We start from the raw sequence: 125,148 nt of genomic DNA, 5'->3' as shown, positions 1-125,148 counted from the left end.
ATCAATAGTTTTCACTTGTTTTGTAGCGCGATTTTACGATACTAATGTTTAATATTGTAAATTACATTATTACACGATTTTAATTCTGCAAACAAAGTCATACATTCCCCTATTAAGTCATTTAACTCACATTTTAGTACTCCTGCTTTTTTCATTATTCCACTTACTTTTCTTTATAGTATATTTTTAATACCCTTGATAACTCAACCTACACTCCAAACTGCGGAGACGCTGACAGAGGAAGTATATGTATTGGTATTTTGAAAAAATGTACTCCCTCTCCGTCACAAAGTAATTGCAAGGAATAAGATTTAAGAAATTAATTTGTTCAAAGTTAAAGTAGATAGAGTAAAATAAGAGAGTGAATAAAGTAAAAAAGATGAAGAGAGGGTAAAGTAATAGAGAGTATAAAATTGTTACTTTAAAAAAAAAGAAAATGATTCAACTATTTTGGAACAAACAAAAAAAGAATACGACTCAACTAGGGGTGGGTAGGTACGGTATACCTTACCGAAACCACCATACCGTATACCTTACCTTAAATACGGCATGCGAAAAAGTCATACCTTTACCTTACCAAAGTTTTCGGTATACCGGACTTTGGTATACCTTATTTTCAATATGAAGAATTTCCATACCGATACCGTACCTCATTTTCGGTATACCGTACCGAACTTCGGTATACCTTACTTTTGCGATATACCTAACTTTCAACGTCAACTAAAATAGAAAATTAGAGTTTTTAGAATATTATTTATATTTTATAATTTTAAAAATAAATTAAATATAATTTGTTCATAATTATATTTATATTTCACAGTAGATTTTATAATTTTAAAATATATAAAATATATTTTATATATAATTGTGTTTATATTTTTGTGGTATATACCTTAATTTATGGTATATACCGAATTTCGGTATGGGGCGGTATACCGCGGTATTTGAAAATTCATACCGTTACCTTACTGGAATCTTTCGGTAAGGTATCATACCGTACCGAAAGTCACGGTATACCAAAAATTCGGTATTTTCGGTATTTTTTCGGTACGATAAGGCCGGTATTTCGGCATTTCGGTATTTTTCCCCAGCCCTAGACTCAACTATCTTGGGACAGAGAGAGTATAAATTTTTCTATATTGTTGGACCATCTAGCTAGTAATAGTACTACTAGTATTTAGGGTTTGGAAGATAGACCAGGTGCTGTGGGTTTGGATGGTTTGAAAATACATGAAAATGGTCATTTGCCGTCCCTTTCTTCTTGTTTGGTTGGTTTTTAGATTTATAGATTAGACCCGGTAAACATACATGGTCATTAATTTCTTGTGAAAACAAAACATAAAAGGGTTTATAAGCGGATAAGCTTGGTACTATCTCCGTCCTCCAAAATTTGTCTCATTTTGATCCGGCACGGGTTTTAAAAAATGTAATGGATCGAAGTGAGTTGAAAAAGTTAGTGGATTGTGGGTCCTATTTTTATATATTAATTTTATAATAAAATGTGAGTAGTAATGAGTTAGTGGAATATGGGGTCCACTACCAAAAATGATAAAAATGAAATGAGACAAATTTTGGAGAACGAACGGATAGAGAAATGGGACAAATTTTTAGGGACATAGTACAGAACATGCCTCTTATCTTACTCCTCTCTCAAAGAGCTTTTGAATTTCCTAAATTGCCCTCCATCTTCGCCGGCGCTGAAGCCAAATTCCTCCCTAAAGCATGAGCGTCGTGTTCTGGTTCAACAATTTCTGTTTCTTAATCGATTCTTGTATTTCCTAATTGCGATTGTTGTATTTCTAAATTGTGATTGTTGTGAATATAGTACATTTAAACATAGATAATTGGAGTGCTTGTTTGACTAATGCTAGATAATTATAACGCATTTGATGATTTATTCTTTTAAATGACGTGGGTGTCGCACGAATTAATATTAATTGTATAGGTTTTATGTGACATACCTCGAATTTAGGGGCAAAATTTTCAACACACAATCTTTTTCAACAAAATAATTTTATAACCAAACAAGGACGTACTATGTTTGAAAGATTGTCAAAACAAATCAAACACCCAAAACATGAGAAAAAACATTTTCCTAATTGCGATTGTTGTATTTCTAAATTGTGATTGTTGTGAATATAGTACATTTAAACATAGATAATTGGAGTGCTTGTTTGACTAATGCTAGATAATTATAACGCATTTGATGATTTATTCTTTTAAATGACGTGGGTGTCGCACGAATTAATATTAATTGTATAGGTTTTATGTGACATACCTCGAATTTAGGGGCAAAATTTTCAACACACAATCTTTTTCAACAAAATAATTTTATAACCAAACAAGGACGTACTATGTTTGAAAGATTGTCAAAACAAATCAAACACCCAAAACATGAGAAAAAACAGTATTCGAATAAATAGAGTGGCAACAATAAACGTGTTTGGTTTCTTATATATAAATCCATTAAAGTATTAATAGAAAAAAACATGACCTTGAATAAGGCTGTAACGTTCGTTTAAATCAGTCATTAAGTTTTACAACCCCCACCCCCAAAATATTACTCCCTCCGTCCCCGATTAAGAGTCACACTTTTTCATTTTGGTCCGTCCCCAATTAAGAGTCACACTTCATTTTTACCATAAATGGTAAGTAGGTCTCACATCCCACTAATTCACTTCACTCACATTTTATTATAAAACCAATATAAAAAAGTGGGTCTCACATTCCACTAACTTTTTCAATCAACTTTTCTTTACATTTCTTAAAACCCGTGGCCGGTCAAAGTGTGACTCTTAATCGGGGACGGAGGGAGTAATTAGTTACGTACTTACTTACGTTAACGCAAAAAAAATAAGAGGTGGATGAAAAGACGCAAAATGTATAGCAAAATTTAACATCAAAATTTCCCTTTTTCCATAAACAAAGTAGTAGGTAACCAGGGACGAAGGCACACTGGGACCTGGGGGGCCCATGGGCCCCTCAGCAATACGTATTATTATAGTACTAGTAGTATTATTTAGACATTAAATATTTGATAGAGTCTTAGCTTCCTTGGTTTAAGAGTTGGTCTGGCAGCTTTGTGGCCTGAGTTCAAAACTCACAACCTCTAATTTTTATTTCAATGTTTTTTGCTTTTCTCTTTTTTGTTTTTCAGTTTTATAGTATGTTCTATTTCTTCATTTTACATATTCTATTTTAATGCAAAATATGCCCATTATTACGTAGAACATATTTTTTTTTAGCTTCACATGTTCTATTTCTTAAAAAATATTCTTTCTTAGTGTTATTAGGTACAAAATTCTATCTTTTAAATTTATATTATGCGAGGAATAATATATTCTACTTACTATCTACAAAAATTTGTCTCTGTTTTTTAAGTTTTACATTTCTATGTTTTGCAAAATATTTCTTTTTAGTAGTAGTATTATCATGTGCTACAAAATTCAATGTAATAGATTTGTATTATGTGACGAAATAAAATTGCTAAGTATATATTAAAAATGTTTATTATTTAGAAAATTTAATATCCATATTATTAATCAAATAATTCCGGACTTCCATAAAATTAAATGGGTAAATATATCAAAGGAGTATAATATAGTTATATTTTATTTAAATCTAATCTTTTTATTCTTATAAAATATTATTTGACAAATTTATTTATCATTTATTACACACCCTCTGCTCTTTCTTTCTCCTTATTTTTCTATATTTTTTGCAACTCCATATCGCTATGCTGTAGCATTTTTCGGCAAAACTAAAATCGAAAAATATCGAAAATTTGAAAATTTGGGCCCCCAAACGTAAAATTCCTGACTTCGTCACTGTAGGTAACAGATAGTTATCATGAAATCATCAAAATTGGGATATGTGGTTACAATTGTCATAGTCGTTATATTTGTTGGTAATTATGCAGTAGGGTCTGCCGACTTCAATTTCGACTTGAGATGCCATAGATGTATAATTACATGTGCGGACCTTAATGACAAATGCCCAGAATTATGTCCACAGTGTTTTGGGAACTCGCCGCCATCTCACAAATTACATCGGTCATAGGCTCAAAACAATTGATTTATGTGCATGATCTATTGTGATACTTTTGAATGTCACATTAGGTGTTTTACCAACGTTTTATGTGGCCCAATAACGTACTTTAAAATTTCCAACATCCAAGTTATAATTACTTAACATTAGTTTGCCATATGTAGTAATTGATACGTAATAAAAAAGTTTATAGCAAGTGCCATTAACTTATCTTTATACTACGTAGTCACAAATCGATTAGCAAAGAACAAGTGAGAATACTATTAGCTAGAACAATTCAAAAGCTACATTGGAAATGTTGCTAATTAATACTTTTTCACTTGTTTTTGTAGCACGATTTTACGATACTAATGAGCTATATTAGAACTATTGCTAATTGTCAACGTACAATGTTTTTCAAGCAAAACGATTTAATGACCAAACAAGGAGATAATATGTTTCAAAGATTTTCAAAACAAATCAAACACCAAAATATAAGAAAAGCATGAAAAATACACTTTCCTGAGATTTATTGAGAATCATGTTTTGCACTTCCCCACATAACCAAACGTGTAGGATTTTTTAAATTGATATACGTTTGAAAAAATAGTCTTGATAGCATACGATATAAGTTTTAATGTAAAATTGATAAAATAAGAGAGAAACGAAAAATAAAATTACTATAAATAGATATATGCTAATTTTAGTGAATGCTAAGGTAAAAATATGATTATTTTTCATGAACCGGGATAGTATAAATTAAACAAGTTTGAAAAAAAAAGTATAGACACATGCCTATAATTGAGGAGATTGGCCTATAACAATGTATACATTTTTTTATATCAAATTTCAAGTTTATAAAAAATACTCAAAATGTGGTCAAAGTAAATTATATTAGTGATAATGTTTCCTTATTTCTCTAATTAATTCTTCGTCTCCATTGGGCATGTGTTAAGTGTATGTCTATTGGACCCATGTCAAGATAATATATATTGGGCTAACGTTAAGCCCATATAGGTTGGGCCTTTAATATATATTGATTCAAAAGTTATTTAATCTTCATTCCAAACGTAGATAATATTCAAATGAGTTTAAAATAATAAAATATTTAAATATTGTTACAATAAATAGTATAGGGAAACGTTAATTTTACCTATTTTATGTTTTATGAGAGATTTGGAAATAAAGTTGATTTTAGTTTTGCTTTTCAATTGTGTTTTAAGTAAATTTGGGTAACTACACCTTATATGCTAAATGTTCACTAATTGGGTCACCTATTATGATGTGCAATTACATGTAGTGACCTTGGTTTACCTGATTACAAATGCCCAGAAATATGTCCTCCTGAGTGTTTCGGGTACTCGCCGCCGTCTCACAAATCACATCGATCAATTGCTCACAACCAATGATTTATACGCATAATCTATTGTATTAGAGCTATCATATTTTATTTAAATACTAAAGTATTCTATGAAAACCAAATTTGATTAACATAGTTTCAATTTTAATTACTTTTTCGTAATTTATTTTAGGGATATTGGTCCCTAAAATCATGATTTTGGCCAAATTTTGGCATTTTTCACGAACTTTAAAATTGGTATAGAATATCACAAATTTTGCACTTTGTTTGATATTTTTCAAACTGACCCAAATAAGATATTTTCATCAAGATCTTATTTTACATAAGCAACCGTGATAAGTTTTATTATATTTTGAACCACTTTTATAAGTTCATAACAAGCAGAATAAAAAATCACGTAAAAAATCATAACATTGACTTAATTGTGTCAAGTATAATAAAAAGCATCGTTAGTTAGTCAAATATGGTGATAGACATGTCGTTGGGAATACCAAACAAAATGCAAAATTTATGATATTCTAGACCAATTTTATACTTTGTGGGAAATACCAAATTTTTTTCAAAGTTCATAGTTTTATAGACCAATATCCAATATGCACGGGTCATGTGTTTTTCAAATAATAAATAGTACTCCTACAAATTTTAAATAATTTATTAAAAATAAGAATTAATATCATTATGCAACTTACACAAAAAGAAATGTTCTCTTTGTTGCATAGCTATGGGAGTGAAAAAGATGAGAGTTTTTCTAAATTGATGTCCTCATAGTTTATTTTCTTGGTTGTTTGAACTATTTCTAAATTTAGTGAATTATTTCAATTAGAAATCTGGGAATAATGGCATCAATTTTTATGTTTCATAATAGATTTGAAATAAAGTTGATTTTAGTTTTGCTTTTCAATTATGTTTCTGCATTTTAGGAAAACTACACTATATATATAAAATGTTTTACCTATATTTCAAATTAGTACAAAAAAATTATGTTTAATAAACTCTAATTTCTTTGTTAATTTAATTCTCAATCAACAACTAGAATTTATTAATCTGTAGTCAGAGTTTATTAACCAAATAACCATAGTCAAAACTTTATTATAAATGTTGCATTGGAACATGCCTCAATTTTTATGTCTATTCCAAACCCAAAATAAATTTATATTGTACTTATTAATTTATTCACATTTTCATTATGCATAACATCCATTGGCGGAGCTAGACTTTTTACATTAGAAAGCCAATAATTAATAATCTTGGCTCTAGCCATGTTGATAGTTACGGGTATTTCTGAATTTAAAATTGTTATAGATAGGGTTAAAAGTGTGTGGGCCAGATCCAAGTGGCCTGCTACATCCGGGCTTATGATAGGCAATGGTTTTTATCTGCCTTCGATTGGGCCCATTTAATTTTCACAATAATTATGACTCTTACTTATTTGGATAGTAATTTAATTCTAAAAATAATCAAGGTTCAATAATATGAATTTTTACTCTCAAGTAGAAATATAACTATTATGACTAATTTAGGTGTGTAGAAGAGCAAGACAGAGTCAATTCTGATTTATCTAGATGCAAATGAGTTCACACGCATTGAAACTGTATAATAGTTCCACTCATCCATTGTCAATCTTCAATTTAACGTACCCATAAATTAAGGGCAAAAGTCAATGTTCATTTAATTTTGTGCTTTAACGCTTCTCCATATAAAATGATTTTAGTGTTGAAACATCATCTTATCTGGAGGAGAAATCGATCAAAGCCACATTATTAAGTTTTAAGTTTACTTTGTTAACTTCCACTATCCATCATCCGATTTTAGTGGTCCTTATATGCCACTTACTTTTTTTAAAAAAAGTTAGTAGCTGAAAAATACATCAACTATAAACCAATTCAAGTTTTTATTTATTAATTTTGAATGTGATGGAACGAAAAAAGTAACTTTTAATGTGCAATCAATTTAACCCTATGGTGTTTTCAATAAAAATTTTAAACGACATGGCTATATGACAAAATTAGTATTAACAACACATCAAAACGATATCATTTTTATGATTAATGGTGTATTTTTATATTTAATTTATAGTATATTTTTATTATTATGTGACGCAACAATGTAGTTTGATAATGTTAAATACTCCATCCGTCCCACTATAACAGTCTTGTTTTGTCATTTCGGTCCTTCCCACAATAAGAATCATATTTCACTTTTATCATAAATGAGCTTCACATTCCACCAACTTATTTCACTCACATTTTATTATTTCGCATCTTATTCAATCCACTTTTCTTTACATTTCTTAAAACTCGTGTCATAATAAGTATGACTCATATGGCGGGACGGATGGAGTATTCTGATATGCCACACCATACCAAGACATTATTCTTTTAGACATTTCAACATGCCACATTGGTTTCAATTCGGGCAAAATACTCCCTCCATTTTTTTTCAATACGAGATTTAAGAAAAATTGTTTTAAATGAGTTAAGTAAAAGGAGAATAAAGTAGAAAGGAAAAGGTAGAAAGATGAAGAGAGGGTAAAATACTTTTTGCCAAAAAAAAAATGATTCAGTTATGATGAGACAACCAAAAAAGGAATACGACTCAGCTAAATAGGCGCGGGGGAGTATAATTTTTACTTTAGGGGGAGTATAATTTTTACTTTATGTTAAAAGAGTTAATCTTCCAGCAATTAGCCCTAAAACCTGCCATTACTGTTTCGATCTATGGTTTCTTTTCTTCCTTTCCTTTTTTTTAACAAAAAGTTTGACATGTTCAATGGGCGTTGACCAAAAATAAAAGCGGTTGACTTTTGTGGCTAAAAATTTAAAAGAGGTGAATTTTTTTGCGGTCGGATCAGATGTACGATGAGGACTAATCTGTAACTCATTTATGTAAGTTCAATATTCTATTCTCGATGTTTTGTAATTTACTCAGAATTAAAAAATAATACTATGTGGTTCCTCTGAATTCGAAGAATGGGAACACAAACCTATTTAAATATTTTTTTCCCTTTTCAGTTTTTGTTTTATAAGATATCAATATTATTTCGTATTTATCATATAATGATTTAAAACTCTGATTTATTGGATAGTGCATAAACATTTTAGTAACTAAGTTGCACTTCATCATTTAGAAACTAATTCTATAAAGATTTTCAATTTTTCATCATAGAATTTTTCACTTGAGGTTTTAATAATATCCGTCTTACTCTTTGAGTCTTCAGCGTGTGAAGTCCGTTTAGTTTAGGTTTAATCCTTTTGTATTACTGTTGTAACTTCTAAGTATAAAATTAACCTATTTTGATGTGGCAACCAACCTAAGATTGGAAATAATTTGACCGAGAAAATTGTCAATTATTACCATGTACAGTACAAGACTTTGAAACTTGACCCTGGTTCAATTAGTACAGCTGCATTGAGTGTGGATTTGATTTGACTCGGTCAAATTCAGAAACTGAATCAGTAAACACAAGGGCCATTTCAACTCAATTAAAAAAATATAGAGATAAGGGGCTGTAACTGTTTCATTTCGAAAATCAAGAAAAAGAAAATTGAATGAGAACCCAATTTTTATTATTGTCATTTTAAATCCATTTTTTCTCCACTCATGGTTTAAGATTCTTTAATTTGGAGTTCAAATAATACTGTATAAAATAGACACTAGAGACAAGTTCAAATTACTTGTAATCTATTGCAAATTCGCATTAAAAACTCACCAATAATTCAAAGTTGAGAACATTTTTTTAGTAAGTAGAAGTATTTTTTTCCTGTTAGTGTTTAGTAATTCGATTCCCCATGTCCTTATATCCCCACCATTCCACACCAATACCTACTGGAGTATTTATTTATTTAAAATTATTAGTAGTATTATTAAACAAACAAACAAAAACTGAATGCGAGTGAATCCAACCTTTTCATGTACAAGTAAAATTATTTTGCTGTACTAAAAAAAAAAGTAAAATTATTTTCACTAACATTAATTAATTGAATTCTAATCGCACTATTTTAATTAGGCAATCCACATTTTTGTAGTTTACTTTCAATTACTAGCTCTGTATATTATACTCCCAAAATATGCTTGTGTAGGAGTATTTAGTACTTGTGTTTACGAGAGTTTTTAACTATCTAAGAGTCTATGTAACAATTTTGTAGTACTCTATTATCTAATTAATTAGTTTTGTGCTTCAGATATTCAACTTGCTAATGAGCCAATCTCTTCCGAAAGACCAGGATGCGACTTCTTTTTGATGTGTTTTGGCCTCATACAGAGCATCTATGTTAAGAATAATGCCCAGTCATTTTCTAGGAAAATATTACTACTAGTATATTATTTATGAGAAGTCTTCTAGTACTTTCATATTGTGAGCCAGAGTAAATGGATTTAATAGTGAGTTATATATAGCCATATAGAAGATTAGAAGTTAGGCAAAGAAGTAGTGGAGTACTAATTTTTAATAAGGGTTTATTAATTCTCAAGCAATTAGAATCCCACTAATATCTAGTTAGAGTTTATTAATCACAGTCAAAACTTAATTAGAATCGAAGCATTGGAACGTACCTCAAAGTGAATGTATACATAGTATTAATCTATTTATCTTAAACCTTGTAATTATAGTGATACATTAACTTTATTTGTAACGCATCAGAGTAATTCTTCCCGGAGCAATTATTGATTTATTGTACTGCCCTGAATATAATACTTCAAATCGTTTCTTAAATTTTGTCATATTTTGACCGGGCATAAATTTTAAAAAATATAATAAAAAATAGGTTGAAAAAACTAGTGGAATATGGATCTTACTTTTAAAGTAAGTAGTTTATGATAAAATGTGAGTGATAATAAATTGGTGGAATGTGAGGTCCACTACTAAAAATTGTATAGAGTGAAATGTGACAAATTTTGTGGGACGACGAAAATAAATTTATGTGACAAATTTTCAGAGCCTGATAAATTATATAATAGACAAAATGAAAAAAGCTATATAAATACTAGTGAAAGTTATTCACATTTTACATGTAAATTTATACAAGATTGAATAAAAGCCCTCTCACTAAAAAGAAATACACGCTCAGTATAATATAAAAAAAATCTCAACTTAGCCACTTGATTTTTCTATTTACCAATCATGTTAAACTGTCTTGGTAACTTAAAATTGTTGGAGTATTAACCTCTTTTTCTTTGAATATTTATTGAATTTGTAGTGCATGATCACATGTGCTACTATTTGATAAGTCCAACTTGTACTTAGGGCCATTTGAACAAGTCCAATATAGTGGACAATGTATGGAACCAATCAAATCCACTTCAAATGTAAATTAGGTGAAACGATAAATTCGAATCTAGAGTCGTTTATTGTATCTTATTTCTTTTTTCCCCATCCAAGAGCATCTCCCCACATTTGAATTATTAGTTTTTCTTAATGTCTCTAGTTAACTTATATTCTATTCTCTAAAATATCAAGCATCGCAAAATAAATGATTTAAATCTCATTTGACTTATTTAGTGATGGAAAAGTGAGTTTGATCTTAAATTCTTAGGTAAATTAATTTATTAGGATACTCATTTGTACTCCATCTCCTTTACTCCTATTTTATGTTTTCATTTCAAAAGTCCTTATACTTTAATGGTAACATTTTCTAAAAGATGATGCATTTGATCAAATCGTATGATATATGGAAAATTAAAATAAAATTTCACCATTTAGAGGCTAGAGAGAAGCTCTTATGAGGTCGATAACTTAATAGTAGGAGTAGTATATAAACTAAAGAAGTTGTGATAAACTCTCATACATTGAAAAAATACTACTATATGAAATACTCCTACTAAATAACAATTCTAACCCGCAAAAAGTTAGCATGATATTTATGAAGGATATGTGGGTGGGCCTTTCTGGCGGCTAGGACGTTACTACTTACTATAGAATGAAATGAAGTAAATTAATAATAAATTTTGTCACAGCACACTTTGACAAAATACTAGTAGTAGTATAAATTTATTTTGCCACATTTCTTATTTTCCATTAATTATATGTACTGTTTCTGCATGCCTATGTGGCTATTAAACCTTAAATACATTTTCGTAGAGTATGCTATTCAAGACCTCCAATTTTTTGGCCTATTTTCTTTATTATATGCCCAATTTTATCATTTTAATTTTACTGATGAATGTATTCCGGCTGCGTTTTAGTATTAAAAATGATAAGTACTAGTATTAATATTGCAGCCTTCCATGTCAACTTATCTGGTAAATCTGATAAAAATAATATAATAATGCACTTTAATAAATAGGACACTCAATCAATATCTAGCCTAGCTAGATATGGAATTCAATAACACTACTCCACACGATCAAATTAACAATAACACCAACCAAATCAGGTTGGAGGGCAACCCAAAAATGATAATGAATAGTATTACTACATTATAATACTAATGCAAATGCAATATACTAGTACTAGTTACTTATTAAGTGCTGTTCGGGCAAAATTATAGCAGTAGAACTATTCTCGACTTATTTTAGGATGTAAATATCTAAAAGTATCTTTTGATTTTTTAATGAAGTTAACAAACATTTTTTTGTTCTTCTTCTTGTATCCTTTTTTTTCACGTCTAACACATATTTTCTTCATTTTTCTTCATTTTTTTCTTTTACTTTCAGCCGACAATATTTCCTTTTATACTATTATTTTGTACAACAAAATAAAACGACGTCGAATTTCCAACATAAGACGGAGTTGAAGAGAACACTCTCTATTCTGAAAAACGGACAATACAATATGCAATTTTTATAATATGATACATATTGTTAACAACTCAATTTCTTTTTCTTTTTTTTTTACCCAAAAGCCATATCCAATTTTTATATATGCAAAACTATGCATCCAGTATCTTCTGAAAAATGGAATTTGTCACATAAAGTGTCTACGTATTCTATTGATTGTAACAATATTGATAGGGAGTAGTATTATATTGGAACGCAGCCCATCCCACGCCCTAAACTGCTAAACAGACATATTTAAAATATTTAACATGACAAAAATTGTAGATAAATCCACATGTCACAATATTAAACAATTATTAAATCCATACATGTTGACAGGTAGAGTAGGAGTAGTAGGGAAGTAGCGCGTCATTTTCATATTGCGCCCACCAATTAACCAAGTGCATGCATCTGCGCGTACACGTCAACACACATACACACCTCCCACTACGTGTATAAACCCACACATATACAATTTCTATACATTCACATGTACGTACGGAACAACCCAAACGTCGTCGTTTTTTTAATACCAAAAATCTTATGCCACAACCGCTGGTACCCATCATTAACTCTTTAAATTGTTTTTGTTATCAGTATTGTTGAATATAGCATAAATTAGGAGTACTAATTAAAATAGAAATATTTAGGAAAAAAATGATAAATAAATACAGATATTCTAGAAAAAGTAGGCCACGTCAAGTAGCTGGTTTGCCGTCCGCAATCTGCTTAGCTGTTTATCATTTTGTTTCGGTCTTCTCTCTCTAAAACACCTCCACACACACTCTCTCTCTAAAACAACGAGGTGAAGACAACGACGAATTCTTCAAATTCCTCATATACATATACGTGTGTACGCGGAATAGGGTCTTTTCGTCTTCAACTCTCATCGAATTTATTCGCAATATAAATTCAACAAATTTCCAATTTCTCTCTCTCTCCTTGATTGATACATGTGCCAGTAGGTGATACATGTGAACAGATTTTAATAGTCAATCCAGGTCTGGTTTGGTTTAATTCACTTCAATCGGAGGAGAAAAAATGCCGGCTTGGTGGGGGAAGAAGGGGCGGAGCAAGGATTCGGTGAAGAGTTCATCGGTGAAGAATGAGAAGAAGAGAGGGAAGGAGATTGACAGCCATAGAGTCAACAGCTTGGACGAAGGTCTACTGCAGCCGACGCCGAGAATCAGCAGAGATTTTTCCGCCGGCGTTAGAGAATTGAGCGGCCGAGATTCATCTGGCTTCTCCGGCTTCGATTCGGCGTCTTCGTTGGATAAAGGCCAGCCGCAGCCGTTGCCTAGGCCGTTGGGGGCATCGAATGATCATAGTCATGGCGTCGGGTCTGGATCTGGATCGGGTTCGGTTTCGAGCGTCAGTTCTTCTGGGTCGTCCGATGATCACGCTCAAGTTGCGGCTGATCAGCCTGCTTTTAGGTTGGTTTTTTTACTTTTTGGGGCCTTTTTTTGGTTAGATAATTTGGGACTTTTTGGTCAAGGGTTCATCTGTCTAATTTGGGGATATTGTTCTTGGACTTATATGATGCTTGATCTGTTATACTGTTGGTTGATGAATTAGTTACTGGATTTGGTCCCAAAACTCTAAATTTGATTAGTTTCCTTTATCTTATATCTTTGTTTTTGAGGTTTTTAATGAGATGATCCATGTAGTTTCTTCTAAAAATGCTAATTCCTCATCTTGTGCCTTTTTTTTTTTTTGTCTCTTGCGCAGATTGTATCTCAAACTTATCTCCTTTCAAACTTGTGCATATATATCCCTATCCACAGTTTAGAAGGTGGAGTAGAAGTGTAGAGAACTATAAATTAGAATCTTTTAAGATATGATTTTGATGATTTTTCTACCACTCCGTTGACTTTTCGGGCAAAGTGGATGTATACTTCCCCTACGAATAGTGTTAGTATTTAGTTTTCTGGCATTAGATGTGAAGGCAATAACAACTTGCTAATAATTGGCTTTCACTGTGCCTCTCTATGTTGTGGATGACATACTTTAATCCCTTTGTCAGAGGACATGGCGAGAACAGATTGAGTCCTTTGATGAGAAGCCCAGCCCGAGCTTCCAGGTGCAGTACAACACCCGTATCACCCCTTCATGCGCGTCTTGGTGGAATGAGTTTGGACTCTCCGGGTGGGAAGCTGGAAGAAGGGAAGAGCGAGCTTCATAAACTTCCCCTTCCACCTGGTTCTCCAGCTAGCCCTTCTGCGTTACCAACCCCAAGAAGTCCTGGTACAAATGAAAGCTCGAGTTATAATGCTTCTAAATGGAGAAAAGGAAAGCTTCTAGGAAGAGGCACTTTTGGTCATGTTTACCTTGGCTTTAACAGGTAATTGGAATTTATGGGATGTCTTTTAAGGAAAGTGATTCATGTCGTAGCCTTTTTAATAAATATATCAAACATTGTTTTGACTGGAATTTACCATAATATGCTCTATAATAACTTCATTTTCATATGGATTGATACATACATGTTTTTGGAAAAAGTATTGGCGTAATAAGACAATCTAGTGTTTTTATGGCAGTGAGAATGGGCAAATGTGTGCCATAAAAGAAGTTAGACTTGTTTCAGATGATCAGTCATCAAAAGAAAGTCTCAAGCAACTGAATCAGGTATTTCTGAAATTTTTCCATCTTGATTTACATTGTCAACCACTCGAAGAATGGCATTCCACCTTATGGCATTTTCCTTTTACTTACCGCCAGGGTCTTGTTCTTATATTAATCTTCCTCACACATATTCATCTTTTCAGGAAATAAGCTTGCTAAGTCAGCTTTCACATCCAAATATTGTTCAATACTATGGAAGTGATCTGGTAAGATTTAGTTCAGTTTAGTATTATAGGGACTATATCTTATTGATCGATTGTTTGAAAGTCAACATGGGAAAATATGTTCAGGATGCAGAGAATCTTGCAAAACACATTATAATAACCAAGACATGTAATTTGACAACTGATCAAGTGGGTAATGTGGTAAATATGAAAAAGTACCAAGATCAAATGATTCAAATCCCTGTCTAACCAAAAGTCATCGTTTCAGCAAGCTCATAATCCAGAACACTGTTTCTTATTTCGAAAATCAACAAAATATTCAGTCTTTACTGAATAAATGCTTCCACTATCTCCTGCCAGACCTATCACACTGTAGAACCAGAGATTAGTTTTTGCTGCAAATTCATGAGGAAAACCCCTTAGTAGTATCAGTATCAATCAAGTCTGCCACCCATCTCACTTAAGTATAAAGTGTCTGTTTCTATGATTATCCATATTCGACCGTGGCTAGTGTTCCTTGTAACTGTGCTTGAATTCTTCCAGAGTGAAGAAAGGCTATCAGTTTATTTGGAGTATGTTTCTGGAGGTTCCATCCACAAATTACTGCAAGAATATGGTGCGTTTGCCGAACCTGTTATCCAAAATTACACCCGTCAGATCCTCTCTGGTCTGGCCTACTTGCACGGGCGCAATACTGTACACAGGTTCACCTCTCTCTTTCCTGGTAATCAAAACAGTATTTCACTTTTTGCATGGCGATGTTCTAAATTTCACCTCTTCTCTGCAGAGATATCAAGGGAGCAAATATTTTGGTAGACCCAAATGGTGAAATTAAACTTGCTGATTTTGGAATGGCAAAACATGTATGTATTCAGTATTGCTTAATTTATTTTCTATTGTGTGATTGGTTGGTTGAATTCTGTATTTCTTAAACATGGTTGACCAGTATCAGTGCTAGTCATGAAGTTCAACTTGGCTACGAGTATAAGAGCCAGTCACTCTCTTTGGAGAATGAACTGGCAGTCAAGCTTATTTGCAAGTGTAGAAGTGGCATTAAAGGGCACTCAATAATAAAATATATGAATGTGCAATATATCAAAAAAAAATATCTTTCGCTCCATATCTTCGCATTGGATATAATCAGTCTCATGCACCTCAGTAGTAGATTTCCATTTTTGAACAGATTAAAATATCTAGACTAGCATGATCAAAGGAAGGCAAATTTACATGGATAAGCTGAATGCTATGTTGATTTATTATTCCAAAGTACTAACTCGCTTATGTAATGATTTTTTAAATAGATAGCTAACTGTTCATCAATGCTCTCCTTCAAAGGAAGTCCTTATTGGATGGCACCTGAGGTATGTCTCTTTCTATTTGAAAACGATAGATATTGACAATGTATTTTAGACAGATTTTTCCCTCAGTGATTTCTGATTATATGTGCTGTATGCCTATATTCCATCAGGTGGTTATGAATACAAATGGATACAGCCTTCCAGTAGATATCTGGAGCTTAGGATGCACAGTTCTTGAAATGGCTACTTCTAAACCGCCCTGGAGCCAGTATGAAGGGGTTGGACATCTTAACTTGCTAAGTTGAACTTTGTTGTTTTAAAATTGTTTTGGCATTCAAGTACTCGGTTTATCTGATTTATCAGGTTGCTGCTATATTTAAAATTGGAAACAGCAAAGATGCTCCAGAAATTCCAGAGTACCTATCTGCTGATGCAAAAGGTTTCATAAGGCTATGCTTGCAGCGGGAGCCATCTGCCAGGCCAACTGCATCCCAGTTACTCACTCACCCTTTTGTTAGAAATCAAACAACAGCACGGGCTAATGTCAATATAACAAGAGAGGCTTTTCCTCGGTCTTTTGATGGAAGCCGCACACCGGTAATTTTTCTTGTAAACTACATGCTTCAGTATCTTGGCTGATTCTTATATTGACATTTTTCCTGTTCAACTCTTTGATACTTTCCGGTTATAGCCCTTCCAATTTTTCTTCATTCCTTTGTTTTGCTTTTGTTTTGGACATTCTCACTGTGTTAAAAGTATAGAGCCACTATTTGGTGATTGGGAACTTCTAGTTAAATTGGATTCGGCTCAATTAGTCCTAGAGTTGGTCCCTGATCCTGAAAGACATCTGAACCCGATTATTTTCCCTTTTCACTATAGGGGCCCTTGGTGATGAAGTACTATGTATTTTTTTTTTCTGAATTTGCTGATTATTGCAGTTACTCATGACCATAAAATTACTTCTATTAGTGTTTGCAGAGTGCTTTTATTTCAAACTACCTGAACAACGCTTAGCCAAAGCTTTGTGCAATCTGTGTTAACCTTTTATGTTGATACTCATTGCAGACTGCTCAGGAAATGCAGTCCAGCAGACCGAAGAACAGCTCTTTCGATAGAGATGATGGTCCGAGGTTAAATATACCAAGGACCTTATTAAGCCCTAGGTACTGGTATTTTATCTACTCGATTAGATGTGTTTCATCTGCATATTACATGTGCGTGGCAATTTAACTTTCCTTCCACTGTATCTGCAGGGATGACACGAGAATGATTACATCACTGCCTGTATCTCCCTCCTCAAGCCCATTACGACGTGATGTAGGGGCGTACAACAGCTTTTTCCTTTCTCCACAGCACCCCTCTTATCCTTATGTTGGGCAGAGCAGTCAAAATTATAGTGATCACTCGGTATTTCCGTTAAGGCCCATCTCAAGAACATCGCTCGAAATCCCACAATTTAGAGCTCAAGCGCCATTTAGATCTCCAACGAGGAACATACTATAGTAGTCCAGAGATGTGATGAAAAATCCCAACCCACACAATGCTCGTAGAGCTGTACTCGTGTGATAATGAGCTAAAATACGAGGTGTGGAGCAGGCGAGTTGAGTTGCCTGCTTCCTCGAAACAGTACAATGGCCAAAGGTAGCTCTAGCTGAGCGAGCTTTAAGTAATCATGGTATGAAACTCAATTTGACAGTTCCGTTGAACGTAATCTATATGATGGCCATGTAAATAGATAGAGAAAGAGAGAGACCATAGAGCTTCTGTATGCTATCAGAACACTGATAACTGATAAAGACTGTTGGTTGGGAATTTCAAATGAATCTTTCTAGTCGCAGCCTTGATTTAAATTCGGACCGGTCAGTTCGACCAGTTAAGGTATTTTAGTTTTTTATTCTAACGATCTGCAAAAAGTTACACTCGAAGTTTTGCTTCAAAAATAATTTGACTGATTAAAACCTCACCAATTTGTGCAAATATTTACCCACTTGACAAAAACCACAGTTTGCAGAAAAATAAAGTCACCATTTGAGAGTTGAAGTTAAGTAAATCAAAATTTGCTAACGCTTTTATACATTTATTACTCATTGGATTTGGTTACGCTACACACTACCTCATTACGTTTATTTTTGGACAAATCATTGAAAATATATTATGTACCCTAATTTGCACTACATAAACTTATAAGTACAGGTTTACATCCATCATCTATGACTCGCATGAATTTCTTGAATGTTTGAGACATCAACACATCCTTCAACTTCATCTTATGACTATATGTGACTTTGAGTTTCGCTTATCCCGACAACTTCTTATAAGTCTCAGTTACTCATGTAGATCTTCTTCGCTTCAACTTGTTTACAAGTATTTTGACTTTTATCCGAGCAAATAATATGCTTTGTTTCACTTGTGTTGATGAACCAAGCTCTTGGCTTACCCATGACTCAAAGGCCCTCTTGGTAAGGTGCGCTCAATTTTTCTCCCTTCTTTTCTTGGGTCGACTTCTCGCAATTGCAGTAATTGCCATCTAATTTCCGTGCAGCCGCTACCTTCCTTTTTCCTTAGAAAAGAGAGTGCTTCGAGGATCACCTTGCTCTATTAAATTGTCTCAGGTTCTAATAGTTAACCATATTGTCATTTTTAACATGAAGACGAACACTCAATTCTTTTAATTTCAACTTTTTTTTTATTTTCTTCATGTAATTCTCTAAGTGACTAAATCTAACCAACATATAAGAAAATCATTAATCCTACTAAAGTAGGACCCAAATCTTCCGGTTTCGTACTTAGTACTCCTTATTTATTAATTATTGATTATAGTAAATAAATTAGAGTATAAAGGAATTATTTTCAGATTCAAACCGCAGACTTTGTATTCTACAGAAATTTGAGAAATTAAAACTGTAGAGCATTTCAGATTAACAGACGACACAGAGAGAGAATTGAAGATGCCGATAGAGATGCCGAGGGGGTTGCCATTCTCGGTTGATACATGGACGCCTTCCTCCAACATGAAGAGGACTCATTTCCTCACCCACGCTCACAAAGACCACGCGCAAGGGATCATCTCTCACGCTTCCTATCCTATCTACTCCACGCTCCTTACCAAAACTCTTCTCCGCCAATTCTACCCTCAGGCGAGAGCCTATTCCTTTAATTTGAATTTTACTACTATTAATTTTCGCTGACCACTCGCATTTTCTGATCGGATTGTTGTTCGAATTGTTTTTGCAGCTTGATGAATCGATGTTCGTAGGTATTGAGGTCGGTCAATCTCTGGTGATTGACGATCCGGATGGTGATTTCGTTGTCACTGCGTTTGACGCCAATCACTGTCCAGGTCTGTATTGCTTTATTCTTATGTTTGCACTTCGTATTTTCTGAATTTTGCATTTCTATTCAACTTGGATACAACCATGAAATACTATTTTTGTGTTCCTTATTGGTGATTTTTGCATGTTTTCTATGAAGTATGAACAGACTTATAAAGAAAAGAAGCAGAGTAAAATAATATGCATCTAATGATCATTGTAAAGTGCTAATGTAAGTACTACTTTGTTGAGTATTGAGTTGAAGATTTGTTCGGTCAATTTTCTTGGGAGTGCTCAGGCGAGGCTATAGTCTTTTACTAGTATATCATTTGGATGAAGTGAGAAATTCTCACTTCATCCAAATGGTGGACTTTAGAAAATTGTCACCGACCTGGAAAGGGTATAGTGGAAAAGTAACGTGTTGTGTGAATAGAATTAGAAAGGTAATGATAGTATTAGTATGTCATTCTTATCAGATCAGTGCATAGCCTTCTTTATATATGTAGTATTATGTACTAATAACCAACCTCTTTATATACGGAGTAGTATTTATGCATTAGCTAACTTGGTAATGCACTCTGACAATTTTTCACATTTCCTCACTTCCTTAGAGGTGAATAACCGTGCCTCTTTTATCATGCCTCCTGATGTTCCCTCTTCTCTAGTCACCTTTACCTCTACGGCTAATTGGTCTCAATAAAAATTCTGATGAAAAAGGAATCTCACAAGAATTTTGTATTTTTATTCAGGAGCAGTGATGTTTCTGTTTGAAGGAAGTTTTGGCAATGTATTTCACACAGGAGATTGCAGATTAACCCCCGAGTGTTTGCTAAGTTTACCAGACAAGTACATTGGCAAGAAAGGGAAAGAACCAAAATGTCCATTTGATTACATCTTTTTAGATTGCACATTTGGTCAATGTCCTGTGAAGATGCCCAGCAAACACTCAGCGAAGCAGCAGGTATACTTCATTAATCCTCCTTGAATATGTCTTTTTTGGCTTGTGGACATACCCTAAACCCTAAGTACAATCCAAAAGCTTCCATGACCATGCTCTGTTCCAAGCTGTCAGTTAAAAATAGTGAAATGGCATGTGCATTAGTGTGCCTTATGAGATAATGAGGGAAACTACGGCTTTTTTATTTTAATATTTTCGGCAGTGAACAACAGAATGTCACATTTTTTACTCATGTACATTGAAGGTGTTGAAAGTTTTAAAATTATATTTAGATGTTACTTGGCAAGTGATCAAGGCATCTTAACAACTAAGCTTCTTATATTCTAGCTAAGTGGAAATGCAAGTTTTATAGCCAAATGTCTATCCAGAAAGTACGTATAATTGGATAGATGTGTCACAGGTTTAAGATTACAATTGCTGTTTATGCCCCTACCCCTTTGAGATGCTTAGTTCAGTAGATATACTGACTGTAATTTGAATTTGATGTGTGAATATGAACATTTGCAAACCAGGTTATCAACTGTATATGGAAACACCCTGATGCCCGTGTGGTGTATTTGGCATGTGATCTTCTAGGTCAAGAAGAGATACTTGTAGAGGTGTCACAAACATTTGGTGAGAAGATATATGTAGATAAAGCAAAAAACTTTGCGTGCTTTAACTCGCTTAAACTTATAGCCCCTGAGATCATATCAGAAGATCCATCTTCACGTTTCCAACTATTTGATTGCTTCCCAAAACTATATGAAAGAGCTGGAGCAATGCTAGCTGATGCACGTGCTAATTTTCAGCACGAACCCCTTATTATACGTCCTTCTTCACAATGGTATGCTTGTAATGAGGGTGTTTCTGAGATGGAAAAGCAAAGAAAGGAAAGAGTTGATCAAGCTGTCAAAGATATGCATGGTATTTGGCACGTATGTTACTCAATACACTCATCCAGAGAGGAAATGGATTGGGCCTTGCAACTTCTTGGGCCTAAATGGGTAGTGTCAACAACGCCTACCTGCAGGGCTATGGAGCTGGATTATGTTAAAAAGCACTGTTTTAAAAATCTACAAACTTTTGACAACTCTCTATGCAAACTTCTTGACATTAATATGGTAGAGTCTTTAGTTCCAGATGGATCGAATGAGAATTTGAGCTGCTCGCATGTGGTGGACATCTCCAGTGGCCATGTAGAAAAGCAATCTGGACCTTTTGTCATATCCACCTACCAGCAGAAACGGTTGAGTTTATCTCCCCCAAGCAAAAGACCAATGGTCACATTATTTGGGCAAGCGAGCCTTGGACTCCCCTATTCATCCTTCCTACTTGAATGTAAAGATGCATCAGTCATTTGTAACTCTGAGGAGAAACAACTGATTGTGGCAAAGAATGTTTCCTTTCAGAAAGAAAATGTTATAACTGAGAACTCTGAAGAGCAATTTGTAACAATGAGACAAATTGAGTTTTCTGGAACAAATTGCAGTGGGCCTAACAATACTTATGATAAGGAGATTCCCACCAGTAGTTCAATGGCGAAAACAGCAGCAGAAACAAAGAATGTGTCATTTGTGAAAGAAGATATTACTCAAGTGAATGCTAAAGAGCAATTACAAACCAAGAGAAAAGTCGAATTTACTGAGACAAATTCCACAGAACCTGCTGCTACCTCAACTGCGAGGTCTTCGAACTGCTATGATGAAAACTTAAGAAGATTATACAGGTCTATGAATGTACCAGTGCCTCAGCGCCTTCCCTCTCTTGTGATGCTAATGAAAACCAAAAAATCTGCAAGGAAGAGGACTTAAGAAAATTCTTTCTCTACAAGATTTTAAATCCTTATTTTTAGTGTTCATTGTTGGCTATCATCTGCTCATGCTTGATTGTTTCAAAGAACCTCTTTCAACCATGTAACTTAGAGTTTTGGTGTTTGAATGGCTTTTTTGCCTGAAAAAGAAGATAAAATATCAGGTATACATGAAGCTTGATACGGCTTTTCTTATTTTCAACAATTTCAGTTTCCTGCTTAAAGTGTTCACACCAATAATTTGATACTTTATATATATTTCCGATAATATGCTTTGTCAGTTCTTCATGCATATGTGTTTATACCACCAATATATAAACCCTAGCATGCCTTTTCCATTGTGACCAAACTTAACTGTGCTGTTCTTGTCTATCATAATAAATACAGTTGCTTATGCGTACAATTATTATGCTGACAGATTATATATTTCTTGGTACAATAATGATTTCTGATTTCTCTTTCTGCCCTGTCTACTGAAAAAAATTCCAGCTTAACATTTGGACCTTTTTGGTAATTTGGATAATTTTAGCATTCAAACCAAGGGACTGGTGATGGCTGAGCTTTTTTGGTGCATGTTGTTGACCATTCTCTTATTGTAGTAATTTTCCTGCTCAGTAAGTTACTTCCCTTAGGTTGCTTGCAAAACAAAACCTAGGGGCTGCTGATTTCTATTGTTACACTTCTCAAGTATATTTATTAGATTTTCCATTCCTTATTTTCTCATTCCCGATAATGGATTAAATCCTTTACACCTCATAGTGTTCCAGAATCTTTGTGATCTTGAGTACTTTCTCCCTTTGGAAGGTATTTATGGATTTACCTGTTGATGTCAAAGTAATACTTGCTGCATTTTCCTTGAGAAATTCTATATAGTTACTGCTTTCTTTGAAATATTATTATGTGTGTAGGTCCCTTCGGCAATAACTGTATGGTTCACAAGGTACAAGGTGTTGGATTCTCCTGGAATGTGTTTTCAAGGTTGGTCACCAATATGGTTTTAAGCGACATACCATTATGGTTTTAGAATGGGAACTAATGTGAATTTATAATATAGCAGTTATATATGTTGCTTTGCTCGATCGTTTTGCCACCACGATTTCTGTATCGTTAAAGATTTCCTCCGATATATGTATACAGTATACACACGCATACCCAATTTGATTTTATGACAGATTCGTTTTCTAAAGAAGGTTTGAAAATAGTTTAGAGTGAAGCCAGTTTGAACTAAAAAAAGTGTTCTATAAGGGGGAATTTACTTCTAGGGATTAGATTGATTGATAAAACATATGATTGAGTGTTTGAAGGATAAGATGGTCAAACAAGTTCAACATTAATCAATCCATCAAAGTAAATGGTAGATTAGCTTGGATTATTTTTATTCATCCATCCTATCACTCAAAATAAACGCCCCCAAGTGTATATGAATTACCCTCTCTTTTGATGCTCAATATTAATCAATTACAATTAGGAGGCTGATTATTCCACCTGCACACTCGCAATTTGCATGCTTTACTCGCTAAATTCTGACATAAAAAGGAAGCACTCTATGCTGATTAAACTGAGTACTTTTCTGATGATATGCCAAGATTGATAATGATAGGTACAAGAATATCCTGGAATGAAACAATCAGACTCTAACCCTCTTTCTTTCATTCTTTCCTTATCTACAGCAATATAAGGGAGTGACATGTGCCTCACAACTGAGAAACTTGCTTCAAGTTTTAGTCCTGACCATTTGCTTATTTGCAGAAGTTCTTTTTGTTTATTAATGAGTTTCTATATGGAAAATGATGTCACAGGCCAGTATCTTAAGGAACAGAAAGGGTACTTTGGGAGCAATTGAAACAGATTAATCAAATAAGTTCATCCTACGAACATGTTTGCAACCTCCAAGCGGTTGAAAGGATGCATGGGGCTGCAAATATTCGGTGCTGACAAGGAACTCCTTTAAGGTAAGCTTTATACTCCATTAAATGACCGTAGCTTGTATCAAATTTCTCCATGTACAATAGTTATTTATTTATGGAGCTTGTTGCTAGTGTATTCTCTGAAAACTCAGCGGTAGGATGTTAAGCACAACAATTTAATGAATTTAAAAGGTAAAGGCAATGAATGATGTGATACATCACATTGTTCCAGGATTTCTCTTTGGAAGATGGCAGTATTTTTCATTTTTTAAAAAATTTCTTGCAATAATACTTAAACCTAAATTTTCGCCATGCTCCTGTCCATCATTCTCTGTGAATGCTGTGGCAGATGCTGCCTCTCTTTTGAAAAATAGAATTTGCATCTATTTCCCAGAATGCACACACAATACCAACACTTTTGGGTTGTTTGTTAAGTACTATATTTTTGCAAAATGGACACTCAACTCAGACCTGCAATTAAAAGACCAACTTAGTTCATTTCTAAAATTTTATTTTTCTCTTTGTTGATGCAACCTATGCATTTCTTCGCATTATATTACGGAAATGATTCCTTTGGCTTTTCTAAGGATACGCATAGCGAACGCTAAGTACAGAAACTCATTAATGGCATTGACGCACGGAGTAGAGTCATTTACGATGCTAGAATGCTTTAGCGTCCGTTAGATGTGTTGACAATGAAACCTGAGTCAGTGAATAGTAGGTGTGATATTTATGTAATTCGCCCAAATCGACAAAATCAGTTGAGATTATTTATCTCTCCAGCTATGCATCGATGCATTTTATTAAAACTCCATCCCCTATAAATTCCGTTTTGAACTTCTCACTTCAGAAGCCAGACATAATTAGCCATCTTTAAGACGCTCTAAATTTCTTTAATGGCAACCTTGAGAACGAGTGCCGGAGCAAGTCGGGGAAGAAACACTTGCCCAAGATGGCATTGGACACATGAGGAAGATGACCTCCTAAGAACCCTTGTCCAGGAGTATGGTGCAGCAAGGTGGGACCACATTGCAACTCATATCCAAGGGAGATCAGGTATTTTTCCCTTGTGTCTGAGGCTTTATTATAGACATTTCTTATTATGCATGTCAGTCCCTTTTCAGTTTCTTGTGCTACCGGATGAGGTCTGTTTTCTGGTTTCTTCTTAGGGAAGAGCTGTAGGATAAGGTGGCTCAACCAATTGCAGCCAGGACTTAATAAGACACCATTTAGTCTAGAAGAAAAGCAAATGCTCCTTGAGCTTCACAAAGGCTTAGGGAACAGGTGGTCTGTCATAGTCAGGTTCTTCCCCGGTCGAACAGATAACCAAGTGAAGAATCACTACCATATACTTGCAGGGACTAGGAAATCCACACCCTCGTTTTCCAGCAATGATCCCCATGTCCCTCTGGATAATGGATATTCACAGTTTTCTGATGTTACCAGTGGAGGAACGCGACCTCCATTCATCAGTGGTTCCTCTTCTGTCTATGGAATGGCTGTAAGTTTTACCCAGGTTGGAGCGCCCTCTTCCATCCCAAACAGCCCTGGTTCTCACCCACATCAGACAATTAGCGATGGGAGTTCCATGATCTCGGATGCGAGTTCTGCCTGCATCCAAGATCCTGAATTCATTGACTTTTTGGGGGTTGGGAGTTCATATTAAAGAGTTGTCGCGTTTGTTGTTTCCTTGTTATGCTTTTCTCGCCGTTCTCCCTTTTTTCGTCTATTTTGGAGTCGTATGAGGAGCCATTTTGTTCAAATTCTCGCCTTATGGTGAAAATTTCTGGCAAGGACTCCTGTGGTTTATCTGAATAATGTTTCCTTATTTTGAATAAATGAACTCCGCTGTTTCTTTCTGAATCAGATGATTTGATGAAGTGTGATGTTTAATCAGTAGACTTTTGGTAGTACTTGAATGTGTTGGAATTGTTGCTTTATTGGTGCATTTTGGGAAAATTAACTTTCATTTGCCATTTGCCATTTGCCATTTTCAATAAAAGGAAAGAGAGAAGATAGAGTAATAATTAAAAGGTTATTACAGATCACAAAAGGTGTACAACTATTAGGAGTTTGTATGCTTTTACTGAAGTTGGACTTTTTTCTGATTGGCGATGCATATTCCATATACCACTTTAATTTCGTAATGTTTATGAAGTGTAAAGTCGCAATATTCGCTATACGTCATTACCATTGAATTAGAGAGGGGATGGATGTGTTTGGAGACTGATGATATGATGATTTAGATAGATTTAACAGTTATTAGTGTGGATCTTGATATCCTAGTTAAGAACCTTTTAACATTTGGAGCGTTAATAGTTATACGATTCAGGATTGTTATAAAAAGGCTCTTTTGCATGTGGTGGGGTTCAAAAACAGTAACTTTAAAATATTGTAACCCATTCGAACCAAATATTGGGCTGGGCTCTGCACTTGTATCTGCATGTTTATATGTATGGACCAAGGTTTAGTCTTTTGGGCCTTAATAATGAACTATTCGAACCTAATATTGGGCTCGGCTCTAATTTTATTAGAAGCACTACTTTTATATGCTTTCCATATAAAATAGTGTTGACGCTAAATATCTCATTTCATTTTCATTATTTTACATTTTATTATAAAATTAATATATAAAATGAAAATTCATATTTTAATAACTTATTTCACCATTTTTTTATAAAGTCAAATAATTTTCTAAAATTTCAAACCGATAAAAAATGAGATATCAATTGGCTTCACAATTCAAATCAAATTCCTAAATCCTAATAACCCCACTATTTTTAATGGATATTCAAATGAATGTTGGAATAAGCAAAAAAGAGTTCATGGCATAAAGAAATCTTCATATAGCTACGTAATTAGTGAATTTCTTCTCGTACAAAAAAATAGTACTACGATGAAGCACACACAGTCGTCAAATGTGAAAATCCAAGAAAAATAGAAAGGAGAGATAAGAAAAGATCGAAAGAGAATGAGATTGCAAATTTGTTGATTAAATTATGTATCACCGCATTAACTAAATTAAGGAAATACAGTAGGTTGTTAAGATCATTGCAAAATATAGAATTCTGTCACGAACAATATGACTGCAAATTTCTTCGGCCTAGTTTAATTGGGCTCTATGGATAATTAAATTTATATTAATACTTGACAATTATAGTAGTACTATTATAAAAGAGGCGATAATAAGAAAATTAGCTATATTTAGTCACTCATTTATACCATCACCATCCACCATTACGAGTCTTATTTATGGGCGGCACGAGTTTTAATACTCCCTCCGTCCTCCATTAGGAGTCACACTTTGATCGGCACGGGTTTTAAGAAATGTAAAGAAAAGTTGGTTGAAAAAGTTAGTGGACTGTTGGACCCATTTTTTTTATATTGGTTTTATAATAAAATGTGAGTGAATTGAGTTAGTGGAATGTGTGACTTACTTACCATCTATGGTAAAAATGAAGTGTGACTCTTAATTGGGAACGAACCGAAATGGAAAAATGTGACTCTTAATAGGAGACGGAGGGAGTAATTGTTAAGAAAAGTGGATGAAAAAATTAGTAGGGGTTCCACTTGTATATATTAATATTAAATGAAATGGGAGTGAAATGAATTAATGGAAGGTGAGACCTTATTACCTTTTATGGTAAAAGTGAACCGAGACTCCTATTTGCGGACGGACTAAAGTGGAAAAACGGGACTCCTATTTGCGGAGGGAGTAAAGTATATTTTAATACTATAGTTTGATTTAGCATTGGTTATTTTTTTCCTGGTTTAGGAAAAAAATAAAGAAATAAAATCGTTGGAAACCTAAAATAACAGTGAAAAAAAAAGGGAAAGAAATGTGAGAGTATTCTTGTTGCGCCTTCAACCCTTCAAACACTCTTCAAAATTTTCAGCCCCTCAACAGAAACCCTCTCTCTTCCACACACACACTGAATGGTACGAGAGTTATTTGCCATGGAGCAGCTGTAAGTTTTTTTACCCCAAACACAAATCCTGATTATAATTTGTTGAGTATCTCTACACCTCTGCAGAAATTTGCATTTCTGATTTTCTTTGTAGCGTGATTGCTCTTTGTTAATATCCAATTCATCCTGTTTCTAGTTAAACATATTTAATGTTGTTTTATTTAATTTATTTGTCATTTGTTGTCCCGCTAAAGCGTAAAAAAATGAATCTTTATGATTCCCTACCTCCTATTACTGGTGATTTTGGTGTTTTATACTCTTGAAATGTTGTTGCGTAGTTAATTTGCTTAAATATCTCGATATATATTCATTTGAGTCAAGGAACCATTGAATTTAATTTCATTTACCTCTCTTCTCATCTTAGAAACTAGACAAGGAATCCTTTCATAAATGAGATAAGAAATTTAAACAAGTGTTATAGTGTGAGGCATCGGAGATGCTGTAGATGTTCAAAAGGCCTAATCTTTTTTGTTTAACTGTGTGTATTCTTTTTAATTTAATTTGTTATTTGCTTCAGCTATGCACAGTGAATGGTGCTGTTAGGTAATCGCATAATTTTAGAAGTTGAAGGGTCAAACTGAAGCAGATGGATGTGATTGAATCCATTGATGATCTCCAAGTGCAAGATCCACCCGGAGAAGATTTCTGCTCAGCCGATTTGGATTGGGTCAAGCTTAGGAGTGCAGAGCGATGTGATGAAGTTGCTCTTATACCTTATGATCGGGTTGATGCATTCATCATTGGAGAATGTTCTACTTTAGAGTGCCCAACTAGGTTCCACATCGAGAGGGGCCGGAAACGATCCCCAGGAAGCTTAAAGGAATACAAGAATGATGAGTATTTGGAGTATAGGCTGTAAGTATTCAATTTACTGTTTTTATGTTGTCGTTTTTATTAATTGTATATTGGTCTGATCTAAACACTTATTCATCTCTATCATTTGGAATTGTGGGTTGATATTTTCATCTATAATGGCCCTACATTGTTAATCTTTTGGATGTTATCATTTAAAATGGCTTTTTAAGGATGGCATAAAATGGATAGATTCATTTGGAATTAAAGTATCTTGCTTTTTTAGTTTTTGTAGAGTGTGCACTCAATTTTTCTTTAGCTTCCAAACACAGATTCACTCCCTTTCCAGGGGAGGACTAGAAGAATAAACCGAATTTGGAAGATGAATGTGTCTGAGAATCTCACTTTCCTTTTTCCTCCGAACCATTTGGTGTTCACTCATGTCTCGTTTTTTGAGTCCTTCATTGGATCCACTAGCTACAATCAGCTGAAAGCTCTACTCCTACATCACATGATTGTACAAATTAGTCCATACTTAACACAGAAGGGAAACTGTCAGTTGTTTGGTTTTGCTTGCCTCCACTTGCTTCATATATGACTGACCAAACATCAAAGATTGCACAACTTTTGTGTATTTCAGTTCTTACTTATGTAGTTTTTTGAATAAAAATTTACTATTATCTCACTCAACTTCTACCGATTTGAACATAGAATAGATGTCTTACTGAGACAGAATGTATATGAGAAGATTTATTTATCGATCCATGGCATTGTTAGTTTTTTCTCAGTAAAAACTAAAAATAAAAACCACTGTCCCAATCCAATCTTGCATAGTATGGTAAACAATGAAGAGCAGTGTAAGATAGAAGTGGTGTTAGTAGATTTATATACCTATCTATGATGTGATTGCACATTTAAATCTAAAGGACATGCTTATTTCACTCTTACATTGTTAGACAGATAAAAAAGATTTCCTGGTGAAGGTAGATAAGAAAATTCATTTATCCATCCATGTTTTTAGCTGTTTAGCACTTGAATGAGGTCCACTTTGTCCCCTATACTATATATGCTAAAAGATACCTGTAACAACATGGAGTAAATGTTACACGCAACTACATAGACATGAAATATATACTCTTGTGTAGAATTGCATGGAAACACCCACTTTAGGTTTTGATCCATTTTAGTCTGAAAATGAATCTTTATTATTTCACTTCAATGGTTTAAACCTTTCACCAAACCCGTGTGCCTTCTGAAAAAAGTAATCAATCATTGTCTTGAACTCCCTTTTTGCAAGCTAATAAATTTACCATTGTTTATATTCAGTTTCCGATTCATCTTTCTAAAATTGTTGTTAGTTGTTTTTGTTTTGAAGGTATTGGTGTTCTTTTGGACCTGAAAATTATGGAGAAGGTGGAGGTACATTGCCAAGTAGAAGGTATCGGCTAAACACTCGAAATCGTGCAGCCAGGCCTCAATCTATGCGGGGATGTACATGCAATTTTGTTGTGAAGCGTCTGTATGCCCGTCCATCCCTTGTGCTTCTTATATATAATGAGAGACGTCATGTGAATAAAGCAGGTTTTGTCTGCCATGGTCCCCTAGATAAGGATGCAATAGGCCCTGGCGCCAAGAAGATTCCGTATGTTTGTAGTGAGATTCAACAGCAAACTATGTCTATGATATATCTTGGTATACCCGAGGAAAATGTGTTGGAGAAACATATTGAGGGGGTTCAACGCTATTGTGGTCCTGATCCAAAAGTGAAAACCCATGCTTCACAATATGTGCAGAAACTTGGGATGATTATTAAGCGTTCCACTCAAGAGTTGGATCTCGATGATGAAGCAAGCATCCGTTTGTGGGCTGAGCGGAACAAGAAGTCCATTTTCTTTTATCGAGATACGTCAGAAAACGAGCCTTTTATTTTAGGAATACAGACTGAATGGCAGCTGCAACAAATGATCCGGTTTGGCCATCGCAGTATCATAGCAGCTGATTCAACATTTGGAATTAAGAGACTAAAGGTAACTTTTTTTAAATATTAGTGTTTGTTCGGTGCTGCATAGTTAACTGTATTTCATGGCCTTCAAATTATGAGTTACTCTAATTGCAGTATCCATTGTGCACACTTCTTGTTTTTGACTCAAGAGGACATGCGCTCCCTGTTGCTTGGATCATTACCCGCAGTATTGCTAAGCCAGATGTCAGTATATGGATGAAATCACTACTTGATCGAGTTCACTCAGTTGACCATGGATGGAAAGCCAGCGGATTTATAGTTGACGATGCTGCTGCAGAGATTGAGCCCATAAGGCAAAATGCTTTGCTTGTGTTTCTTTTCCTCAATCTTTCTCTATTTTGTTATTACAGCTTATTGATTTGGTTTTCTCATCTTTTCAGGGAGACATTTTCTTGCCCTGTACTTTTTTCCCTCTGGCGGGTTCGTAGGTCATGGCTGAGACATATAGTTAAGAAATGTACTAACATTGAAGTCCAGAGGGAGATCTTTAAACGTTTGGGTCAAATAGTGTACGGCATTTGGGGAGGAATGAATCTTAACGTTGCTTTAGAAGAGCTTATGCTGGATTGTGTCGATCAAACTTCCTTTATGCAATATTTCAAAGATTCTTGGCTCCCTAAGATCGGTCAGATGACTATGATCTGTACTACATATGTGTTTCTTTGTTTAAACTGTTGTCATTTGCATACTCTTGCTTGATTTCTCATGAATCTTATATGCTGCAGAAATGTGGCTCGAGTTAATGAAGACTGTGCCACTTGCAAGCCAGGAAGCATCCGGTGCAATTGAAGCATATCACGTGAAGCTGAAAACTAGACTGTACGATGATTCACATCTTGGTTCCCTCCAGAGGGTTGATTGGCTAGTTCATAAGTTGACAACTGAGTTGCACTCTAGCTACTGGCTTGACCGCTATGCAGATGAAAGTGATTTATTTCCAAACGTGAAGGAGGAATACATGGCTTCGACTTCATGGTATCGAGCTCTCCAAATTCCCAACGCTTCTGTTTCCTTTGATGAAAAAGACCAACTTTTTGCTAAAGTGCTCAGTCAAAATGACAGCAGCCAAAGTAAACTAGTCTGGAATCCTGGTTCTGAATTTGCTCATTGTGACTGTGAATGGGCGTTGCAAGGGAACCTATGCAAGCATGTGATTAAGGTCAATATGATTTGTGGTAATATGCCTCACTACCAATCTTCCTTATCGTTTCAGTCACTTAAAACTATGTTAATGGATCTCTGGAAGAAGCCAATGGATGATTCTGTATCAATGGACCTGTCAACTGCCTGGACATTACAAGTTCTCGACCAAGTCCAGAAGCTCGTGGAGTTGGATGATTCCAATAATATAGGTCTTGTTGTAGACAATATGCCGCTAAAATGGGCTGCTAAACGAGTCAGAACATCATCACCTGGCAGACAGTCACAACCCTCTGTGTTGCCAGGACCCTCCAAGAGTTCTGCTACTAATAAGAGTGGGAAGAGGAAGAAATTGTAGCACCTAAGATGATCCTTTGGCATTGATCCGGGGATTGAAATCGTGTGTCTGATGTCATTGATGAGGCACTCATGGCACAAGATGATAAGAAAGATGGGAAAACACCAATGAAGCACATGGCTGTGACTGCCAGTGGCAGTGAACTCAGGTTGGCCATGAAATTGCTCTGAGCATAGGAGATTGGATTACCACTGCATTCTTGGTATTTGGTTTTGCCATCGGACGATGTTCTACCAGCCTTCACCCTCAACAGTTTGTTATAGTAGAAGCAAACATCGCGATGAAACGTTAAAAAATCCGACTTGTGCATGGTTTTGCAGGTAACAACAGAATGCAATCTTGCTTAACTATGCTTTCACTTTTCGGACAAGTTGTAGTAAGACTGTTAAATCACCACCCAAGCCCCGAACATGGTCTGTTGAGTGTATATCCGTGAACCATTTTATTATGTTACCTCTCTCTCTCTCTCTCTCACCGTGTAAACAGCGATGGACCAGTTGTGTTTTCTTTAGCTCATTGGTTTGCAGGTTATTCAGAGTCATATTTTATCCCATATGTGTTAACTTGAGTATGAGTAGCTTATCTTTCCATATTCTTCTTTTGTGTTACAATTCTTGTAAGTAGGATTCAAACATTTCAGTTATAAATATTTCAAACGAACAAATGGTCTACTGCATTCACAGCCTGATATCGGGTTCTACTCCTTTTTAGTAATATACTGAATTGGATAAAAGCTAAGATCACAAAAAATGGGCCCTCAAAAATGGAAATCCAACCACAGAAAAGTGCCAAGTAGGAGTTAATGAAATGCAGAATTTGCCAATGAGGGAGTGAGGCAATCTCACCTTATCCACACTCCCACCACAACCTCAATCCACATCACTTCATAAACCTTAATCTCACCACCTCATTTCCCCATAATCCCAAAATCCATCTCTAATGGCAGCCATGAACTCTGGTGTTTTGGCTTGCAACTACGCCATCTCCGGCGCTGAGCTCAACTCCAAAGTCAGCTCTCTGCCCTCTGTTGCCACTCCAACAGCACCGGCTCCGAGGCTGCCTGTCATCAGGGCCCAGCAGTCCAGTGAGTCAGGCAGGAGAGCTGCCATTTTCGGCCTTGGCGCCGCCCTCTTCACCGCCGTTGCTGCTTCCAGCGCCAACGCTGGCGTCATCGATGATTACTTGGAGAAGAGCAAGGCTAACAAGGTTAGCTTTTACTAAAGATTTTGCATGATCATGTGCCATAGATGCTTGATCAAGATTTTTCTGTTTGGTGCAGGAATTGAATGACAAGAAGAGGCTGGCCACCAGCGGTGCCAACTTCGCACGCGCCTTCACCGTTCAGTTTGGCACGTGCAAGTTCCCCGAGAACTTCACCGGATGCCAGGATCTTGCCAAACAGAAGGTCTGCTTTCTCCCTCTCCATCTCTATTGATATATATACATATGGTTTGTGCTAAGATAGTAGAATGGCTTTGTTTGTTGCAGAAAGTTCCATTCCTTAGTGAAGATCTAGCCTTGGAGTGTGAAGGGAAAGACAAGTACAAGTGTGGCTCTAATGTGTTTTGGAAATGGTGAAATGTATATGAGCTTACTACAATGTGTATCTAGTTTGTGCTTCAAGAAATTCATTTTCTGAATATTTCATTCTCTTATATTGTCACATATTTCCCATAGTTTGTGAAATGAACAAAACACAACCAAGTGCAAGGAAAATCTTGTAATCCAGTAAGCAATACAAGAATTTGTTGGTTACAAAATGCTGTCAAATGAGTAAAATTACAAGAATTTTGTCTACTTCCTAAACAACTGTGTAGTATAAAAAATGGAAAAAAGAATGAATACTACTATGTCACATTATATAAATAATGGATGAATGGAGTGAGGCACTACTCAAAACCTGAACACTAACACCAAGACGAGGAGCCGTTTCTCTGCAACTCTAAGCACGGCATGGGAGTCACGCCATCACTGAAGCCAGAGACAAACTCGCAGCTCCACCTCTGAGATGGCGATATCCCGAGCAGGCTAACATTTCTCATGCATATATCCTGAAATGGAGCCCCTTCAATGCCTACTAGCAAGGGGGGTTTTCTCGAATCCTTACTCACTACATTACTTATCCGTATCCCTCTCACCAAAGGCAACGCGTTAGGGTCCCATTTCTCATCTGGATGGTCATCCGCGCCTCTGCTAAACCTCAACGGCACCTTAACTCTCTCCATCACAACATTTTGTATAGTAATGTTGGTGATGTATCCACCTCGACCCTTGTCGGTTTTGATCCTTACTCCGGCTGCAGAGTCCCTAATGTACAAATCCTCGACTAGAACGTTGCTGATGCCACCAGACATCTCACTGCCAATCCCAATACCGGAACATGTTGGAGTAGTTCCTGATACTCTTCTTACAGTAATGTTTACACTTGGTTTGGCCGTGGCTATGCCGTACTGGTCCCAACCACTCTTCACTGCTACTAGATCATCACCACTCTCGATATAGCAATCTTCGATGCACACATTGGTGCTTGAATCTGCACAAATAACACTTTTCGGCTTAATTTAATTTATTAGCTTATTTAAAGGAAATGTGAACATGTGAGGTGTAGAGTGCTATTATTAGTACCTGGATCAATTCCATCAGTATTTGGGGCATTTAGAGGTGCCAATATTGTCATGTCTTTGATAACAACATTGCTGTGAAGAAATAGAAAATGCTTATCAAAATAAAATAACACAAACACTTTTTACTTTCTTTTACAAAGAATAATGAATAAAATATAAGATACCAACATCTATGATTATATGAACCAGAATATGCTCAACTGACCAAGAGAAGCATCATTCAAAGTTCAAATCTTCATTCTTTAGAGCACTCCCAATGGAGGTGGCGAATTCTCGGCGATAAATCGCCGATTATCGCCGAATTATCGCCGGCCATTGTGGCGAAGTCGGCGATAATTCGGCGATAATGTTACCGTTGCTTCGCCGAGTGGCGATTTATCGCCGGATTATCGCCGAGCGATCGCCGGCCACTGTGGGCGACGCTCGGCGATAATCGGCGATTTTTAAAATTTTTTTTTTTTTTTTTGGCCGAACGGCTATTTTATCCCACCCCTATAAATATTTCATCCTCTTCCTCCATTCATCACCCACAAACTTCATTCACACAAATTTTCAATCTTTTTTCTCTCCATCTTTATTAAATGAGTTCTGATTCATCGTCTCGTGCTCAGTCCGACGAGGAAATATCACATTCTTCTTCCGAAGAAGAGGTACCTCCCGCTCCCACCGGATGGGATGTAGCGGGTTTCGCCAACAACCCAATCAACAACTATATCTCCCGCTGCATACAAAGCGAGATCGCTCGAATGCAGCAGCCACCCCCCCAACGGCCAATCCGCCGGCGGCGCCGATACATCCCTCGCAACCACACTGGTGCGCACGATCGGCTGTTCGCCGATTATTTCGCGGAGGAACCACGTTATCCGGCAGATGTATTTCGTCGCCGGTTCAGAATGCGCCGCTCCCTCTTCCTGCGCATTGTTAATGCGTTGTCCGCGCGTTACCCCGAGTTCCGGCTCCAGCGAGACGCAGCAGGGAAGCCCGGACTATCGCCCCTACAGAAATGCACTGTTGCCATCCGGCAGTTGGCATATGGAGGGTCCGCCGACATGTTCGATGAGTATCTGCAATGCGGCGAGACGACTGGCAACGAGTGCCTGAAGAATTTCTGTCAGGGCGTGCGAGAGATATTTGGGGAGCACTACCTTCGCTCGCCGGACGCAGCTGACTGCCAGTTCCTACTGGATTGGCACTGGAGGACCCACGGCTTTCCGGGGATGCTCGGCAGCATCGACTGTATGCACTGGCAGTGGAAGAACTGCCCAACCGCGTGGCGAGGCCAGTTTACTACCGGCTACAAAGGTACGCATCCCACCATCATTCTTGAAGCCGTTGCCGACCAACGGCTTTGGATTTGGCATGCTTATTTTGGTATAGCCGGGTCGAACAACGACCTAAATGTTCTCAATTCCTCGCCCCTTTTCAACGAGCGGATCAACGGATTAGGCCCCTCCATCGAATTCACGGCCAATGGCAATGTGCATAACATGGGGTACTACCTGGCTGACGGCATCTATCCGCAATGGCCCGTGTTTCTGAAGACGATCAGATGCCCACTCGGAGATAGAAGAAGGTATTTTGCCCGAGCGCAAGAGTCTGCGCGCAAGGATGTGGAGAGGGCATTTGGGGTGCTCCAATCGCGATTTGCACTGGTAAAGGGTCCGACGCGCTTTTTCTACCAGGGGGATATTGCCGATATCATGTATGCGTGCATCATCATGCATAACATGATCATCGAAGATGAACACGAAGGCGTCCTCGACGTCACCAACGACCCAAGTGTTGCATCATCGAGTCACGGTGTCTCAACCGAGTCCGCCCGCCAGGGTGTACCGCACAACGAACATGAACGGTTCCAGGCGTTCATGGACATACACCAGAAGGAGGCCCATCAAGCACTACAACACGATATCATCGAAGAATTGTGGGCAAATAGAAACCGCGCCCACCGCCCTTGAATTTTTTTTTCTTTGAATTTTTTTTTTGATTTTTTATTTCCATTCGTGTACTTTTTTTTTTTTTAATTTTCTTCGTTGTAATGTGTACCCGTGTTTAATACAACGAACTTTATTACTATTTATTTGATTTATCTTTATAAATTAAATAAGCTAGCTTTATTATATATAAAAATAAAACAATTAAATTAGTGATGATGTAAAAATGAAATGTTGAGTTAGGGAGAAATAAGGGAGAAATAAGGGAGAAACCATTGTAGGGGTTGGCTAAAAACTGGGGATAAAATGTGATGCTGATGTGGCGCTGATGTGGCAGGAGTTAGGGAGAAATAAGGGAGAAATAAGGGAACTCCATTGGGAGTGCTCTTAAAGCACAGACAAAATCTTCAAATGCTTAAAAGCATACTTTTTTCTTCATTCTTTAAAGAATACTTTTTATTTTTGTTTTTCGTAAATCGATATTTAATGGACAGAATCGATTTCACCAAGATTGGTATTTCGGTACCTGATTCCTTTCTATCTCTTCCACTGCTTTGTTCCAACAGTAATGACATATTGCTGCTTATTTTTTATGTTGGTGCTATCAAAAGTTTTGTATCTTTTCAATTAAAATAAGCAGATGTGATCTTGTAATGATCTTTAGTGACAAATTAGCAGGCCTAAATATACTTTTCAATACCTGAATACAATACTACCAAGTTCACATCACACATTTTTTGAACTTGCTTACCCCATTCCCTAAATTAAAGAAGTTCATACAGAGACAGCAGATTTCAGCCGAAAGTTCCTTTTTTTTTCCTTCTTTTTGTGCAGAAACAACAATAGCAAATACTAATGGAGATGAAGTGATACCTGCAGTAAACAGGATGAATGGTCCAAAACGGAGAGTTTCGGAAAGTGAGGTTCGAGATCAGGATATTGTGTGAGTTTACAAGTTCAACAAGATGGCCTCTTGTGTTCTTTAATGTCCTGTTCCACCATAGATCCCACCACATCTTCCCTTGACCATCGATCGTACCATTGTTGCCTGCAAATATACTCGACTTAATAAGATCGATTAATTAACATCAAGGCACATAAATCAAATGTTAATATCTATTAGGCACAGTTAAAGATTCTGCTTTAGAGAACTCATTACAAGGAGATTACAATTGAGGGAAAGGTGCATTAAGCACCACCACTAATCATCTAGTCAACTAAGTAAGGCTTAAACAAAGTTAGGGAAGCATTGAAAATAGACAACATAGTTGAAATCCATCATTATTCAAAACTTGTGCAAAGCATGAGGTGGTTCAATTATGACAAACACTATAATAAACAATGATGATCATTATCTAAAGCATTAAAGAATCTTTTTTTGTACCTGTAATGACAACATTTGTAAGGGAATTTCCGTGAATGAGGCTAATGTGTCTGCCTCCCTCTCTCTCCCTACCTCTTCCGTATGAAGGCAACGCCTCAATGATCGGCCATTCCTCCGGATCCTACTATTCAAATTACTCATCTTTATTAGCTTCGAACACCCAAATTAGACCAACAAGACTTATCCATTAAAACACAATCAAAAAGGCCTGTGTAATTAGCATAAAGATAGCATTTTTATGCTGCTTTTTTCCTCTTGCACCCTTTTCCCTAACCAAATTGACCAGGGACGCTTAAAAACTCAATCTTTAATCGTCATAAAAAAATCCCAAGTGGATTAATTTATAAGGCTATGTATAATTAGCATAAAGATAGCATTTTTATGTTGCTTTTTTCCTCTTGCACCCCTTTTCCGCTAACAAAATTGAAAATTGAAGCTTAAAAACTCAATCTTTAATCGTAATAAACAAGTCCAAAGTGGATTAATTTATAAGGCTGTGTATAATTAGCATAAAGAAAACATTTTTATGTCTCTTTTTTCCTATTGCACCCTTTTCCCTAAACCAAATTGACAATTTGAAGCTTAAAAACTGTCATAAACAAAATCCCACATTTAATTACGTGCCCATGTGCAGGCATCAAAATTAAGACATGGGAAACTGTAAGCAAAAAACAGAAAAAAGAAAGGAAACAAAAAATCATGTTTTGTCTGAAAGCGAATTCGAAAGAATGAATAAAAACAATAAAATATACATGGAGATTTGCAGCCTCACCTGAGATCCCAAGATGACAGCTCCATCTTCGAGAAACAGCGTGAAATCGCTCGTCAAGTTGAAGCTTCCCGTGACCCACCTCCCCCTAGGAACATTCAGCTGGGCCCCACCCCCACCGCCGCCGGATTTCTCCAAAAACTCGACGGCGCGGCGGAAGGCGGCGGTGTTGGAGGTGGCTCCGTCGCCGACCCCGCCGAAATCGGCGATCGATTTGACGAGCCTCCGCGGCGGCGGGGCGCGGAAGAGGGCGGAGCAGGTCTCCGGCGCGGCGGCGGCGCCGATATCGGGCAGGGGGGAGATGGCGCGGGTGGTGACGTGGAGGGTGAGGGTGGCCGCCGCCGCGAAGAGGAGCAGTGTGAAAGCCCAAGATGGGCGGCTGAAGCTCGATTTTGCGGCGTTGAATAAAGGGTTATGATCGCTTTGCATCGTCGTCATTATTCTTCTCCTTCTCCTTCATTTATTCATATAAATATACATGCAAAGATCACATGAATTGTGTGATTGAGCGATGTATTTATTAATTAGGATGATATGATTTGCGTTTTGGAATTAGGGGAGAAAGGAAATTTGAAGTGGTTTTGGTTTGTGAAGATGCAGAGAAAGGAGAGGAGTGCATGAGATTGTCCGTATCTGTAACTGAATGGAATTGGAATATGTATATGTATACACAAACACAAACACAAACCCCTTTAAATCTCTAATGTTGTCCGTATATATACTTCTTTTTTTATTTTATTTTTCCAACTGATTTTTTTGGAAATTTTTGGTTACTGATTGACTATTGATAATTCCATAATTAAGAAATATTTTTCTTATTTTCAATTTCGATAATAGTATGATGATAATTCGATTAATTTCTTATTTAAAATAGTGTCAACTGTCAAACATGGTGAATTTGTGGGAATATTTTACAATAGTATTTGGAAAGTTGAATCAGACCATGATCCTGTTTGTGCTCTTGTGACCGATTTCACATGGTCCAACCCTATAATAGTCCGCTTCTTACGTTTTCCAGCCTCAGTTTTGGTTTTTTTATTTTCATTTCAGACTCAATTTTGGTTGACCACGCATTTATTCCTTATAGTCAATTATCAGGTTACAGCTAATTCTTATGCAATTCAATTCTAATATTAGAAAAACTTTCAATTCTAAACCATAATTGTCAATTGAATAGAAAAAAGATATTAGCAACTTGTGATTAATGAATAATGCTGGAGAGTACACGTGTTACAGCAATACGCCTGCTTTTGGCATATTACACAGAAAAAAATCCAAGAAATTATGGGTAGGAGTTAATGTAATGATGATGGTCCAGGACTCAGAGTATCATCATCTTGTAAAGCTGACATTGATTTAATAAAGAGAGGGGTTTCTAGAGAAATACTGTTGAAATTAATCATTTAATTATATTTGAGAAAAATCAAAATAGTGATTTAAGATACCATTTTTTAATTTCCCGACATCAGTAGACGGTAGGTGACCCTCCTTGGTAGAGGTGGTGGATTAGAACTTTCATGTGTTTAATAAAGGAATTTGCATATTGTGAATCAAAATCTTGAGCTAAATGGACTTTGGCAATGTGCAATAAAACTTTGAAAAAAGAATGATTGGACATAACACGGGCTTGTTAAACTGCCCTTTCTGTTATTAGTCTTTTTTTGAAATATTTTAGATGGTCAAAATGTAGTTAACCCAAAGTCATTATTATTTCCATGAAAATCACAAATTTCAATCCATTTAGGCTTGTAGAATCTTTTTGACAATATTCAACAATTAGAAATGCGTCAATTAGTAGTTTTTCCATTCATGCATGTACGCGCATATCATAATTTATTCTAGCACATCATTAATGAAAAAAGGCAAAACACATTCTTAGGTCCTTATACTTTAGTCAAAATGAATAAATAGTAGTGTACCATGAAAAATAAAGGAAAAAACAGTTCCAAGTGCAAATGAATAATAATTTTCCAACTCTTTGAAATGTACACTTCTTTAATTTTGTTCTGTTAATATGTTAGGCGCTGGGCCTGGGCCTTTGATTGGCAAATCTAGCCTAGAAATAAATCAGTTCGCAAACAACAAGAAGAATTCTAGTAAAAAATAGGACTATGGACGACGTAAGTTTTACTATGTAATATAAAAATAATAATAATAATAATAATAATAATAATAAAATATTATTAATGAAAAATAAATTATACCTCATATAGAGATAATAACTATTTAAGAGATAATAACTATTAGTAAATTTAAGAGTTGATTGCTTCTAAGATTCCAAGTCCCGATATTTTCACGATTACAATTAGAACTCAATCTTTATTCTCCATTTCGTAGCAAATTCGATCTCTAATTTAAAGTCAGTGAGGTTGGGTATCATAGAAATGACACTATTGGGCCCTTGGAATTGGATTTGGGCCTTCAATTTCAAATTCAATATTTAGTACCACAAAATATTACTCTCTTCGTCGCCGATTAATTGTTACTCTTTTCTATTTCGATCCGTCCCTCAATAATTGTCACACTTCATTTTTATCTTAAATGGTAAGTAGGTCTCACATTCATTCCACTAACCCACTTCACTCATATTTTATATTAAAATCAATATAAAAAAAAAAGCGAGTCTCACATTCCACTAATTTTTTCAACCAACTTTACTTCACATTTTTTAAAACTCGTGTCCAGTCAAAGAGTGACAATTAATCGGGGACGGATGGAGTATAATTCAAAATTGAATTACAATTCCAATTTCTTTCAATTCAACCATTTAAATTCTACTCCCTCCGTCCATAAAAAGTAGAACAATTTGTGTATGACACCGAGTTTTAATGTAGAATTGGTAAAGTAAGAGAGAAGGGAAAGAGTAAGAGAGAAGGAGAAAAAGTAAGTGAGAAGTAGTGTTAGTGGAGTGATGCGTAAGGTTATTTGTTGAAAACTTTCCATAAATGAATGTGATCTATTTTTTGTGGACGGTCAAAAATGGTAATTGTACTTTAATTTTTGTGGACGGAGGGATTATATTATAGATAAATAATTAAAATTACACACTGAAAACTTTCTTCGTATCAACTATTTATATTATTTTGACCGAACAAATGGTTTGAAATTGAATTATAATTTAAACTCAATTGTGTGTACCGAAGGGATCCGACCAAAAATGATAAAATATGTATATATACGTGGAAGAAGTAATACAGCGAAGAGAAGCATGCAAATCCACCTGCTAATGAACATCTCATGCAACCAGCCACGTACAAATTCAATTCCATTCATCTCCTTTATATACATAAATAACAAGCTCCATCAAACAAACAAACACAATCTCACTTAAGTGTTAAAAATGGCCAAGTTCGCTCTCTCTCTTCTCCCTCTCCTTCTCCTCCTGGCCTCCACTACCGCCGTGGAGATTCTGAACCCCAGCAGCCGCTGCCGCCGCGAGATCGACCGGCAGAGGCTGAGCTCTTGCCGCCAGTATCTGAAAGAGGGCAGCCGGTTCGACTGGACGCGCCAGGACGCCCGCGGCTGGCGCGAGGCGTTCCCGCGTTGCTGCGATGAGCTTGAGCGGATCAATCAGCAGTGCCGCTGCGAAGCTGTCAAGCAGGTCTACTAAATGTTTTTTAATAAATTAGTAATGGGATTAAATCATTAATATTGATCAATTTATTGCGCAGGTGGTGAGGGAACATCAATCAGCAGGATTACAAGGGCAACAGATGAGGGAGATGGTGCAGACGGCACAAAGTTTGCCTAGTCTGTGTCGCATATCACCTCAGTATTGTGACAACATACCAGAAACTACTACTCCGTTTTAGATAGTTATGTGTAATCAACCGTTTAATTTTAATAAAACCCTGCGCTGTACTAATCGGTTTTCGGGATTAATTATGTGTTTTCATCAGCTTCAATCATACTAGAAGTGATTAATTTTAATAAATAAATAAATAGTACTCCCTGTACTATGGGGATATTGGCATCTAATATCATGAAACTTTTAAAAAGTTGGGTTTTTCTCATAAATTTTAAAATTGACAAATAATATTACGAACTTTATCCCGGGTTTGCTTCTTTTCACAAATGAAAAAATTCATGTTATTTTAATAAATTGAACGAACAATTTTGGAGGATGTGCTTAAAAAAAAAAACTATCTTCAAAGATTGAAAAACTTGAAGCTCTCAAAATTGTTGTCGAGAAAATATGAAAAAATTCCGTATCATAATATTATTTGTGGGAATTTTTTTCATTAGATGCCAATATCCCTATACTATATGGTGTAATATTTTTGGTTATAGTTCTAACAAATAAAAAAAAGAAACACACGCCCAGTGGGACTCGAACCCACAATCGCTTGATTAGAAGTCAAGCGCCTTATCCATTAGGCCATGGGCGCTTCTTGAATGTTAAAGCCAAATAAAACTCTAATTACTAGTACTACGATAGGGAGTATAATTATGAACATAGATGAAACTTCGATTGTCAATGAAATGGTATATGTAGTGTAGTAGTAAGTAAATAATAGTGAGCCACTCTAGCAAATTTCATTGAAAAATATAACCATACGAATTAGGTTTTCAATTAATTTGTAGGTCGGTGAGTAAAGCGCAGCACAAAAGTTTAGCGATTTAGTAGGTAAGGTAATCAAGGGCTATGACAAAGCGGCGCTATGATCTACGACTACCGTATCCCACATTTTGTGAAAGACTAATAAATCTTCGCCACGCAGAATAAACTCGATTTCTGCACCTCCTATAATTCAATGCATATTAAGCCAACATAATTAGTTAATTTATTTCATTTAATTATACGTATATGTATTTTTACAAGTGGAGTTATGAAATGATTACTTTAATTACTTTGATTTACGATCAAAAGTAGATTTGTCACTGAATTATCATATTATTTAAAAGGCAACTAATAACCAATAGTCCAATACGCATCTTTGGTTGCAAATTATCAATCCACGACCAACTTTATTTTTCTTGTGATTTCACTATCTTGATTGTGAAATACGGAGTACTCTATTTAAAAGGCAATTTTCTACCAAACCATTTTTTTTTAATCTTGAATTCTCGTAAAAGGATAAAACTAACCTTAATATATCCACCAACTTACAGACTTGTGAATCAAGTCTTGAATTCGGTAATTAAAAAAAAAAAACAAAAAATACTTTTAGCCTAACAAGTTGTTGTTTTATCTTTGCAATATGAATAATGGAGTATTACTAGCTATTTTTATGTACGTATTTTTTTTCTAATAATATGAGACTCATTCTTAACTAACAATACTTTAATTATTTTTTCTCTGTCTCCAACTTACTTTACCAATTTTATTTTAAAACTCATGCTGAACTCAAAGTGCATATATACATTCTTTGGGGACGGAGGAGTAGTACTTAAGTTAGTAGTAATGGAGGCGTTTCTTTTCGACACGGAGATTAAGAAAAATTGTATTAGGTGAGTTAAGTAAAGAGATAATAAAGTGGAAAATGAAAAAGATAGAAAGATGAAGAGAGGAAAAAGGTAAGAAAGAGTAAAGTAGGTGTGCAAAAATGTGTTGACTTTTACTAAAAAGGAAAATGACTCTATTAGTATGCAACGTAACAAAATGACAAAATGACTCTACTATTATGTAACGGAGGAATAGTATTTTATAATGAACCCACTGATGTGACATGTACGCCTGAAGACCCGGAGGCCGGAACCATATGCGAAGTCATGCATAGTTACTATTCCCTAACACGGTTTGACGCGTTCAACCCGATTATTTATGAGATGGGGATACCCTATTTAGTTATGTCTAATTATTCGTGTACTTCAGCATACTTATTAGTAGTTTTAAATTACGGTTAACTAACATCCTAAAGTAACTAGAATTTAAGATCTAAAACTGAAGAGATCGAAATCTAAATAATTTTAAGAAAATTCTACTACAAAGCATGTAAAAGTGTAAGTACATGCACCCACCTTTCACATAAGAATATGGAGTATTAATACTCGAATATGATTTAATGACTAATTATCATATATATTATTATCCATCTAGAATTGATTTATGAAATTATTTTAATTCAAGGGAATTACTATGGCTAATTATCACATAATTATCTTTTTAAAATTAAATTAAAAATTCAATTTCATGAACCAAACACAATATATATTAATCTTAAAATATAATCTTGCAATCTGAACACTCTCAAAAAATATATCCATCTCTCACTTGATAAAATCATAAGGTCGAATTTTCTGATGGACAATTTTTCTGACTCCAATTTCACAAACTGCTACTACTACCACTACCGGGGTACTATGTTTCTGCACACTTCTAAAAGAAATATGCTAGTATATGTTGAATTCTTGAGTTTTTGTAGGGTTACGAGCTAAAATTAATTGTGTGTATTCTTCTAGAGGATGACATGAGTAAATACAAAAATTCACAAGCAATTAAATTTGGCCCACGCGGCCACGCCGAAGATATTCCATAACTCGGCCTGAAAATCGTCACCACACATAATCCTATCACACATTCACATGCCAGAATTGACTCAATTCTTGAATTCTATCTTTCCCTGGACACAAATCTATGTTCAAATAATTTGCAAAGGGAATAATACTACTCCATAAACAAGATAGAATAATTGTACAAGAATAACACAACACTAACTAATCATTCAACTAGACAACAAATAAACAAGAGAAGTAAATAAAAATATACAAACAATTTACTCTGTTGAGCTGCAAATGCAACGGCGACGAAGAACCAATCAAGGCTGAAAATGGTGAAGCTGCACATCCGCAGCCTTGAGCGGCACATACTCCCCGAGATACGCCCCGAGATGATCCGCCAGCAGCGATTTATCAATATTCTGATGATGATACGATTTACAAACAAAGTAGATAATCGTCTGCGCGATCAGCCCAAACAGCATCAACACCGACAGCAACACCAAGCACACGATCCCATACCCGACCCGATCCGCGACCCCGCCCTCCCCCTGCACCACCAGCATCTCGAACATCAGCTGTATCGCGAAGAAGCAGACCCCGATCACCATGAACACGGCAAACGCCACCCCCATCTTCCCCTTGATCAGATCCTGGCTCTTCGTCATCGCGTTGATCCCGTAGCTCTCCTCCAGCACCGACACCACCGTCGCCACGTGCCAGATGATCGTGATGTACAGGAATCCGATCAGGTAGGCCGCGGCGAAGGCGATCAGGAACAGAGGACCGACGATGTCGATCTGGCCTAATAGAATAGCGCCGACGATGAGGACGACGAGGGAGACGACGTTGTAGGCGAAGACGATGACGAAATTCCAGATGAAGGTGACGATGAGGCGCTTCCAGACGCGGGGGACGACGCTGACGACGGTGGGGAGGGAGAGGTCGCGGGAGGTGTAGATGGAGGCGACGGTGTAGACGACGGCGGAGGTGGAGAGGAGGGCGAGGACGATGAAGAAGAGGAAGTAGCCGAGTTTGAAGAGGAAGAAGGTGGTGAGCTCGGAGGAGAGGAGGGCGTTGAGGCGGTCGTAGGAGCTGGTGCCCTCGGGGGTCTGGTCGAGGATGAATTCGTTGTGCATGATTTTGGTGAAGAGGAGCTCCGAGATCTCGATGTGGGCGAGGTAGATGAAGGAGAGGGGGATGATTAGGGCTACCGTGATTTGGGCGAAGATCTTCTTCCATGAGGACACGATGTTGCACGATTCCTGAAGGATGCCGAAGAACCCTAGGAATTGGATTTCTTCCTGCTCTCTATCCATGGCGGATGATTTGGGAGATTTGGGAAATTGTGAGGGGAAGAAATTGAAACCTTGGAATTGGAAATGCAATGGAGAGGGATTGACTTGACTTATTGGAGAGTGCTGTTTGGGTCGGTGCCATTGGTCAAATTTTGAACACAGTTTTTTTTATTTCTTCTTTGTTAATTTCTATTTTGATAATGGATTTATGGCTAATCTATTTCATGATAATTGTGAAGAGTTATACTTCTAGAGGCATAATATTAACAGGAAAATTGGGCCCTCCCAATAAATTTTTGTGGACAATTGGTTCCTACCCTTTTATTGGATTGTTTTCAAAATTTAAAATTTTTTAGTTTGAGTTTTGATGGGTCATCTTATTTAAATGGAGTACTATGTAGTAGCAACATTTTGTTTGTATAGCAGTTTTATTTTTCGACCTAGTAGAAGTATACAAAGATATAATTGCTCCGAGCAGATACAGTCGAAATTATGAACTATCCTACATAACAAATCACAAATGTCACTATTTGGATATCTCACTCATAGCTATATTTAAGAATATTATAATGTGAGGAGAGTATTACATTTGCATATAAAAAATCTCTAGGTCATTTTCAGAGTTTGGACTTTTATCACTGAAAATTGAAATTTTATTTTTTTAGACTCCCGGAAAATGAATTGCACTTATTTTTTAGAGAGTGAAAAATATTACTACCATAGATAATTTTTTTTCAATTTTGTCTCGGAAATACATTTGAAAACGTTACGAATTTTAATGTAAAAATTGATTATATAAAAGAGAAATAGAGAGAAAAGTGTATTAGTGAAAAATAAATCTCATCCCACTTGAGAAAAAGGAATTTTCCTAAAAAGAAATTTTTTAATTTTTTAGGAAACGAATTAAAAGTAAAATAATTTCTATTTATAGTCCTATATAAGAGGAGGTATGACGTGATGTGTGACATTTAAATATGAGTACGCATTTGACTTAGATATGAATTTTATAAATTAGTAAAGTGAAGAAAATGAATTGAAAAGGTTTATGAAATAGGAGAATTATTTTTATATATTAGTTTTATATTGAAATATGAGTAGTATAACTTAAAAGAATGTGAAACCTGACCATTTATTATAAAAGTGAAAATTACTAACTTTTATTGTGGAAAAAATTAAAATGACAACATAAACTATTATTGTGAGACTGATATATAAGATGTCGAATATAACATTCCAAGCTAGAAAAGTATAATTACAATAGAGCAAACGTATTGAAGCAATTCTTTGACACCGAAATTAAGAAGTAAATAGTCAAGTGAGTTAAGTACAGTAATAATAATATATGAAGAGATAATAAAGTAGATAAATAATGAAACTACGGAAGAAAATACACTAGGAGTAAGTAAGAGAGATTAAGTGGATGTTTAGTTTGTTTAAAAAATAATCATGAGATGTAGTTTTTAACTGAGCTGTGAAATTATTTTAGTTGGAGGGTGTGTCTATGATAAATTATCACATAATTATCCATCTAAAATTGAGTTATAAAATTTAATCTCATAAATCAAATACAATAATAGTTAATTTCAAGATATAATAATCTTGGAAACTAAATAATCTCTAAATGTATTAATATTTGTTAAAAATGGACATAAAGAATTTTTAGCAAGACAGTCTAAACAAAAAGGAATCAATAATCAATAATATAATAAACGGAGAAAGTACAAAAGTTATTACTCCCTCCGTCCGCGAATAGTAGTCCCGGTTGGCCATTTTCATCCGTCCGCCATTAGGAGTCTCGGTTAGACATTTTATCTTGGGAGTATAAAAAATGACCCCACTTTTCCCTTAATTTAAAAGTTGCAATTAATTTTAATCCACTTTGATTGCAAATAATAATATAAATGGGTCCCACATTCCACTATCACACACTTAAATTATTACATTCAAACTTTTCTTAAAACCCGCACCCAACTCAACTGGGACTCCTATTCGTGGACGGAGGGAGTATCAAAGATTAGAGATGTTTAGTGCTCCTTTAAAATGGGACCATAAATGCAATTGGCAAACTACTAGTTTAGTTTTCAAGATAACGAAAGAAAAATAGAAATAGTATTTAGCAGTAGTTTTTATATTAAGGTGACATTTTTGTGCATCACCACCAAATAATTTCAATTTGGTCATCATTTGTTTTTTCTATGTGGTAATTTTCGACTTTCAGTCCGTACATCATCAATTTAATCGAAATTAAGATTTGTCGAACATTGATAAAACTGAAATTATATAATTTTAAACTCTTTTCTAAAACTAATAAAAAGTCGACGCAATTTTGTATGGATGGATAAGTAGGAGTAGTCTAAAATCTAAATCACCCCATACTTCTCTTTTTCACTGTTTGGGAAAAATAAATTAAAATCAATAACAGGACCAAAGTATACAAATTTTAATCTAATTTTAACTCTATCATGGATTAGTAGTGAGTGATTGCAGTAGTGAAACAAAGCGTAGCCTGCGCACCTCTTCTGCCTCGATCGCGATCATCCACTACTCCATCTCCGTTTGCCCGCCGCGCTCCAAATCACTAAGTAAGCCTTGCCTAATTGCTCGAAAATGTATGATTTTCAGCTTTGTTTTTCTCTGATTCCGTCGAGATATTATTCGATGAAGCTGTAGTTACAAACACAAGTTCTTCGTGAAAAATTGAACTTCTAATGACAAAAATAACATATTGAATTATATTCGGATTTCTAGAAACAATTTGATAACCGCTGAAGAGGACAATTGAATTTATAGACGCGAATACCAGTTTCCAGAGGTAAAACGTTGTCTCTGTATCCCTATGATCTTGTTTGGTAGCGTATGAGTTTGTTATGTTTAGATTGGCACGCCAGCTGCTCGACTAAATGCCCCTAAGAGTGAAAAAAAGTCACTTCTTCATACATTGGTATTTGGGGTCTGAGCTCTTCTTATAATTGCTATATATGGAATTTTTGCTCAGTTACATGGAGTATTGAAAGTTTGCTATACATATCTGCAGCCATGGAAGAAGACATGTCCAGTTCGCTTAGGCGGATGTCGATGAGAACTCGTAAGGTTGCTCCGAAAATGGCTGCAGCCCTTGCCAGCAGTGACAATCGGACCCAGGTCTATGTCGTTATAGTTTCCTGTTTGTTACTTCTTCAGTGTTTGTATATCATAGTAGAATCAATTTTGTTTGTATCCTTTTGGAGCGTGGCTTTGTTATTAAAAATCCAGTTCTGAAGAATAATGCTGCAGGCAATGCTTGCACGTCTTGAAGCTCTGGAAAATGATAATGCTGGATTCGAGACTGTGCAAGTTGATGATGATGACGAAGCCTCACTTGATGATGATGATCAAGGTCAAATGTTTAATAGTTTTTTCAGCATACAATTCTTACCCAAGCATTCATAAAACAAACACCTAAAGAAAGCCATTTTCTCTCGACTTACTATATCAAGAATCATGCTTATTGTCATTTCTGATAACTGCAAACTTTTAAGTGTCGATATATTGTTTGCTTTGGGTCAGTTTGCAGTCACTGTTTGTGCTCTCCCCCTTTGCATGGGTTCATTTTAGTTTGTAATGAAAAAAGATGAAGTAGGTATATCGGTTATGCATAAAAACATGTGGCAATGAAAACTGCCTAGTGAGTATTTTAAGAAAGTTCACAGTAAGCGCTGAGTTGTATAGTGGCCATGGAACATCCATTGGTGCTTCACTTTCTGATGAGTCATTTGTGCTCATATATGTATACATAATAACTCCTACTTGGATTGAGAAGCCAATTTTGCATGCTGGATAAGAATCTGTAACCTAAAGATCAACTTATCTTGCTGCACAGAGTGCCTAATGGACTGTGAATATAGATGTGTCATATTATACCTGAGAGTTAGCTAAGAATATACTTCTTTGTCTGATAAGGAGTAAATTGTTTATGTAACCAGAGTTGTTTACATGAAAAAAATTTCTGATTAACAATGGGTCTTGTCCTGATTCTAGTTACTTTACAATAGGCCATTTGACCACAATGCTATTTTTCTATCAAATTTTCTTTCAATGATGGACCCCTACCTTGCAAGAAGAGTCATAATTGTCTGATAGTAGTTTCAGCCCAGGACCCTGCTAGAGTAAGCTATGGTTGTATTATTCTGTAATAAACAACCATGGCCTTCAGTTGTTTCATCTGAAAAATTCAGCCAATTACTCATAACGTGAAACGTGGCATTATGCAGCATATCAGAAGAAGCAATCCAGAAGCACAAAACGGAAAACACGCCAAGCTAAAGCACTCGAAAATGCTAAGAAGGCACCAAGAACATTCATTGAGCTCTTGCAAGAGGTAAGGGCTAATGGCACTTAAATATTGTTTGCCTTCTGCTTCTACTCAGATTATCAGTTGCTGCAACTCCATATCAATCATCATAACCTAATTTAAATGGGTGTTGGGAATTAGGCCAACTTGGAATCGTTGCCTCCCCATGTACCCTCGTATCTGAGAGCAGCCGTGGGACCTCCAAGCTCCACCGCCCGTCGCCATTTCTGCACAGTATGTGGGTTTTCTGCTAACTATACGTGCCTCCAGTGTGGGATGCGGTTCTGCACGATTAAGTGCCAGAATATCCACAACGATACTCGTTGTTTGAAGTTTGTTGCTTGATTGGTGAAGGGCTTCACAAGGTTATTAGAGATGCTATTTCAACTATTAGTAAGAAACATTTCTCGTTTGCACTGTGTAAGAAAGTGTGGGGCAAATAGCACTCAATTCTAATGTTAGAATTGTGAAAGTTACGCATTATTGCGATTCCTTTGAGATATATTCGATTGTTTACATGTCAAATTCATGCTGCGCTTCCAACTCAACTTGGGCTACTGGAACGAATCGGTAACACAATTACATTTACAACTAAGGGATCATTTTCTTTACAAGTTGATAATTACACCAATTGCTATCATTAACGCTTCTTTCATTCGGATGTGATCAAATGTAAACCAACAAACTCTAAACTTTAATCCTAGCTATTAAATATAACAAATCTATGGTTATAAAGTTGCTTAATTTTAATGTTAACAAGAGCATGTACTGTATGTAACTCAAGTCTTTTGCAGTTTATACGTTCCTTAATTTTCTCCCACATTCCTAACTGAAATTATTCATATCATGGAAATAATCTTGACACCACTAAAATTGATTTGAAAGGAAAAAGTCATTAGTTGCCTAAAAGGAAAAATGAAATGTACATACTAGGAGTATAATAAAAGTCATTAGTTGCCTAAAAGGAAAAATAATTCAATCACAGATTCACAAACTAGTAGTACTACAGTAATTATTCATTTCAATTATTTTGAGGGGACTAAATTTATAATTTTGAAAGTGACTCAGCACGTGAAGTTAAAATATAGAAGGAAAATTGGTTGAGAGAGAGACAGAGAGATGAATACATCATTTGGGCAAAGTAGTGCGGTATTGTCAATTAAGAGAGGAGCAGTCGTACATATAAACTCGAGAACAGGAACACACCTCCACACCAAATCAAAATTCCCCTTTCTCTTGTCACTCTCCTTCTCTACTACTACTCCGCGCGCAGCAAGAGCCACTGCTTCAATGTCTCACCACAAACAGCTAGCCGCCGCCAAGAAAGCGGCATCTGTAGCTGCTCGTTTGTGCCAGGTCAATCTCCACATACCTTTCTTTCATTGCTGAATTATTGATATACTACCTACCTTGATTGATTATCGATGAATTTTAGTGTTTGTTTGTGATTACTGGTGATTATTGTGGGTAATAGGATGAGATGGGGTAAATTAGGATTGAACCTTACATTTGATAAACTGGTTGTTTGCATTGATTATATGTTTCCTGATATTTACACATTGATTAGTAACTGGTATTGATGCACAGCTATAATGAAGCTTGCACCTATGAGAGTTCTGATGTTAACATTACAACTGATATGTAACTAAGATGTGCTATTGTGTTTCCTTCAATAGAAGGTGCAAACGGCTTTGCTGCAATCCGATGTCCAATCGAAATCTGACAAAAGTCCTGTCACCGTGGCTGATTATGGTATGTTTTTGCAATTTCAATTGCTCTATCTTGGCTACTGCTCTTGCATTCTTCTAGGGTAATAATTTAGCTGTGTGATCACGCTATTGGTGCCCCTCCCTTTCACCTCCTTTATCATCTATATTTGCATTATACACATTGCATCTGAGTTTCTGCCTGTTTTTGGAGCTTAAGGAGCTTTCAAGTAATGTCTTATGTTCGTTCGTCAATTGCAGATGCAAGTCAATATCATTTTGCTGTTGCTGTCATGCATTAGTTAATGTTGGAATTTTACCTACCTTGACCTTATATTTCTGCAGGTTCACAGGCTATTGTTAGCTTAATTTTGGAGAAAGAGTTGACAGCTATTCCATTATCATTAGTAGCTGAAGAGGTAATCTCTGTTCTTCTGAGCCTGTCTAAGTTCCCCTCCCCTGCCATCGGGACCTTCCTCTTAATATGGCTTTGAGTATTCTAGGACTCTGGAGACCTTAGGAAAGAAGAATCTAGAGAAACACTGCATCGCATAACAGAGCTTGTCAATGATACATTTGCTAGTGATGGAACTATCAACATATCAACTGTCTCTGAGGAAGACGTGCTCAAAGCCATTGACACTGGAAAATCTGAAGGGGGGCCTCATGGTCAGCATTGGGTTCTGGATCCAATTGATGGCACTAAAGGGTAAGTATAAATGAAAAATCTAATAGCTGAGTTAATCCGTAGTTCTGTTATTCCTGGAGTAGGCTAATTTAGATGACACACCTATGTTGACATTCAAAAGCATGTCGGCGGTCTTAGAACATAGACTCCCTTAAGATTCTTTGGATCGGTGAGTAGAATTAAATTTTTAGGCGAAACACAGTAATGATTGGGACAAAAACTAGTGAAAGGTGTTGCATAGAGTGCTTAGAGATCATGCATATTTGCCCTTCCATCTCCTAACTAGCTGGATTAGTATTTACTGCTTTTTCCTGGTAATGCAGATTCGTAAGGGGCCAACAATATGCTATCGCATTAGCCTTATTAGATGAAGGAAAAGTTGTGCTGGGAGTTCTAGCATGTCCCAATCTACCATTATCATCTATTGCAAAAAGTGATTTCAGCAGTTCTGAAGATAAAGTTGGTTGTCTCTTTTTTGCCGAAGTTGGTGGTGGAACTTACATGCAAAGTTTAGATGGCTCCCCACCAACAAAGGTGAGCTTCTCTTTAACCCTGTCGATCAAAAACTTTATTCTGATGGATAAGTTCCCTATTGCTGTCAGGTGCATGTCAGTACTAATGAAAACCCAGAAGAAGCATCCTTCTTTGAATCTTATGAAGCTGCACATTCTTCCCACGACTTATCTAGCTTGATAGCATCGGTATTACTCTGTGGATTTCTCTATTGTACCTGCAATGTATTTCAAATCACCTAATTTGGTTTTTCGTTCACAGAAACTTGGTGTTAAAGCACCACCTGTTAGGATAGATAGCCAAGCAAAATATGGTGCTTTGTCTAGAGGAGATGGATCAATATATCTGCGGTTCCCTCGCAGAGGTTATGTTGAGAAGATATGGGATCATGCAGCTGGATACATAGTTGTTGCAGGTTGGTACATGTTTTTGAAACTGTGTTTAGAACCTGATCAGCTTATAGTTGCTAAGACTTGCTAAATCACATCTTTGCATCTTTTGTACTCCATAAAAGATTATTCTCTTGTATGCTCAAATTAATAAAACTATCTGCCTCCATCTCTGGCGAACCTCATAAAGTTTTGGCATGCACGAAACCTACTAACAAGCAGTCTGAATCATGTTGACTGGGAGAATATATTGTTGTGTAGTGGAACTAGGCATATGATTATTTTTTACATGATGATTTAGTGTTACTTCTTTTTGTGGAAATTTGTTAGTTGATACTTTAACTTGAAGAAAGTGCTTGTTAAATATTGTTTGGTCGTAAGATTGCTATAGCTATGCTTACTTGTCTTTGTTTGCCCAGTAAGAAGTGGGGAGAACACATTGAGTCCAACCCAAATGAGATCCATTGAAAGATGTGTGACGAAATGGTTTGAACTGTTATCTTGAACTTGTTTTGACACAGTGATGAATGTTTGATTTTGCAGAAGCTGGAGGTGTAGTCAATGATGCTGGTGGGAAACCTCTGGACTTCTCAAAGGGAAGATATCTTGATCTGGACACAGGAATAGTTGTTACGAACCAAAAATTGATGCCGGCTCTCTTGAAGGCTGTCCAGGAGTCCATCAGTGAGAAAGCCTCGTCCCTGTGATTCACAGACTCGACATCTATAGAGTTGAGCTCAATAAATGTAGCAGCAGGAAGATATGTTTTCTTCCTTAATCCAGTGAGAGAAAATCTAGAACAGGCCACTAACATGGTGTTATACATTCTTTAATTTGTGCATGCACTAAAATCTAAAAATTTCATTTTTATTTATTTTCATGAGTCTGTCATCTCATTTTCATATAATTTGCAATTATCAATATTTATATATTCTAAGAAGTTTATATTTTTTAATTTATTTTATTTTAAGAGGGATACTTCGTTGTTTTCATGGAGCATTAGTCTAGTTGAATATACATGTAACTGTGGAATGTTTATGTTTTTGTAAATAGGTGTGCAAAATAAATGTAGAGTAAAGGAAATGCGTTCAAAAGAAGGGTTGAAAATTTGAAATAAGTTCTCCCTTAAATAATTACAATTTTAATTCATTTCAATACTTTTCGAGGAAATATTGCTTGAATTCAAATCGTGGGAATGTAGAGTTGTAATAGAGTTCCATTAGCAATAAGGGAATAAGTAGATCCACAAACGCAGGAGGCGCTAATGCTTGAAGATTACTACCTATAACTTAAAATGAGGATAGTCCCTTTGATGCCTTTGAACAGTTTGTCGAAGCGACTTCTCTTGATCGCTGAGGTTGGAAGGCAGAAAATCATATACGTCTGTGAAAATTTCTCCTAGACCCGGTTTCTCCATCTTCTCTGCAATTTGAATTGCATTCAGCACCTGAAACATTTAACCACAAAACTAAGCTGAATATGTGAATCACTATAGAGCATCAAACTAAGCTTTGTCTTCCATAACGACAGAGGCTGCTCTACTCGTTGGAATCTTGCTCGACCAAATCTTACCTCCTGACGAGCCCTGTCCCTGAGTTCTGTGTCCGACTCACAACTCCACCAGCCTTGTATCTCAAGCCATTTCCTAAATCTAGCAACGGGATCTTGAACTGCTCTCCACCATTCTATCTCTTCAATCGGGCGATATTTGGAGGAATCGTCCGATGTAGAGTGGTGTCCTGCTCGGTACGTGAGGGCCTGCAGATAAACAGCCAACTCAACCCCAAACAACCAAAACAGGAAAAGAAAACAAAAAAAAAGTTACAGTTTATAATCAAGTATATTGAAACCTCAATCAGCACAGGTCTAGATTCAGAAATTGCCATTTTACGGGCCATATGAACCGCGCTGAACACAGCTAGGGCATCATTACCGTCTACACGAATGCTACGGATTCCATAAGCTTGACCTCTAACAACAACGCCATCACCTGCCAAAGAATTGAAGATTTCATTTTTCCGAGATTAAAAGTGAAGAGTGACAAAAATTCTTGATTAATTTGTATATCCGTCAGCTATTTATCGATGCATACTTCGAAACTGATCACTAACAGGGGTGCTGATTGCCCATCCATTGTTTCGGCAAAAAAGAATAACAGGTGCCTCCAAAACAGCTGCAAAATTCATTGCAGCATGAAAATCCCCCTAAAGATTATCAACAAAACAACCAATAACACAATTCAGAAAACCATTTCGTTATTTCATTTCAAAGCCTTATTTAGTTTCGGCTAATCTCTATGGCATGAAGAGACGTGAGTGTATATTTACCGTGCTAGTGCCTCCATCTCCGAAATAAGTGATTGTACATGCGTCTCTACCTTCCATCTTTAACGAATAAGCAGCACCAACGGCATGGGGAATTTGAGTACTACAACATATTTACCACGCTGATCCATAAGCTGAACAAAGATAACAATGTCATAAACATCGACATTAGACAGGATATTATGTCTTACGCAACTGTTGAAGCCACTGTGAAATAATTGTGCTTCTTGGATCCATAATGTGCCGGCATCTGCCTCCCTTTACAATTGTCGCCTACATTTCCAAAACATTGGTTTGCAAGGTCTTGAAGCCCGAATCCCCTCCACAGTAAAACTCCGGCCTCCCTGTACTGCACAGGCAGTAACATCCTCATATTGCACGTATAAACAGCAGCAAAAATACAAATATTCGAGAATTAAAAGCTCTCTCTCTCCACACACACTCACACATACATGATTTGGGGAAAACGATGACATAAAATTGTATCACTTGGGACTACTTTTAACCTGAGGGAAGACGAAATCATCCATGCTGAGTGCAGCTGCGGACGCAATGTTTATGGCTTCTTCTCCCGCTGCTGTAACATAGAACGATATCCTCCCTTGTCTTTGCGCTTCATAGAAGATGGTATCGACAGTTTGAAGCATAACCATCTCTTTATACATCTTCACAGCAATGTCCTTGTCTATCTGATCACATTAACAATCATAAAAAATACTTCACGTTCACGGATGCATCTTTTAGCAATGAGGTTACAAATCTAGAGCCGAATTTGACATAATCAGACAGTAGACCTCTACAAAATCGCTGGTTAGCAGGTGTCCACTTTCGTCAAGAACTCGGTAGCAATGAATCCTTTCTTCGGGAAGATCTGATATGAATTTCAGCTCAGGGGTGAACTTAACCATTCCTCCAGGGAAATTCAGTGCCTAGTATTTTTTTTCAGAGAATGAAACTTTATCAATACATATAAGCAGTGAATCACTCCATATACAAGTGACACAAGCATTTAACAACCCCAAATTAAAGAAAAGTAAAATTGACCTCAACAGTCAATATCTCCAGAAATAAATAATTATGAAGTTTTAAATGTAATGACCTACTACATCATAACTAAGCATCATATTCATATTCATATTCGATTCTTCTTCAGTCAAATCATATGCTACTACTACTAATTACATGAATATTCAAACTTTTCAAGAAAATCCCTAATCACATGTCTTCATTCAAAACATTTAAGAAAAGTGAAACAATTGGCATATCATCCATGAAGAATTAATTGAATATACAAATAGTATTATAAGTAAAAACCTGAGAATCGGCAGTGTTGGTGATAGAAGCCAAGTTCTCAGCTTTAACAGACCCAAAACGACGAGAGGCGAAAAGGGAGGGAGCTGCATATGGGGGTTGAGGTGAAAGTGGAGGATTTTGGGAGAAACAAGAAGCGATTGAGGTGAGGCTAATCATCCCCAAAGAACATATTTTTTGTTTGAAATGGGGCAATAGTTTGCCAGATTTTGATAGGTAGAGGGCCATTGAAGCGAGACTTGAAGGTGATTTCAAGGGAGGAGAGAGCAAGATAAATACGCTTAAATTGTTGATGAACTTTGATTTTTTGTAGTTGAACTCCAAAGACTAAAAGACTATTTGTAAATTTAAATTTGTATTGACTATTGAGTGAAGTAGATTTGCTTGCCACGTGAGATTCATGTTAATTAGATTTAATTACTCATTCAAATTGCTGTTACTATTGCATATGTTGATCTAGTGACATGTAATTATTCTTCAAAAGAAACAATTATTGAACAGATTGTATTTTATTTTAATTTCAACATATGATCCAATTTGAACTATTTGAACTGTTGAAATCGTTTGAAATCAGTACATTAATAGTAGTAGTATGAAATTTACAACTCTTAATTAATGACTAGTGACACATCATAAGACAAAAACGTTTGGAATATAAGTTGATTTGAAACTCGTCGTAATCGTATTTCATGACATATTGATATTGATTGCCTGTCAAAAACTAAAGACGTGGCACTCTTTCACTGGGTGCCATTTAATTATACTATATAGAGTATATATAATTTATAAATATTAATATTACTACTAAACTAATATACGTGTTAATATCCCTCGTTTTCTCATGAGTTTCTATATACGTGTTAATTTTTCACACTTGGTTATGAAGTGTATAAATTAACAAAAAAAATATTTAGAGATTTTTCAAAATAAAATATTTACTACTCCTACTAAACTAATTTAGGTCTGTTGATGTCACTAACGGAGTTAAAATTGGATAAAGATTGTATCGTGCACCGTTGCACGTGGAATAGAGATAATAAAGGGTACTTATTTTATTTGAGGATTAGATCGATCTTATCTACCAAAAAAGGGTAAAAAATCAGGCATATGACCATTGCGTTGTCTACTCGTGTGCTCTTTTAAATAAATCAGTTTTTCTATCTTGTGCTATATTTGTGAACTTGTACTACATATTTTAAGGTGTGGACCTTTTACAATTTATGGATAACATGGGCTGATCTAGCATATTGCCTCCATCCAATTGCCCCACATATTGATATATATATATATATAAATAATTAATAGAAAAGGGGCAAGTCTATACTTTTTCAGCCTCTCAACAAAAATAACAATCAAGTACTATAAAACATTAGTAGCCAACCCATAATAAGGCTACGATATAGTAATTTCTAACACATGTGGGTAGTGTTCAAAGAATAATCAAATTTTAGTATTAATTAAAAAATCAAACATGGAGATCATATTAAAATACCAATTAGGTAATTTTAGATCTATTTAGAAGTTAGTAACACATGATGTAGCATCGAGTCCCAGCAACGCCTAGGCCCGAGTAAGCAAAAGTTTGAGGTCCAAATATCAACTTTTTCGTTATTTATATTGATCACTATTTTTTTTTATGGAGTAGATTATTTATTCTAGCACTGATATTTTCCCTTAAGCATTCGTGTGGCCCAGCAATGCTTAGGCCCGAGTGAGCATAAGTTTGTGTTTGAGGTCCAAATATCAAATACCAAATTGTCATTTTGTACGGCTAAGCCCAAATAAAATTTGGAGCTAATTAAGTATGGTGGTTTTATTCTATATTTAAGTTAAGCCTGAGCTAAACAAGTATAAATCTCAATCCATTTTATAATGGTGCACTAATCACTAGTGTCGGTGAGCACTGTGAGTCTGTGACACGCCAATCAGTTTTAGCCCCGAGAAGAAATGTACTAATAAAAAACGATTTTTTTTGTAGTGTAAGTTATTAATCATATAGTAAGTACTATATATAATAACATTATCAATAAATAAAACATACTTCCGATGTATTGATATCTTATTTTTGGAAATGGAGGTATTTTTTTTATGACAACAAGTAATTTGTTAGCACCGAGCATGAAGGTAGACCCAAAATTGGTCTCTACCGAACCCTTGATCCACAACCCCGAAACCACCATTGGTGCTCCCGTCATTGAGAAAGAGGAAGACAGACACGCGTGTGCACGTAGAAGAGAGAGATACATAGAGAGAGCAGGAGAGTTTTCCCATATATGCATCAAAACTCCTTATATAGTCCACCTAAGAACCAAATTCTATACTGCAGGGTTTAAATCAAACCTTTTTCAGAACTAATTAGGAGTTTCTAATGTAAAAATTGTGAGTTGGAGAAAACTAATGGAAAAACTAAAAATTAGGGACACGAATCTAACAAGAAGCTACAAATATGCACAATCTCAAACTCACAAATAGTGTTTCTTTTACATATGTGTAGTATTTTACATGTATTGGAGCACCTTAATTTCTCTATTTACATGATCATATAAAGTAGCAAGCTTTGATTATAAGTGTAAGAAGATTAGTCATAACATAACATAACATAACACAACACACACGTATGTATATTTATCTGTATATGGTCAATTAATATAGCTAATTAAGTAGGAAAAGTGATGTCATCATCTTGATCATCCCCATCCATGGAGAAGAACACTTCGTCAAGATAGGAGAGCTCCACTCCCTCATCATCATCATTGCTAATCTTCTCCTCACAATCAAACACCTTTCCTTCACGAACTCTACATACCACCCACTCTTTAAAACCCTATACATATAACAATTTAAGTAGGTTCAAGTTAATATACTACAAAATAAATAATTATTTAATCAATTAATTAATTCTTACTCGTAGTTGATTTTGGGAAGTAGTAGAGTAGTTGTTGAGGAGGTGGTATTCCTCCATGATCCAATCACTATGAACTCCATCTACACAAAAAACAAGATAATTCTTGATGCCAACTTCATCTCCTTTGCTAGTGAAGATAGGTTCACTCAATCCAATATCCTTCCAAAACCCTTTTTCCGTAGCTCGATTTTGCTTCAACCCACTAAAGAAATACCACTCATTTTTACTCCAAAAAGCCTTCCCTAAATCAAGTCCAAATTCCAAACAAATAAGGACAAAAAAAGAGAGAAAATATATAAACAAGGAAGAAAAAGAGTATGATTTTACCATGAAGCCCCCAAGGGTGAGCTGAGTAGATATCAAGATCAGGGATGATATTAGGGTAGCATGGTAAATTCGCAGCTCTTCGATATAGGAAGCTAACGATCAACTCTTCATCGGTTGGATCGAACTCAAACCCTGGTGGTAGAACCATTTTCTCTTCTCCCATAACACTCCAAACCAATTAATCACAAAAAAAAAAAAAAAAAATCTTTTTTTTTTCCACAAAAAAAGTTCAAGAAGAAGAAATAGAAGTGTTTGTTTTATGCGTGAAAGAAAGAGGGAAAGAGAGGGAGTGGGATACTTATAATTAAGGAGAAAAAAAGAGATGAATAAAGGAGGGATAAGCATGATTGAAATAGGGCAACATAGGTTATAATCTGAGAATTCAAAAAATACTGCTATAAAGAAAGATTGCCTTCAACTATTGTGCTTTTTTGGTTATATTTGGGATTAGTGGACATGTTTTATCTCTAAAGCAACATCTCTGACATAAACCTATTGCAAGAAAAAGTAAAAACAAATATGATAATTAAACAACTTATCTGAATTAGAACAGTAAAATTGATAATGCATAGAGTTTAAATTAGATGGATAGCAGCTGAATTATAGGTGAAGGGATTTGATGGTGAAGTCAATTAAGTAACAGGTGGAAAGCGAAATTGCTTAAAGGGTTATATTTTTTTGATTGAGACTTAAATTTTATCACAGTTTTGATATATTGCAATTGGAATTGGAGGAATGGAAAAGTGCAACTGCTAAGGTTATCCCCTCAGAACTTTTTTTGATAGATAGACTGACAGTTGTTGGAGAATAAAGAAAAGTCAGTTCATGCACTAACTGAAGTTTCTTGAAGCCATTTGGTCCTAATGGTACAAAAAAAGAATTGGGATAAAATTTTCTAGTTTGGAAACATTGTTTATTAGAAAATCAAATCCATCGTTAGATACGGGGGTCGTAGAACTCTATTACATTCAACCTCGCCGATCTCATGATAGATCTGCCCCTCCCCAAGTGCAACACCTACATAACCCACTTCTGTCTCTAATCCCATGACAAATTCGCGAGTTAAGATCTCTTAAATGCTCAAATACGATAGCTTTGATGTTATTGGTGTTTGCATTGGATTTGATTTATATAAGGAATTGTTAGTATACTTAGTTGGAATATTTGTGTTTTAATAGTGGGGTTGCATCTGTCACGTCCATGATCCTCTTTTCATCAGGACACAGGTCAATACCATCTTCGACATCATCCCTTCATTTTTTGGTGGTCCCTAGGTGTGATCTCAAGCCTCTTGGGCGTCGACGGAAATTTTGGATTAGGCCTGATGCAAATGCGAAAAAAAGTTTCTTCAATCAACGATCACAAGATATTGTTTCCGAGATAATCAAATGCATTCTTACCTCTCACAATTTTATTTATGTAAACTGGAGTTGAATGAGACTTATATTCATTGTTATATTTAATATTATTGTTAATAAGGAAATTGATTCTATATTGATCCAGAAAAATATTTAGCAACCAGAAAAATATTTTGCAAGATTGGATGTAACTGAAAATTGTGACATATGTGATTTGAAATCAACTAAATTGATTTAATCGACATCCTTAGTTGTTTGGCACGAGTAATATACTATTGAATTATTGACAATGAGACATTTTCTTGTACGATATTTGCTTTATTCTAAAGACATTACACAATTCTCTATCTCATGCTAATCTTTTCTTATAAGATGTGAATTTAATTAGCTAATAATGTGACTAGCTAGAAACTTCTTATATTAGTACTACGTTTTCTTTTCATGTAGTAAGTTATTTTAAAGAAGCAACATTTTTACTTTAGATTCTTTTTTGTGGCACAGTGAAAATCACACACGTGTACATAGATTAGTAGTTAGTACTGCTGGGAAAAGAGAAGAAAAGCAAAAAAAAAAAAAAAGATGCCGAGGTTTTTAATCAAGTGCTATTAGGATTATTTGACAGAGTTCAATTAAAACTAAAATAAAAATTATTGACCAGATTGCAAAAGTTTATGAATAAATATTGTTTGGTGACGAAGAAGTATATATTGTAATATTATTTGTTTATTTTTTGGGAATAATTTACTATAAAAGGAGAGTGAATATCCTGATATAGGAGTGAAATGATCAAAATGAAGAGAAGTTTGAAAAGCAAAGGAATTTCATGATTGAGAAAAGTGAATTGTGGCATGGAAAGGAGGAAAAGTTGGCATCATGTTTGTTGTAATTGCTTTAATTTAGCGGAGATTTGTACTATATAAATAAGAATAGTGGACATGCAGCCTTGCTACTTGTCGTTGCATGCCACGTTGAAGAAAATGTCACACTTGGAGCCTCAAGTTTTAAATGTCTAAATATTTGGAATTTATATAAAAGTAGCTGCAGATCATGAGATAACACATGCACCAAGGGAAACGTTCCATAAATATAAGCATGAATGAATGCTACCTAGCCAAATTTTCATTTTATTTGGTAGAATAGAATGTCTGCGAAGCTCTATGTCATAATGACATTGTCGTCCATTCAGGGATGCATGAGTAATCTGAAACATTCGCTTCGACCTAAAACTGGGTCAGCGGTTCTGATTTTGATCCGGAATAGTTATTAACAAAAAAAACGTAGAAAATCGAGAAAATTTGAACATAAAAAAAAATTGACGGTTTTGAACCAGCGTTTCTTCACCGGGCCGGCCTGGTTCAGAAAAGAAAAAGAAAAAGAAAAAGAAAAGGACATTGTGATTTGTGATATTGTAGGGAATAAATTGATGATCTAAAGTGCTTACACATGGCATTATCTTACTTTCTTGAACTGGAAAAGGAGGGAAAAAGGAAGGGTAAAATTTATAATAAATGGAATATATATTTGATGTGCTAGCTTTTATCCAACACGAATAGTATGAGAGCAGATGTTTGACCTAACAAATTAGTTAAATAGAATAAAACAAATATAAATAGAGTTTGAGGTGAAATGGCTCCGCATGCTATCGAAAATGAAAGCAACAAGAGACATGAAACATAGCATCAATATATAGAGATGCTGGTATTGCTATGCAAAACCCAAAAAATATTTGGATTTTTCATCCACTAACTTATCGAAACGTTACACGATAGAACAACATAACTTAGCAACTCAATTAATTAATAGACAATGACAACTGCTTTTTTTTCTTTTCTCTCTTCTATTAGTTTAGGGTTTTACTGTTAAACTACTATAGAACAAACCAACTCATTAATTAATTATATTTATGTTATGATGATAATATTGGGCCCTTGACCTAATTAAGTGTGGGCGGCGTCTCAAGTGAATCGAGACAATTCATCATATATGAGATTTAAAAAATTGATATTTAAAAGAATATATTAGAGAGGGTATTACTCAACTAAATTGATACGGCCCGAAAACAAATACTCAACTCAACTACCTTGAGGCGAATGGAGTATTATTCATGCACATTCGCTAATTTTCATTTTGTTTAAGCTTAACTGATTTGTAATCTTGATCGCACAATAAATTACTTTTTCCTATTGACAAACATATAGAGTAAGTCACTAAAACAAATAGGTCCGTCACTATTTAAGAATACTGTATGTCTGATTTTTTTCACATGATTATGATTTTGATTATTTAGATTTAATAAAAGTGTTATAAATATGCAGGTCGAATCCTTGATCAATAACTTCATTGCCTATGTATAGAAGTGAGCAACTTACTCTGATATACTGTATATGGAGTTGAATATTTACTGATGTGACTAGATGTTAAAGTGACAATAACATGTGACTTGTGTGATTTGTCTATTGATAATCATAAACAAGGATAATTAATGTCAATATCATGGTATATAAGGAGAACTATTTGAACTACATTAATAAGGGAAGGGCATCTTTGTGTCATGCTGATTTCATATTACGTAGCACAGTAAGAAAAATATTTTTAACTTTCTTAAAACAAAAGAATCCTTTTAATCTATGCAATCTAAGGTAATTGGCTAATTATAAAAAAAAATCCAACTCTATCGATGTGTAAATTTTCCTCAAATGATCACAAAAGATATTTAAGATTAAATGTATCCTGAAATTCTTGTGATCCAAACACAACATTAGTATTTTTACTTATTGCTTCTCATATTCAACTATACAAGTAGAACTAATTATGATTTATGATAACAAAAATTAAAAATATCAACAGACCAAATTCAGCAGCGTTTTCAGAGAGAGTGGATGTGCTTAACTCTCTGAATAGCTTCCTTCACCTTTCTAGACGGTTCTTCGTATAAGAATGCAGGGTTATCGAACTCTGCAGCCAGGCTAGGCTCCCCGAGAAATGCACGAAATGAGTCTGCAACAGAATTCGAAAGAGAAGAGAGGTTGTAACCTCCTTCCAGGAAGAAGACACATCGGCCACCACACAAATCTCTCGCGAGTTGCTGAATGCTTGAAGCTAGCATGTAATATGTGGCGGTCGTGAACTGCAGGTTCGCTAGTGGGTCCAACACATGCGCATCGTATCTGGATACGTTCATTGGCAGATATGAGAACAAAATTACCGTTTAACAATGAGGCGTCATGTTCCATGTTGGAAGGGAAAGAAACTTCTTAGTTGCATGAGAACTTACCCTGCTGAAACGAGGATTATATCGGGCTTGAACCTCTGAGCACATGGTGCGATGACTTCATCAAAGACATCTCTTATGGCTCTGTCGCCTGATCCTCCTGGCAAAGGCAGATTGAGGGTCGCTCCTTCACCATCCCCTCTACCGATCTGATTTATCCTGCCAGTTCCAGGGTAGCTCCCATCCTACGTTGAGGTCAAAACACAAGGCATTGAAGCACGAAGAATGTCATCGTATCAATATAAAATGGGCTTACCTGGTGAGTGGAGAGGAAATATATATCAGGATCATCATAGAAGGCATCATTGGTTCCATTCCCATGGTGCACATCAAAATCAATTATGAACACCCGCTTCAATCCATGGGCGCGTTGAGCATAGCGAGCGGCAATAGCCACATTACCAAAGACACAAAATCCCATGGGTCCTGTTGGAACGGCATGATGGCCGGGTGGTCGTACTAAAGCAAAACCAACTGGAGGATCTTTCCTAATCTTAGATGCTGCTACCTATATTATCAGTTCTAGGATTGGTCAAGTTCGAATGGGTGAACGTATACATACCATCAACTGAGAAAGCAAAACATTAGAAAATTTTAACAAGAAGGTTAATCATTAAGTGACTAACGTCTTAGAATGAGACATCACCACTGCATCCACCAATGAAATTCCTGCTCCAGCTGCCAACAGCGACTCCTGGAAGGTCTATAAACATAAAATCCCAAAAACCAAAAGAAACTAGTTAATACAGTATATTGATAAAATGTACATATACAGTACCAAATAATCAAGACCCAACACAGCTCCACAGTGCCAAGAACCAAAAGGAAAACAAATAAACGGAAAACACAAGCGAAGCAGATGAGTGGCATGGCTATTCTACCTTATTATATTAGAATGTCTTTCTAAAGGGAAATGGAATGTCATCTAAAATACTCCATTAGTTAACAAAAGCTGGAACGTAATAAAAGTCAAGTGTTTCCAATAGTGTTCCTCACCGTGGAAGTAGCATAAGTAGGCCCAGAGCCTTCTATCAGAATTAAGCCTTGCTCCGAAGCCTGGTCCATTGCCTATAGAGCATAAGCAAGTTGCAGATGAGCACAAAATGAAAAACACGTGATCTTGTGGAACATGTCTAATAAAATGGTACTCCTACTCCATCTGTTCTTCAAACACTGTCCGTTTCTTTTTGACACGGGTTTTAATAAATGTTAGACAATTGCATAGGTGTTATGTAAGGGCTTGGTTTTTATGTAAATAAGTTTATATGGTAAGGAGAAAATAAACCGAAACTGGAATGGGCAATGTTTTACGGCACAAACTAAAATTGCAAAATGGGCAGGGGTTTGAGGGACTGAGGGAGTTTTATTTTCGAAAAAGAAAAGAGCTGAAGTCCAGCCTAAGTGAATCCACTCGAGCAATTTTGATAAGCCTCATGCTAGATTTATCAGCAATTAAGGATGCAACTGCAAACAGGAAAAAACTGAACTGAGTTAATACTTTTATCACTCAGTTTTTAACTTTTACATTTTATTTTATTTTTAAGCCAAACTAGTCCCAGATCAATGATTAATTTAAGGCAATTAAAGAAATAAAATGTATGAGCAAATGTCGAAATACTGAATTGGAACTGGAAGAAGCATCGACTACAGGGTTAAAAAGAAAAGGTTATTAGAAGAGTTAGCAAAACAATGTGATTTATGTGATACAGATATTCACATTAATGTAAAAAGCCAACTTAGGGCTATTGATGATTACAAATGTGTATTGTGTCAGTGTAATATACCTTTTCAAGTCCTGATACATAAGCTCCTTCATGGACCCTAGCTATATCTTCAACTTTAGCAGGTTTGAATTTTTCGAGTTTGATGATCTCCATGCCCCGGAACTGGACCATACGATAAGATATGGACAAGAGAGTATGATGTTATTTTGTGAAGAGTAGCACTACAAATTTAAAGAAACTCTTTGCAATAAGACAAGTATATTTTGTCAGTCAAGCCTTCCCAGTTTATTATGTTGATTGTGACATAGATCAACCCCCACTATAGAACAAGTCAAACACCAACAAGATGCTTGCATACAGTTTGTCATGACCTCTCAAGGAAGCACCTTAATGTTTGCTGCAGCACCACCATTCTATGTTTGGGTACATGGAGCACTAGAGCAAATCCAATAGCAAAATATTGGTTCGACAGTGATTATATTACAGCAGATTCATGGGTCTGATCAATAAAGTAATTACAACACATTTATTATCAAATACTCAGTTGCAGCCTTTACGTGTAAAGTATATTAATTAAGATGATTTTGGATACTCTCAACAAGATCATATAGAACTTGGATACTCTCAACAAGATCATGTAGACCTTGATTTATTATAAAACAGATTTTGAGAATCAAATCAAGCTATCTCACAAATCACAATGGCCACAATTAACTGATTGCATTATCAGTCATGCCTCCTTACCTCTGTAGTCAGCTTCATCTTTTCAAGAGCATCGGTGATTGCAGGAACTCTAGAATTACATTCAGGGTGTGCCTCCTGACAGAATTGATAAGAAGACAGGATCAACTGAAAAGGTCTCGCATTTGAGTAAGATACTAGAAATCTAAAAACAATTTCAATATAGAAGTATAAAAAGGTAATACAAAAACTGCTAATTTTGGTCAAGGAATCTGGATAAATTTGTCAGTAGGAAAGAAGCCGTATGCTCAACAAAGCACCAGTTGAACTGGTCAGAGAGCTAACAGAAAGTACCAGAAGGAAGATTTTAGTATACGACTAGGACACTAAGTCATGTCAATATATACTTCTTCTAGCATGTTTTTACTTCTAAGGTTTGACATTTAAAAGTTAGCCAAACCAGGACTTAGAGTTTGCTAAAAATTATTTCAAAGTATTTTAGAATTGCAAATGCAAGTGAGAAGACTTCAACTCACGTACATAAGATTTGTCAGTGATTGGCAAATGATAAACCAATGGCAACATCTAAACAGCCTAACAGAAATGCAAACTTCTCTATTTCATTCTCCACATATAATAAATAGCATAAACCATATAAACAAGTGCAGTGACAACATCCACCACCCGTATGCCCAACACCCTAAAATAAAATATAAGATCCAGACCTAAAAAGGTGACAGATCATAAGATAACTTAAACGGTATCCAAACGGCTAATAAAAAAGTTTTGTAAAAAGGCTCGTGTCTCAAATAGAACTCCTCCATGCAAAAAAAAAAAACACGGTCTACATACCTTGTTATGGCCCATGGCAGCAGCGACAGAGTATATGACTTTGCCATTGAGCAGCTCTGTTTCAGAAGGTAAAAAATGATTGATTTGTGGATTACTAGAACAACAAACATAACTCCTTTTCGTTCGTTGGGAATATGCTCGTATAGGCTTCACATTTTTCTCCACATATCCATTCCCATAGATGTAATGCTTCCTCAACCAACACACACGAGACATAATCGGACAGAAAACATTTCCTGCCAGGATGAATATGACACAAAGCATCATGAAAAATACATAAACAGGTTTCAAATATAAGGAACCTGAAAAGACTTGCTCAAATATCATGTTTCACATAAGGATAAAGGATCAAATAACCATAAAAGTCTATAATGATCATGAAATTTGAAGAAATTGGCCACTCACCCCTTAAAAGACCAGGTTATCCAAACTTATGCAGCGGAGACATAATCATTTCCAAGTCGATGTAGGACAGGAACCACACACCAACACTTACTACTATTAAAAGTTAAAACAAAACTCAGTGCTTGCACCATTACTGCTTCGTCAATCTAAAATCCAAAATTTCTTATCCTTCTTCCTTTTTCCATCAAATTTTCTAGAACTTTCTTCGAAACTAAACTTCTTATAACATAATAACACAGTGATTCTTAGTCTGGTCTTGCGAATTTCCACGCACCTCACAATCGTGAGGACTAACATCATTATCTTTGTAATCTATGTAAATGTTAGTAATCCAAAAAAATTAAACTCGGTTGAAACTGAAAATAATCCACACAGCTCAACTCAAACTCAGAGAATCAGAATTGAAATTATGAAAATTGGATGGAAAGCGAGATTACCGATAGAGAATGGAGGGTTCAAGGCGCGGAGCTCCATTTGCTGCCACAGACACCAACGATATTTTAAATCAGAAGAGGAAAACCTATATCTCTGTTTTTTAAATGGGTTAATAAATAAAAAAAAATACTACTAATTTTGGTGATGCAATTTTTCTTTGACATCAACAATACATTCGTTACGCATAGGAAGATAGATTCACAGATTTACTTACTACTCCTATTTTTCTCCGAAACACAAGTAAAATGTTATTTTTACTTACATTTATTTAGAATAATTACCTATTAAGTATTAAATTGCTAAAATGGAAAAATTGGTAAATATTATTTATAAATTAAAATTTTAAAAATATAATTCATATAACTTGATCAAATTAATAAAATCATTTAAAATTGAAAAATATTCAATATTAATTGTTTCTACTTTTTATTCTATAATTTTTACTTATATTGTACGTAGCTCAAAAATTATTATTATTATTACAAGACATAAAATTAGATTTAGATTTTCATCTAACTATATGGCTCACTACAATTTGTCCCTTGCTTAAAAGAAGATAAAGATAAAATTACGGTACGTATTGTCTATTCAAATTTAAAAAAAATTGTCATAACCTCCTAAAACAAACTAATAATTTACTAGTAGGTTTTTGACTTATCTTTTGCAAACAGATAGTACTATATATTTCGAAATTAAATTTAAGAAGAAAACAGGAATAGGTTGAATTGAAAGGCAAATTTGGCTAGAAGTAGATATTTTTATTCATATGATCAGAGTGTTACGCATATGGCCAATTTCAACACCTTTTATTTGCACACTTTTTTACTAGTAGTAGTATAATTTTTTCATTTGGTGTGTCTTGGCCTCTTTGGTGCTCTGTTTTATGTATTCTTGATTAATCTTGATGGGTAAGCGGTAAGAGCCAAGAGGCCCAAAATTCAAAACATAATGAGGGAAGACAATATTTTTATCACGAAAAGAAAATGAGGTAAAATAGAATTGAACATATGAGTCAAACAATTATTTCTTCAACTAATCTCTTCTTATTTTACCATAATAACCTTCTGTATTTTATTTTTATATCATAAATCGAACCCAAATACTTACCTTTCGAAAAATCATCTGCCTTATAATAATAAAAAATGAAAATGTAATAAAGAAATGTTCACGGGTTTGATTCTGCATATAGAAGGATAGACAGATATGTGTAGAGCTTTTCATATTGAAGAATGCTACTACAATCGGGGACCCCTAGTTTTTGAGTCAAATTGTTTACAAAAGGAAATACATTCACGGGTATCACAAAAGGACATAACAATCTACAATTAAATTAAAATTCCCTTGTCCCCTTCCTTCATTTTTCTTGTGGTCACTGATTTATGAAGCTTAGTTTATAAATCTAAACGGCATCATTGCAATTTATTTTATCCACGCCACTATCCGTACGTACAAGAAACATCTTTCCAATAGTACAAGAAAACATTTTTCTCTTTTATTCTCGTCCACAAAAGTACATTTCACTTTCGAATTGTACATGAGAGCCACACATTTGATTTTGGTATAGATTTTTACTTGTTGCAACTTTTTTTTTGTATGAGGTCCAACGCGGAGTAATCAATATTTCATTTTTTTTACAATTGTAGTCTAATGACCTTAGCACTTTGATTTCTTGAATTCAGGTCATTTTTGCTAATTACCACACAGAATAATAAACAAATTGGCTTAATTTGATGATCAAATCCATGTACGTTTTTAGGGTTTGAGCTTTATCTATCTATTAGGTGCAATAGTAGAGAAAATATGAGAAACGATCCAGACTTCCAGAATGAGATAAAAATGTGAACATTGTCCTTGAGTATAGTATACTTTTATTCTTTACTATCACATAAAAAAAAACAGAAGGAGGCATATCAAATTAGAAGAATGCAAGTAAATACTAGTAGTACATTGACCCTCAAAAAGCAAGTAAATTAATGTAGTAACAAATAACAACATAGACCCTTGATTTAACAATGCAACAGATAATTACAAAAGCTCCTCTGCGCATAAGCTCTTCCATAACTTTAATTACTAGTTCAGAACTGTCATTTTATATACCAAGAGAGTGTAGAGTATAGTATCAATCACAAGACACCCTTTGCTAATACTCTACTCTCAATTCAAACACTCCCTTTGCAAAATGACAAACAACTAAGGTGGCATCACAAGTGTAAAAAATGCACGTGAACCATGAAAACAAACACACCACACCACACCCCATCAAATAATTGAAAATCCAACTCCAAGTTGTAGTGTTTGTGATCACAAACATAAACACACATTTCCATTCTCAATGAGAGGCTGCGAGATTCAAGCACTCGGCATCAACTACACTGTCCTAACCCACACCATCCTCAAAGATGTCAACCTCACCGCCAACCCCTCCGAAATCCTCGCCATCGTCGGCCCCAGCGGCGCCGGAAAGTCCTCCTTGCTCGAGATCCTCGCCGGCAAACTCACCCCTCAAACCGCCTCCATATTCATCAACAACAAACCTATCAACAAGCCGCATTTCAAAAAAATGTCCGGCTACGTCACGCAGCGCGACACCCTATTCCCCCTCCTCACCGTGGAGGAGACGCTCCGCTTCGGGGCGAGCCTCCGCCTCCGCCTCGCGGAGGCGGACCTCGCTGCTAAAGTGAAGTCTCTCCTCCACGAGCTCGGGCTCACGCACGTCGCTGGCGCCAGAGTCGGCGACGACAGAGTCCGAGGCATCTCCGGAGGAGAGCGGAGGCGCGTGTCGATCGGGCTGGAGGTGATCCACGATCCGAAGGTGGTGATCCTCGACGAGCCGACGTCGGGACTCGACAGCACCTCCGCGCACCAGATCATCGACATGCTCCACGTCATGGCGGAGGCCAGCGCCCGCACCATCATCCTCAGCATCCACCAGCCCAGCTTCCGCATCGTCAAGCTCCTCCACAACATCCTCCTCCTCGCCGCCGGCGCCGTCCTCCACCACGGCTCCGTCGATCTCCTCTCCGTCAACCTCATGCTCATGGACCTCCCCCTCCCCGTCCACGTCAACGCCGTCGAATTCGCCATCGAGTCCATCGACGCCATCTCCGCCGCGGTGGAGGCGGCGCCGCCGCCTCCACCGCCCAAAATCGCCGGCGGCACGTCCAAAACCGGAAAATTCACCCTCCAGCAGCTTTTCCAGCAATCGAAAGTGATCGACGAGGAATCAATCGACGTGGAAGTCGATCTCCCCTTCGGATTCGCAAATCCCCAAATTAAGGAAACCCTAATTTTAAGCCATAGATTCTACAAAAACATAATCAGAAGCAAAGAGCTCTTCATGTGCCGGAGCCTCTCAATGCTCGCATCCGGCCTCGTCCTCGGCTCCATTTTCTACCAATTAAACGACGATTTACTCGGCGCGGAGGAGAGAGTCGGCCTTGTCGCATTCATCCTCACCTTCCTCCTGTCCAGCACGGTGGAGGCGCTGCCGGTTTTCCTCCAGGAAAAGGAGATAGTGATGAAGGAGACATCAAGCGGGAGCTACCGTGTGTCCTCATACGCCGTCGCAAACGGCGTCGTTTACTTGCCATACTGCCTCATCCTCGCCCTCTTCTTCTCCGTGCCGGTTTACTGGCTGGTCGGATTGAACCGGAGTGTAACCGCCTTCATGCATTTTGTATTACTAATATGGCTCATTCTATACACTGCGAATTCGGTGGTGGTGTGTTTCAGCGCGCTGGTGCCGAATTTCATCGTGGGAAACTCGGTGATCTCGGCCGTGATGGGGTCGTTCTTCTTGTTCTCGGGCTACTTCATATCGAAGAATCAGCTGCCGAGGTTTTGGGTGTTCATGCATTACATCTCGTTGTTTAAGTATCCGTTCGAAGGGCTGTTGATCAATGAGTTTTCGAGGTCGGGGAGGTGTTTGGAGACGATGTTGGATACGTGTGTGGTGAGGGGGGAGGATGTGTTGAGGGAGGAAGGGTATGGAGATGAAGGGAGTAGGTGGAAGAATTATGTGATCATGCTTTGCTTCATCTTGGTTTATAGGTTTGTTGCTTATCTTATTTTGAGGTATAAGTGCTCCTCTCATGCTGGGGTGAGAGGTTTCGTGGTTTGAAATGTTTATGTGACCCCAATTTTATTTATTATTTGTGGTGTCTTGGATGAATCATTGTTTAGTTTTGATTGTGTTGTGACTTGTGTGTATTGATCTTGGTGATGGGGTTTCGGATAACGTAAAGATTGTAAGAAATTTGGAATTTGATGAACATGAATTTTGTTTGATGGTTTCTTGGAAATGAATGAGGCTCAAGTTCGAGAGATTTAATTTGTTTTTAGGGTTAGTGGCGTGTATACCAGCTTTGGATAAATTCTTATTTTAATTATAAACTTTGAAAAGTAATTAAATAAATGCATGGATTTTTTTATTCAAAATAATTAAAATGGCATCGTTTTGCTTGTCACGTCTGTTCCAATTTGGAAAAAATTTATTCCGTGATAAGCTACAACAAATTAAACTAGCTAGGGGTTGGGAAAACGATTGGTGTGGGAGAAAAGAAGAATATTAGGCCAATAATAGTAGTATTATTCTACATGCGTTTCATCAATTATTACGTATTACTAATATAATTACCTGGTTGTTGAGCTTGCACAGTGCAACTGTAAACAGTGTTACTAATTCTTAAAGCTACAAATAAATCGACATAGCATGAAATTGATTTAATGAATAAAATATAAGTGTGAAACAGGGCAAATCACGTGTCTGCCAATATATTATATATGCACTTCCCAATCCGTAAGGCACGCTAGCTAGATTGTTGTATAAAACTCTTATATATCCACCTCACTCTGACAACTCTCTCTCTCTCTCTCCCAACAACGCTTGATTTTTATTATTTATGTTTTATTGAATTAGAACACCTTTCTAACCCAAAAAATTTGGTCGAGTGACATGGAACTTATCCATCATCCTTACTCAAATAGTCAAGAGATTGATCCCTTCCTTTAGCTATGGAGCATGGGGCTCTGGTACACCTAGTCTAATGGAAATAAGTTTTGGATGAGAATACATTTATTTGAATTAGATCAAACTAGACAGCAATAGAATAAATGGGTATTAAACGGATGAGTGTACTACTACATTTATCATAATGCAATCTCAAAAGAAAATAAGAAAATCTAGTTCAACCAACCTTAAATTGGTTTACCACTAACTAAATTGGATTTAAATTCTGTTAATGTAAAAATAAAAAGGCTAGTTCAAGCAATGATATTAGTAGAGACTCCCAAGTCTATCAAAGCCACAAACTAGCAGTAGTAAGAAGAGCTACAATTTCGAAACCCACAGCATCAACCTATTAATACAGAGTATATCTTCAAACTATATGTACATCATAGGAGATCTGATTCAGTTGCAGAAGAGGTGGGTGGTGAGCTTCTTTGAATTAGTATTTGATTTTCTTCTTTATGTCCGAAATAAAGCATCATCTGTTTCTGAATATGGTACAAGGTCTATATGCGTATTATGGAAGCACTTGATGAATCTGGATCCCCTCTGTAGTTGATTTCAACAAAAAACCCGCCTCCCTCGCCTCTGGCAAGTCGCCCAGGATTCACACAGATACACTTGACTTGCTCTTCCCCATCTGCATCTTCAACACCGACCACCTGCTCAAGAAGAAATGAGAATTCAACCTGTGGCATTCTGCATTTTCCAGTAGTACTATATATCTAACAAATGACATGGAAAGAAGCTAGGTTCCTGACCTTCACAAAGTGAGCTAAGTCTGAAGGTAATATTAGTATATCTGGAATCGATGAGAAGAGTAGCGCTTTGCTTGCTAGAGAGAAATCCAAGGGAACATCTTCTGAAGGAGGATACAGTGGATAGAAGCTGCTCCATAGAACAAAGCTATGAATAAGAATAATAACATACTAACATAGAAGCAAAGAAGAGAACTTTTTCTCTGACTAATCAAGTACAATCTCTGAGTTTTTCCTTTCAACGTACCTTTGTTGGGATAATACATGCTTAGCTAGATTCGTCAACCTCTGCTTCGACCCCCCTTGAGGATTTCGACAGATTTCCTCAGCACTGAGATGTTTAAGTATATCAACAGTGCAGCAAGCGACTTTCACCTGTAAAAAAGATCGATCAAGAAAAACCACTGTAAGGACAGTGCGTTAAAGAGATTGTCATTTTGCACCCCCACCCTCCAGGCCCCAACACCCAAAACATAGTACTAGTATTTTTGAAAGAAATATAGCAAACGAAATAGCACACTAACTGTATTCTCATGAAAGAGTATTACTGGTATTCTTACCCGATTAGCAGAAAACATCCCTGGATTAGAGATACTCTTTATCTGTGAGAGAAAGTATCATTTGTGTCCAAAAAGAAAATAGAATAATTGTAGCACATAAAGCATTTTATGTACCTGATAACTAAAATCTGCAGGATGAATTTCAAAAGCAGGCTGTTCAACAACCAACACAACAGGTTTACTATCTTAATAAGAAAATTCAGCAGCATAGTAAAATAGAGGAAATAGTGAATAGCTCACCTGAGGAAAAACATAGTCGTGATTCGCATCTCTGATAGATGGCATAAGAATCACACGCACTGTAGAGCCCATATAATCGACATAATCTTGAAGCTACATAAACAATCAATGGTATCATTATAAGTATAAGGTGTTGAAAATGTTAATGTCATAGGCTTTATGTGTTTTCACTTGCAAGACCTTTCCAAGAATCTCAATGCGAAACAATTCATCAAAGGTCTGATTAATGATTCCTTTCTTGAGCTCTGGATGATCAGAATCAATAAACGGTCCTAGCTGTCAAGTAATAAAATGAAGTAAGGCACTAGTTTATTTTCATCCTCATCATTTCTAGATAAAAAAAATCAACGAGTGGTTGGAATCCCTACCAACACAAGCAACTGAGGTTGCTTTCGCTGTGCATAAGCCAGAAGATCGTTTAGAGGCTGGAATAATAAATTATCACTCGTAGTGAAAGGACCCGCTGCAACAATCTGTTTAAAAACAAACCAATCAAGATAATGTTACTTTCACCCTAAAGAAGGTTTACTGCTGGAAAAACAACACTTTTAGAGGTTAAATTCATCCAAGTTACTCCTATTAAATTATTGCAACGAATAAATCAAAGAAGATGATCCAGAAAATCAACCTCTTGGGCAACAATACTAGTCTAGGAAATTCAATTAAGACCAAACCAGTCTTTTATGGAAAATGGCAAATTGCTGTCGAAATTTCGCGTACTTAATAGTGGTTGCCAATAGACAGATCCTCAAAAGGGCTCATCATTATTTTATCTGGCCAATTATGCCAATTATACATCTCAAATAAGGACGATAAAAAGGCACTGGCATATAGGCAGTGAACACCACATGTAAAAAAGAAAATCGAAAAGCAAGAGTATAATGGTAGGTTGCAAAGTAATGGAAGATTCAAATGTCATACCAGTGACACCTCTGGTGTATCTAGTGAGGGTTCCCTTAGCTGAAGATCGCGACCCAAAGCTTGTTTTTTCGAAGGATGTTCCTCATCAGTTGCAGCAGACAAGGGTGGATAACTAATAATTTTTGATGCAATAACACAATGTCCACTAGGATTGCGCCCTTCAACAGCCACTACCTATATCATGTCAAATATCAGAGGTATTTAGTATCATATAGTATACTCCCTTTGTTTCCTAAAAATAGAAATTCTTTCCTTTTTAGTCTATTTCCTAAAAATAGAAACTCTACATTTTAGAAAATGGGCCCCACAATCCACTGACACTAATTCCACTACTTTTTTTCTTCCTCTCCCTTACTTTACCTATATTTTCTCTTCCTCTCTCTTACTATACCAATTTTACAATAAAATCCGTGCCGTTTCAAAAGTTCCTATTTTTAGGAAACGGAGGGAGTATCACTGAAGATGAAATTTGCTCCTTCGGTAAAACTCATTCCAACCTGGCCTGGAAAAATCGAATATTGGTTTAATTTTTGCAAGTCAAGACGAACTCGCTGCCCACCAGAATGCTCGACACTGAAAAAATTCACACCACGCAGAACATTAACAGGCAGCAATAAGACAACTGTAGGACAAAATCAAGAGATTAATGTTTGTTTTAGGAGGAAAATGTCTGATATTTTCTTCTAAGCAGTAGCAAACTAGCCTTCCAGAATGTGACATAAAATCGAATCACGATACTATGCAAAGGAAAAGCACTTACCTGCTTTGCAACAAAGTGGCCTTTTCCTTCAGACGGCCTTCCTCCTCGCAACAGATCATGCCAACAGCAAAAATGCTTTCCTGGGATATAGTAATAATTTATGAAAGGAAAAAACACCACATTAATGCAAAGCCAATGGGAACACGAGAGTCATATTGATAGAAACTATCGTTCCTATCAAAGTCTGTTAATGTCACCTCTTCTAAGACAAGTGGAGAAGTTAATACCTGAGAAGCTACAGAAGGATCAACTGGTTCATCATATCGCCCAGAGGACACATATGCAGTAGCTCGTTTTGTTATGCAATTTTCCAGGAAATTAAACTGAACTCCACTAGAACAAATTAGAATGTTTGAAAAAGAAAACTACAATTATCAAACTAACAAAACACAACAGTACCTTGTCCTCAATTCTATCATACATGAACCTACAACCAGGCTCAGGCTGAGATCTATCAACTATCAGAGAACATTCTTTACTAGGTTGAACTCTCCTGATGATCTCATCTTCAGAATTTTCCTTATCGTCCTCTGTTTTAATAGTTTGCATGTCTAGATGCTCATTAAGTGTCAATTGCACGATAAATTTATTCTTTCTTGACCCAAAAGGTGTCACTGGTTCTAGAGGTTTTGCAGAGGTAAGCTTGATGCTATTCGTCCTTTGTGCTGAATCGGATGATTTCTGAAGCGATAATGTGTGCTTATCAGGGGGGGTATCAAGTATGGCTTCTGTTTCTCCATAGTTACCATTCAATATCCTGTTTGAAATTGCATATATATTGTAACTTACTCAGTAATCAAAATCCCATGACTGAAAATATACTAGAGAAAAAGAAAACATAATGGTTCCAAGAACAACAGTGACAAGCATGAAGTTTCATTTAACAGAAGAGTCCAAGTTGTATTGGTTATTGAATTAAGCATGCAACAATAAAAACGAATGAGATCAAATGCATCCTAAAATCAGTTCATCAGAGTCATAATTCATAGAGGTCTAGAATGATATTGGAAACTGGACGTGCATAAAATACTTTTATTTTTAATCAGATAAATAATCAAAAGAAAAGGAAAATAAGGCATAATAAATTATAGGAAGGGTAGTAAATATCAGGTCGACCTGATTTAGATGCTCGCAGAATTCAAACTTGAAAAAGCAAGTGTTATGTAAGAAATAACAACATCGACCCTTGAAATTGCAGAACACTACTCACATAGATACATCATTAGAGTACAGATGCAACCCAGATGCTTTCTCTTTGACTTTATCCACCTGTTCATTCTGCAACTGCTCCAAAAAGGGACCCATATGTGAGCTCCGTACTGTAGAGTCCAGGCCCCTGTTACAATAAAAGATCAAACATGTTTAGACTGATCACAGCCTCATTCCTAAACACATAAAAACTAGCTCCCAAAAGAAAAGGATGACACAAATTTCTCTTTAAAAATACAAGTCTGCAAATGTAGGATATTAATGTATCAGAACATAAATTTCCCATTGAACCATTCAGAAACTGGCTCGTTTAACAATTATACATCTGTATATTTTACGACCTTCTAAACGCAGATTAGTGGAGGATCTTAAAATGCCTTACACTACTTACACGTGCTTCGTTGCTTTGAGGAAGAATTATTTGATACTACCTTTGTCCCTGAAAATTTGATACAGTTTACTATTTTGGTCCGTCCCTGAAAATTTGATACACTTCACTTTTACCATTTTTGGTAGTGGACCCCATATTCCACTAACTCATTCCTACTCACATTTTATTATAAAACTAATATTTTAAAAGTAGGAACCACATCCCACCAACTTTTTCAACTCACTTTCCATTACATTTCTTAAAACCCGTGTCCGGTCAAAGTGTAGCAAATTTTGGGGGACGGAGGTAGTAATAAATATAAGTTCATGAATTGTGAAATACTAAGCAATCTTGATCACACAGAGATAGATAATTAGCTGCTACAAATATAAAAATAGGTCAGGAACTTCATTTCATTTCCACAAGCTTCACAGGAATCAAAACTTACTTTATTCTTTTTAACGAATAATGTCACTGAAGCACATCTGAAATAACTCAGATGCGCCACTAGTGGATGCGCCATACATGGGAACAGTATTAAAACAGGGGAAAGGAAGTTTGAAAATCTGATTAATTATTCTGTCAACTACCATCGCTTGTTAGACTGGAGACAACTGAACAAATAGAAAGGAAAAATTGCTTCCAATAAGATGGAATCAATCCAAATCCTGACCTGTTGATAGAGTACAAATCCCAGTTGGCGACAATATCCGACGCGCTGAGCTTGTATTGTATACAAAATGTCAGACCTGAACAATTTCGGTGAACTCGAATCAAAATCAAACCAATAATATGAATTTTGGGGACAGACTTATTCAATGCACGAAATGGCGACTCAGAAAAAAAAAAAAACTCACATTTCTGGAGAATCTCTTCCTCGTCGTCGAGAGTGAATCCGCCCTTGGTGAATTCTTTTTTGATTTCCTCTTCCATTTTACCGGAAATGTGGAGCTGAGTAGCAGTAGGGTTTGTCTCGAGATTCAGCTTTCACGAGAGCAGTGGAGTATTAAAATGGCGGGAAACATTTGCCGCCAGCGATATATATTTTCATTTTTTTCTCTCGGTTTCGGCCCAATCATAACTACTTGGGCTTGACCAATTTGTTAATAAAATTTCAAAAGTTATGACCAAAATTTAACAAAACTTTTCAATATTAGTATCAGTATTCCTTTTTGTTAATTTTATTTTGGCTACTTCTATCTAAATTATGGACTGTAGCTTGTATTTTAACAATTTTGAAGGTGAAAATAAAAATGGAGTGAAAAACTATTACAAAGATTACTTACGGTGAAAAGATATGCGAAAAATTATAACTATTAATAACTTGTTTGGGCAACCGCAAACTTAATAGAATCACGGAATATCCATTGAAATAATGGCCAAAACACAAGTAATAATCATACTTGAGCATTATTGGCATTAAATATAGATATATTAAACAACATTTGAGCATCGATTAATACAAAAATTAGCAGCACCATGCGCAGAATTAATTCAAATTGGCAAGCTTATAGTACTATTAATTTAGACAGCTTTAACAAGATATCCATATTAAAAACAAAACCAAATATAGATAGACTATTTATTAAAACATAACCAAACTTGTAGCAAATGCTCTCGTAGCTCAGTTGGTTAGAGCACCCGTTTAGTAAGCGGGAGGTCTTGAGTTCGACTCTCAACGAGAGCATTATGTGCTGTACCCTTTTTTTTTACATTAGTATAAAATTTTGGTTTTTACTTCGCAGATACAAATAACAAATAATTGATAGAAATCATTTCACATCAACTAGTCCATTTCTTTGCTCAAATAAGTTATTGAACACGATCCAGATAAATAGCAATACAATGGGTTAAAAATATTGAGGTATATTACCTATTCTAGGAACTATACTCTTTACCTATAATAATAAATCAATTTTCACCAAAAAGATGAAGAAAAAATGACAAATAGTCTACTACAGCTAAAAAAACCATGTGGTCTACTCTTATGCAAGTCAGCACCTTTGTCCCTTTGCTGATGGTGTTAAGTAACTCGGGCAGCCTCCCCGTTTTCTTTGACAAAATATTAGTACAACGGAATTCACAAGTTACTTTCTCAGACAGCGCGACACCAGTGGCTCCGGTAGCATTTTTGTTCTCAGCCGGGCACCTTTTGTCTCACAAGGCCATATATATTACAGTTGGGCGTAGAGCAGTTCATTCCATGTGTCGGGAATGCCTGGAAGGCACCAGTGTAAGCAATCATTTACACCTTCCGATGCTTTCCTGCTGTAGTGCGATATGTGAGCCTCATCCCGAAGTTCAGAAAGAGCAGTTATATCCAAAATCTTAACCATAGTGCCACTGACAGCACCTTCCACAACTGGGTCACTTGATTGATTTTGAAAAACTTCATTCCCCTTTGATAAGGGGGAGAGATTATTGCAGCTACCCCCCGTGTTCCACTCACCATTGGCAAAATGTCTTGGTGATATTGTTCGAAGGAAAACCTTGAGGTGTGGATATAGAGGAATTTGTGAGTCGAACCATCTGGCAATGCTGTATAGTGTGTAATTTTTTGCATTTCCCATCTCAGCTAGTTTTCTGTTGATGACCTTCTTTCCTTCGGCATACATAACCCATTTGTTTGCCCTAAGCTTCCCTCTGTTCCAGTGATGACCTGTGTTGAGAATCACTACATCAAGCTGGGGGAGATAGCGTTCCAAAAATGCTGGTGGGCGGTCCAAATGCATGGCATATTCAGTGGCTGGGTCAGTGATGTTTATTGGTTCTATGCCGCAAAGACTTGCTGACCAGTAATACAGTATAGTGGTATTGGTAGCGGGAAACCGATATGCCCATCCATCGGGTCGGATGGCTCCTTTCGATTTGGTAAGGCCAAATTTCCACTCGACACTTTCAACTTCTGGCTTCTCCTCGCCACCAGAGGCCATGCACATAAGAGATTGGAATTGTTGTCTGCCCAGTGAATCTCCTATAAATGCAATAGTCTTGTCCTGCATTCTGAAATATCAAAAGTTAAGCACAGAAAAGTCTAAAAAACAAAAGGAAAAGAAAAGAAAAACATTATGTGGCAATTTTGCATCTACAGTTCTACTTCGGAAGGGGAACCCAGAAAAATGTCACCCCTTTTACATATGTAAACTATGGACTGATAACAATTTATTCACAATCATAGAACAGGCAGATGAAAACCAAGGAAGCTTGCCCCAAGTTAGGTAATTTGCGTCCGGCACATTGTTATTATAGTTCACAACTTAGATTAAGGTAATGAAAAATATGGACAAGGTACTCAAAAGGTTGAGGTGACTAGCAGGAAAACAGAAAACTTGTCATTGCTGGTAATGAAGCAAATAAGTCTAGCAAAAAGTAAAAGGGTCAGATGGTTTGGCAACATACAGACCTTCTTAAAAATTCACTACCCTGAAACTCAGGCATCTCACAATCATTTGGCTGCCAACGATAACCTTCATAAGAAAAATCTGTGCGCTGGGTCAGTCTACAAGCCCACATATCAGATAGCCATTGCTTGCACCCTAACCCTGAATATAAGGGTCTCCGGTTGTCTGCAACCCATCTTCCTTTGCCATAATCACAAGCTGTAATATATGTAGAAACATATTAAGACAGTACACTTGGAATAGTTTTTATTTGAATTTAATTGATGCATATCACAAAGATTGGGTTCAGGCATTGTTATTTCCTTGACATAGATAACTATATAGCACACAGGAAACTTGTCACTAATGCTATTCAATTTTCTCATAGTTCCATGCCTGTTATTAGAGGGATATATGTTGGCATTCTCCATTGATATTTTCTATTTGATCAAAGCTTGGAATAGGTATGGTAACGCTTGACGATATATATAATCTGAAAAGTATGCGCAGCCACATGCAACTGTAGTCTTTTACTTGATTACTTAAGATTGAGGAGATATACATTTAGAATGCTAATGAGAGTAATGGTACTGTAGGATACCTTTCTTCTTTATATGAGAATCTGAAACCCTGTTCTGCTCTTTCCTCTCATAGACTGGTGTGGTCATCTCGTCCATATCACTTTCAGAAGGTTTTATTGTAATGTCATCTTCTGTATTTTCGGGAAGTTGAGAGACTGAATCTTCCTCTAGCTCCAAGGGATTAGATAATAGGGATGTATCATCAAAATGATCCACTGTAAAATCTGCAGTAGAGAACAGATTTCAAGAGTGCACCTATACTATTGCAATCAATAATCCTTTGAAATATGAATATATGATATGCATGTTCTAATTAAACGAAGAGGAGAAAGATTGCTATATTATGGAACTTAATAGTGTAAAGTAGATGGCAATACTTCTTACTTTGAATATTGGACTGAGATCATGAAATTACTAGTACATCATTTTTCTCCTTTGTAATTGAAGAATGCCAAGAATATTAGATCACACCCAAAACACTCAGTACATATATTCTCAATGAAATGGCTTTCTGAAACAGTAACATCCAGAAAAAATACTATTGGTGAGAAGTACCATTAGTTATTTGTCAGTGGAAAAATAAAAGATACTTAGCCCCAGCAAGAACACTTATTTCCTTTCTTCTTTCAAAATTTGTTCCCACCAAAAAAGAGATCCCACTAAATGTCAGTAGCATATCATTATTCAGTTATTATGATTCAAAAATCACAACATCTGAATATAATTTGACAGCAAAAGCAAATGTAAATTCCACTAATTACTCAAAAGTTTGCAAGCTAATGTTTTCTAGAGTCAGAGATAAGTCAAACCGTTACATTCCTTGCCCAGCTAAACAAGTTTCCCTCCAAAATTGAAAAACTAATGCAATAAGTAATTATTTCCTATCGTTTACAAACACTTAATTTTTTCCTTCTTCTCTGACAATCCTATTAAGGGTCACCTCTAGAGTCTAGTGTTTATTATCAATCTCATGGTGACATGGATTAGCTTTTTCAGCTTTCAGGGTATAAAACAGCAGAAACCAAAGACCAAGACATATGTAATTACCTGAGGTATGCATCAAGAATTGCTCTTGTGCTGATAAGAGACTGGTAAGAAGTGGATTATTCTCCCAAGACCAGAAAAATATAGTCGTCAAAAAAAGAGCAGCCAGAGTAAGAGATGAGTGCCGTCCCCAAAATCTACTAGATTGTCCACCCTTCATTTTCTATGTACACTTCTCAGGACCAGATACTCTTAGCCAAGCCTCACAGGGAGCTGTCTGGCTTTGGGGAGCTTGAGGATGTGAATCACAATAATACACACACTTTTCATACAAAGACTCTTGGTATCTCCTCTATGTGTGCGACCTAGACATGGAAAAAAAAAAGATTAAACGAGGTAAGCTATTGTACAAGTAAAATGCATTAAGATGAGTCTTGAAAGTAGACCTAGAGTGTCATAGTTATACACATTGGACCAGTCCAAAAAAACAAGATGGTGGTATAAACATGAGACAGTTTAGATATACATTGTTATCTAAGAAAGCAGCTTAGAAGTTTGAAATAGTCAAATCAGAGCACGTTTAGCAATTTTCAAATGAGAGTGGACTGTGATATTGCATTTTCACCAAACGCATAGATAACAATCATTGACTTACTCGAATCAATCATAAAGCCAAAAACTTTAAAATGTCAATTCTAAAACAAAAGTATGAAGTACCATATCTGCAATGTCAATTCAATCAATGAAGCTCCTATCAAACCGGACCGATCTCGCATTATAATCCAGTAAATTCCACATCTTAGAGCAAACTAGGGAAAAAATAAATCTCGTCGCTTGAAATGTGTTAAGCAATTACGGGAATTTAAGGTGAAAATTACTCCTGAAATGGTACCACGATCACGAACAGCTATCACCACTATCACAGCTAGAATTGAAAATCCACATTGCGAGCAATTATGATTTATGAAGATGCAGAAATCACCCCACGGGAAAAAAGAAAGAACAAAAATATAAATAAAAGAAACGCACATTAAAATCTGCAACCTTCAAACATGGAGAGGGATAAAATCATTCATAAATCTCGAAAACAACAGCAGCATTTGATCGTTGTAGTTAGAAAAACACTAGTACAAAAATATTCACCTGCTTTGGTGATTGCTGAAGATCCGTCCAAATCCTCCCGATTTAATCATTTATTTTAAATAATTGGGTCCCCGAAAAAATTGTAGATCCTCTCAGATTTATATGTTGCAAACACACATGGGTCGGTGTGGGAATCTGGGTGGGTATTCTGGCGGGTCGGGTAAAGATATTAATATTTTACGCTATAGTCTTTTATTCAATTCGACGTCGTGGTGACATGTTCGGCCATTCGGGGCATGCCATATAGTAATGATTAAATTACTACTACTATTATTTTATAAAATAAAAAATACGGATATTTAAAGTACAAAATATGTTGTTAGTTTATAGGAATTTGTTTAATTGTTGAAGATTTTTGATAACATGGTTCTTTCATGAAAACTTTCCATCATAGGTGTATTATGTATATTGGGTAAATCATAAACGCACATTAATCCATCCAATAGCCTAAATTTTATAAAACTAATGAACTACAATAGTATTTAGAATACCAAATGGAGTATAACATAATTAAACCAATATGAATATTATATTAATTGTTGGATATTTTAGCGTAATTGGATTAATTTGATTAATCAGTATTATTATAATGATACATCATTTAAGTATGGAGGCGTGGAGTGCACGCTTATTTGAATTCATTATGATATTAAGGGCGAAGCCCCTTAACAGATGAACGGGGATCCGGGGGCAGCGCCCCCGGGTAGTGGGGTCTAAGGGGCAAAGCCCCTGGCTAGGGTCGAAGTTGCTGTATAAGAAATTCATCCGAAAATGTAATTTCTAAAAGTTAAAGGACTAATTTGCAATTTCGGAAACCTTTTGAAAATTAATTATTTTCGGTTATTTTCCCAACGGATGCACTGCTTCATCAGCAGCTGCATTGGTTCGTCTTCTTTAAAATCTGGTCGATTCTTCTGGTTCAAATCTATCTCGAATATACATATGATATTTCTGGTTTCTCTGAATTTTATCCGATCAAATAGTTTGGTAGAACCACCGAAATTGATTTGATCTTAAAGTGATTTATCACGACTTTCAGATAGATTATCCGTTTTTCTGTTCTGTATATTGAATCTCCCTAGCATTAATGAGATTCGAATTTCTTATCAATAAATTAAACTATAGTAGTATTTAGAATACCAAATGGAGTATTGTAATGTCATTTGAAATAATGGTATCGTGATTATCGATTCTTAATATTTATGATTCCCAATGAATATGATTCATCTTAGGGGTGTCGAAACGGGTAGCGGGTAACGAGTATTCCCGAACCCGACTCGATACCCGTCGGGTAACGGGTACCCGATACCCGATGGAGTCGGGTAACGGGACGGGTTCGGGTATAACTATTTTGGGTTTTGCGGGTATCGGGTACCCGATACCCGCTCGGGTATACCCGTTAGTCCCGACATACCTGATATGTATATTAATATTTTATAATATTTTATTTTTAATTTTAATACTTGTTAACTGGGTGACTTAAAAATCATAATGTAATTTTTTATTAGTAATATATTACAAAACGTATTTTTAAGTTTTTAACTTTTAATTAGGGTTAAGTATTTTTTTCTTCCGTCTTTTCTGATTCAACTGCATTCAACTCCTTTCTGGTAACATGAAAATTTAAAGCAGATATTTCAATTTTTTTTTTTAAATATAAGTTTCTAATTCCTTATTTACATACTACAGTGTGTAAACAATATAGAAGGTTAAGCATTTTAACTTAAAATTTTGGAAACACTCGAAGACAGAGAATCAAAGATTACAATTACATTACATGCTTCATCTCAATTCTCAATAAAATTAATTAATAAAAATAAAGGGTTAAGTGAGAGTCTATTACATTCAACAAGTAGTATTTTAAAAAAATATTCTAAACTATACAAATAAATAAAAAAAGAAGATTTGAAAGAAAAAAAATTGGTTTCGGCTCGCGGTATCGGGTGCGGGATACCCGACTCACTGCGGGACGGGTATCGGGACATAGTTTTCGGCCAAAATCGGGTGTGGGTACCCGAGTCGTCGGGTGCGGTACCCGCGGGTACCCGTTTCAACACCCCTGATTCATCTGATTGAAAATATGTTATTTTTAAATTACATTTATTAAAAATTAACATATTTTAATGATTTGAAAAAATATAGTACTCCCAAGATACATAATACTAATATTATTAAATAAATTATTATTGCCGTTAAATTAAAATTCGATAAATATATAAATAAAATAAATAAATAATCCATGTAGTCAACCACACCAGATAAACAATCATACGGAGTAACATGACAAAAGAATATTTCTAATAATATTTTTATTTTAATTAAAAAGGTGATGAGAAAACTGAAAAATATGTTGATGGACTTGGGCCCGCAGTATTGCTAAATTTTGTAAAGTCGGTGCAACTCGTATCTATAATTAGGCCGTGGAGACAAAATGGCGCTATTAAAACGGATCTAGTATTACCGACACGCGTTTCGGTATCAGTCCAGCTAATGCTTTTAAATTTATTTACATGAATCTTCCAATTATTATTCTCAACTTATTTTTGGCTTCATCTTTTAAATTTGACAAACAGTCCTTTCACATTCACACATTGTTAATTTGTCATGAACACTCTTTTTAGACCTAACGTGAAATACAAAAATAAGTGTTGTACTAATTTTTATTTGTTTCCATTAGGATCATACGGTTCATACCATATTTTAATTCATAGGTGTTATATTTCTTGATTGAGAATTTAAAGAGTAGTTTTGATATTATCAATAAGATACACATTTTGCACATGAATCAAATTAATATACTATGACAAGTTTTATTGGAGCGATTACAATAACAAGTACTAATTTGATTTTGCAGATTATCAAATTCTCAATTACGCAACACATTTTAATTTAAGGCGCTCCATACCATATCGGAAAGTCTACGTTCTCAATTCTTAATAAAACACCCACAGAGGTAAGATCTTAGCCCACATGGCAACTGAAAAATATGGGTTCAATTTTTTTTGCATAGTGTGTCATTCTTGGATTTTAACAATGCAATTTTATATTTTTAATGAATTTTATATTTTAATTAAATCATGAATTTAATTTAATAAGAATATCTTACTAATCGTGTGACACACTTTACATCATATGCTTAGTCATCGCTTTCTTACCAATTAATTGATTCATCACCTCTACCATCTTAACGTCCCAATATATATTTATCATAGTACAGTAGTATTTATTATTGGTAGTTATGAAGGCTTCGTATTAGTAGTCTAATAAAGTCACAGCACTTATATTCCGCATCTAATTGATGAATTCGGCATATTTGTTTTATTTCTTAAAAAAAAAAAAAAAAAAACTCCGTACTAGTAATAAACATCTAATATTACGAGCCGGCATCGCTACATTACAATTGGCATCAAATTAATTATATGTTCTACTATATATTACTAGTATTTTGACTAGCAATAGTTGAATATTCAGTAAGACATGGATGGTAGTTGCTAAGTCAATTTGGTAAGAATACAATTAATATGTGAGCTTTAATCCTTTGTCAATAAAGAGATATATAATCATCTATACGGCTGCAATTGAGTGGTTAGTTAACGAGCAGTTTTTTCTTATAAAATTTTGCAATTGAGTGGTTAGTTAACGAGCAGTTTTTTCTTATAAATTTTTTCATGAATTAAACTTTGATTCTCTATTGATAAAAATAAAGTAAGATAGATGATGAAATAAAGTAAAATTAATTTTTTTTTTTAAATGACTCAACTTAATTAAGATATCTCAAAAAATAATACTACGACTTAATTTAGTTGAGATGGGAGGGGAAGAGAGTATTTTCAAAAGATAACTATAAAAAATAATTTGCAAACGCATACTTAATCTATTGCACAATTTTCGGGTTTCATATCCCGAAAAATCATACAATCGAAATGAATTTGACGCGTAATAATCGAGCTATACATATATTTTCCGCTAATTCTTTTTTGGGTTGAGTTGACCACTTCGTTAATTGCAGTAAATAAATTAATGGTAATTATCCTCGTAAAAAAATTGTATTTTTATGGAGTTGACCCCACCTCGTTAATTGCAGTAATTAAATTAATGGAACTTGGTGGAGGACATTAAGGTGGGAGTGAAGTTATCTCGTTGATAGCACATGCTTCAAACCTCGGGGCCCCATTTTCTCATGTGCGGTATTACTTGTTTTTCTATTTTTGTTTTCCGATTTAATTGCTTTCCATTTTACTATAGCTAATATATCATTTTTATTGGATCACAATTCAATGCTGTATTAATGCAGAGTTAATCTTAATTTCGAGATAGATGGAGCATTATTAATAGGTAGATATACGAGGGAATAGTGGGTTAGAATGAATGTCATTTCATAATTGATGTCATTATATTTGTACAAATCATTAATTATTAATCATAATTGTAAGCGGAAGTAAAAAAATAGTAGTCCTTAAATTTTAGTATACGTATGTGTATGATTCTGATAATCTGATTCCATGCATTTACCTATCACGAGGGACAGGAATTCCATTTCATTTAAAGTTAATTTAATTATGAATGAATTTATCATTTTTATAAAATGTATACCTCCATAAACGTTTAATTTTGTACTGTCTCATTATAATATTATTATTAGGAGTCGTATATGATTAATTTATAATATTTTTAATAAATCTTTTTTATATTCAACAAGCACACTAGTACATTATCATAAATTCTTATGAAGTAGGAGTAGTAGTAAAAGTTGTCTATACTATTTTAGTTATAAAAAAACCTACCCCTCCACCACTTAAAAAAGATCATGAAGTATGGTGCGCAGCCATCAAAATTCAACCCTAAAAAAACCGAAAAAAATATCAGTTCCACACAACCTGCAAATGAAAAGTTTTGTTTCATAACAACATTTTCTTACAGCATGGTATTTTTTCCGTTCCACATTTTGCTTTTGTTGATTTACTGAATTATTGTCCTACACTTTAAATAAAACCATATATGTTTTTTATATTTATTGTAAGGCTTCAATGTACTTCGAATATATGTATGCTTAGTCTGATGGGAGAAAAGTCGAAGTAGAGTCTTATAATTATTATATTTGTCTAGTTTTCATGAAAAATCATTATTTAAGGAAAAAGTTACTCATTTGATAAAGTATTATATATCTATTCCCATTTAAAAGAGTATATTTTTCTCTTTGTAACTGAGAAATCTTTTAACCACCATATTTGTCTTCTTTTAATGAAAAATCATTGGAAAAATATTTGAAAAAGTATTAAATATTTCTACTACTATTTTTTTATTTTAAAATTTAATTTATCTTTCTATATGGAGTACATTGTTTCTTTAAAAATTTTTCTTTTTGGAAAGGTATATTTTTCTTTTCAAGAAGTAGACGAGTATACCTTTCCAATATTCCTTACTCACTTAGAGATGCTCTTGTGAGTTACTCCTTATTGTTTATGATTTTCAGGTAAAACATTCTTCAATCCACCAATCTCAATTGAGTCATATTACTACTCCATCCAAATTATCAATATTTCGAGTTTTGCTCACAAATGACACACGCTGAGAATTAGGAGCGAACATTCCGATTTCACATCATATTTTTGTCCAGCATTATCTGAAATTCAAATTTATTATGAAAAATGAATACGAATATTTGCTCCGAATTGTCCGAAAAATCCCAAATTCGAACCATGGAATCCAATTCAATCCAAAAAATCCCAAATTACATAAAATTCAATACCAAAAATCCAATACCAAAATCCTAAAATCTACCAAACATCATAAGAATTATCCAACAGAAAACTTTTATACAATATTTGTTACGTTTATAATTAATTTTATTTATATATAGATATTTTTTGGATTACTTTGAACTTTAAAATATCAGATTTGATTCGAACATTTAAAATTTATAAGATCCGAATCGAGCATCCAAATCCAAACCAAATTTCGAATTGCAGTTTGTTAAGATTGAATTTTCGGATTTTAAACCATATATATCTTCAATTTAGTATGCATGGCTAAAATATAGAATGAAAAAATATGAAATATTTAACTAAAAAATAATAAATTAATAAAATATTCCCCATATCTAGATATCTTCAAGGTAGACCACGTTCTCCAGCCTTACGAATTAAAACTAGTTTAGTGGACTACCAACTAATAACATGACCTATTTAGTATAGTATTTATTCTGTTATATTTCTATTGTCAGCTCTTAGTCTCTGACTTTCATTATACAGAATAATTCAACAATTTGAGAAAATATTGAAACGAAGATCCAGACTTCTATTTATTTTCAGTTGTTATTTACATCATTACCACCATAAATTCCATTATAATGTTTAATTATATTGCATAAATTTAAATTACCATATTTTGATATTATTATTATTATTATATGCAATAAAAAAATTGACCTTAGGTTGACGAGAGTTTTACTCCATTCATTTTGGTAAAAATGGTAAAACCGTCGTCGGTGAGAAATCCCCACACCAACTGTATGACAGATTATCACGGCATTCTTGTGGATTTCTCTTCGGCTCCTTATCTCTTTCCATCCCAAATTCATCCGCTGTAAATCCCCATTTCACAAAAGGTAAAAATCAAGTCGCAAAAATGTACTGCGCTGCGGAAAATTCGATCCAATCTGCAGACATCAATCGTTAAAATATACTGCACCGGCATAACAATACATCTTTTTTTTTTAAAAAAAAGAAAAATTCGAAGCCTTTTCTTTCAGCGTGAATATTATATATACACACAGTCATACGCGCTTCATTCTCACACTGCAAGCCTCATCCTCGAGAGCAGCATTTAGTCCTACTCACCGACACTTTGTGTATGGGCCAATGACTACAGTTGATGCTGTCTTTCTTGCAGATCTGTGTTGAGGATTTTGAGATAGAGGTACGTGAACACATCCAGCTGATTTTTCTGCTGTTCGTTTAGTTTTGAGATGGAATTGTTGTTTGAGTTGTGTTTTTGGATCAGATCTCTGTTCTTTCCTCATTGTTGCTGTGTTACATCTTGATGTATGTCGTAGATCTAGGCTGTTGAATTTCGTTTTTTTTTATTTTAGGTATGATTTTTTGTGATTTCGTGGGATTAAGGAATGTGGAGAATTTTGTTGCGAGATCTTTTAGATGTGTATCGAGTTGGGCGGAAATGCGACCTGATTTGAAATGAGTTAGTTTTTTTGATACGTTATTTGTTCTGATCCGGTGGATTTCTGGATTTGATTGCGTATTGAATTCCTATGTATAGATTTGTTGCTATTAATGGCTGTTGTGTGTTACTCTTTTTGAAATCATATTCAGCTGTTGAGCGGTTGTGTTTTACTGAGTCATATATGATTGTTTATGCTAAAGATGAATTAGTTCTGTGTGACCACTATTTTGTGTGTTAACGTGTGCTTCCTTGCTTGTACCTTGGTCTATCTTGTTGAAGTTCAATGTTATTTTGATTGAATGCTATTTAGGCCGGATCTCATTGTTTGCTTGTGTTTAGGTGTGCTATAACAAATAAGTGTCGGGATTGATTACTTCGATTGAAGTTGGAGCGATGGCTTTAGGGAAATACTCTAGAGTTGATGCTAGGAAATCGTCATCGGGCTATTGTTCCACAGTCACGATTGTGGTTTTTGTAGCCCTATGTCTAGTTGGGGTATGGATGATGACGTCTACCTCTGTAGTTCCTGGCCAGACTACTGATGTTTCACAGGAGAACAAAAATGAGGAGAGAACACCTGTAACTGAGATCAGTACTGAGAACAAAAACGATGAGGCCAACAATGAGGAGACCAACACTGATAATACTCCAACTGATGAGGGAAAACAAAAGCAGTTTGAGGATAACCCTGGGGATTTGCCCGAGGATGCAACCAAAGGAGATGCAAATGCAAATCAGGCGGAGAAAAATGATGTTCCTGAGGAGACAGCAAAAACCGAAGAGGAAAAGCCGGAAGAGAAGTCAGGGGATGAAAAGAAAGATGACAGAGATGACTCGGAAGATGGTGAGAAAAATAAAGTTGAAGTGAATCAAGATTCGGAAGCTGGAGAGAATAAAGAAACTAATTTAGATAATGAGCAGACGCCTGAAGGAGACTCAGGTAAAACAGATGGAGAAAAAGAAGATGGCCAGACAGAGGAGAAGGCGGACAAAGAGAACTCCACTGAGAAAAAGGACAATTCCAGTGAAGTGTTTCCATCTGGGGCCCAGTCAGAGCTGACAGATGAATCAACAACTCAAAATGGATCATTTCCAACTCAGGCCACAGAGTCGAAAAATGAGAAAGAGGCTCAAAAGTCATCTGGTTCTGAAAATCAAAGTCAATACAGTTGGAAGCTTTGTAGCACAACTGCTGGGCCAGATTACATCCCGTGCCTTGATAACTTGGTGGCAATAAAGAAACTTCCATCAACTAAGCACTATGAACACAGAGAGAGACATTGTCCTGAAAATCCGCCTACCTGCCTTGTTCCCCTACCTGAAGGATATCAACGTTCAATAGAGTGGCCTAGAAGTCGGGAAAAGGTACTGCATTTTGTTGAAAATGTGTTTTTCATTTAATTATTGCTTTTCGTATTTACTAATTGACTGATGTCCCCTTTCCCAGATTTGGTACCATAATGTTCCCCACAGCAAACTTGCAGAAGTTAAAGGACACCAAAATTGGGTTAAAGTTAGTGGTGAATACCTAACCTTCCCTGGTGGTGGTACCCAGTTTAAGCATGGTGCTCTTCACTACATTGACTTTATACAACAGGTAATATGTCGCATGTGATTGATTATATCAGACTGGTGTGCATATCCCCTTTTTGTCTTCTACTTAGGTCGTTTTATACTTCGTACATTTGGATGTGTATACTTCGTACATTTGGATGTGTGAGTCAACTTTGATATTACCATGGCACCATAAATGATCTTAAAAAGTCAAATTATTTTCAAGCTCGATTTGGTTTTGGTAATATTATAATCTTTTCATTCTTTGCCTAATTTCTTTGTTGCTAATATTTTAGACCATCTGTTTACACATTAGTTGCTATGGCATACTAGTTGCTAACTTTCAGTATTAACTTACTCCATATCATATATTATGCAGTCTGTGCCTGACATTGCCTGGGGGAAGCGATCCCGAGTAGTTCTGGATGTTGGCTGCGGAGTTGCTAGCTTTGGGGGTTTCCTCTTTGATAGGGATGTCCTGACCATGTCATTGGCCCCAAAAGATGAGCATGAGGCTCAGACTCAGTTTGCACTTGAAAGAGGAATTCCAGCAATATCTGCTGTCATGGGTACCGTGAGGCTTCCATATCCTGGAAGAGTTTTTGATATCGTCCATTGTGCACGTTGCCGGGTGCCTTGGCACATTGAAGGTACTTAATTTACTACATTTGTTTAGATACCTTTTGGTGGCTTTCAAGATTTACTGACATACTATGATCATTATAAAATTTAGGTGGGAAACTTCTCTTGGAACTGAATCGATTACTACGACCTGGTGGTTTCTTCGTTTGGTCTGCCACACCCATTTACCAAAAATTGGATGAAGATGTTGAGATTTGGGAAGGTATATATTATTTTCTTTGCGTCAACATAACGCTAAAACATATCTTTGATTATTAACAAGTTAGCACATTCCTGGCAACATTGACAGCCATGAAGAAACTGACTAAAGCTATGTGCTGGGAAGTTGTTTCAATAACCAAGGACAGAGTAAATGGAGTAGGAATTGCGGTATATCGCAAACCTATGACAAATGAGTGCTATAAACAAAGGTCAAAGAGTGATCCTCCATTATGTCAAGACTCTGATGATCCCAATGCTGCCTGGTATGATTTTGTTTATCAGAACAGAAGCGGTCCTGCTCCTTTTATTATGATAACAAGATTATACACTGTTTGCTGAAATTCAGAGGTACTAGTAGCATAACTAGATATCTGTTTATATATTGATCTTTTATGTTGATGATATAATCAGGAATGTGCCTCTTCAAGCATGCATGCACAAAATACCTGTTGCTTCTACAGAACGTGGCTCTCAATGGCCAGAAGAATGGCCCGCGAGGGTGCAGAAAGCGCCTTACTGGTTGTCAAGTTCGGAGGTTGGAGTTTATGGTAAACCAGCTCCAGAAGATTTTGTGTCAGATTACGAACACTGGAAACGTGTTGTAAAGAACTCATATCTCCAAGGACTTGGAATAGACTGGTCAAATGTGAGGAATGTCATGGATATGCGAGCAGTCTATGGAGGGTAAGCAAGGGAAAAAGAATTGACTCTATTATTATTTTCTTTATGAGATTTGCAGTTTTCCTTCTCTAATTTACTTTTCAATCTGCAAACAAATCCCTCAATCCAATTTTTTTAGTTTAAAGGGATCAACTGTTCTCTTGATTGCCTGAACACAAATCTTGCTTTTCATTGCTTTGCTATATTCTCTTCTAAAACTACTCTTTAACATATACCCTTTGCAGATTGGCAGCTGCTTTGAGAGAGTTGAATATTTGGGTAATGAATGTGGTCAATATAGATGCTCCGGATACACTTCCTGTCATTTACGAACGCGGCCTATTTGGAATTTATCATGACTGGTGTGAATCGTTCAGTACCTACCCACGCTCTTATGATCTTCTCCATGCTGACCACCTCTTCTCCAAGATTAAAAAGAAGTGCGTATGCTGTATCATTGCTTTGACATGTGAGCTACTGTTTTATGCTTGATGTTCTAAATCTTGTGGATTGTTGTCTCAACAGGTGTAATTTCATGGCCTTAGTGGCGGAAGTAGATCGTATTTTGAGACCCGAAGGAAAGATCATCATCCGGGACAGTGTGGATATCATCAATGAGCTTGAGGCCATATTCAAATCTATGCAGTGGGATATTCGCATGACCTATTCTAAGGACAAGGAAGGATTGCTCTGCGCTAAGAAATCTATGTGGCGACCTACTGAGGAAGAGAAGTTAACATACGCCCTTGCAGCATAAGCCCATGCTTGGTCTTGATGCCAGTGCCACAGAGGTTAGGTATTTTTCGTTATTGTCGGCACTGCTACTTGTGTATTTTTCTGCCTTGGCTTAAATAGCATATTTTTAGTTGTGTAGTTGGGTGATTTTTAGAAGTTTTGTCCAAGATCTATTGTATTATTGGTGGCCATGAAGGGCAATCAACACACACACACACACCCCCTCCCCCCTATTTGTAAGGCCCATTGCTTCATTAGACTGCAAATCATACTATTATCATTTAATGCAATTATTCTTCTATATCTTGTGATTTTCGATTTTTGTAATTGTGTGGTGATTCAGGTTCCTCTGATTTTGTTTTTCCACGAGCATGTCCAACTAATTTGAAAAATTAATGTAACTATTGCTCGTCTTTCATGAGCATATTGATGCTTCAACAAAAAGAATAAAACTGGACATAAAAGGCTTTCTGGAAAGATATACTCCTACAAAACTATTTTTAGTGAAGATTTGCCATGTATTCACGAAAATATGCTTCAAGGGGTAATTGCAATGTAATGTATACTTTAAAATTTTCTTTTAATTCCAAATATTATGTTATCAAGGAAAATTGATAATGCTTGATTCAGAATATTTTTCCGGTTCTATACACATATTTGGAAAAAAAGATAGTGTGACATGATGGTGATTAAAGTGATCGATTATTAACTCATCATTTAATTGCTAACTACAACTAATTTAAGACTATAGGATTTTAGAAAATGTGTGGTCTACAATTTGTCACGTGTAATTTTTATTTTTATAAACTAAAATAAAAAAAGATAAAAAAAACTCCAAATTAGGGTTTTGGATGAAAATGTCAATAATAGTGTTTCAAAAATATCAACACAATGCTTTGAGAATGTCAACACAATGCTTTAAGAATGTTAATCAATTGCTTATATTGACATTCTACATGTATTATATTGACATATTTTATATAGTATGTTGACATTTTTGCTGTACGAAAAAATTAAAAATTTTCAATTTTTTTTTCAAATTTTGACGTCGGAACATATGCATGTAGGATATCGTTGGAATCCTTATGAAATTATCTTTAATTTGATATATGTTATATGAATTTAAAGTTTTGGGATTTCTTTAAAAGTTAGTTATAACTAAACATATAGTTAATAGACATTAATACCCCTATTGATATTTTTTGGAATTAATCCTATGGCCTTATTGACGTTTTTCGTTGATCGTATTGACATTTAGGGATTAATGATCTAGGACCTTAATTTGAATATCTAATGGCTATTATTTAGTTGTAGTTAGCAATTAAGTTATGAGTTAGCAATATAACACTCCCCAAGTAGGAGTAGTATATTTTTTTATATCTACGTCTCTTTTTTAAGTTTAGCAACATATTTTGAACGGGCAAATGACCTGTAAAGTCATGAACTTTTAAAATAGTTTGATTTTTTTCGTGAATTTTAAATGTTGTTGAAAAGTTATAAACTTTATCGAACTATGTAAATTTCTCATCCAACCTGATCGGATAGATTTCTAACACAAACTTATCCTACATGGCAAGCCGGAGACGTGACTTGAAAAAACTCCACTAATTCTGATTGTTTTTCTATCTTTGCAATCTAGAACTTATCACAAACATACAAGTGACACAAATGAAAACATACAAATCGAATTCCACAAATCGATTTCAGTGTAAAAATAGCATTAATTCCACAATTCGAATTGAACCCTAAATTTGTCATTTGCCAAATCACGCCTCCAGCGAGCTGCGTAAGATAAGTTTGTGTCGGAAATCTATCGCGTTGGCACGGGTAAAGTTCATGACTTTTCATGCAATATTTAAAATTGACGGAAAAAATCAAATTATTTTAAAATTTCAAGACTTTATAGGCAATTTGCTATATTTTGAAATGTCACATTATTTGCCATTTAGATTCCAACAAAAAAGACTAAATATCAATCATATTACACAAAAGTTACCGGAGCAAATGGGTTGAGTTCTTAGACTCCTAGGTGAAAAAAGCTCCATAGAACACTCGATCTAATTATACCAAGAAACATATTGACGGGCACCAAGCATATCAAGTGCGGCCAGAGTTAGCATTGCATGCACAATAAACATGATATGAATTTAGTTAAATTCATATTTAATCCGCTAAGTCTTGGATGAAGCCGATCCATCTGATAATAGGATAGACTTGCATGAAGCTAGTATCCGGCGGGCAAGTTCATACCACACATACACAGATTTGTACTAAGATTTCATTAATGATTTGCATATTTTACACATATAGAGATTTGTACTAAGATTTTATAAATGAATTGCATAGTTTACACATATAGTCTTTATGGAAGTAGACATAATGCTAACACAAGAGATAAATACAACAACAAAGAGAGTGTACATAATACTAACACAATACTTTGAGGACATACCTCTCTAAATACCGAGGACACACCTTTTAGCTAAATGAGTACACACCCCTCAAATTCTAGCTCTTTTACTCTTTAACTCTCACTAAAAAACTTGTCTTTTAAGGATGCAAAAATTGAAACACAATTACTTGCATTGAAAATTTTTTAATAACAACAATTAAAGACAAAAAATGAAAATGTTCCTAAATTATGCACGAATAACTTAATCTTTTATTTTTTAGGACGCTTTTATTTGTGCCCTATAACTTTAATTGGGACACGAACTATAAAGACACTTGTTAAAATCGTTAGATGTATATTTAGAAATATAAATTAGCATCTTTAATCACATTAAAAATATCCTTAACGAGTTTTTTTTCCATCTGGTGTCTTGTATATTACACAAGATGAGTTTAGTACCTATTTATACATGCTAAAGTCGGTTTACTTGGCCGACATAGTGTAGCTAGTTTGTTCTAGACTTCTAGTTGGTTCCTAAACTAATATAATAATCTAAGTTACATGGCTATCATTTAATCTTCTCGAACCTCCATCCCTGTCGTTATATTTAATTACTAATTAACTTGATCTCATCTTTTCTAGATTATTCTCCAAAGTCGGTGGAGTTAATCTCAATAATTATTTCTTATAATTTTATAATACTCACTAGTTTTACTTTTACTTTTATTCTTTCTTATTCTTTCTTAAAGTGTTTATTTTTTAGTTTACTCAAGTATAAAAATCCAACATAATGGTCAAGTGAACTTTGAGATGCTTTGGAGTGATAAACATAGACTTCAACAAATCCATAAAACCATCATCCTCCCCAAAAGAACAATTTATATGTAAAAATTTATAATATAATCAAAATAAAAGGCTCATGTGTAGGAATGGGAGAGAGTTATAGCCACCAAACTAATATTAGAAATCACAAAACATCCTTTCCTATGCATACGCCTATTCCCATGCAGTCATCACCCTCTTAACAAATTCCATGTAATCAAACTAACCTTTTTTCCATTTCCAATTAATTCTAAAAAAAGAGAGAAAATCCCATCACCATTCTCTCAAAGACCATGAAGAGAGATAGAGATGATTTTGAAGATGATGAGAAGCCTCAAATTGGGTCAAGTAGTAGAACCCCCTATACAATTAGTCCTGACACTACCACATCATCATACCCTAAATCAACCACCAATCAAAATCCCTACGCTTCGAAAAACAACAACAACAACAACAATAACAAAGAGCAGGACCGTTTCCTCCCCATAGCGAATGTGGGGAGGATCATGAAGAAGGTGATCCCGGGCAATGGGAAGATCTCCAAGGACGCTAAGGAGACGGTCCAAGAGTGTGTGTCGGAATTCATCAGCTTCGTCACGGGAGAGGCCTCCGACAAATGCCAACGAGAGAAGCGGAAGACGATCAATGGGGACGACATCCTTTGGGCCATCACAACCCTAGGCTTCGAAGATTATGTGAATCCACTCAAGATATATTTGGCAAAGTATAGAGATATTGAAGGGGAGAAACTCAACGTACCAAAGCAACAACCTCTTGAACAACAACAACAACAGCAACAACAGCAACAACAGCAGCAGCAGCAGCAGCAACAACAACAACAACAACAACAACAACAACAACGCATGCATCACGACCAAAACTCACCAAATATTCCATACAATAGTGTGTATTCCACCGCGAATCTCATCACGCAGCCACCCTTCGTCTCGGGTGATCCGCCCTTTCCCTTGCCTTTCTCTCAGAGCTCTATTCAGACAGGGTCGTTGCCTCAGCATGATCATGTTGAAGATCATTGGTAAATCGATTTTTTTTTAATTTTTTTTAAATGTTTGATTTTTTTTCTCTCATTGATTTGGAGTGAGGAGAAAAGTTTTGATTGTATATGGTATATAGAGTGCAATAGTTGATTTAGAAAATTATAGAAACCAATTTATTTGGAGTTACCAACTCTTTTTAGTAGTGTCTGATTTTTTAAAAAATTATTTCGATTGTTAAGGAAAGCCCAATGCAAGGTAGAGGTGAGTAAGAAGAAATATTTGGTTGAATTTAGGCTCATTGGCCCAAAAATATAGTACTCCATCTCCCAACTTCTATAACCTATATGGTTAATTAAGATAAACATGAAATACATAAATTAATTAAAGAAGCAAAGATGTTCTTAAGATTTTATGGTTAATTTCATGGGTGGGAAGGTAAAACCCTGGTCTTAATTCTTGAAAACTATTCATGATCAACATGAAATTCTCTCATATTTTAAGATTTGATATGCTAAGATCTCCTGAAAATTAAGAAGGAAAGAATAAAAGAATGCACACATTTTGCAGTGTTTTTTAATCAACTTGAACTTTCTGATAATATTTATATATGTTAATTATTTTCAATCTTCTTTCTATTCTGTTTTCTTTCTTCATTTGAAGGTAACACACTTTCTTTTTCCAACAAAGATCACTTAGTTATTTCATAAATAGTTAAAATATTTAATTACTTTATCTTTCTTTATTTTATTCATATTTCCTATTTTAAAAAATCCAACAATTTTTTCTCTATCTACTTAAACTCTTTAAAATAAGAGGACATAAAATATTGTGCTTCCTAAGAAAGAGTAATCTTCAAGGTAGTTGAGTCGTAGTATTTCTTTACAAATCGTCCTGAGGTAGTTGAGTCATACTCCCTCTGTCCCTTAAATTTTGTCATATTTTTCTATTTCCGTCCGTCTCACAAAATTTGTCACAGTTCACTTTTTACCATTTTTGATAGTGAACCCCATATTCCATTAATTCATTCAAACTCACATTTGATTAGTATAAAGCTAATATAAAAGTAGGACTCACTCTCTATTAACTTTTTCAACTCACATTCTATTACATTTCTTAAAATTTGTGCCCGGTCAAAGTGTGATAAAATTTAAGGAACGGAGGGAGTAGTATTTTTTGGATCATCTCAAGGTAGTCGAGCCATTTTTATTTTTTGACAAATAATTTTATTTTCTTTTTCTCTCTTCTATTCTATTTACTCTCTATTCTATTTACTCTCATATTTTATCCGTCTTAACCTTAACATTATTTTCTTACATCTCTTGTTCAAAAAGAGAAAAACACTTCAATTTTCTTGGATACAAAAGATTTTTACCGTGTCAAGTGGCTCAAATATTTAATGTTCAATTTTTTTTACACAAATTAAGGGATAATTATCCGGAAATGCAGAAACTACTCTGACCAAATTTCAAAGGGATATTTTTCCGTAAATGCAGAAACTACTGTTGACCAAATTTTTATTAATAACCAACTCAAAAATCTTTAAAGAATAGATGAACTCTATAAATAGTGAAATTTGACTCTATGCACTAGTCAATATTCAATAACTCTATAGCCAATTCTACAGAATCTTGAAAACCACCATAAAATGAATTAATTGTCCCAAAAAATTGACTTTTAGTTGCGGATGAGAATTGAGGTGCGGACTCCATTAGTCCATTTATACAAATTGACTAGTAATACTACTATTAATGATCGATACCAAATTAAATTGGTACTACTATCCAACCCACATATATATTTACCTCAGAGTTCTAATACATCAATTCAAATGGGACCTAACTGAAGTTGATAAACACTAGTCTATTTAAATAGTTTGTTGATAAAATGGTCACATGATTTCATCTGTCCTGTTTTAGCCATGTTAGGCAAAAATAATGGGATACGCTTTGCTTTTAGGCGACTTAAAAGCAACGACTTTACTTACTTTTTGCTATCTTTATGCAACATTAGGAAATCAAAATCGCACTTTAGAAAGTTTAGTAAAATTCTTGTATGGTTGGATTGCACCCCTCTATTTAAAATTTGAATGGTAATTTATAAAAAAAATACACTCTATCCCATTAAAAACAAAATGTTTTCTTTTTTGGGTTATCTCATTAAAAATGAAATATTTCCTAAAATGAAACAATATCTGTCTTACTTTATTCTTTTCTTATTAACTCACAAAACAAGTAGTACTACATAAAATCTCGTGCCAAAAAACAAATGTTTCATTTATAATGGGACCAGGGACGGATCTAATGTGCAATTAGGAGGGGCAAATGCCCTCCCTCAAAATTTCATATCTATGTATAAATTCTATTGTAGAAAAAAATTAATATTAGTTTCTTCTTTAAATGCCCCTCCTCAAGCACTTCAAATATCCCCACATGTATTTTTGCCCCTTCTATGATCATTTTCTAGATCCGTCCCTGAATGGGACGGAGGGAGTATATAACACATATGTGTAATGCATTTCATGATATAGATGAGTAATTGACATAAGGTGTTGAGAAGAAGAGAAGCATTAAAGCATGTTGAGAAGAGGAGAAACATTAAGGAATATTTGAGTCCCAAGATTAGAATAATAAATCATGCCTTGTTCCTATGTTAGTCTTGTTCCAAGACGACATTTATTGTAGTAACTCAAGGGTCCCCAACATGCCTATAAATACATCGGTGTTGGGTACCACTTCATCATCTCATACAATACAATCAATAAGCTTTGTAATACTCTTCTCTCAAATATGCCGACTGAACCATTTAACATGGTATCAGAGCGGGTTTGGACTCAGATAAGGTATCATCATCGTCCTTGATACCTTTCTCGGCCCTTTCCCGTTTTTTCCTTTTTTCTTTTCCCGTTGTACCTGTAACCATAAGCCAAAATGTCAGATGACAATAAAATAATAACCGAAACCTCAGATTCATCTATGGCAGATGAATTTGCCCGGCAATTTGCCAATTTTATGCGCAATAGTTTTGCGACGAGCCAACCAAATCCACCAGAAACCACTGCTGTGTCATACAGAATTGACACACAGCCCCTCCACATCGGTGGAAACAAGCTTAATGGAGAAAATTACGCCCTTTGGTCCGTGGTTGTGAAGACGGCGATAAGCGGTCGGGGAATGGTCTCTCACGTCACCGGAGTGCCTTCTCCCCCTCCGCCAACTGATCCAGCTTTCATACAGTGGCAACAAGCCGATCACTGTGTGGTCACTTGGTTGTTACAAAACATCGAACCCCGACTGGTTAGTCGAGTTTCACAACATCCGACGGCGAAGCATATCTGGGATGCTTTGGCCGTCACTTATGGGAGCGGAGGAGATAAAATTCAGGTGTACGACCTCCAATATAAGGCAACCACGCTGCGACAGGGAAGCAAATCGTTAGATGAAATATGGGGCATGCTAACTGAGCTATGGATTGAAATCGATCAGAAGCAGAGGAACCCAATGATATACCCAGAAGATATAAAGATTCACGACAAGTTCATACAAGATCAGAGACTATGCCAATTTGTGTATGCAATTGATAGCAAATACGAAACTACCAAGAGGGAGATACTGAAAATGGATCCACTTCCCTCAGTTGATTATGCGTACAATCTGGTCCAGCAAGAGGAGACGCGACTCCAAGTTTTACAAACGGGAAACAACAACGGAGGAGTTGCAGCTGACGGAATCGGCGCAGGTCTCGCCGTCCGAGGGTGGCAGAACCAGGCCAGCGGTTCTCGGGGTGGCGGTCGCAGCGGCACCGGCAGAAACCGACGCAGTGAGGAAGAGGACAAGTCGAAATTGGTGTGTTCTTACTGCAAACGAAAGAGACACACAAAAGAGTCGTGCTTTGAACTCGTCGGTTATCCAGATTGGTGGGAGGAAAAGCACGGCAAGCCGCAGCCACCGCGGGCACCTTGGAGCCGTGGCGGTCACGCCGCCGCAGTTATCGGAGGAAGCGGAATCGGCGCCGTCCCTGGCAGCTCAAGCGCGACTGCCCAACCGGCAAATAGGACCGGCGACGCCACCATCCAATCGACGAACAAGACCGGGGCGGCGAATTTTGTCGCCGGAGGAAATGGGAGCGTCATCGGTGATTGGAGTGCAGAATTAGAGAATGGAGGAGAAGCGGCGCCCAATTTGGGTTCAGGTACATTAGGGTTTGGGGGCTCTTTTATTAGAGACCCCCAAACTTTTCAAAAATCAGAAAATATACCCCACCCATCTCCAAATTTTCAAAACCCCCCCTACCAAAATCACCAGCCTCACTTTTACCCCAAAACTTCCAGGAAACACATAAATACCCCAATTTTGTGCCAAAATCAATTTTAGCCTCTCGAAAAACACGGAATTGCGTGTACAGTGTCCAGTGATCAAGAAAAAAATGACAGATGGATATTTGACTGTGGGGCAACCGATACAATAACATATGATGCCACCGATCTCACTGAACTCCATAAACCTCACAAATCACACATCCAGACTGCCAATGGGGATTTTACAGTTGTTGAGGGGGCCGGGACTGTTAATATATCACCAACACTGCAATTGTCAAATTGTCTCTATATTCCTTCAATGTCTCACAAGTTATTGTCCATTAGTCATGTCACAAAGGAGTTGAATTGTACGTTACTAATGCAACCACAATTTTGTTTGTTGCAGGATATCCGAACCGAGGAGATAATTGGGCGTGGCACTGAACGTGATGGACTTTACTACTGAAGAGTTGATTTTCTTGCTTGCTGTATCCTATCAATTTCTAATTACACACTTCCTAGATCCAGTAAATCAACTAGATCACAAGGTCTAGAGACTCACAAGACTGGAAGTCTGGTCGTTGGTACGCAAGCAAACCTTCAAAACCCTCAACCACAGATACTAAACTAGCACAGGGAAGTAGGGATCGATCCCACAGAGATGGACTCGTAAAATACATGCGTAGAGAATTGGAAACTATTTTTGGGTTGGCTGCTGCCACGCATATTTTGGGTTGAGGAATTTAACTAAGTGAATTTGGAAATAAAGTATGCTATGCTAACTGCTAGATCTAGGCAAAAAATGAATTATGTATAAGAACTAAATCAAATCAACTACTAGATCTGGGACTTCTACGAACATCTCTAGACCAAGGAGATTAAAACAAGTGGGGACCAAACTCTGAAAAAGGTAAGTACGGACAGAATCGAATCTGTAGCCTAACTAACTAAAGCATCAACTGAAAATGACTTCATCTTCTCCAATGAACATAAATAAATGCAGAGGTTAAAATCAAAATAAGGCGTAGATCGGAAACACAATTTAACGGTAAACGAAACAACGGCGAAAGTTACACTACTAGACGAAGCAAACCAAGCAGAACAAAATCCCCATAATTTCATGCACAAATTCACCTCCCCTGTTCAGATCCACACTTCGGATGCTAAATCCACTCCGGATCCAAGCATCCGAACAAGAATCCAACCAAACACAACTCCATAATCAACGATTCTCAATTCTCACAAGATATTCAGCAACAATTACCAGACAACATCCCAATAGAACAAATCGAAATAGCAAACATCATAAGAATAGTAATCAAAACGGAATTCAACTCCATCACAAGCAGATCAGAACGTAGACAGAATAACCAAAATGAATCCAGTAACAAAAGCGACAAGCTCGACTTCCAAAAGTGAAGTTCGAGACGGAAATGAGTAGCAAACAGAAAATAAAAGAACGATTGTTTCTTCGCCCTCAAAAGGACGGTGTTGCACTGATACGTAACTCACGAAAACGAAAACCTCCCTTAACCACCAGAATTCCCCATATCCCTAGTGTGTGTGCTAAGAGCGTGACTGTGTGTGGAGTGTAACCGATCTGCCATTCTTGTTGCGCACTCCTTTATTTATAAGCTTCGAGGTGGGGCCCAGCGAGGTATTGATTGACTTGATTGCCCTCAGCTTTTGGCTTCCTTCCTCTAGCTTTTCCTCTTGATTCCGTTCCTGCTCCTCGCTAGATCTACTCCTCCAGCATCTCCTGGATCTAGCGCTACACACACACCTGACTTAACAAAACTTGTTAGATCCAGCAGAAATGTGATGTTTTTCACTATATAACCAATGCATGAAATTAGCCTTATCAAACTGCTCACACTTAAACCATACTTGTCCTCAAGTATAAAGACAAGAAGAAAAGAAGAATAAGGCGAATTTCAGGCATGGTTATCCCCTCGACCGACTCTACAGACTCTAGACAAAACTACTACACTTAGACACTAAAACAAAGAATACATAATCACATAAGATGAAAACACATAAACACATATGCATGAACTGGTTTCAACTTTTAGACAACCGTCCCCACAAGATTAAGGTCAATCCAACAGGCTGCACTCCTCCAAATAGGCCCTTTTCTCCCCTCTACCTAGCCAATCTGTCAGCTCGTCAAGATAGCCTTTTACTTCCCCAATTGTTAGATTCACTCGATCGCTCATTCCTTACCAGGGATGTTAGGACCGATTCTCTCTTAAGTTATTGCCAAACCACTGAAACCTCGGGTTATGAGAATTCCTCCTTCTATCCTCCGTCACTATCCCCCTTTTTTTCTTTTTTTTTTTTTTTTTTTTTCTTTCTGGACTTCGTCCAGCTTATACCTCCTTGATTTCCTGGACTTCGTCCAGCTTATACCTCCTTGATTTCCTGGACTTCGTCCAGCTTATACCTCCTTGATTTTTTTCTCTCTTTTTATTTCCTCCTCTGGACTTCGTCCAGCTTATACCTCCAAATTTTTGCGATTATATATTTTCTCCTTTCCCTTTTTTTTATTATTTTTTTCTTTTCTCTTTTCCTTCAGCATTCAGTGGCAGACTTTTGACATGTGTTAGCTCTAAGTGTTATCACAGGCTTATAACTCACCTCTAGAGTAGGGCTTCACAACTAGGCAAGTAAAGGCATTTACTATCGTTCTTGCTTCATTCAGATTGGTTCGGCTTACTAAAGAATCAGGCTTCTAAGTTGGAATACCTCCTATTTTCAATTACTCTCCCTAAGGGAATCTGCCGTATTATATCCACTAGTTCATGCGATACAATCCTAGACCTACAACTCCTCAAAGCATAATAACACTGCATTGATTCCTCTCCCCCTCCCACTTCACTCAAGCTTGTCCTCAAGCCATCGTCGTGAAGGGGGGAAAACAGAGAATTCAATGCAGAATTAAACAACAATTTCACTTCTCACACTTAGACCGAGCAACGGGCTAAGTGGGAGAAGAATAAACCAACAGAAAACATAGAACTTCTCACACTTAGACCAAGCATTGGGCTAAGTGGGAGAAGATAGCATAAAACACAGCAACGCATGGAAATAAAACACAGAAAAAGAAACACAAAAACTAAAATTTACTTGGTCTGGGGAAATTGCTCATTTCTGGGGCTGGCTCCCGCGAGAGCCAGACGGTGGTGGAACACTGGGGCGGTTTGTTTTCACTTTCTTCTTCGCTGGTTGCTCCAGCTCTTCCTTTCCTTCTGCAGCTTGATCGAGTCCTGGTTTCCTCATTAGCATTTTCGTCCTCGGTGGATTTGGTTAGGGTTTGTAAGCTTAGAGAGAGAATGACAGTAGAGAGAGGGAGGAGCAAGTTGTGAAATTATTATGTGGAGAGAGAAGGTCGGTTCGCATCTTTTACACAGAAGAGAGAGACGGTTGCAGGCATGACATCAGCGACCGTACTCCTCCATAATTGTCGGCATTTTGAATTTCAAATTATAACTTCCCTCCTCAACTGCTCCTTCATGCACTCTTCCTCTAATTGATTCCCTTGACCGCGACCTAAAAAAATATGAAGACCCCAGACTCCTGGGTCAAGGTTAAAGTACGAGACATAAATCCCCTTTGAGTTTGGGTCTTCGAAAATATTTTTGGAAATTTTTGAATTTTTATTTTGTTTGGATTTTCTTTGTCTTCTAAAGCAATTAAACTATGTACAATTACCTTTGAATATTCTCGAATCCCCTGGATCAGTGTGTAAAAACATAACATTTCCCTTGACCCAGGAGTTCATCGAGAATATTCCTTTGTCTGGCTAAGTGATAACTGAGAGCGCACGTAGTGGTATTTCCTCCACTACGCATAGCTCAGAATTATCCCTATAGACTTTCAATCGATGGCCATTAACAAGAAAAGGGACCGAGTTAGGAGCACTTCCCTGGATTTCCACTGCTCCGTGTGCGCGGAGGCCAACGATGGTATATGGACCTACCCACTTTGACTTCAACTTCCCTGGCATTAGCTTGAGTCTGGACTGAAATAGAAGTACTTTCTGCCCCACCTGAAGTTCCTTGACCCGGAGGTTCTTGTCGTGCCAGAGCTTCGTTCTTTCCTTGTACCACATTGCTGAATCGAATGCCTCTAGCCGTAGTTCCTCCAGCTCCTGTAATTGCAGCTTCCTTTCTTCTTCACATGCCACAGACTTCATATTCATTTCCTTAATGGCCCAGTATGCCTTGTGCTCCACTTCCACGGGTAAGTGACACATTTTCCCAAACACCAACCTATAAGGTGACATCCCGATTGGTGTCTTGTAAGCAGTTCTATACGCCCACAAAGCATCGTCAAGGCGTTTACTCCAATCCTTCCTTGTGGTGTTAACTGATTTTTCCAAAATACTCTTTATCTCCCTATTAGAGACTTCAGCTTGCCCATTCGATTGGGGGTGATATGGTGTAGACAATCTATGATGCACGCCGTATTTCCTCATGAGCGCTTCTATAGTGCGGTTGCAGAAGTGTGTTCCTTGATCTGAGATAATCGCTCTAGGAACTCCATATCTGCTGAAAATGTTTGACTTCAGAAACTTGGCCACCTCTTTAGACTCACAAGTGGGCGTAGCCTTCGCCTCTATCCATTTGGAAACGTAGTCTACAGCGACCAATATGTAAGCATTTCCGTACGACGACGGAAATGGGCCCATAAAATCCATCCCCCAAACATCGAAAATTTCGCAGATCACTATGGGCACTTGGGGCATCTCATCTCGTCTCGAGATTCCCCCTGTCTGTTGACACCTTTCGCAGCATTGACAGTATTCAAAGGCATCCTTGTTCAATGTAGGCCAGTAGAATCCACTGTCTAGAACTTTCCTTGCGGTTCTCCTTGGTCCGAAATGCCCTCCACACGCCAAGGAGTGACAATGATGGAGTACATCTCTTTGTTCCCATTCAGGAATGCAACGTCGAATTATCTGATCTGCACACATCTTCCAAAGATAAGGATCATCCCAGAAGTAATATTTGGCTTCGCTTTTAAGCTTCATCTTCTGGGCCCGGGAGGCTTCCTCTGAACTTGGCACCTCTCCCGTGACCAAGTAATTTGCCAGGTCGGCGTACCATGGTTCTGCGTTACGTACGCGCTTTCCTCGATCAGATTCTCCTGGACCTGTTAAAACTAAGACAGATTCCCAGCTTATCGGTCTAGGTGGTTCGTCCATATAGTACAAATGCTCTTCGGGAAAAACATCGGGAATAGCCTCGTCCGTATCTCCTTGATGAATTCTACTCAAGTGGTCAGCCACTCGATTCTCTGTTCCTCTTTTGTCCCTTACTTCCCAATCAAACTCCTTTGACCCAAGAAGATAAGGGCGGAATTTTTCGAACGAGTAGACGACAGCCAACATTTCCTTCTCCGTAGTATCGTAATTCTTCTGAGCTTGATTTAGTGTCTTGGACGCATAGAAAATTACGTAGTTTTTCCCATCTATCTTCTGCCCTAGGACGGCTCCCACAGCGAAATCGCTCGCGTCGCACATTATCTCAAAAGGGTGATTCCAGTCCGGTGCCCTGATAATTGGTGCGGACACTAGTCTCTCCTTGAGCAATTGAAATGCCCTCTTGCATCCCTCATCAAACTCGAACTCCACATCGTTGTGCAGCAAATGAGTGAGTGGTTGCGCAATTTTTGCAAAGTCCTTGATAAACCTTCGATAAAACCCTGCGTGACCGAGGAATCCTCTAACTTCCTTTTGATTTGTAGGGTAAGGTAGCTTTGCAATCACTTCCACCTTTGCCTTGTCCACTTGTATTCCTCTTTCAGAGACCACATGACCTAAAACAATCCCCTCAGTTACCATGAAGTGACATTTTTCAAAATTCAGAACTAGATGTTTCTCTTGACATCTTTGCAGCACTAGGTCAAGGCTGGCTAAACAAGTGTCAAATGAGCCTCCATATACAGTGAAATCATCCATGAATATCTCGATGCACACCTCTAGTAGATCCGAAAAAATACTCATCATACAACGTTGGAATGTACCTGGTGCATTACATAGACCAAATGGCATCCTTCGGTAGGCATAAGTTCCAAAAGGGCATGTAAATGTGGTCTTTTCCTGGTCCTCTGGGTCCACGAAAATCTGGAAATAACCGCTATATCCGTCGAGGAAACAGAAATACTGTTTACCAGCCAGCCTCTCTAGCATCTGGTCAATGAATGGTAAAGGAAAATGATCCTTTTTGGTGGCTTCATTTAGTTTCCTATAGTCAATGCACATCCTCCATCCAGTGACCAGTCGAGTAGGCACCAACTCGTTCTTGTCATTCTTCACCACTTGTATTCCAGACTTCTTAGGTACCATGTGAACCGGACTGACCCACTCGCTATCTGGAATAGAGTATATGATTCCAAGGGACAGTAGTTTCAGAACTTCCTTGAGCACTTCCTCCCTCATGTTTGGATTCAGTTTCCTTTGTGGATCACGCCGAGCCTTTGCCCCTTCCTCTAGTCTGATGTGGTGCATGCAAAGATCAGGGCTAATTCCAACTAGGTCAGAAAGTGTCCACCCTATGGCCTTCTTGTTCCTCCTTATTACTTCCAGCAGCGCACTCTCTTGGTCTTCAGTCAAGCGGCTGTTAATTATCACTGGACAAGTTTCTCCTTCCTCCAAGTATGCATACTTTAAATTTTCAGGCAAAGTTTTCAACTCCTTCTTCGGTGTGATGGCTTCCTGAGGTAAAGGGTTCTCCGCCTTACTTCTTGGCGCCATTTCCTCTAGATTCGCTCCCTCGTCTGGGCTCTTCTCCTGAACAGATCTGGCTGATTGGAATGATAGTGGCTGGTGGCAGAATGCCATGATCGCTTCATTGATCTGATCATCTGTCAAGTCCTGTGTGAAAAAAGTTTCACACCATCCTGTCACCTCCTTTTCTACAGTCTGGCTCAGCTCCGAATTGTCAAACTGTTCCTGCATTAGTTCAGTCTCAAGATATTCTTGGACTAGGGGGTTAATTACATCTACAACATGCAAGTTTTCAACATCAAGCGGTTTTTTCATAGCTTCTTCAATGTTGAAGGTGTATTTCTCCCCATGATAGTCCAGGCATATGGTTCCATCAAACACATCAATAACAGTCTTCGCGGTGCGAAGGAAAGGTCTCCCCAGTAACACCCCACTAGACTCAGCAGATTCATTACCCCTCATTTTTATCACATGAAAATCAGCTGGGTATAGGAAATCATGCACTCTGACTATGACATTTTCCAATACTCCCTCAGGCGATATGCATGTTCTATCGGCCAACTGAATCACTACTTTAGTATCGACCAAACTGACTCCCACCAATTTTTTATATATTGACAGCGGTAGGACATTTATCGAAGCACCTAGATCACACATGGCATGCTCAATTTTAATATCACCTATAGAAATAGGAAGAGTGAACATACCTGGATCTGTACACTTTGACGGCATCCTCCTCTTTTGTATCACGGCGGATACATTTTCTCCTATAACAATCTTCCCATCAGGTTTGGTTTTTCCTGCTATGAATTCCTTGATGAACTTGCTGAAGGTGGGTATTTTCAGAGCCTGCAAAAAGGGTAGGTTAATCTCCAGCTTACTAAATATTTCCACAAGGTCCTCAGTATCATCTTTCTTTTTCTTGGCTTCTCCTCGATATGGGAATGGTTTGGGTCGCTTTACTGCATTCGTGGAACTCCCTGCTGGGGCTGCACCTGTCTCCCTGCTTCCCTCTTTAAGTTCCAACTCAGGTTCTGGATCAAGGAAAAATGGGTCACTTAGTCGAGGCATAGATCCCCTTAAATCTCCCTCCTGGAGGTCATCCTGTATAGGAATTTCTCTGAGTCCAGGATCATCTCCTCGAGACTTCTGATTCCCCTTTTCTCCGTTCATCTGTGAGGGTGTCTCCTCGTTTATCACTTGCTTCGGTCCTTCATAGCCTTTCCCCGATCTCAAGGTAATTTGACTAATATTTGCTCGGTCTGGTGGTTTGACAGTGGCAGGCAATTTCCCTTCATTTCCCCGCATTTCGTTCAGCGACGTGGCCAACTGGGACATCTGCTTTGCCAACATGTCCATGGCAGACTTCTGCTCCTGCTGGGCATCTTGAATTTTGTGCACCACGTCATTGTTAGCCTGCATGTTATTCTGCATGTGTTGTTGGAAATTTACCAGGTCATGCACCATGTCATCAAGATTCCGCTGTGGTCGGAAACCTTGAATTGAACTGGGATTAAATCCTTGATTTTGATTGGTTCCAACCACCTGGTTCTGGCGAAAATTTCCCTGACCTCCTTGATTATTGTTGTACTGGGTTGCTGGACCTGGGTGACTCTGTTGGAAATTTTGATTGTTTCCTGAATTGTTCCTCTGATGCGGTGGCACATAAGAATTCCCTTGGTTGCTCTGGTTCCTGTTGTTCCAGTTATGCTGATCCCCTTGGTTACGGAAATTCCAGTTGTTCAGCCCCTCTTGCTGCTTCCCTGCCCAGTTAGAATTATGCTGTGGTCCTTCCTGATTCCGGCTGGGCCATGTCTGCTGGTTCTCCGCTGGACCTGGGTGTTGTGACTGTGGTTGTTGGTTCCCTTCAGCCCATCTGAAACAAGGATTGTCCCTCCATGGTGCCTCCTTAATCTTCCACTGGTTCCAGTTGGTATTTTGATTACTTTGATTCCAATTCCCCATTGCATTCACTTGAGCTTGGAAATCTCCATCGAGTGAGGGATTATTGTAAAATTGAAGCTGATGTTCCTCTTGACCTGGGTTTTTTTCCTTATCAGTCGACCCAGGGGTATTTTTCTTTTCAATGGCATTTAGCAGTGCCTTCTCCAGTCGATCTATTCTGTCTCTAACCTCTTCTCCTTCTCGTTCCTTAACTGTGTTCGCGGAGCTTCTCCTCATGATAGCACGCGGGCAGTCATACGCCTTCTTCGCGTCGATTAATCTTCCCAGAATCTCGCGTGCCTCGCTTGCCTTATTCTTGGTGAAATTCCCCCCGCTCGAGGAATTCATTAAGTCCTTGGACTCAGGATTTGCCCCTTCGTAGAATAGATAAAATGTTTCAGCCTCCGTCATCCTGTGATTTGGGCAAGCGTCAAGCAGGCCTTTAAACCGAGACCAATATTGGCTTAAAGATTCATCGTAGTCCTGCTTACACTCTTGAATTTCTTTTTTCAAAGCGTTTGTCTTATTGGACGGAAAGAAATAGTCCAGGAACTCCAATTTGAAATCCCTCCATGTGGTGATCGAGTCAGGTGGAAGCCTCAGCAACCAAGTGTTTGCCTCTCCTTTCAATGCAAATGGAATCGCTCGCAGGCGATAGTCCTCCTCGGTAGTTTCGTTAGGCCTTTTCTGGATGCTACATAGCTTACTAAACTCGTTCAAAAACTCATAAGGACACTCATTCCTCCGTCCAGAGAATGTAGGTAAAACGCCCAGCACATTCGTCTTGATCTCAATAGACCGCTGACGTTGATTTGACACTATGGCATGAGCTGGCTCTCCGTCGAGATGTGCAGTTAGCGAACCAATCTCTGGGTCTAGGTCCACTAAGTTTGCCATTACAGACTCCTCTTCCTCCCTTTCCGAATGCTCAGTTTCTGACGACGACCGTGAATCCTCTTTCCCCGATGAATTCCACTCTTCTTCACTCCCTGATTCAAACGGAAATGGATCTACAGTTGACAACCCCGATCTGGTAGTTATGGCGGATGTTGATTCCTTAACTTGCCACTTCAACTGCACGTTCCTTGACCAAGATGGGTTGCTCCAGATTCCTGACCTTGAGCCCTTGCTCATAAACTGCCAAAAGCGAAATTCAAAAGATTAAAACTATTTACACCAAATCTCTAAACACATAAACAAACTACGCCATCCATCCCCGGCAACGGCGCCATTTGAAGAGTTGATTTTCTTGCTTGCTGTATCCTATCAATTTCTAATTACACACTTCCTAGATCCAGTAAATCAACTAGATCACAAGGTCTAGAGACTCACAAGACTGGAAGTCTGGTCGTTGGTACGCAAGCAAACCTTCAAAACCCTCAACCACAGATACTAAACTAGCACAGGGAAGTAGGGATCGATCCCACAGAGATGGACTCGTATAGTACATGCATAGAGATTTGGAAACTATTTTTGGGTTGGCTGCTGCCACGCATATTTTGGGTTGAGGAATTTAACTAAGTGAATTTGGAAATAAAGTATGCTATGCTAACTGCTAGATCTAGGCAAAAAATGAATTATGTATAAGAACTAAATCAAATCAACTACTAGATCTGGGACTTCTACGAACATCTCTAGACCAAGGAGATTAAAACAAGTGGGGACCAAACTCTGAAAAAGGTAAGTACGGACAGAATCGAATCTGTAGCCTAACTAACTAAAGCATCAACTGAAAATGACTTCATCTTCTCCAATGAACATAAATAAATGCAGAGGTTAAAATCAAAATAAGGCGTAGATCGGAAACACAATTTAACGGTAAACGAAACAACGGCGAAAGTTACACTACTAGACGAAGCAAACCAAGCAGAACAAAATCCCCATAATTTCATGCACAAATTCACCTCCCCTGTTCAGATCCACACTTCGGATGCTAAATCCACTCCGGATCCAAGCATCCGAACAAGAATCCAACCAAACACAACTCCATAATCAACGATTCTCAATTCTCACAAGATATTCAGCAACAATTACCAGACAACATCCCAATAGAACAAATCGAAATAGCAAACATCATAAGAATAGTAATCAAAACGGAATTCAACTCCATCACAAGCAGATCAGAACGTAGACAGAATAACCAAAATGAATCCAGTAACAAAAGCGACAAGCTCGACTTCCAAAAGTGAAGTTCGAGACGGAAATGAGTAGCAAACAGAAAATAAAAGAACGATTGTTTCTTCGCCCTCAAAAGGACGGTGTTGCACTGATACGTAACTCACGAAAACGAAAACCTCCCTTAACCACCAGAATTCCCCATATCCCTAGTGTGTGTGCTAAGAGCGTGACTGTGTGTGGAGTGTAACCGATCTGCCATTCTTGTTGCGCACTCCTTTATTTATAAGCTTCGAGGTGGGGCCCAGCGAGGTATTGATTGACTTGATTGCCCTCAGCTTTTGGCTTCCTTCCTCTAGCTTTTCCTCTTGATTCCGTTCCTGCTCCTCGCTAGATCTACTCCTCCAGCATCTCCTGGATCTAGCGCTACACACACACCTGACTTAACAAAACTTGTTAGATCCAGCAGAAATGTGATGTTTTTCACTATATAACCAATGCATGAAATTAGCCTTATCAACTACGTGGATGAGATAGCTCAAAAAGGAACTGCCATGCTAACTCACGGGTCGGCAGATCGGAATGCTTGGCTTTGGCATCGGCGTTTGTGTCATCCCTCTATCGGTTACTTAAAATTGTTATTTCCTAGTATTATTCCTAAGCATGACATGTACTGTGAAACTTGTTTTCTGTCCAAAAGTCACCGAAACTCTTATCCTTTAAATAGTACTCGTGTTGAAACCTTATTTTCCTTGGTTCATTCTGATGTGTGGGGTCCCGCACCAGTTATTGGGGGGCAAGGTCTTCGATATTATTTAGTTTTTGTCGATGATTGCACTCGTATGACCTGGGTATATTTTATGAAACATAAATCTGAAGTTTTCTCACACTTTACTCACTTTTACCACCTTATCCAAACTCAATTTCAAAAATCCATTCAGATACTTCGGTCAGATAACGGGAGGGAATTCGTTAATTCTAGTATGAAGCAATTTTTCCAAGAAAAAGGTCTTATACATCAAACCACTTGTGCCTACACTCCTGAACAAAACGGTGTAGCCGAAAGAAAAAACCGATCTCTCCTCGAAATGACCCGTTCTATGCTCATAGAATCACAAGTCCCAAGCCATTTCTGGCCAGAAGCCATTGCCACCTCAGACTACCTTTTAAACCGGCTGCCTGCTAGTATTCTCAAACACAAAACCCCTCCGCAACTCTTGTCCACCCTCACCACGATACCTCCCCCCTTGACACTAGAACCTCGCGTCTTCGGGTGCTCGGTTTTCGTCCATATCCCTAAACACGAAAGAACTAAATTATCACCATGTGCTATTAAATGCGTTTTTGTAGGATATGGGGTAAATCAGAAGGGGTATAGGTGTTTTGATCCAAAGTCAAACCGTATGTTCGTTACAATGAACTGCAATTTTCTTGAAACAGAGTACTTCTTCACCCACCTTAGCGGCCAGGGGGAGAATACTATTAGGAATAACAATGACATTGACCCGCTAAGTTGGATGACAATACCAATACCAATGCCAACGCCAAGCAATCCTGAAGCTGACCTAACAGAGAAAGCAGTAAGCAATTCCGCTGAGCAAGTCACTGATGTGGTAGAGTCTATTACAGAACGTGACATCGTCCCAACTATTTCTCCGCTTAGGTTATCCAATGTAAGTACTCTTTTGGATACAGATAATTGTTTGGCTAACACTGTGAATACAGAAGAGATCGAAAATCCAATCGAGGCTATAGAAGGGGAAAATGAGGTCGAAGGAGTTGATCCTGACACTAGGAGATACATGCTTCCTCCAAGGCCTAACAGAGGAGTTCCACCCAAAAGATACACACCAGAAAAGATTGTCAGGAAAAGGCGCTACTCTATCGTGAACCTAGCAAAAGGCCATCTATCTGAAATGGCTCGGGCTTTCGAGAATGCACTATATGAGGAAGAAGAAATACCACAGACATGGGAGGAAGCTATGAAACACAAAAATTGGAGGGAAGCAATGAAAAAAGAGATTGATGCACTGATCCGGAACCACACTTGGGAGAAATGTGCCCTGCCAGAAGGAAAACGACCAGTAGGCTGTCGGTGGGTTTTTACTATCAAGAGAAGACCTGATGGCTCCATAGAAAGGTACAAGGCACGGCTTGTCGCGAAAGGCTACACTCAGACATATAGAGTTGACTATTCAGAGACCTTCTCTCCAGTAGCCAAGATGGACACAGTTCGGGTTTTGTTATCTATTGCTGCTAATAGGTACTGGCCATTGCATCAGTTCGATGTAACGAATGCCTTCCTCCATGGTGAATTGGAGAAGGAAGAAGAAGTTTATATGGAGGCACCTCCGGGTTTCAAAGCAGATTTCAAGACAGGTGAAGGGTGTCGATTGAGAAAAACCTTGTATGGATTAAAGCAATCCCCAAGGGTGTGGTTTGGAAAGTTTGTCGGGGCAATGATTAGATATGGATATACACAGAGTAATTCAGACCATACTCTATTTTTCAAGAAGCAAGGTGATAAGTGTTAGAGTTTGTATACTAGAAATCACGTTTCGAGTGATTGAATACTGTAAAACTCTTATTTTATTTTCCAATGAATAAAACAGATTATTTTTGTCATAATGTTGTTATGTTTTACATTTAATGGATGTTAATGCATGTTTAAATGTATAAGTTAACTTAACAAAGTCTAAGTCTTTGTTTTAGTAGACCGGTTGTGGGCGTCGTCCACTTTAAGGTAATACGGTCAGTTCTAAACAAAGAAAAATATGAATTTCACAACCTAGATGGAATTAGACTACCCATCGAGAAAGGTTGCAATGTCAGTCCGTATATTTCTAAGCCTTACTGAAATAAGATGACATTGGTGTGGTATAGCACTGAACGGATCTAACAGCAAGACTTGCCTTGGGCTATCTACTGAAAGGCGAGGTCTTGATAAATATTTATTTCTTAATCAATGTAGGTTAGCATTGAGCATACGGTATTGATTATGCATTGCTTTGACTTATCAAATGGTGCGGGTTTTTCGTAGCCCAATTATCCTGATATATTGGGCAGTGGTGATCGATATCTAGCGGTGCTAGGATTGCTATTATATTGAATCGTGCACGAGGTGAGTCTCGTTTGATAATGTCCTCAAGAGGAGCGCGAAACTAAGTTTTATTATTCGGAACCTAGCTAGTTGGAGTATGATTACTCTATGAATAATAAATGAGTGTTTCATGCTAAGTCCACTCTTGGAATTAATAAGAAGTTAATTAATTAAGTCAATAGCAGACATTAATTAATTAATGGACATATTAATCTTAAGCACGGGAAATGAAAGATAAACGGAAACCCGGATTACTTATAATTTCGGATTTGGATGGGGAGAGTTCAATATTACTTCTGTAGTGGCTGCTCGTAATATTCCAATTATAACTTATATTAAATTGTGGGTTCAATTTAATTAGTAAAAAGTAAATTGGATGAGCCCATATCCAAAGCCTTCCATAGATCCCTGTCTGGGCCCAAAAGGAACTTAATATAAATAGGAGAATAAAGGAGACAGAAAATACACAATATCTCATATTGCAATTTTCGAAAATTTCGATCTCTCCCAGCTGTAGGAGATTTCGAATTTGAGTCCTATTCCAAAAAGGATTTCTTCTGTCTTCTTTATTTAAGTCCTAGTATTCTAGTAAGATCAGCCCACACTGATATTAGAGTACAGTTCGGGAACCAGAGAGAAGATTTGTGGTCTAGTACTTAAAGCTACACGTGGAGAAGTCGCTAGCCATCTTCAATTCTTTGGAGAATTAATTAGGTATTATTCTACTCCGTAGAAAAGCATGTTTTAGGTTTTCAATATTCTTAAAGCATGATTAATTCAAGTTATGAGCATGATACATGTGATAATTACGCGAATAGATTTTGTCTAAATAATCTGCTAAATAGATCTGATTATTATGTGATTTATTTACATGCTCTTCCGCTGCGTGCACCAACAATTGGTATCAGAGCCAGTCTTTGGCTCTGATTATTTGGATTTAAATTTCGCGAAATTCATGTATGCATGTCTTGATTGATTACGAAGCATGTTCTTGTGTTTTTATTTTTTATGTTTATGCATGTTGAACTCAAGAACATTCGAATCATAGAACTTGAATTATTCGAACGAACTAGATGTGCGATTCGTCGGCGCTTGCGCCGGGACGAATTGCGCTATGATCGATCGAAGAGGGTTGCCAATCGAGTGGGAGCCGAGGGCGACGGGCATGGGGCGACGCGCCGGCGAGCAAGGGCTCGCGCGCGCCACCGGCCAAGCCCGCCAAACCCTAGCCGGCCCCGATCAAACGCGATGCGACGCGACAGGAGCCGAGGACGTGCGATCACGCGGCGACGCGCATGCGAGCAGGGGCTCGCGCGCGCCGCCGATCGAGACCGCGAGCCCAGGCGGCACCAGACGCGTCGGACGGAGGAAGCCTGGCACGGTGGCTCGTCCGAGAACCACCGAGGCGCCGGTCTTCTTCGCAAAACCCTAACCCTAACCCTAATACCGAAACCCTAGCCGACCCAGCCCTAGCGAGGCGCAACCGAGAGCAGCCGCCGGCTGCTGGTGCGCGCGAGCTCGTCGGGCAGTGGGAGATCGCCGGGAGGTCGTGGCTCTGGCTGCGCCTTCTGGCTCGACGACGACGGAGGGTGAAATCTCGGCGGTTGTCCGCCGGGAGGAAGAAGGGAGAAGGAAGAGCGCGCCGTAAGGCGCGGGTTTTCCGGCGGTCGTCGGGGGGCGAACACGCCGTCCCGGCGAGAATCTCCGGGGATATCTTCGTATCTTCGTTGTGTAGATTCGTGCCAACCTCGAATCTCTAGAAATTGACGAAAGATTATTTTAATGATTATTTAATTGTTTAATTAATAGATATCATTAAAAATAATATTATTTAATGAAATAAAACATTTTGGGAAGATTTCCCTAGATTTTAGGAATATTTGGATTATTTTCTATATCTATGAATATTTTATATCCTAGATGATATAGATAAGAATAATTTAATAGTTTCCTAATTATAATATATATCTAGAATCTATTATAAGATATGATATATATAAGAATACATTAAATAATATAATTGATATTCTTCCTAATCTTGAACTTGGAAATTATATGAATTTGATTTTTCATGTCTAATTAAGATTATAAATAATGTATTTTATTTTAGATATATCTTATAGTAAGACATGAATGAGAATTAAATTCTAGATTAATAGTTTCTATATTAAGATATTAAAGATTATAAAAGATTTAATTATCCAGTAAATTAAATACCAACAGAATTTAATTAGTCTTAATCTGCCTTAAGGCTAAAGGATAATTAATTAAAACCATAACCCAAATATCTAAGCGATAATTATGAACTAATGGTTTATATATGGTCTCCATCGGTTGGACTGCCAAATTTTGTGAAGCTGATTTTCTAATATTATCGCCACCTACAGAGTAGGGACAATAATCCTACGAAAACAGTAAGTTCATAAGGGCGGACTTCTCAAATAATGAATAGAGTGAACTAGAAAGTGATTCCTAATATTATCGCCACCTACAGAGTAGGGACAATAATCCTAAGGAATTGCGAGTTTCAGGGTTCAATCGGAATTTATGAGATAGCTTGATTTTGTTATCAACACATGAACATTGTTATGGGAGTGTGTTGTAGAAATAAAATACTGTAATGCTAAACCAGGTGGTCGTGCTTAGGAAGCATTTGACATGTCAACCTCCAGAGGAGGAAGCTATTGATATGTCGGTGTTGTGACCAGTAAATTGTCGAAATTTTAATGCGTATTAACCTCCTGAGGAGGATACAATTTATTAATTTTGCTGTTGTAAGATTTTGAAAAGTTTTATGGTTAATCTACTCAATTTCCTTACATAAGTTTATGACAAATAGTAAAATCTTCTGTTTGAAGTGCAATAAAATTCGTCAAGATGTCTTTTAATCCTCTTTCTGCCATTCTCAAAGAAAACAAACTCGAAGGCCAAAATTACATCGAATGGAAACAAAACTTGGATATCGTTCTCACAGCAGAAGAGTACAAGTTCGTACTCACTACTCCACGCCCAGCTGTCCCGGCTGCTAGTGCCAGCCAAGCATTGCGAGATGCGCATAGACGGTGGCATAAGGCGAATGAGATGGCTAAGTGCTACATGTTGGCTTCTATGTCATCAGTACTCAAGCATCAGCATTCTGCCATGGAAACTGCCGCCGAGATCATGACAAATCTCGCAAATCTTTTTGGTACTCAGAATCGAACGGCTAAGTCTCAAGCCTTTCGGAGTATCATGACGAAGTCTATGAAGGAAGGCTCGTCTGTGAGGCAACACGTCCTCGAGATGATGAGTCACCTCAACCAGATTGAGGTATTGGGAGGGACGATCGATCCCGAGTCCCAGGTTACTATAATCCTTCAGAGTCTTCCCCCTAGCTTCCAGCAGTTCAAGCTCAACTTTGAGATGAACAAACGGAATTATACTTTAGCAGAGTTGCTGACTGAACTTCAGTCGGCGGAGGACCTTATGGTTCAAGCTAAAGTAGCTATGATGAGTATCGCGCCTAATTCCTCTGGCTCTAAGGCTAGAAGAGGAAAGAAAAAGGCACCGAACCAAGTAGCAGTCAACAATGCTAAGGGAAAGAAGAAACAGCGGGGTGACAAGAAGCAAACTGGAAAATGCTTCAAGTGTGGAGAGAAAGGTCATTGGAAGCCAGATTGTCCTAAAAAGGGCAAGGCTACAGGTATGCACCATGCTCTAGTAGTCGAGTCATGTTTGGCTTTGACATCTACTCATACTTGGGTTATTGATACTGGAGCAACTGATCATATATGTTTTGATCCTGACTTGATGCAGGTGACAAGACGGCTACATGATCGTGAGATAGAGGTCCAGCTGGGCGACGCTACGAAAGTGGCGGCCGTTGCAGTGGGAGACGTTTATTTACGTTTTTCTAGTGATAGATTTTTGATTTTGAAGAATGTTTTGTTGATACCCTCTTTTAGAAGAAATTTAATTTCAGTTTCTAAATTGTCTTATGATGGATATTCGATTTCTTTTAATGACAATTGCGTTATTAAGAAAGATGGTTCTTATATCTGTCGCGGTATCATGGAAAACAATCTGTACACGATCACTTCTACACAATTTAATCAACGTAAATCAGAACTCAATGCTACATCGAAAATTTCTAAGAAAAGAAAAGAACCTTCAACTTCAATGAATGAAACGTACTTATGGCACCTTAGACTTGGTCATGCCAACGAAAGAAGGATTCATGCGATGGTTGATCAAGATCTTATTAAAGGTCTTGAGAAGGAACCGTTTTCGAAGTGTGAGTCCTGTCTCGAAGGCAAGATGACTAAGAGATCTTTTAGATCAAAGGGGAATAGGGCCAAAGAAGTACTTGAGCTCATTCATACTGATGTGTGTGGACCAATGTCAACCGAGGCAAGGGGCGGTTTTCGATATTTCGTCACCTTTACAGATGACTACTCGAAAATCGGATACATCTATTTGATGCGCTACAAGTCTGAAACTTTTGACAAGTTCAAGGAGTTTAAGGCTAAAGTAGAGACGCAACATGGTAAGAGTATCAAATGCCTGCGATCTGATCGCGGAGGCGAATACCTAAGTGCCGAGTTTTTGGACTATTTATCGGTAGCTGGGATTGAATCCCAAACGACTGCGCCGGGCACACCCCAGCAGAATGGCGTGGCTGAAAGAAGGAATAGGACCTTATTAAATATCGTCAGATCGATGATGAGTTATGCACGGTTACCTGTTTCGTTTTGGGGTCATGCTTTGCTTTCTGCAAACTATCTCTTAGACGTCTTACCTTCTAAATCTGTTCCTACTACCCCATATGAGTTGTGGAATGGGCGTAAGCCCAATCTAGAACATCTCAGAGTATGGGGGTGTCCGGCTCATGTATTGGAAAAGGATCCAACTAAGCTGGAATCTAGGACTGAGGTTTGCGTGTTTATAGGATATCCTAGAGGAACGAAAGCTTATGAATTCTATAGTCTCAGAGATCAGAAAGTGATTGTGAGCACTCATGCCACATTCTTAGAGGAAGACTATGTAATGAATCATAAGTCCAGCAGTGAGATTGCTCTAGAAGAGCTAACTCAAGTTTCAACTTCCATTAACCAAGAACAATTACCAAGTGTAACAACAATTCCAGAAACTTCAACTAATACTCCAGATATTGTAGTGCCGCGCCGCAGTGGGAGGGTCTTGTTAGAGTTTGTATACTAGAAATCACGTTTCGAGTGATTGAATACTGTAAAACTCTTATTTTATTTTCCAATGAATAAAACAGATTATTTTTGTCATAATGTTGTTATGTTTTACATTTAATGGATGTTAATGCATGTTTAAATGTATAAGTTAACTTAACAAAGTCTAAGTCTTTGTTTTAGTAGACCGGTTGTGGGCGTCGTCCACTTTAAGGTAATACGGTCAGTTCTAAACAAAGAAAAATATGAATTTCACAACCTAGATGGAATTAGACTACCCATCGAGAAAGGTTGCAATGTCAGTCCGTATATTTCTAAGCCTTACTGAAATAAGATGACATTGGTGTGGTATAGCACTGAACGGATCTAACAGCAAGACTTGCCTTGGGCTATCTACTGAAAGGCGAGGTCTTGATAAATATTTATTTCTTAATCAATGTAGGTTAGCATTGAGCATACGGTATTGATTATGCATTGCTTTGACTTATCAAATGGTGCGGGTTTTTCGTAGCCCAATTATCCTGATATATTGGGCAGTGGTGATCGATAT

At 36.7% G+C, this 125,148-nt stretch overlaps 19 protein-coding genes and 2 non-coding genes across 30 annotated transcripts; 13 read left to right on the top strand and 8 right to left on the bottom strand.

The window, feature by feature from the left end:
• The first annotated feature begins 12,870 nt into the window (after window positions 1-12,870).
• MAP3KA (mitogen-activated protein kinase kinase kinase 3) lies at window positions 12,871-18,073 on the top strand. The gene is made up of 11 exons (XM_048105125.2): window positions 12,871-13,572; window positions 14,163-14,480; window positions 14,677-14,764; window positions 14,905-14,967; window positions 15,469-15,629; window positions 15,713-15,788; window positions 16,227-16,286; window positions 16,394-16,501; window positions 16,587-16,820; window positions 17,289-17,386; window positions 17,477-18,073. The coding sequence occupies exons 1-11, from the start codon at window positions 13,181-13,183 to the stop codon at window positions 17,724-17,726; spliced, it is 1,848 nt and encodes a 615-aa protein (XP_047961082.1). The 5' UTR covers window positions 12,871-13,180; the 3' UTR covers window positions 17,727-18,073.
• Window positions 18,074-19,079: 1,006 nt separating this feature from the next.
• On the top strand, window positions 19,080-25,237 carry LOC125205916 (DNA repair metallo-beta-lactamase family protein). 3 transcript variants are annotated; one of them, XR_016132936.1, is made up of 7 exons: window positions 19,080-19,360; window positions 19,458-19,563; window positions 20,284-20,495; window positions 21,005-22,200; window positions 23,193-23,262; window positions 24,084-24,236; window positions 25,102-25,237. XR_016132936.1 is itself a non-coding variant. In XM_048105122.2 (4 exons), the coding sequence occupies exons 1-4, from the start codon at window positions 19,172-19,174 to the stop codon at window positions 22,283-22,285; spliced, it is 1,788 nt and encodes a 595-aa protein (XP_047961079.2). In that variant the 5' UTR covers window positions 19,082-19,171; the 3' UTR covers window positions 22,286-22,552. The 3 variants fall into 3 exon arrangements, 1 of the variants encoding a protein (XP_047961079.2); XR_016132935.1 differs by having other exon boundaries at window positions 19,082-19,360; window positions 21,005-22,448; XM_048105122.2 differs by lacking the exons at window positions 23,193-23,262; window positions 24,084-24,236; window positions 25,102-25,237 and having other exon boundaries at window positions 19,082-19,360; window positions 21,005-22,552.
• LOC125205919 (transcription factor MYB105-like) lies at window positions 24,243-26,054 on the top strand. Its single transcript, XM_048105127.2, has 2 exons — window positions 24,243-25,247; window positions 25,361-26,054. The coding sequence occupies exons 1-2, from the start codon at window positions 25,088-25,090 to the stop codon at window positions 25,855-25,857; spliced, it is 657 nt and encodes a 218-aa protein (XP_047961084.1). The 5' UTR covers window positions 24,243-25,087; the 3' UTR covers window positions 25,858-26,054.
• A 1,965-nt stretch (window positions 26,055-28,019) lies between these two features.
• LOC125208329 (SWIM zinc finger family protein) lies at window positions 28,020-33,467 on the top strand. 3 transcript variants are annotated; one of them, XR_007174094.2, is made up of 7 exons: window positions 28,020-28,159; window positions 28,677-29,014; window positions 30,327-30,978; window positions 31,068-31,267; window positions 31,355-31,599; window positions 31,700-32,792; window positions 33,184-33,467. XR_007174094.2 is itself a non-coding variant. In XM_048107913.2 (6 exons), the coding sequence occupies exons 2-6, from the start codon at window positions 28,746-28,748 to the stop codon at window positions 32,470-32,472; spliced, it is 2,139 nt and encodes a 712-aa protein (XP_047963870.1). In that variant the 5' UTR covers window positions 28,020-28,159; window positions 28,677-28,745; the 3' UTR covers window positions 32,473-33,025. The 3 variants fall into 3 exon arrangements, 2 of the variants coding, with proteins under 2 accessions (XP_047963870.1, XP_088916034.1); XM_048107913.2 differs by lacking the exon at window positions 33,184-33,467 and having other exon boundaries at window positions 31,700-33,025; XM_089059908.1 differs by lacking the exons at window positions 28,020-28,159; window positions 33,184-33,467 and having other exon boundaries at window positions 28,890-29,014; window positions 30,310-30,978; window positions 31,700-33,025.
• On the top strand, window positions 33,412-34,114 carry LOC125208331 (photosystem I reaction center subunit N, chloroplastic-like). The gene is made up of 3 exons (XM_048107916.2): window positions 33,412-33,678; window positions 33,752-33,877; window positions 33,961-34,114. Exons 1-3 carry the CDS (start codon window positions 33,412-33,414, stop codon window positions 34,048-34,050), a joined length of 483 nt encoding a protein of 160 aa, XP_047963873.1. The 3' UTR covers window positions 34,051-34,114.
• Window positions 34,115-34,177: 63 nt separating this feature from the next.
• On the bottom strand, window positions 34,178-39,853 carry LOC125208330 (Pectin lyase-like superfamily protein). Its single transcript, XM_048107915.2, has 5 exons — window positions 39,187-39,853; window positions 38,415-38,535; window positions 37,904-38,078; window positions 35,098-35,168; window positions 34,178-35,005 (listed from the first exon to the last, which is right to left on the bottom strand). Exons 1-5 carry the CDS (start codon window positions 39,619-39,621, stop codon window positions 34,380-34,382), a joined length of 1,428 nt encoding a protein of 475 aa, XP_047963872.1. The 5' UTR covers window positions 39,622-39,853; the 3' UTR covers window positions 34,178-34,379.
• Window positions 39,854-42,504: 2,651 nt separating this feature from the next.
• Window positions 42,505-43,065, top strand: LOC125207938 (2S seed storage albumin protein-like). The gene is made up of 2 exons (XM_048107459.2): window positions 42,505-42,784; window positions 42,855-43,065. The coding sequence occupies exons 1-2, from the start codon at window positions 42,524-42,526 to the stop codon at window positions 42,993-42,995; spliced, it is 402 nt and encodes a 133-aa protein (XP_047963416.1). The 5' UTR covers window positions 42,505-42,523; the 3' UTR covers window positions 42,996-43,065.
• A 433-nt stretch (window positions 43,066-43,498) lies between these two features.
• On the bottom strand, window positions 43,499-43,571 carry TRNAR-UCU (transfer RNA arginine (anticodon UCU)). The gene has a single exon. It is a non-coding gene; the product is annotated as a tRNA-Arg (tRNA).
• Window positions 43,572-45,772: 2,201 nt separating this feature from the next.
• On the bottom strand, window positions 45,773-47,119 carry LOC125207767 (uncharacterized). Its single transcript, XM_048107245.2, has one exon. It carries the CDS (start codon window positions 46,938-46,940, stop codon window positions 45,942-45,944), a length of 999 nt encoding a protein of 332 aa, XP_047963202.1. The 5' UTR covers window positions 46,941-47,119; the 3' UTR covers window positions 45,773-45,941.
• A 2,185-nt stretch (window positions 47,120-49,304) lies between these two features.
• SEF (HIT-type Zinc finger family protein) lies at window positions 49,305-51,778 on the top strand. 2 transcript variants are annotated; one of them, XM_048107108.2, is made up of 6 exons: window positions 49,305-49,501; window positions 49,668-49,731; window positions 49,954-50,060; window positions 50,193-50,295; window positions 51,170-51,276; window positions 51,391-51,778. In XM_048107108.2, the coding sequence occupies exons 3-6, from the start codon at window positions 49,956-49,958 to the stop codon at window positions 51,592-51,594; spliced, it is 519 nt and encodes a 172-aa protein (XP_047963065.1). In that variant the 5' UTR covers window positions 49,305-49,501; window positions 49,668-49,731; window positions 49,954-49,955; the 3' UTR covers window positions 51,595-51,778. The 2 variants fall into 2 exon arrangements, with proteins under 2 accessions (XP_047963065.1, XP_047963064.1); XM_048107107.2 differs by lacking the exon at window positions 49,668-49,731 and having other exon boundaries at window positions 49,307-49,501.
• Window positions 51,779-52,353: 575 nt separating this feature from the next.
• LOC125205534 (3'(2'),5'-bisphosphate nucleotidase 1-like) lies at window positions 52,354-55,425 on the top strand. The gene is made up of 8 exons (XM_048104544.2): window positions 52,354-52,605; window positions 52,926-53,001; window positions 53,301-53,374; window positions 53,459-53,664; window positions 53,967-54,177; window positions 54,246-54,344; window positions 54,418-54,571; window positions 55,089-55,425. Exons 1-8 carry the CDS (start codon window positions 52,369-52,371, stop codon window positions 55,250-55,252), a joined length of 1,221 nt encoding a protein of 406 aa, XP_047960501.1. The 5' UTR covers window positions 52,354-52,368; the 3' UTR covers window positions 55,253-55,425.
• Window positions 55,426-55,741: 316 nt separating this feature from the next.
• LOC125205533 (2-oxoisovalerate dehydrogenase subunit alpha 2, mitochondrial-like) lies at window positions 55,742-58,495 on the bottom strand. Its single transcript, XM_048104543.2, has 9 exons — window positions 58,184-58,495; window positions 57,664-57,798; window positions 57,376-57,558; window positions 57,061-57,218; window positions 56,873-56,972; window positions 56,638-56,749; window positions 56,396-56,535; window positions 56,118-56,303; window positions 55,742-55,992 (listed from the first exon to the last, which is right to left on the bottom strand). The coding sequence occupies exons 1-9, from the start codon at window positions 58,406-58,408 to the stop codon at window positions 55,828-55,830; spliced, it is 1,404 nt and encodes a 467-aa protein (XP_047960500.1). The 5' UTR covers window positions 58,409-58,495; the 3' UTR covers window positions 55,742-55,827.
• A 2,113-nt stretch (window positions 58,496-60,608) lies between these two features.
• On the bottom strand, window positions 60,609-61,822 carry LOC125208292 (NAC domain-containing protein 104-like). Its single transcript, XM_048107873.2, has 3 exons — window positions 61,413-61,822; window positions 61,086-61,327; window positions 60,609-61,004 (listed from the first exon to the last, which is right to left on the bottom strand). The coding sequence occupies exons 1-3, from the start codon at window positions 61,573-61,575 to the stop codon at window positions 60,837-60,839; spliced, it is 573 nt and encodes a 190-aa protein (XP_047963830.1). The 5' UTR covers window positions 61,576-61,822; the 3' UTR covers window positions 60,609-60,836.
• Window positions 61,823-65,450: 3,628 nt separating this feature from the next.
• HDA14 (histone deacetylase 14) lies at window positions 65,451-70,281 on the bottom strand. Of its 2 annotated transcripts, none has more exons than XM_048101719.2 (9): window positions 70,141-70,281; window positions 69,299-69,534; window positions 68,510-68,584; window positions 67,826-67,927; window positions 67,038-67,109; window positions 66,688-66,744; window positions 66,298-66,549; window positions 66,045-66,226; window positions 65,451-65,937 (listed from the first exon to the last, which is right to left on the bottom strand). In XM_048101719.2, exons 1-9 carry the CDS (start codon window positions 70,175-70,177, stop codon window positions 65,637-65,639), a joined length of 1,314 nt encoding a protein of 437 aa, XP_047957676.1. In that variant the 5' UTR covers window positions 70,178-70,281; the 3' UTR covers window positions 65,451-65,636. The 2 variants fall into 2 exon arrangements, with proteins under 2 accessions (XP_047957676.1, XP_047957677.1); XM_048101720.2 differs by lacking the exon at window positions 70,141-70,281 and adding an exon at window positions 69,704-70,095.
• Window positions 70,282-72,163: 1,882 nt separating this feature from the next.
• On the top strand, window positions 72,164-74,439 carry ABCG5 (ABC-2 type transporter family protein). Its single transcript, XM_048106305.2, has one exon. The coding sequence runs from the start codon at window positions 72,471-72,473 to the stop codon at window positions 74,256-74,258; it is 1,788 nt and encodes a 595-aa protein (XP_047962262.1). The 5' UTR covers window positions 72,164-72,470; the 3' UTR covers window positions 74,259-74,439.
• An 871-nt stretch (window positions 74,440-75,310) lies between these two features.
• Window positions 75,311-80,972, bottom strand: POLA2 (DNA polymerase alpha 2). Its single transcript, XM_048102886.2, has 16 exons — window positions 80,822-80,972; window positions 80,638-80,713; window positions 79,596-79,721; window positions 78,785-79,142; window positions 78,613-78,708; window positions 78,386-78,465; window positions 78,123-78,198; window positions 77,626-77,799; window positions 77,073-77,177; window positions 76,885-76,980; window positions 76,705-76,797; window positions 76,579-76,617; window positions 76,465-76,506; window positions 76,152-76,279; window positions 75,908-76,034; window positions 75,311-75,808 (listed from the first exon to the last, which is right to left on the bottom strand). Exons 1-16 carry the CDS (start codon window positions 80,895-80,897, stop codon window positions 75,653-75,655), a joined length of 1,848 nt encoding a protein of 615 aa, XP_047958843.1. The 5' UTR covers window positions 80,898-80,972; the 3' UTR covers window positions 75,311-75,652.
• A 605-nt stretch (window positions 80,973-81,577) lies between these two features.
• On the top strand, window positions 81,578-81,651 carry TRNAT-AGU (transfer RNA threonine (anticodon AGU)). Its single transcript has one exon. It is a non-coding gene; the product is annotated as a tRNA-Thr (tRNA).
• Window positions 81,652-81,739: 88 nt separating this feature from the next.
• LOC125204142 (protein trichome birefringence-like 14) lies at window positions 81,740-86,118 on the bottom strand. 4 transcript variants are annotated; one of them, XM_048102704.2, is made up of 5 exons: window positions 86,053-86,118; window positions 84,973-85,274; window positions 83,946-84,149; window positions 83,368-83,563; window positions 81,740-82,967 (listed from the first exon to the last, which is right to left on the bottom strand). In XM_048102704.2, the coding sequence occupies exons 2-5, from the start codon at window positions 85,127-85,129 to the stop codon at window positions 82,139-82,141; spliced, it is 1,386 nt and encodes a 461-aa protein (XP_047958661.1). In that variant the 5' UTR covers window positions 85,130-85,274; window positions 86,053-86,118; the 3' UTR covers window positions 81,740-82,138. The 4 variants fall into 4 exon arrangements, with proteins under 4 accessions (XP_047958661.1, XP_047958664.1, XP_047958662.1 ...); XM_048102707.2 differs by having other exon boundaries at window positions 85,954-86,054; XM_048102705.2 differs by lacking the exon at window positions 86,053-86,118 and adding an exon at window positions 85,939-86,049.
• A 6,695-nt stretch (window positions 86,119-92,813) lies between these two features.
• LOC125204284 (putative methyltransferase PMT26) lies at window positions 92,814-97,326 on the top strand. The gene is made up of 9 exons (XM_048102889.2): window positions 92,814-92,970; window positions 93,571-94,596; window positions 94,679-94,828; window positions 95,165-95,435; window positions 95,519-95,629; window positions 95,717-95,891; window positions 96,040-96,312; window positions 96,534-96,728; window positions 96,814-97,326. Exons 2-9 carry the CDS (start codon window positions 93,625-93,627, stop codon window positions 97,043-97,045), a joined length of 2,379 nt encoding a protein of 792 aa, XP_047958846.2. The 5' UTR covers window positions 92,814-92,970; window positions 93,571-93,624; the 3' UTR covers window positions 97,046-97,326.
• A 3,204-nt stretch (window positions 97,327-100,530) lies between these two features.
• NF-YB7 (nuclear factor Y, subunit B7) lies at window positions 100,531-101,460 on the top strand. Its single transcript, XM_048107273.2, has one exon. The coding sequence runs from the start codon at window positions 100,531-100,533 to the stop codon at window positions 101,275-101,277; it is 747 nt and encodes a 248-aa protein (XP_047963230.1). The 3' UTR covers window positions 101,278-101,460.
• Window positions 101,461-104,207: 2,747 nt separating this feature from the next.
• Window positions 104,208-118,852, top strand: LOC148923784 (uncharacterized). Its single transcript, XM_089061610.1, has 2 exons — window positions 104,208-105,423; window positions 117,669-118,852. Exons 1-2 carry the CDS (start codon window positions 104,208-104,210, stop codon window positions 118,850-118,852), a joined length of 2,400 nt encoding a protein of 799 aa, XP_088917736.1.
• Window positions 118,853-125,148: the final 6,296 nt, after the last annotated feature.

The sequence above is a fragment of the Salvia hispanica genome, chromosome 6 (genome assembly GCF_029641045.1).
Source record: "Salvia hispanica isolate PSC_SH4W2 chromosome 6, Shi_PSC_v1, whole genome shotgun sequence".
Lineage (NCBI taxonomy): Eukaryota > Viridiplantae > Streptophyta > Magnoliopsida > Lamiales > Lamiaceae > Salvia > Salvia hispanica.
This window is presented reverse-complemented; position numbering and strand designations above follow the sequence as displayed.

Bases quoted from the DNA above. Each gene is read 5' to 3' on its own strand.
- SEF (XM_048107108.2), top strand. From the start codon at position 49,956: ATGGAAGAAGACATGTCCAGTTCGCTTAGGCGGATGTCGATGAGAACT. The intron at 50,061-50,192 runs GTCTATGTCGTT...ATAATGCTGCAG, and splicing joins GCAGTGACAATCGGACCCAG to GCAATGCTTGCACGTCTTGA. The intron at 50,296-51,169 runs GTCAAATGTTTA...GGCATTATGCAG, and splicing joins ACTTGATGATGATGATCAAG to CATATCAGAAGAAGCAATCC.
- LOC125205919 (XM_048105127.2), top strand. From the start codon at position 25,088: ATGGCAACCTTGAGAACGAGTGCCGGAGCAAGTCGGGGAAGAAACACT. The intron at 25,248-25,360 runs GTATTTTTCCCT...GTTTCTTCTTAG, and splicing joins TCATATCCAAGGGAGATCAG to GGAAGAGCTGTAGGATAAGG.
- LOC125207938 (XM_048107459.2), top strand. From the start codon at position 42,524: ATGGCCAAGTTCGCTCTCTCTCTTCTCCCTCTCCTTCTCCTCCTGGCC. The intron at 42,785-42,854 runs GTCTACTAAATG...TTTATTGCGCAG, and splicing joins GCTGCGAAGCTGTCAAGCAG to GTGGTGAGGGAACATCAATC.
- LOC125204284 (XM_048102889.2), top strand. From the start codon at position 93,625: ATGGCTTTAGGGAAATACTCTAGAGTTGATGCTAGGAAATCGTCATCG. The intron at 94,597-94,678 runs GTACTGCATTTT...CCCCTTTCCCAG, and splicing joins GGCCTAGAAGTCGGGAAAAG to ATTTGGTACCATAATGTTCC. The intron at 96,729-96,813 runs GTGCGTATGCTG...TTGTCTCAACAG, and splicing joins TTCTCCAAGATTAAAAAGAA to GTGTAATTTCATGGCCTTAG.
- HDA14 (XM_048101719.2), bottom strand. From the start codon at position 70,177: ATGGAGCTCCGCGCCTTGAACCCTCCATTCTCTATCG. The intron at 68,585-69,298 runs GTATGTAGACCG...CAATTCTGTCAG, and splicing joins CTGCCATGGGCCATAACAAG to GAGGCACACCCTGAATGTAA. The intron at 66,227-66,297 runs GTAAGCCCATTT...ACCTCAACGTAG, and splicing joins ATTTCCTCTCCACTCACCAG to GATGGGAGCTACCCTGGAAC.
- LOC125208329 (XM_048107913.2), top strand. From the start codon at position 28,746: ATGGATGTGATTGAATCCATTGATGATCTCCAAGTGCAAGATCCACCC. The intron at 29,015-30,326 runs GTAAGTATTCAA...TTTGTTTTGAAG, and splicing joins GAGTATTTGGAGTATAGGCT to GTATTGGTGTTCTTTTGGAC. The intron at 31,600-31,699 runs GTCAGATGACTA...TATATGCTGCAG, and splicing joins TTCTTGGCTCCCTAAGATCG to AAATGTGGCTCGAGTTAATG.
- LOC125208331 (XM_048107916.2), top strand. From the start codon at position 33,412: ATGGCAGCCATGAACTCTGGTGTTTTGGCTTGCAACTACGCCATCTCC. The intron at 33,679-33,751 runs GTTAGCTTTTAC...TGTTTGGTGCAG, and splicing joins AGAAGAGCAAGGCTAACAAG to GAATTGAATGACAAGAAGAG. The intron at 33,878-33,960 runs GTCTGCTTTCTC...TGTTTGTTGCAG, and splicing joins AGGATCTTGCCAAACAGAAG to AAAGTTCCATTCCTTAGTGA.
- LOC125205534 (XM_048104544.2), top strand. From the start codon at position 52,369: ATGAATACATCATTTGGGCAAAGTAGTGCGGTATTGTCAATTAAGAGA. The intron at 53,375-53,458 runs GTAATCTCTGTT...TGAGTATTCTAG, and splicing joins TATCATTAGTAGCTGAAGAG to GACTCTGGAGACCTTAGGAA. The intron at 54,345-54,417 runs GTATTACTCTGT...TTTCGTTCACAG, and splicing joins TATCTAGCTTGATAGCATCG to AAACTTGGTGTTAAAGCACC.
- LOC125208292 (XM_048107873.2), bottom strand. From the start codon at position 61,575: ATGGGAGAAGAGAAAATGGTTCTACCACCAGGGTTTGAGTTCGATCCA. The intron at 61,328-61,412 runs GTAAAATCATAC...GACTTGATTTAG, and splicing joins TCACCCTTGGGGGCTTCATG to GGAAGGCTTTTTGGAGTAAA. The intron at 61,005-61,085 runs GTAAGAATTAAT...TTATATGTATAG, and splicing joins CTTCCCAAAATCAACTACGA to GGTTTTAAAGAGTGGGTGGT.
- POLA2 (XM_048102886.2), bottom strand. From the start codon at position 80,897: ATGGAAGAGGAAATCAAAAAAGAATTCACCAAGGGCGGATTCACTCTC. The intron at 76,035-76,151 runs GTACGTTGAAAG...TCTATGGAGCAG, and splicing joins CATGTATTATCCCAACAAAG to CTTCTATCCACTGTATCCTC. The intron at 75,809-75,907 runs GTCAGGAACCTA...CTTCTTGAGCAG, and splicing joins ACTTAGCTCACTTTGTGAAG to GTGGTCGGTGTTGAAGATGC.
- LOC125207767 (XM_048107245.2), bottom strand. From the start codon at position 46,940: ATGGATAGAGAGCAGGAAGAAATCCAATTCCTAGGGTTCTTCGGCATC.
- LOC125205916 (XM_048105122.2), top strand. From the start codon at position 19,172: ATGCCGATAGAGATGCCGAGGGGGTTGCCATTCTCGGTTGATACATGG. The intron at 19,361-19,457 runs GCGAGAGCCTAT...TTGTTTTTGCAG, and splicing joins TCCGCCAATTCTACCCTCAG to CTTGATGAATCGATGTTCGT. The intron at 20,496-21,004 runs GTATACTTCATT...TTTGCAAACCAG, and splicing joins AACACTCAGCGAAGCAGCAG to GTTATCAACTGTATATGGAA.
- LOC125205533 (XM_048104543.2), bottom strand. From the start codon at position 58,408: ATGGCCCTCTACCTATCAAAATCTGGCAAACTATTGCCCCATTTCAAA. The intron at 56,973-57,060 runs GTAAGACATAAT...AATATGTTGTAG, and splicing joins ACAGTGGCTTCAACAGTTGC to TACTCAAATTCCCCATGCCG. The intron at 55,993-56,117 runs GTAAGATTTGGT...TAAATGTTTCAG, and splicing joins GGGACAGGGCTCGTCAGGAG to GTGCTGAATGCAATTCAAAT.
- NF-YB7 (XM_048107273.2), top strand. From the start codon at position 100,531: ATGAAGAGAGATAGAGATGATTTTGAAGATGATGAGAAGCCTCAAATT.
- LOC125208330 (XM_048107915.2), bottom strand. From the start codon at position 39,621: ATGACGACGATGCAAAGCGATCATAACCCTTTATTCAACGCCGCAAAA. The intron at 38,079-38,414 runs GTACAAAAAAAG...GTATATTTGCAG, and splicing joins TACAAATGTTGTCATTACAG to GCAACAATGGTACGATCGAT. The intron at 35,169-37,903 runs GTATCACTTCAT...ATTTCTTCACAG, and splicing joins ATTCATCCTGTTTACTGCAG to CAATGTTGTTATCAAAGACA.
- LOC148923784 (XM_089061610.1), top strand. From the start codon at position 104,208: ATGGCAGATGAATTTGCCCGGCAATTTGCCAATTTTATGCGCAATAGT. The intron at 105,424-117,668 runs GTACATTAGGGT...GCGTTTTTGTAG, and splicing joins GGCGCCCAATTTGGGTTCAG to GATATGGGGTAAATCAGAAG.
- ABCG5 (XM_048106305.2), top strand. From the start codon at position 72,471: ATGAGAGGCTGCGAGATTCAAGCACTCGGCATCAACTACACTGTCCTA.
- MAP3KA (XM_048105125.2), top strand. From the start codon at position 13,181: ATGCCGGCTTGGTGGGGGAAGAAGGGGCGGAGCAAGGATTCGGTGAAG. The intron at 13,573-14,162 runs GTTGGTTTTTTT...TCCCTTTGTCAG, and splicing joins GCTGATCAGCCTGCTTTTAG to AGGACATGGCGAGAACAGAT. The intron at 16,821-17,288 runs GTAATTTTTCTT...TACTCATTGCAG, and splicing joins TTGATGGAAGCCGCACACCG to ACTGCTCAGGAAATGCAGTC.
- LOC125204142 (XM_048102704.2), bottom strand. From the start codon at position 85,129: ATGAAGGGTGGACAATCTAGTAGATTTTGGGGACGGCACTCATCTCTT. The intron at 84,150-84,972 runs GTAATTACATAT...TCTCTACTGCAG, and splicing joins ATTCTTGATGCATACCTCAG to ATTTTACAGTGGATCATTTT. The intron at 82,968-83,367 runs GTCTGTATGTTG...TTGATATTTCAG, and splicing joins GGTAGTGAATTTTTAAGAAG to AATGCAGGACAAGACTATTG.